Source organism: Alligator mississippiensis, chromosome 2, assembly GCF_030867095.1.
Source record: "Alligator mississippiensis isolate rAllMis1 chromosome 2, rAllMis1, whole genome shotgun sequence".
Taxonomy (NCBI): Eukaryota; Metazoa; Chordata; order Crocodylia; family Alligatoridae; genus Alligator; species Alligator mississippiensis.
Window position 1 is genome coordinate 151,106,157 of NC_081825.1, and position 119,215 is coordinate 151,225,371.

Genomic DNA, 119,215 nt, shown 5'->3' on the forward strand with positions numbered 1-119,215 from the left:
TCCGGACTAAATAAGCCCAGTTCCCTCAGCCTATAAATCATGTGCCCCAGCCCCCTCACCATTTTCATTGCCCTCTACTGGGCTGTCTCCAAGTGTCCTCATCCTTTCTGTAGTGGGGGCCCAAAACTGGACACAGTACTTAAGATGTGGCCTCCTCAGTGCTGAATAGAGGGGCATAATCACTTCCCTCAATCTGCTGGCAACGTTCCTACTAATTCAGCCCAGTATGCCATTAGCCTTCTTTGCAACAAGGGCACACTGTTGGCTCTTTCCTTTTCAGCTTACTGTCCACTGTAACCTCCAGGTCCTTTTCTGCAGAGCTGCTGCTTAGCCACTTGGTCCCGAGCCTGTACCTGTGCTCAGTATTGTTCTGTTCTAAGTGCAGAACTTCTAAAGGCACTTCTCCTTATTGAATCTCATGGCCATGTCCAGATGAGCTGGGCCATGAACTTGAAGTGGCACAAATAGTAGCAGCACAAATTTGCTGCTGCTACTTGGTGTCACAGGGCACGCCCCTGCACGTGCACTTTGTTGTGGGACACAAACTGCCCTTGTCCAGGTCCCCCTGGCTCCTGGTGTGCTGGAAGAGCCGGGGCACAAATGGAGCATGTCTCCCTGGAGGGTTCTGATTCGATTCGGGGAGATTAAAGCGTCCTCTGATTCGATTCGGATTTGGAGATTCGGCCCCTGAATTGGGCCGAATCAAATTGGGGACCGAAGCTTCGCACAGCCCTACCACGCACTGCTCCCTGCTGAGCCAGGGAAGGGGTCTGGGTAGGAATGAGTTCGGTGTATTGCAGTAGCTATAATTGTTTTGATTGCTTGTATTGTTATTTTTCTTTTTATATAATGAATTATTTAGCCATTAAGATAATCTTGTTATGATTTACTTTTTATAATATTTTAATCAGTCATTATTAGTGTTCTGGAATTACCCATCTATTTTAAATTTCCTATTGCTTAGGATAAATATATTCGACCTACTGGTTTCATGATTTTAGAACTTAAATTTGGTATAAGGAAAATGCTTGTGTGTCTGTGGCATGTCTGGCATGTTTAAAAAGAGGTAATGAAAGAATGAATGATGTATGTATGTGACAATGTGAAGGAAGACGGTCTTCTTGCAACAGGTGAAAATAGCCTTCTGTGGGTTAACAGTTAAAGGTTGCAGCGACGTCGAGTCAGCAGTTAAGGATTATGAAATACTAGATCATGCTTCATCCTGGTGGCTGAAGACTGCAAGCAATGATCCCTCTGAAGATTGCAAACCATTAAAAAGGGAGGGTGTGTCATTAATTCCTGTGGAACAGAGAATTGGGAAGGAATGCTGTAGATTATGGGTGCTCAACCCCACAGCCTGCAGGCCACATCAGGCTCCCTATGGGTCTGAAAATTGGCAGTGGGGGACCAGTGGCAATGTTCATTGCTTCTCCCCTGCTGCCACATTTCCAGACCCCTGGGGAGTCTGGTGGCCCAGCAAATTAGATTGAGTGTGTGAGGCAGGGTAAGGTGGGAACAGGACACTGTAAGGTGACATCAGGGTGGCACTAAGGCTGGATCTGGGTGTGCAGGGACCTGGCCCATGGACTGGCTCCATGGCTTATAATGAGCTAGGAAGTCAACTGACTCACTCAGTGTTGCCTGAATAGAAATGCTGCTGCCACTGTCAAGCTGCTGGCTTTGAATTTTTGGGTGTAGCAGGAATCAGGGGGGCTGGGGGGGGGAGGGGCTGTGAGTGCACATCCCTCTGGATCTGCCGCTGAGTATTGAAGGGATAAGATGATGCAGGTGTACATAGAGGGTCTCAGGCACATGGGGATGGCCACAGTTGTGGGGGAAGGATGCTGGTGTATGATGCTTGTTTTAGGGCAGTGGTGCTCAGCCTGTTGCCCCCAAGGTCCAGATGAAAGGGCACAGTGTCAGTCTGAGGGCTGGATTGGACCCGGGCCACTGAGATGGGGTTCTGGGGGCTCTGTATTGCCTCTGCTTGCCAGGATTGGGCTCCAGCCCCACCTCGCCTGGCATTTCCTCCTACTGGGATTGGGCTTCAGGTGCCCCACGCTGCCTCCACCTGGTCCCACAAGCCAGCATTGAGCTTCAGGGCCCCACACCAACCCCTGGCCCCATGTGTGGGACAAGGCCCAATGACGGCCTTTGTGCCTGATTTAAGTGCAAGGATCACAGTCCCAAGGGGCTCCCCACAACCCCACCTGGATGGTATCTGGCCATAGGCTGGGGGTTGAGCACCCTGGTTTAAAGCAGTGGTTCTCCACCTCGTGAGACTCAACCTTGGGAAATGCCAGTGTACATACCTGGGTGAGTGTACCAACCGGGGGGGGGGGGGGCGTGTATGTATACAGAAGTGTGTGTATACATGGGGGTATGCGCGTGTGTGGCCACACGGGGGGGTGCTTACAGGGGTGCATGAGTGCGTACACAGGTGTGTCTGTGTGCATGTGGGGTGCGTGCGAGTATGCAGAGGCGCGCGCGTGCGTGGGCACGCGGGCTGTGCGTGTGCCTGTAGGCGGAGTGTGCGCACGGAGCAGCTCGCCCCTCCCCGGCGCGTCGGGCGCTCGCGGCGGGGGCGCATGGCGGCTGCGGCGGGAGGCGGCCGAGCCGGGGCTGGGCGCGAGCAGCTGGAGCTGGAGCTGGTGCGGGACCGGGACCCCGCGGGCGGCCCCGGGCCGCTGCCGCCCTCCCCGCCGCTGCCCGCCTGCTCCCGCCAGGCCTGGAGCCGCGACAACCCGGGCTTCGAGCCGGAGGACGAGGGGGCGGCCGGGGCCGGGGCCGGGGCGGGCGCTGTGCTGCAGATGGAGCTGGAGGCGGAGTGGGGCCGCCGCGCCCCCGCCCTGGCCCCGAGCAGCGGCGACCCCGCGGGCGGCCGGCGGCGGCTGCAGCGCGGCCCCGACCCTCCCGGGCTGTCCCTGACCCCCGGGCCCGGCCCCGCCCGCCGCGCCTGGGCCAAGCGCCTGCTGCGGCGCCTGCGAGGTAAGAGCCACCCGCGGAGGCACCCTCGCCTCTGGGGTGTACTCGTGCGTGTGGCCAGGGTGTGTGTGGACACGGGGTGTGTTTGTACACAGGGGTGCGCATGTGTGCACGCATGTGTGCTCCTGTGTGCACATGTCTGTGGGTGTGCCCGGGGGGGGAGGGGGAGAGTGGGGTGCAAGGAGATGAGGCAGAGCTTGGGCTGCTTCCCTCTGCAAGCCCAGGGCAGTGTTGGGCATCCAACTGCTTTGCAAGCTGGGCACCCTCTGATGCGAGCCTGGGCAGGGGGCAGCTGGATGCCCTCAGGCCTGAGGCAGGCGGCTTTGCACTGGACGGGATTGGAGGCACTGTTTGCCTTGGGGACTTGCTGATTCCTAAAGGCATGAGCTGGCATCAGCTCTTGCCCACCTGGATTAACATTGTGGCAGAGGGCTGGTAACAGTTTGGGGCTCCTGAAGCTCCTTGCCCCTGGGTTGTCTGCGTGTTCACCTCTGGAGCTAGTTTTATGTGCTCACTAGGCTAGGAGTGCTCAAGCTCCAGTTCACATCTGCCTTGTGAGGCTCCCCAGGGATCAGGCCACCCTCCCTCAATGCCAGGTTCCCAAGCCCTGTGTGAGCCACCTCTGCCCAACAGGCCAGGCTGGGGCTGAACCATGCCCCCTTTCTCTCCTGGCTGGATCAGGGCTGGGTCATGCCCCTTCCCATTTTCCCCTACACCCATGCAGGGCTGGGCTGGGCTGGGGTAAGCTGATGGAGAATAGGTTTAGGTTAGAGATCAGAAGGCAATATTTTACAATTAGGGTGGCCAAACTCTGGAACCAACTTCCCAGGGAAGTGGTCCTTGCCCCTACCTTGGGCAAATTCAAGAGGAGGTTGGATGATCACCTGTCTGGGGTGGTGTGAACCCAGCATTCAGTCCTGCCTGTGGCAGGGGGTCAGGCTAGATGTTCTGTTCAAGTTCCTCCTGACCTTAGCTACTATGAAACTATGAAGCTGCCTTCCCCTGTGTAGCTGGATCGGGACCAGGCTGCTCTCTGCTCTCATCCCTTCTGTGTAGCCAGATGGGGCCCTGCCATGCCTGCCCTCACCACTCACTGTGCCGCCCCCTCCCTTCCCCCCAACTTGTGGCTGCCTGTGCTGTCTGTCCCTGGGGGAGCAAGCAGGGAAGGGTTAACCTGTCTCCCTAGTAGCAGCAATACTTCCTGTGCCTTTTCATTTATGCAGTTTCCATCCGGAGTCCCATCAAGTCCTGGGACCCTCCTGGTCAAACTCTTCCTGGCTCTAGCCAAGCTGGCAATATACTTGACCAGGAAGGAGGCTCTGGCTAGAGGGATTTCCAGGGACTGTGGGGCTGTTTTTCTGTTCCTGGTCCATTTACACCTCTGAGCAGAGTTTCACTGAGCTGTGTCCATTGGCTTCTTGGACTCATCGGTGGGCTAGTGGGCGCTGTTCAGTGTGCTTTATTTGATGTCCTCCCTCGGTGCACTCATTTTGCACCTTTGACCGTCTCTCCCATCCCTATTTTGTCCTTTAGTTGTCCCAAGCGATCTGTGATGTAACCTTAGCGGCCCTCCTCATCAAAGGGGGCTTAGATTTACTTGGTGGGCTTTGGCCCACGCTCTGGAATGGCCTATCAAAAGGCTGGCCTGTCTGCCTGCCTGTCCGTTGCCACTGCTGCTCTCTGAGTCATATTCAGCTTGGAGAAGAGCAGCAACTGGGGATGGGGGGCAGGTTAACCCTTTCTTGCCAGCTCCCCATGTACAGATAGCATAGGCAGTTGCAAGTAAGCATTTGGGGGGCGGGGGGGGAGGAGGACTGGAATGCATGGGTGGGATTCTTACCTTTCTGTCCTCCAGGTCCCTGCTGGCTTGAGACTAGCTGGTTGGCAGGCTTGAAAGCATGATTCTCAAGATAAACTCAAAGATTTCAAATTGGTTTTACCACCGTGAATTCCACTCTGACCTGCTATGGTCTTTCTGAGTTCTTTGTGACAGAAGACTTGCTTTATTGTTTTTCTGTACCCAAAAAATGAGTGAAAACAAAGCTGGCATATTCTGAGAGGTGCCTTGATTTAAAAAAAGATTGAGAACCACTGCACTGTGCAATAAGTGTGTGTGTGTATAGGGAGACTGAAAAATAGGCAGTAATGTCTAATTATATATTGTATAACAAGTATAAATGTGTATACTAAAATCACTCTGTTATCTGAGTGTGTAAATCTAATGCTTGGAAAAGGAGTTGACTCAATAGTTGTAGAAAATGAAATCTTCTTTTGCTTAGAAACAGGTCTGGTCTCCAGGCAGTTATAACAGAACTGTGAATTCCCCTGCATATCTACTTCACCATGGATCTGGAAGGATTGTTTTAAAGTTTTTGACTATCTTGTTAGAAAATTGTATTGTTGGAGTATACCTGCAAGCACTAAGTTAGATGGTATGATGGTGATCGTGACTTAGTGGGCTCATCTACACATGCAGTTAATGCTCACGTATAAACTCTGGAGCACATTGCTCTGGAACTTATTTGTACACAGCACATGGGGTCACAGAAGCCTGAGTTGGCAGGGGGGACCTGGGGGGGTCAGCCTACCAGCCCAGGGCTGCTCTGACTGGGCTCCATGTGCTGCATAATGGCTGGCTGGGGCACAAGTGTGCTTCTGTGCAGGAGCTGCCTGCCAGCTAACCCTGTACTGAATCACCCTGTGCCCCAGCCACCCAGGGCAGCATCTACATGTGCACTGCTGCATGTGAAAAATCATTACCCTGTTGTGGGGTTTATTAGTTTTGTGTGCCCTAATAGGGGCACACGTGTAGACTCCGAGATGTTTACTGTGCAGTGAATCAGTCAACTGTGCAGTAAATGTCTCGTGTAGATGTGCCCACTAGGTGTTAGTGTTGCATTGTTTAACTTGCTACTGCCACAGCTCAGTCATATTTTGTGCCGCAACAGTGTCAACAAGCGACTATACTAATTTGATCTATACTGTTGTTAAATGGCTTTTGGTTGTTGGTTTGTGGATTTTCACTTGCCTAGTGTAGAGTTTATTTATATTTCCAAAAAGGCTCCCCTCCCCCTCTTCCTTTTTAATGCCCTGAGCTGTCTAGTCAAGTAAGATCTTAAAATTGGTTAACTGCTTCACACTGGGAGTCTGGGACTGGGAGACATGGCATACTAAAGAGTTCAAACCTTGTGTTGAAACTTAAGCTCTTGAAAGGCATTACAGTTAAGGCATGATAAACTAGTTAGTCACATCTTAAGTAATGACCTAGCCACACATTCATTCAGTTAAAGGGGTGATAAAATGAGGAATAAGCCACAAAGTTATTACACAAAATATGCATAATCACTTTTGTGGTTGATTCCTATCATTTTAAATTAAACTCAGTTATTTGTACACTAGTTCGGGTGAGTGGACATTGGCTCAAGTAGAAATATATTTTTCTGGCTGAGTCTTTCAGTTTGCCACTTTATACCTGAGTTATAGGTATCAGCACTGGAGAGGAAAAATTTGTCAGGGGAAAGAAGCTGTTTGGAAACAGGATTGTTAGACATCTGGGCTGAGGGCGGGGGTTTTAGCCTAGTGAAAATGTCTCAGACCAGCTATGCCGTTTGGAATGTAATACCTAATGGTAACTTAAATTTGTTTTTCTTTTTCTGTTGCAGGCCGGAGGTGTAGGCTCACCTTGGTTCACCATATTCTGTCTGGTGTGATACTCCCACATGCAGCCTTTTGGTGAATGTTTTAGTTCTCTTCAAATGACTATGCATGATCGCACCAGTGAAGCATGTGCTTTAAGGAACCTGGTGGGCCTACACTTCAGGGTTTTGCAATGCAAAAAAATACAGGGTCAAGTTTTGAATGACATGAACAATGACCCTTTCATTTGCCTAGGACTTTCAGCCTATACTGGTAATATTTTACTGAAATGCATAAGGCACTTATCAGCTGTAAAACAGTGTTGTTTTGTCTTGTATTAATGTATATGGGCCCAGTATTAATTTTAGGTGCTTAATGCCTCAACATCCATTGACTTGAGTATAATTTTGAGTAAATATTGACTTCAGTATAATATTTAAAATGTAAGTTACAGCAGCATAGAGCCTGACTTACTAGTGTGCCATTTCTCAATTGGGTCTTTTACATCCTTTACTACATAGATCTCTATTTTCAAGATTTACAGGTGGCATTAATTTTTTAAATATTTATAGGGACTACTTACACTTGCTTAACACATAAGTAGTTATAGTTGTCACTAAGGAAGCTGGAGGTTATTGGGTACTCTGTGAAAGGAAGGTTCCAAATTTGACATACAAAAAGAATCCTTCAGCCTGTTTTAAATGTGCTGAACACCTCTGTGTTGAAGGCTACTGAAATTGACTGCAGAGTAGTTAAAAGAAGTGTTCAGCCTAACATTGGAAATGCATCAAATTATTGTTGCGATTTTTATGGAGAATGAGGTACAGGAGACCCTCGCCATTTGTGGATTTGCGGTTTTGAATATTCGTGGTGCGTCGCACCAACCCACGCTCTCTCCCCGCGCAGCATGATGACACTTTGTTACTACGCTTTGGTGATACTTTTACATTCAGTACGTTGCAATATTTCAGCATTAATCCATACCCTTAATCGTGGAACCTAAAAGAAAAGTGAATGATAGTTCAGCGAGGATCCAGCCTGTTTATCCTAGCCTATTATCGGTACAGTATAGTATTCACAGGTTTCTCCATTCGCGGGGATCTCTAGAACTTATCCCCTGTGAATGGCAAGAGTCTCCTGTACTTGAATATGGGAACAAAGAAAGGATAGTATAGTGAACATCTGTTAGTAGAAACCCGTTAATGTCCCAGTGCTATGTTGCTCTGAAGTGGCTGTTGCTATTACAGGGAGTGTTGTGTGACTACATGGCAAGGAACATGTTTTCAGGCAAATGTTGCTGATAAGCAATTATGGTTCTCAGTGATGCAGATAGATGTCTTAATTCATTTTAGCAAGAGGCAAGGATTTTTCTAGGCTGATGATGCAGGTACTCTAGTGAAGTTTTAATTCAACATGTTCTGCAGTGAGCTGTTAGAGTAATTAAGTAGTGTATGTATAGGCAACTAGAAGCAAGCCAGGTGTTAAATAGTACTCAGAGTTATCAAATTTGTTTTGATGGGTTATCCAAACAAATCCTGTTCTAACCAACCACTCAGAGAGATAGATACAAAGCCTATTTTAGGATGCTGAAAAAAAAGACAGGAGCATTCGGGCAGTAGCGTGAGCAAGTGTGTTGGCTTTTTATTTTTGTTGACTTTTATACACAATTCTAACAAGTCACATCAAAGTACTTTAAATTTATTTTTATTTTTCACTTGTCTGTATCACAAAACAACAGGATTTTTGCATGACTGCCAGTCTCAGTTAATGAGAGCGCCAGTATTGAATAAGTAGAAGCTTTTCTCATTTAGGATTGAGGTATTTGTTATTGGTGAGTAATGTACTGACAGCTAGAGCTTGGCAGTCTTGTCAGTTTGATTCACTGGCTGTTCCAAATTTCTCCCTGTTTGAGGTTATTTTCCTGCCTTTCCAGTGAAGCTTCCTAATGCATTCTGTTCTCCTAAATGCTCTGTCTGTTGAATGTTGTTCTTGGTGACTCTTCCAAATGTCCTTCTTTTGCTTTCCTGTTCCCCTTTCCAGAGCGTCCAGAGAACTTGGCATTCTTGGAATTCTGCATGGTAATAACTGTAGCACTTATCAGTAAATTCTTCAGCCTTGGTTTGTAGCACAACTATAAAATTGTTTTCTTGTAATGGTACCAACTCCTGCTCTTTGTATATTAATGAAAGGTTATTAAAAATGAAAACAGAGAGGAAAATAGTGTTCATGTCATTACTCACTGTGCTGAAATGTTGAATTATTTTCCCCTCTGGCTTTGTGGCTGGGTTACATCTTGAATTGCTGTGATTTAATGACTTCTAAAAATATTTGTCATGCTTTTCACTCCATCCAGGAAGAGCACACACCAACTGCTGAAGCTTCCTTAGCCTGACGAAGGGTTTTTGAACCCGAAAGCTTGCTTAATAACTATTCTCCAACCATTTGAGTTGGTCTAATAAAAGATATCAAATTCACCCAAGGAACCTTGTCTGCCTATGTCCTTGGATCAACACAGCTACAACCCAAACCCTTTGTCATGCTAATGCTTTTGGAATGAACCTTTAACATTACATAAAAATGAAAGACCGAAACCTTATTATCCATGTCTCTTCCTTTCTGGACAGCTTTTATTTGGTATCTGGATTATTCACATTTCTTGTATATATTTGTAGGTACTGTATTTTTGCTTCACACTCACGTTAGTTTGCTTTAACCTGTCATTGTTGACTTCAAATTAGTGTGGTATTTTGAAGTGGTTCATTATTTTTCCTGGAGATTTTTAGATCACTTTATTTACATGTGCTAATGATGTAAAGGGGATTGTTTAACTCCTTGCTACCTAAAATATCTGAAAATGGAGAAGGATAAAACATTGGTAATCCTCCAAGGGAGGGGTGTCAAATATACAGCCCATAGAGCTGCTGTATTTGGCCTACCAGGTTAGTAACAGGCCACTGGTGGCTGTGGGGTGACTGGGGGGGAGTGGCTTGCTGTGAATTTGGGGCCTTGGACCCTAGTGGACTTGATCAGCAGCAGGAGGGTGAATGAGGCCCTGGTCAACCTCCAGTCACTTTGCGTATCGCCACTGCTGTAATCCCAGGTTCTTGGCTGTTGCCCCTCCCTGCTGCCACTGCCCTGTGCCTCATGCTAGACCTGGAGCCATCATCATTGCGGGCTCACATGCTGCAGCTGAAGTGGCTGCCTTGGCACAGAACATATCATTGGCAGCAGCTTCAGCTCTGGCATGGCGCACATGGAGGAAACTGGTGCAACCACTGCTTCTATGTGCACCATGCAGGAACTGCAGCTGCTGCTGCCACCACCACCACCACCAGAGCTCCTGGTACCCTGGGCTGGATCCAGCCTACAAGGAGCCCTGTGGTCTGGATCCACCCCAGGGCAGGAAATGGGTTTGACACTGCTGTAAGGACAAACTAGGGGCTTTAATTAATTGAGGGTGACTTCTTTTGTTCCACTGAAAATTAGAACGTGTGGGAAGCTTTACTAAAGCCTCTGCTATCTTCCTGCCTTGGCTGTTGAGGGAGAGGAGGTAGTCTGCTGGTTATAGCAACATTTTTTGCAAATGTTTAATTTTCTGCATTCCCTTCTATATTGAAATAAAAAATAGGACCTCTACTGCAGATTCAGTATTAAAGTGCCTTTACTTCAGCTGCTTTGCTAGAACTAACATTCACCTAATTGTGCTTTCATGGTCATCTTTTTAAAACTGTAAATTGGGGTTTTTTTGGAAGATAAATGCCACTGAATGTCTTTGGGGAATTGTATGTGCTTGACTGCATAATGCTACCTAGCTAGCTCAAACCTGATTTTTCCCCCTTGTTTTTTACATTATGAATAGCATTTGTTATCTGCTTGTCATGTTGCTTTTTTGGTTTGTTTTTTTTTAAGTGCAAAGAAACTCCTTGGCCTCACTGTCTCCTTTCTGATTTTTAACTGCATAGTTGGTAAAACTGACAAGGAGCCATCAGTTTCCAGGCTAAGGCAGCCCAGAATTGACTCAGTTCTGTGGGTTTTAAAGCTGGTATTAGAGGAGTAAAGCACTGAGAAACAAGTTAACCAGACTTAATGGGGTGTGAAAAGTGTAGTCCACCTGTTCCATATTAACCAATATTGTTTATGTTGAGTTTCAGTAACTGCATAGACTGTTATTAGTGCTGACCTTAGGTAGTTAAATTGGAGTATGCGATAACACTGTTGGCAAATATTCTACAGATTGGTAAGAGATCCAGTGAGCTGCTTTCAGTTGGATAGGGGGGAACACTGTCTAATCGGTCAATATGTTCAAGTGCCTAGCCTCCTTTTGACGCACAAGAGTGATAAATTTAAGCAGTGTATGTATTAAATGAGATGGATTCCAATTTTTATTAAAAATGGAGCAGACATGGCTTAAGTATCAAAACATGTGGACTCTGCCTCCAGTCTGTTACTATGGTAGCTACTACGAGAGACCTTGTTCAATAATATTTCTCTCTTTAAAGGTTTGTGGGGTACAAGACTGATGGAAGAAAACAATACTAGCAGAGAGAGATACCTGAAAAGTGTGTTACGAGAACTGATCACATACCTGATTTTCCTTGTGGTCTTGTGTATCCGTAAGTACTGTAGTCAAAGCTTGTACTAATCATGTGTGACTCCTAGTTTTTTTTAAGGTAATATGAGAACTTTTAAACTAGGTTAACTGCATTTCCCCCCTTCTTAGCTACCCCTAGCCCTTCCCACCCAAATAAATAGTTCTTTGGCAGTTGCAGATTAAAGCTATTTACATAGCGGTTCCTATAACAGTCAGTGTTGCTGTCAGACACAATTATGACACATTTTTAAAACACTAAATATAACTGGTAATAGTGAAAGTTATCACTAAATGATTGGAGACAAACATTAAAGTTTAGAAAGTTACAGAGAAGCTATAATTTTATCACTGGACATAAAACCGATATTGCTGTGCACCAAAGTTCTTTGTAGTGGTGCAAGCGCAGGAGGCAGTAATACTTTTACCACTGTTAGGTTTTTGTCATTGCATGATAATGTGACACTGACTGTTCTAGACAAGTCTTCAGTCCTGTGCATGCAAATGCATTGCTGTGTCTTACAACCTTATGTGGAGAGTGTGATGCTAGATGCCAGAAGATGGAGAGCAAATGCTTAAAGCATGGGACTACCATTAACTTTCTATTACGTATTATTTGGTGTGGCATCCAGAAAGCCCAGTGGTGGAGGTCCCGTTATGTTGTACATATATGTATGACATCATGGTCCCTGGCTTAGTTTTCAGTTTTGTTTACTGGCTACCAACTAGAGAGGGGTAGGTTGATTCAGTGTTTTAGAAGGAACTGATTTTAATCCCTAATTAAGGGACCAGTGACTGAGTTGTAATGGTATTAAGAAAATAATGGAAGATACAACTGTGTAACTGTTTTAAGTTCATACTTGCAAAGCATGATGGGCACACTCATGTTACCTGGGACACAGCTGTGCAGTAACTAAGGTGGCCAGAAACATGCAGACACAATTATAAAAAAATTAATTTACAGAGTGCCACCTGAGCTTAGCTCTTGTTGCTTTTAGGTATTGCATAATGACATTGAAGGACCCATTGGTGATTAGCACGTTAGTGTTGCTTATATAGGAGCCTTGTCAATAATCCACACAACGTCATATGGAGTTTTGGTCAGACTCTTTTCAAACTAGTCCATCTCGGTCCTATGTTCTGTTCTTGGGAGGCTTTGGGCATTTTTATTTCACTTTTAAATGAGTTGAATAACTTTAAAGCACAATGTTTTATATTGTGAAACAAGTACTTTTCAGTGCATCATGGCAAAAGTGAACTGAATCATGTACTGACTATATTCCTGTATCTTGCGGCTTTCCTTTACCAATTTTGTGTGAAAAGTTGAACAGAATCATGTATAAGATTTCCTAATACAACAGGCACACAACTGGTGTCTTACCCTTTTTTAGTAGCTATTCATCAAGAAAAACTTAATGTTTTGTGCATGTGTTGTATAGGGTTGTTTAAAACTCTGAAACTATACATAGGATCCACAATAAGAGCTTTCTGCATGGTCTATGTTAGTGTATTGTGCATTTATGGTGGACATAACATTTCTTCTGCCAAAACTGTTAAAACAAGATGTATTTAACTTCTAACTAGGGGTGCACCGATAGAGATTTGGGGGGCTGAAACCAATAACAGATTTTTAAGGAGGCGAATCGGCCAATACCGATCCAATATCTGATACAGCTGTGTGCAGCTGGTAAATCTATTGTGGTGGAAGGGAAGGGGCGGAGGGGGGGCCAGATTGAGGCCCCTGCAGGAGGGAGGGAGTGCAAGAAAGCCAGTCAGCGAAAATGTAAATTGAGGCAGCTGGGAGGGAGGGGGGATGTAGCAAGTAAAAGTGGAGAGGTACCTGGGGAGTCAGATGTCAGGCAGGTTACAGTGCGTCATAAATCCAATGTCTGTATTGAGTCCGTGAATTTTTGTATCAAGGAGGTTGATTAAGTGAAGTTCATAGGCTCCTCTGTGAAAAGTGCTTTGTAAATTCCCTTTGAGGATCAGGACTGAGACACTAGAGAGAGAGAGTGTTTTTCTTGTGAGAAATGTGCCCCCACTGGTAGTTGGGTATTCTTGTCTTTAATAGATGTCCAGTGTACATTCATTCTAGTGCGCAGTTGTTGTTTGGTCTCTCCTATGTACTTTCTATCAGGGCATTTTGTGCACTGGATGAGATATGTAACGTTTCTGGAGGTGCAGATGTAAGATCCTGGAATAGTGATGGTTCTGTTGTGGGGTATAGGAATTGTGGGGGCACTGGAGATCTGTTGGTGGGTTTTCCATTCTTGTCAGGGCATGATTCGGATCCATTTGGTGTGTTTTGGGCTGTAGCAAGTTTGCTTCTGATGATGAGGTTAGCGAGGTTCGGTGCTTGTTTGAATTTACAAAACACTTTTCACAGACAAGCTTATGAACTTTACCAACTGACTGCTCAGTTGGTCTAATAAAAGATATCGCATCTACTCAAAGAACCTTGCCTGCCTGTTCCTTAGACCAACACGGCTACAACCAGAAACCCAGTTAACACACAAGTGACATGAGTTTTGCTTTCAACAGTTTGAGGGGCACTTTCATAGAAGCTGCTGCACCCATCTCCTTGAAACCTGGCAGGCTTCATGCCCTCAGAAGGGGCTACCATCCCTGCTATTTTCATCTAAATCTGCAAAAAAAAATTGACAAAGTTATAGGTATTTTAGTGATTTCCCATTATAGTCTATGGTCGAATCGGCGGCCCAATCTCCAGATCCGATTTGGCCAAATCGAATCTGAACAGTGACTCAACACTGAATCAAATCACTGTCCTTCTGAATCAGCCAAATCCAAATTGAATACTTGCCACTTTGCACAGACCCTACTTGCTAGTTTTTATTAATATGCCACAATTCAGGTTGTAAAATAGATTTTCTAGCACAATTGAGACAAAAATAACATTCTGACATTTTTTCACAGCTTCCTACCACACGTAGGCAACTAATCATGGTCAGTAATAATTATGCTATTGCATAGTACTAGAAATTAGTAAAGGTCTGAATATAACTTTTTAAGTAAAACCCCTGCAAATATCTTTAAAAGAGAGAGAGAAACAGACACTTTTCTGGTTATGATATTTGAACAAGCTAATTGTTAATAGTATAGCATACAAAATGGCTGAAATATATGGATTTTCTTATAGTCCATTTGTTCAAAAGTAATGCCAGAAAATTGGGATGACCAGTTCTGCTACAGACTTTTCCCTGGCAAAGCAGTTGTGAAGATATATCAGCACAGCCACAAAATCTACTCGCTCATCACCACAGTGATGACAAAACAAATATTTTACTTGGCTATACAAAAATATTACTGACTCCTAGCTAATATAATTTTGAATGGCTGGTTTTATTTTTTTAATGCTCCCTAGCTTAGCCACTGACATTTCATGTTTTCAGTCAGATGCGAGTGACTTGCAAACTGTTTACGGACAAAAGTAGAAATGCTTGATATATTTAAATAGAAAAAAACCACGTACTAACAGAAATATAAAATTGCACCACTGCTTTGGGTATAAGAATGATTTTGGTGTCCATTGAGGTTTTTCTTTAAGTATTCTTTATGCTACTGGTGTAGATATATTGGCATTCTGTTGTGTGCCCTAGTTTGTTAAAGGTATTAGCTACTACATTATTGTATCATCTAACAGTGCTCAGAACATCCCTAGGAGATGTGATAGTAAAAATGCAAGTAATTGATCCATATTGGCACTAGGGGAAATGCAGCACACAAGGCGTGTCTACATGAGATACTAAATATGTAGTAAACTAATTCTACTGCACATTAATGTGTCACAGCAAAAGCCATGGTACTGTACTAATACGTAGTAGAATTATTCTGCTGTGCATTAGCATCACTTAATGTCCCGGTTACTGTGCATTTAGTTAGCACCTATTATAACAGGTACTAAACTGAATGTGCCGTAACCACAGTGCATGAATGCATGTGTAGATGTGCCACAGAGAGGGGGAGACTTGGAGAGAGATATAAGGGGAAAAAAAACCCTCAGGATTTACAGCTTACTCCATTAGAGTTTTAGTGCTGCTGGAAACCCTAAGAGATCAGTCGGCTGAATAACTTGATGTGAACTTCCATTGAGTGCTCTGCACAGATATTGTGAATAATTTATCCTTTAAAATGTGTTTTGGGTGCGGGGGAGAACTGCTGGAAATTTTTACAGCATTTTATTTCAAATGGAAAGGAATGTGTTTTGTTTTCAAAATATTGCTCCCAAGTTCTTGTTTGCTTGTTTAACATGTCCTGAAGTTGTTTGTCTTTTAGGCTGGGCATAACTTGAATGGCAATTTTCCAGTAAAGTTAAATGCCAAAATAATTTAAATATTAATACTTTTAAAAAAGTAAATTGTCTGGAAAGTCTGTGCACCCCTATGGGTCTCCTTTGCCTGCTCTTGCTCATCACTGCTGTGCACTGGACTCTGCATCCAGGGTAAGCAAGGCTGCAGCAGGGGTCCTAAAAGCAGAGCAGAGCAGCCCTGGGCACAGGCCAGGGAGACCTGGGGAGGCAGCTGGGTGTTGAAAGGTGGGTGCAGAGAAATGCCTGGGGAATCAGGGGCAGATGATAGTCTAAGCCTGACAGCAGGCCACCAAGACTGCCCCCTGATTGGTTCCCTGTTTATTTAATTGTATTGGGTGAGTTTTGTCCCCAGGTGAATATTAGAGTTTGTAACTGTTTTGTTGCAAGTATGGCTGAGTGGGCCTGAGGAGAGTGAGTGAGGGTCTGAGAGAGCTGGACAGGGAGAAAAGGCCCCAGGGTGGACTTGGAGAAAAGAAATGGTCAAAGGGAGGACAGGGTAAAGTCCACGTTAGGACAGATGAAATTGGAATGGCACAATAAAGACTGGTTGTTTTGAAGCAGTGTGCTGTGCTGTTTGGGATTTTGGCACTCGGACCCCTCTTCCTTTTAAAAGAAGAAAACACTCTGAGCAGGGACATGGACATATCCCCTCCCCCTCACCCCCGGGGAATCTGGACAGACCCAGGGGAGGCGCAGCCCGGCCCAGGGGCAGTGAGGACCTAGTCAGGGAACTTCTGGAGGAACTAGACGTGTTCAAATCAGCAGGTCCTGACGATCTCCACCCCAGGGTGCTGAGGGAATTGGCAGAGGTCAATGCGGGACCCCTGGCACAGCTCTACCAGCACTCATGGTGCTCTGGAGAGGGGCCAGAGGACTGGAAAAGGACCGATGTGGTTCCCATTTTCAAAAAAGGGAGGAAAGAGGACCCAGGAAACTATAGGCCCATTAGTCTTACCTTGGTCCTGGGGAAGCTCTTTGAAAAAATTATCCAGGAGCACATCTGCAAGGGATCAGAAGGGGAGGTTATGCTTAGGGGCAATCAACATGGGTTCATTAGAGGCAGGTCCTGTCAGACCAACCTGGTGGCCTTCTATGACCAGGTCACAAAAGCCTTGGATGCAGGTGTCGCAGTGGACATAGTCTTTCTGGACTTTAGGAAGGCCTTCAATGCTGCCTCTCACCCCAGTCTCACTAAAAAATTAGGCGACTGTGGTGTCGACGTCTACACAGTCACATGGGTCACTAATTGGCTGGACCCACCACTCTCTGGGTGCGGCTAATTGGCTGGCTGCACCCAGAGAGTGGTGGCGGATGGGTTGTTTTTGACCTGGAGGGATGTGGGCAGTGGGGTTCCCCAGGGCTTGGTCCTCGGGCCCGCGCTGTTCAACATCTTCATCAGCGACTTGGATGAGGGGGTGAAAAGCACCTTGTTCAAATTCGCAGATGACACTAAGATGTGGGGAGAAGTGGGCATGATAGAAGGGAGGAATAGGCTGCAATCAGACCTAGACAGGTTACAGGGGTGGGCACATGAGAACAGGATGGATTTCAACACTGACAAGTGCAAGGTATTGCACCTGGGGAGGAAGAACCAGCAGCGCACCTACAGGCTGGGGAACTCCCTTCTTGTCAGCATAGAGGCAGAAAAGGATCTTGGAGTCATTATTGATTCCAAGATGAACACGGGCTGCCAATGTGAGGACGCGGTCAGGAAGGCTAACCACACCTTGTCATGCATCCACAGATGCAACACAAGCAGGTCCAAGGAGGTGATCCTCCCCTTCTATGCGACATTGGTCAGGCTGCAGTTGGAGTACTATGTCCAGTTCCGGGCACCACGCTTCAGGAGGGGTGTGGATAGCATTGAGAGGGTCCAGAGGAGGGCCACTTGCATGATCAGGGGGAAACAGGGTAGGTCCTATGAGGAGAGGCTAAGGGACCTGAACCTGTCCAGCCTCCACAAAAGAAGACAGAGGGGATCTACAAACTTTCCAAGGGGGACCAGCAGGCAATGGGAGAGTCCCTGTTCCTCCAGGCACTACTAGGACTAATGGCCATAAGCTGACTGAGAGTAGATTCAGGCTAGACATCAGGAGGTGCTACTTCACTGTCAGGGTGGCTAGGAGCTAGAACCAACTTCCAAGGGAAGTGGTGCTCACCCCTAACCTGGGGAGTCTTCAAAAGGAGGCTAGACAGTCACCTAGCTGGTGTCGTTTGACCCCAGCATCCTTTCCTACCCATAGCAGGGGGTTGGACTTGATGATCTGCTTAGGTCCCTTCCGACCCTACCAACTATAAAACTCCCTATTTCTTGGGAGCTGACTGAAAAGAAGGAGCTCCTAGAGGTAGTGATGCTACAGGTCACAAGGGACTGAGAAGAGCCAGGATCTCAAAGCCAGAGGCTTGTCTCCTGTGAAGCCATGCTAGAATTGGCTGCAGGGTTCCTTTCAGGAGAGGGAGACTGAATAAGGATACTTCTTGGGGGAGTTCCAAGGAAGAACTTTCCCTTTCCCCTTCAAAAAGGGGAAGTTTGATTCTTTTTTTGTGACAGATGGTGACTTTGCTGTTAACTGTCTGTGATATACAGGAGCCCTACTTATAATAAAATGAAATGTCCCAATCCTGTCCTTCTACATGAGTTGTATTACTGGACCTTTCAGAGGTTTATGCTGCCCCTAGCCACATTAAATGCCCTCTGCACAGTGATTCTGCTGTCACTGGGTTCTCTCAGCCTGGTTATGGTTGCATTTCTAGGGTAGATGAGTTGTTGGTTGTTTTTTTTTTTTTAAGTAGGTCCTCAACTTCTGTATTGGTTATGCCCTTTTTATACCTCCTGTAACAGTATGGGTACTGTAAAAAAAGAGGCCATGTCTTAGTGGTGGTATGCTCTGGCATTAAGTACACTATCACACTCTTTTTTTTTAATCGGTCCTGGTTTCAGTAAGCCTTAGTTTAACATCAAGTATGTAAATAATCCTGCCCCCATTCAGCAAAGTCTTTAATTGTGTGAGTAATCAAGTACTTCGATGTTAAGGATGGAGATTGCTCAAATACGTGGTTGATTCGGGGACGCTAGTTGGTTGTAGTGTCTGTTCTGGTTATGCAAGGGGAAAGCAGTATGTACATGAGCCAACACTATCCTATGTATAGTCTTTCTAATAGCGGATGCTGTCTCCTTTGTAGAGCAGGGATGTCAGGCTCATTTGGCCTTATGGGCCAAATCAAGACAGTGGTGCTCCTATAGGCCGGATCAAGAACCACCTCCAGCAGCGGGACAAGCAGTGGTGGCATAAACTTTTGACGATGCTTGAGCTCCTTTGTCATCTGACGCAGTCACAGGTTCTAACACTGCCATTGTTTGCTCTGCCATCGCCACTGTAATGAGTCCTGCTGCTTAATCCTAGGTGCAGATTCCCATTGGGACAAGTGACAGCAGTGTCAATTTCTGTGGCTCCCTGAGCCTCTGTGTTAGCTCAGGGAGCAACAGGATTAACACTGAAATCCTGGCCTGCTCCAGAAGCCCCACAGGCCATGTGTTTGACACAGAGCATTGCCCATATAGTCTATAAGAAGGATAATGTAAGACTGACGAGGATCACCATAGTATCACTGCTACAGCAGAGGCATTGTATGCAGGAGCCACATAAAAGTTGTTTTCTGACTGCAGGGGGTTTTCAAATATTTACAGGTGGAGGGAAACATAATTCCTGTGTTTACATGATAAGCTTAAAGACTGTCTAGCTTCCAGATGCTTGGTGCTGCACTGCTCACAGAATTTTGCTGTACAGCTGTCATATCCAGTGCTGGGAGGAGTAGTATGTCCAAGGGGAATCCTTGAGTGGTGCGAAGGTGCCATCTATGTCTCTGCAGAGAGCTGTAGTAATTTATGAATGGGAACTGGCCCTGCACACTGTGACCTGAGGATCAGAGACCTGCTGAAGGTACCTTTTTATGCTTTCTTTGGGTACCTCCACAATTGTGCTCTACAGTCCTTAGTCATGAGCAAAATATTAACTGGTATTCAGCATTTTCTGATTTAACATCCTCTTGAAGTCACTGCTCACTTTGTTTCATAAAACTTAATGTTTTGGTAGCTTGATAATATAATGAAACTGACTGAAAACTTAAGTTTTAACTTTCAGTATTAAGACTTCTGTTCTTGGTGTTCTTTCAGATTGGGAAACAGTAGAAGGGGGGCAAGTTTTTGTTTTAACACACAGCTGTTGAGCTTTAAGCCCCCAGGGGCCACATGTTCCATGAGCCATACCAGCGGAGGTCACACACTGTGGGTCACACCAGGCACACCATGGGGATGCACCTGATGCCATCCCCAGTGTGGCACTGTGCTTGAGTGCAATTTTCACCCTCTGCCCCCTGTACTGCTGCACTGCCCTGTCCCACTGTGGCAAAGACAGGAAGCAGCAGTTGGAGGGGATAATCCTGAGACTCCAGCTGCTATTGCAGCCAGAGCGATGGAGAGAAACGGTGGCTGGGTAAGACCCTGGGGGGCTGCACATGAAGTCCTCATGGGCTGCATGCTGCCTGTGGACCAACATTTGGATAGTCCTGTTCTAACATTTGTTCCTATTTAGAAATATCTCCATAATCTATGGAAAGTACAGCCTGGCATTTTCAAAATGAGCCTTTTAACTGAATTCCTCATTTCTCTTCTCCCTCTCCCTCCCCCTCCTTCCATCTCTTGCAGTGACTTATGGGATGGTGAGTTCCAATATGTATTATTATACAAGAGTCATGTCTCAGCTCTTCCTGGAAATGCCTATATCAAAGATGGAGAAAACTAATTATAAAACCCTGTCCACCATGGAGGACTTCTGGAAGGTATCCTAACAAATAAATCATTGTCACTGTAAAAACTAATTTTTATTCTGTATTCGTGACCCTAATCAGTACATGTTTCCTCTGTTCTTACTCTAGATGGTATTTGGCAAGTACTTTTAGACCCGTTCTGTCCAAAACGCTTTTGCCAATGTAGCAATGCCATTTAGTGGTATAGATTCTTTTTCATTTGTACCATTACTATACCAGCAAGAATTTTTAGTGTAGATGTAGCTATACTGACAAACTGCTTTCCTGGTACAGTTTATTTTCTTGTCGGAACTGGTATAAATCGTACTGACAAAAGCACTCTTGCTATAAGCTGTATAGGTTTACCAGTGTAGCAATGTCAGCAAGTTGCTCTTACTGCAGAAAAAGCAGCAGTTATGCAGTACGATTCATTAAAAAAGGTTTAATTTAAATATCCAAGTGTCACAATATTTCTGTTTCACTTCTGGATCAACAGATTTAAATCCTGGTTCAGGTTATCAGTGCTTGTAAACTGGGGGTGTCATACATAAAGTCCATGAGTTTGATCCAGGCCATGAAACCATTTCACCTGGCCCAGGTGAATTCTGAGGGTGTAATGAAATTGCCATTGAACCCAGCTATGGAGCCCCAGTGGGCAGCATGTCGGTAGTGGGGGCAAGTAACAATTGCATTAATCTGTGTTGCTGCCTGTCTCCCTGCTGTCACTTCTGGCTCCAGGTCTGGCCTGTTATTCTCCTTGTGCTTTGGATCTAGCCTGTGGGTGCTGGTGAGTTTGATATCCCTGTTGCATACTAATACAAGTACTTTGCAGGCCAGTAATGCAGATGCTGGTGTCTTAATAGATGATATACCTGAACAGCAGGTGCGTTGTGTTCATAGGCAGCTCCCACACCCAGTGGATTCTCATGCTTTGCAAAGCCAGCATGCCATTCGTTCAGTAGCCTTCAGCCTAGTGCTTCAATTCCTCCCAATTCTTCTGGAAGGCTGAAGTGCTAGCTGCATGTTGTGCCCATGGCCAGCATGCTGGCTGCTGCCTTATCAGTGATTTCTAGTCCTTCCAAGATAACATAATGGTTCAGGGAGCAGACCATGCAGTGCCTGCTGCTTCCTATTCAGTAGTCCATGCTCTAAGTCAAGATGCCACTCTCAGGGTGGCAACGGTAGTTCCGTTCCTGTGGCAGGTAAGATCACATACAACTGGATGGAAGGCAAGGCACCCAGTGGAAGGTGGGTTAATTGAGATAATAATAATTCAGATTCCAGTTACCTCCTCCTGTGTAGAGCAGTGTGTTATTAATACAGCCTAGAAACAAAAAGACAATCTGTCAGAGGGGCTACCAACACCCCAATTCACAGTTCATGAGAACACAGTTAAGCAAAACTATGATGTACCAGGCTGTCCAAGCTACCTCCAAGAACAGGGTTGTGCATAATACAGCCCATGAACCTGATCTGGTCCACTGAGGGATTTTATCTGGACCACAGCATGTCCCTTGGCCCTGCCTGGCCCAGGCATGGGGGGTGCAGCACAAGCTGTGGCACATGTGGCCATTCCCGCTGTCCTCGGGTGCACAGGTGGGCTGGGGAGGCGCAGGGGTTGGACTCTGCTTCCTGACAGCCGTGGCAGTAGTGGCTCCTGGCTGTCACTGCCAGTGTTCCTGCTGTTTGACCCGGCTCCATTGCTTGGGCACCGCAGTGCGCGTGCGCGCCCCCCCGGCCGCTCACTGCCAGGGGTGGTGGATGAATCGGGTGGGTTGTCACTGCCAGTGTTCCTGCTGTTTGACCCGGCTCCATTGCTTGGGCACCGCAGTGCGCATGCGTGCGCGCGCCCCCCCCCCCCCTCCCGCCGCTCACTGCCAGGGGTGGTGGATGAATCGGGTGGGTTGGAAGGGTTTCTTTGGAGACTGGCCAAGACACCCCTGTGAGCAGGGCCTGCTTGGCCAGGTGCATGGGATAGGGTGGTGGGCGGGTGGGGAGTGGGATAGATGAGTTGGCAGAGCTGGGGCTAAGGCCAGGATCGCGAGGCGGTGACAGCTCAGGGCCACGTACAGAGTCAATTGTGGCTCTGCCTGGTGTCCTGGCCCCATGCTGTTACCACCCTGCAATCCTAGCCCTTCTTGCCCTGCTCCCAGATGCTACTCCCTGCCTGCCTCTGGCTCAATCCCATCTGCGCAGCCAACCACATCCTGCCCATGGGGGGGTCCCAGGCTGGTCTCCATGGAGACTCCACTGGCCTGCTCTGTCCAGTGCCACAGACCACTTAAAGAGTTTTGGTGGGTTGGGGGGGGGGCGTTGCTGATTCAGCCTGTAACAGCTCACCAAACCTTCCTAAGTGTCTCTTCAAGCCAAATAATTGCCAACCCCTGTCCAAGAACATTCACAGCTCTTAGCTGCGCAGAAGATGCAGCAGTAGGAGGCTTGCTCACTATTGGACCCAGGGCGAGGCTCAGGAGATCACCTAAAAGTTTGCCCAAGTTTGGGGCAACAGCTGGCTGCTCTGAATGCGGTACTTCCTAGTAGGGTTGCATCTCGGCTCTCTGCACTTTTGCTCGACATTTAAAGCAGTTCTAGATCACGCTTTTGCAAAGATTGAGTGAGCTTAACTTTAAGCACATGAATGGTCCTGTTGGTTTCAGGGATACTATTTGCATGCTTAGAGCTTAACATTTCCATAACTTTTTGTAGAATTTGAGCTTTTGTTTGGAGGTCATTGACCTTCAGATTCTCTCTGAGCCACCACAGTGCCCTTGTATCACAATCTCCCCTTGCCCTTCTTGGTGTAAGAACAGGGTCATTGAGTGGTTTGGGCCACTCTGGGGTGGTTGGTGCTATATGGAAAATGTTATAATGATTTTTAGTGCAAAATTATTTTGAATTCCTCTAGTTCTCTTTTTCCCTCATCCCTAAAACACTATTTCACAATGAAGCCTTAGTAAAAGTCTTAAAACTATCTTTCCGTGAGTGTGTCTACACAAGACACTGTAATGCACAATAACTATTCTACTGTGCATTAATGTGTCATGGCAAAAACCGTGCTAATGCATAGTAGAATTTGTCAACTGCGCATTAAGTGTAGTAGACAGTTTGCCTTTGCTACTGTGCATTAGCGCAGTCCAGTGCATCTTTATATAGTACCTCATATTAGAGGTAATAAACTTACTGTGCAGTAGCAAAGGCACATTAATGAACCTGTAGATGCACCCAATGGGACTTAGGCTCCTAAATCGCTTGAACTGTTGAAAATTCTAGCTCTTCTGGTCAACAGCAATTTTTCATAATTATTTAAACAATGCTGATACATTTCCATTTATTTGTACTTTAAACTACTATATTGTCTTGTGTGTGATCTGTGTTTTTATTTGACTCTGAGATATCAAGTGTAACGATTAAGAAATGCTATATGCTGTTGAATGGGTGATAGCATGGAGTAGGGTTTGTGTGTGTGTGTGTACTTTAATTCCAAAAGATAATGGCCACAAAGAAGCTGTTCATTTTATGGGGGCCCAGGATTATTTAGTCTTCTCCCTTTCCTTCCTTTGCTACAGTCAAGGTAGCATAGCTAGCATACTTCTGATCATGATGGATAGAAGAAAATTCCCCTTTTGCCTAGCAACACTTAATTTTCCAGAAAAGTTGTTTCTAATTAAATCTGTATAGCAAAATCATTTTCTGTTAAAAGCAAAAAATTGGCATTTGTAATAAAAATGCCTCCATGGCAAGAATGAATGTGGTTAAAATATTAAGTGTTAGCTGCAAGTAAACTGATCAGCTCTAAAATTATTCTGTCTTTTTCCTCAGTTCACAGAAGGTCCTTTGTTGGATGGTCTGTACTGGAAGGTGTGGTACAATAATAAAACCATGGCAGAAAATAAAAGCTTCATTTACTATGAGAATCTGCTTTTAGGGGTGCCTCGTATTCGGCAGCTGAAAGTGAGAAATGGATCATGCTCAATACCTGATGATTTAAAGGATGAAATTAAAGAATGTTATGATGTCTATTCTGTTACTAGTGAAGACAAGGCTCCATTTGGGCTCCGAAATGGAACTGCGTATGTATTTCTTTCACACAATCAGAGGGCAAGGGAACAGGCCTTATGAAAAGAGGCTGAGAGCCATGGGACACTTCAGCCTGGAGAAGCGCAGGTTCAGGGGTGACTTGGTGGCAGTCTTATAACTGTTCACCAGAGCACCCCAGGGTATGACAAGGTCCAACAGTCACAAATTCCTGCAAGACTGTTTTAGGCTGGACATAAGGAAAAACTTCACTGTCTAAGCCTCCAAGGCCTGGAACAGACTCCCCTCCAGATGTGGTGCAAGCACCTACTCTGGACTCCTTTAAGAAACAGTTGGTTGCTTATCTTGCTGGGATCCTTTGACCCTAGCTGACTTCCTGCCCAGATGATCTTATGAGGTCCCTTCCGGCCCTTAATGTCTATGAAAATGTGCATAACCAAAATGACAGTATTTTATTTTCTGAAGATGTTCTTAACCAGTTCCCCAGTAGCTGCCAAATGCAATATTTTAATTCTTGTGTGCTCTGTATGTAAACTCTTGATTTCCAGATAAATTCAATTCCAGGTGATTTATTTATTTTTTTGCACCCCTATAAAGTCATCTTGCACAGTTTTGCAGAAGAACGTGTGCTTGGCCCAGTTGGTTTAGATGTGTCCAAGTTGCCCCCAATGGTTATTTCCCTTGTTAGGAAATACACTGTGCTCTAAGCATAGACTGGATTCTGAGGACCTCTGGATTCTAATGCTGGGTTTTTTGCTTTACCCACTATGAGGTTTTGGATTAATGATCTCCCTCAACCAGAAAACAGGGACTATTTGGCTGTGCAGATTACTTTGTAAAGTACTGTATAACCCAGGGGTGGGCAAAACGGCAGAGCCAGCTGGCAGCCTAACTCCATTTCCCAACAGGCCCTACCTGGGTGGCTCCAAGCTGGTCTCCTTGGAAACCCTGGGAGTGATAGGGCCATGACAGTATGGGGTCGCAAAACTGGGGCTCTGTCCTGGCCCTGCACTGCCATGACTGCATTGCTCCTGGGGTCCCCATGGAGACTGGCCAGGAGCCACATGGGAAGCTGCTTCAGGGCTGGGATCTTGGGGCAGTGACAGCATGGGGCTGCAGCAGAGCCATGTACTGCTCCCTGCATGCCTCTGCCCATGGAACCCATACTCGTACCAGGGGCATGCAGGCCGTGGATCACGGCTCTGCCCTGGCCCTGCCCTGTCATTGCCCTAAGATCCAGGGGTCTCCACAGCCCCACCTGCCCATCTCGCTCCTGCCACGCACCCTGCATGTGTGGGTCCCACCTCTGGCAGTGAGTACGAGGCAGACGGACCAGGGTGCCCAGGCAGTGAGGTTAGCTCAGGCAGTGGCAGCCAGAAGGAGCTGCTGCCACAGGGGCTACTGGGAAATGGAGTCTGGTGCAGGCCAGATCCTGCCAGTGGGCTGGACTTTGCCCACCCCTGGTATAACTGATGCTTTTTATTTCACCACAACAATTGGACTGCCTGTGAGAATGTATGTATTCTGTCGTCATTGTGATGTCTTATGGCATGAGTTCTATCTGCATTTTCTCTGGTTGATCAAATGAACCTTTCGTGCCTTTTTCAGGGAATATATATCACAAATTCCTGTGCATATCTTTAAAACAAACAAAAAAAGGTAGCAGCTACTTTCATTTAAGAAATCACTTTTTTCTACAGTTGCTGTTTTAAATGCAAGAAGAGAGAGTAATGTGTTCTTTCTTTTGCTCTTAAATTAGTTGGACTTACACCAGTGAAAGGGATTTGAATGGGAGCAGCCACTGGGGTTTGATTGCCACCTACGGTGGGGCTGGTTATTACCAGGATTTGTCAAGAACCAGGGAGGAGACAGCTGCACAGATTGCTACCCTTAAGAAGAACCTCTGGCTGGATAGAGGGACAAGAGCGACCTTTATTGATTTCTCTGTATACAATGCAAACATTAATCTATTCTGTATTGTCAGGTATGTATAGAACTTTTCATAATGGTTATGTTCCCTCTAAGTTCAGAGCAGGACCTCTAGTTCTAGGATTTGTGTTCTTTTTCACTGTGGGAGTTATTCACTATGCACATGGCATTACTGAAGTGAGTCTGTCCAGTCCCTGTAAAGTTTTTCATGCTGCATGCTCAGCAGGCTGCTGTTCAGGGTTTTGCACACTCAAGCCATGTATCTGCATCTGCTCCAGGCATGTCTCTCTTGGAACTCTCTGATCAAAGAAGCTTCCTGAGTATTGCCTCTCTGTTTTCCGTATGTGGAAGTGGGACCTCATGTTCCAGCTGCTCTGGCCTCCAGCATCTTTGCTAACCTCCTGGAGTCACCATGGCAGCTGAAGCACACTTTTTCTTAGACCTCTGATCTTGTGGGCATTTGAGTTTTATGGTTTACTGTGTCTACAGCATGGACAATTGAAGCACATAAAACAGGTTTTGCAAGAGATTCTTATTAGTATTCTTCACTTTGAATAGCATGAGAGGTGCAGATTTAGACAAAAACAGTAACGTAACTATACACTTTTTGTCATTCACTGTCTGTTTTCTGGTCACTTTCAAGTGTTCTTTGGAACTGAGTTGGCATCCTTTAGGGATCCTCCTTTGTACTGATAGAATCTCTGAATTGCTGTGAATATCTTCCATAGAGTCATTTCCCTTCCTCAATGGCTAATGACTCAGTAAAAAGGACCCCTCTTGCTGTGAAACCATATGCCTGTTTCTCTGTTGCCCCATACTTGCTTTTTCACTTAAAACCATGCTGTGACAACTACCCTTTGTTCTTTTATGGCATTCTCCACTCCACCTTTGGTACGAAGAAGCCTGATTAAATTGAGTTTGACCACTTTCTTTAGTATTTCCATGTTGTTGCCCTTCTAGACTTATTGAAATGTTGGTGAGTCTTGATGATCCAGTTGTCCAAGCCAGATATGCAAGCTCCATTCTCCTGTCTTCTTTGTAAGAACACAGTACAGATAATCAAAATATGTAAATATGCAGGGATGTCAAACCCAAGTGATAATTCATCAGATCCCTGAGGAAAATGCCTGTCAGAAGTCTCATAATTCTAATGGCTTTCATCAGTGTTCTTACATTTGGGGGTAGCTTCTGGGAGGGAAAATAAATAAAGCGACCGGAAACTACACTGAAGTGTCCTGCCTAGTAGGTCTATGGGGCATGGCTAAGCCTCTGTTTTGTATTACCTCCTCCTTCAGATATTTCTGAAATGAAACAAGTGTTTTAGGATTCCTTCTTTTTCTTTTATGTAAATTGGGGTTTTGTATATATGCAACTATATATTAAACAGTGCTGGGTGTGCATCTCACCTGAGCACAGAATAGCATTGGGAAATCTATAGAATTTGAGTCTAAAGGAAATTGAGCAACTCTCTCCGTTTCTTCTGAAATATTATTTTGGGTGGCTAAAACTACCTGCTAACATACTGTAAACCATTTGGCAGGAACGCTTTCAAAGACTGTTTCATAGTTTCTTGTTTCTTTTTTTAAACAGGTTATTAGTGGAGTTTCCAGCAACTGGAGGCCTTCTTACATCTTGGCAGTTTCAGCCAATGAAGCTAATTCATTATATTTCTACTTTTGATTTCTTCATGGCAGCCTGTGAAATAGCATTTTGCCTCTTCATTCTGTATTATATGGTGGAAGAGATCTTGGAAATTCACATTCATAAACTGCATTACTTCAGGAGTCTCTGGAACTGTCTTGATATCATCATCATTGTGGTGCGTAAGGGGTAATATTATTACCACTATTTTCTTTTGACTCCTCTCCCGGGTGTGTTGGCATACTCAGTGCTAGCACCTTGGTTAGAAGACGTGGGAACACTGCTGTCATAACTTTTTACAGTGTAAAGTGCCATTAATGTGAGCAGAGGTGTCACAATCTGGGCAGTAGTGTGTGTGTGTGTCTTACGGTTGCCAACTGGACTTTTTTTACTAACATATTTTTACATAATATAAAGGTAACCCTCCTCTAAGCCCTACTTTAGGAGTTTAATACCAACTTACTAAATCGGTCTCCAGTTCCCACCCAGAAACAAACTTTCCCACTTGCAAGCAACATTCAGCTAAACAGGGTTTGGTATGGGGTGGGGGAAGGGATAATAAACACACAACCTTCAAGAAACCTTAGCCATTAAACATTAAGTGAAACGAGTTACTCTCAGTCACTAGGAAACCCTGGCCTCCACCTTTATCCCTTCTGGCCTCACTCCCCCCATCCTAGCATAGGCCCCCACCTGCTGTTTCTTCCCCTTCCCAGCCTTACAGTTCCATCCTGGCCACACCACCACCACCACCCCCTTCTCTGTCAAACCCATGTGCTACCACTGTCTGAGGCATGGGGTGGGGGGATGGGGCTTCAGAGGTTTCTGTGGGCTACAAAGCCCTGAAGGAGGGTTCCCAGCTGGGCACCAAGCTGTGCTCCCACTCATTCAAGGCAGGGCTGCTTTGTTGTGTTTATCCACTAATACTCACATCCAGCTTTATTCTGATGATGGCTATTCAGTCAAGCTCATGGTTTCTTAGTTATTTATGGGGAGCTCAATTTTAAAAAACAAACAAACAAAAAAACAGACTGTCCATAAATTTACAGGCAGTTAGCACCATACAGAGATTTCTAGAATTATTCATACCCTCCCTCAAAACTGTTCTGCAATTACATACTTTCAATGACTCTTGAAGTTCTAGAGACACCCATGAGGGTAAGAAACTAAAAAGGCTCTTAAGTATCCCTCCTCTAGCCCTCCACACCTTGGTAGTGTACAGTAGGGCTGTGCAAAATTTTCGCAGCTGTTTTGTTTTGGAGGTGTTTCGGGCCATTTTGGCACCCAGAACACCGAATCTAAATTGAAACGGAAGGCTCTGAAATGAATCAGAAGGCTCTGAAACGTTTAGGAAATGTTTTGGAGAACTTTGGAGTTTCAGAGCCAGGCTTGCAGGGAAACAAAAACTAAGAGGAAGGAGGGAACAACTGCTCTGATATTGACATCTAGGTCTCGGTTTGTTTCCCCAGCTATCTAATCAATTCCCTGTCTCTTCCCGGTGGGCCTGGGCCCCCAGATCTGCATGCGGGGTTTCAGCAGGCTGCTGCTGCAGGCTGGGGCCAGTGGCAGCTGCTTGGCGCAGCCACGCCAGGAAGACTGCAGTGCTGCCGCTGGCCCCAGCCTGTAGCAGCAGCCTGCTGAAACCTGGTGCGCAGATCTGGGGGCCCGCACCCCCTGGGAAGACCTGGAGGAATGATCAGAGAGCTGGGGAATCGAATCAGGGCCTGGGGAATCAAACTAGGGGCTGGGTTACCTGCAGTGTGACCTGGCTCAGCAGGGAGCAGAGATCCACGCCAGGATCTCCTCCCTGCTGCTGCCCTGTGCAGTCCCAGATCTCTGTTCCCTGCAGAGCCAGGTCACATGGCAGGGACCAGCACTGCCTTGCTGCACGACCTGGCTCTGCAGGGAGCAGAGATCTTCACTGGGGTCTTCTTGCTGCTGCTGCCCGCCCCATGCAGCCTCATGTTGTCGGGGCAGCATGGGGTGGGTGGCGGCAGTGAGGAGACCTCCGGCATGGATCTCTGCTCCCTGTGGATTGTTCGCCGCTCTGTACTGCTAACCTGCCCCACGACCCAGCGTGACAGGGATCGGAGATCCGCACTCCTTGCCTGCACAGAGAGCAGCAGCCCTCCTCTGGAGCCACCCACAGCCCTGTCCTTCTCCCCACTGGGGCCCTGCAGTCCCTGGCCTTGCATCCCTGCCCACCTGGGTGGGGCTGTGTAAAGCTTCCCTTGCAGCCTGTTCGAAACAGATTTGACCAAAACGAAACAGGAGAGTGATTCAAAACACCGAAACGAACCACTGTCCTCTGAAACAGCCGAGTCCCAAACCAGAATCGAAACACACCCGTTTCACACAGCCCTAATGTATAGGTATTCCACAATGAGAAAACTCACTTTAAAGCCAGTACTTGTTCTTTGTCTGAGAAAAGGGTTGGGTGTCGCAATGTATTTGCAAAATTACCACTAATGCATGTTAATGTGGTGTTCCAACACTTGGTTAAGTGAGGTTTGAATAACACTATGCACTGCTTGCCAAGCAGACTCAAGTGCCAGGAACTGTAGATGTTTGCATAGCGTTGCCTAAAAAGGTATGTTTCCCTCAGGGTGGTTGCTGAGACAAATTCCGATAAGGAGAAATATTATAGCAGAAATGTACAGAAATTGGCTGTAAGAGCGGGGAAAAAAGTCCGTTTTGATCTTCAGATCCCTGTTTAATCCATGCTGTAAAGTAGCTTGTTCCTTATATATATATATATACACTAGCCAATTGCCCATCAAGAATGATGGGGGGCTGGGGACGGAGCCCCATGCCCCTCCCCTCCCCTTCCCAGTCGGGGCCCGCTCTTTCCTTCCCTCCTGCTGCTTGGGGTCCAGGCCTGCTTCCCCCTCCCTGCTGCAGCAGCAGGGGGAAGGGAGGAGTGGGCCCATGCCTGATGCAGAGGAGGACCAGGCCCGAGGGTGGGGAGAAGCCAGGCTGCCACGGGGAGGTGGGGGGAGGGAAGCAGTGGGCCCGGGCTGACCTGGAGGTGGCGGAGGGACAGGAGGAGCGGACTCGGGGCCAACGTGAGGGAGAGGGGTGGGGGAGGAGTGGGCCCAGGCCCAAGTGGGAGAGGAGGCCCACCTCCCCTCCCTCCGCTGCTGCTGTGTGGAGCTGGGCCCGCTACTCCCCCCCACTGCTGTGACAGGCCAGCTTCTCCCCCAGCTCAGGCTCACTCCTCCTCCACACCCCCCACATCGGGCTCGGGCCCACCTTTCCTTCGCCTACCACTGCTGCGGTGCGCCTGCTCCTCCTCTCCTTCCCCCCCCCCCCCTTGCTTCAGGCCCACTTATCCCACCACTGCCACCTCATTGGTCCTGCAAGCAGTGATGACAGGAGGGGGGAGGGGTGGGCCAAGGCCAATGCTGGTGGCTTCACCCCCCCTGCGGTGTCCTGACCCCACTCCCCGCCCCCGTGCCACCGCTGTCACATCCAAGGAGTAAGTGGGGGGGGGGGGGGGGCGAGGCCAGCTCCTGCGGCCTTGCCCCCCCACCCATGCTCCATCCTCACCACCTACAGGGAGCAGGGCAGGGCGGGGCAGCACTGCTGGCTTCGCCTCCCCACCCCTTTTCCATCCGCTCCATTGCCGCCGCCTCCAGGGAGCAGGACGGGGGGCGATGCACAAGGCCAGTAGTGTTGGCATCAATCCCTGCCCCGCTCCATCCCCTGTGTCCCCGCCATCATGGCAGCACTCGGCCACCTCGTGTCCGAATGCTTCTTCACACACTGGCTGTTTTTCAGCCAGTCAGAGTGCAAATAAAGCGTTGTGGACAGACAGACAGACAGATTAAGGCTTTTATAATATTCGGATGCTGTTGCTGACAAGGTAATGATGAAATAGTACAAAGTAGCATAGTGTATGTATCATAATAAGCATGGAACTGGAAACTAGGAGCTTCTTCATTTTGAATCTACACTTCAGTCCAGGTTCCCTCTGGCCTTGGACAGAGAGGTTAATACTAGCATGCAGGGTGACAAGAGGAAGGGAAGCACAGGTAAGTATCAACGTCCGAGGAGCAAAGGGTCACAACTGTCCTGAGAGTGGGAGGAAGGAACGAGCACCCTCAGGAGGCCTCAGATGCCTTTACACTAATTCTCGTAGTATGGGGTGTAAGCAGGAGGAACTATGCCTCCTGATTGCAAGTAAGAACCCAGACTTAGTAGGGCTCACAGAAACCTGGTGGGACCCTACCTATGCCTGGGCGGTGGGCATTCGGGGGTACACCTATAGAGAAGAGACAGGACAGAGAGGAAAGGTGTGGGGGTTGTGCTCTATGTCAAAGAGTACCTCACGTCATCAAGGATTAGCTTTGGGTTAAAGAAGGGTGGGGCAGAGACGCTATGGATCAAACTACAAGCGGGGCATGGCGAAAGGGACCTTATGGTGGGTGTCTACTACAGACCACCCAACCAGGTGGAAAGAGCTAGACCAGGACTTCTCCATTCAGCTTATGGAGGCGGTTAGGTCAAGGGATGTTATTGTCATGGGTGACCTAAACTACCCAGACATTTGCTGGGATGAGCAGACAGCCAGGTCTGACCGCTCGCGTAGGTTCCTGGTTGTATTACAGGACCTTCACCTTATCCAGGAAGTGCACAGCCCCACTAGAGGTAACACCTTGCTGGACCTGGTCCTGGCCACGGGGGATGACCTGGTGAGGGGACTGCAGGTCCTTGACCACCTGGGCAATAGTGATCATCACCTGCTGGATTTCATTATCCAACTCAGGGCATCTAGGGCTCACACCGAGGCTAAAGCCCTTGACTTCAGAAGGGCCAACTTCAATGAGTTTAGGAGACTAGTGGGGGAGGCACTAAGGGCCCAGAAGGTAGAGGAGATGGGAGCCCATGAGGGATGGTCGTACCTTAAGGGGGCGATCCTCCAGGCCCAAAGGATAACAGTCCCTGAGGGAAGCAAGGGGGGTAAGAGTGCTCAGAGACCCCCTTGGCTCATCAAGGGCATTCAGCAATGCCTGATGACCAAAAGGGAGGTGTACAACCAATGGAAGGGAGGAACTATCGCCAAGGAGGAGTACTCCTCCTCGGCCCAGGAGTGTAGGAGGGCTATTAGGAAGGCCAAGGCAGAGATGGAACTCAGGCTAGCGTCCAGGATTAAGGACAACAAAAAGTACTTTTTCAAGTACATTGGGAGCAAGATGAGGGCACCAGGCAATGTAGGGCCGCTGCAAGACACAAACGGTAATCTGGTGGCCATGCCAGACAAGAAAGCTGATATTTTTAACAGTTTCCTTGCCTCTTTTCCGGAACAGGGACCGGGATATCCCACCTACCAGAGGTAGGGACAATCTTGGGGATAGCTCTATCAAGCCTTCAGTCAGTGCAGATGTAGTTAGAGACCTTCTGGAAGGGCTAGACATTTTTAAATCTGCAGGTCCAGATGCCCTCCACCCAAGGGTGTTGAGGGAGCTGGCAGGGATCATCGCGGAGCCCTTGGCCCGGCTATATGAGCATTTGTGGTCATCTGGCCCGGTGCCGGGGGATTGGAAACTGGCTAATGTGGTTCCTATTTTTAAGAAGGGAGGAAGGAGGACCCAAGTAATTATAGGCCTGTAAGCCTCACCTCGGTGCTCGGGAAGCTCTTGGAGAGGATCATCAAGGAGCATATCTGTGGGGAGCCTGCAGGGGGGGATCATGCTTAGGGGCAATCAGCATGGCTTCACCAAAGGCAAGGCCTGCCAGACCAACCTGATTGCCTTTTACGACCAAGTAACTAAATCCTTGGATGATGGTGTCGCTGTGGACGTAGTCTTTCTAGACTTTAAGAAGGCCCTTGACACTCTCTCACCCCATCCTCATCAATAAATTAAAGTGACTGTGGCATTGATGCCTGCACAGTTAGATGGGTAAAAAATTGGCTGATGGGGCACACCCAGAGAGTAGTGGTGGATGGGTTGTACTCAACCTGGCGAGATGTGAGCAGTGGGGTACCCCAGGGCTCAGTCTTCGGGCCCGCACTATTGTAACATTTTCATCAGTGACTTGGGCGAGGGCGTGGAAAGCACGCTGTCCAAGTTTGCTGATGACACGAAGATGTGGGGTGAGGTGGACACACTTGAAGGGAGAGAGAGGCTGTAACTAGATTTAGACAGACTACAAAAGTGGGCAGACGAGAATAGGATGGGGTTCAACGTAGACAAATGCAGGGTGCTGCACCTTGGGAGAAGGAATCCACAGCACACATACAGGCTGGGGAGTTCCCTTCTTGAAAGCACAGAGGCGGAAAGGGATCTTGGAGTCATTGACTCCAAGATGAACATGAGCCGCCAATGCCAGACCGCAGCCAGCAAGGCCAGCCATACCTTGTCATGGATCCAAAGGTGCATCTCAAGCCGGTCCAGAGAGGTGATACTCCCCCTCTGTGTGACTTTGGTCAGGCCACAGTTGGAGTACTGCGTCCAGTACTGGGCGCCACACTTCAAAAGGGGTGGTCAGTCTGGAGAGGGTTCAGAGGAGGGCCACCCACTTGGTGAGAGGGCAGCAGGACAGGCCCTATGAGGAGAGACTGAGGGACCTGAACCTGTTCAGCCTCAGCAAGAGGAGGCTGAAGGGGGACCTGGTGGCTGCCTACAAGTTCATCAGGGGGGATCAACAGCAAATAGGTAGAGCCCTTTTCTCCCTAGCACCACCTGGGGTGACAAGGAACAATGGTCATAAGCTGATGGAGAATAGGTTTAGGTTAGAGATCAGAAGGCAATATTTTCCAGTTAGGGTGGCCAAAATCTGGAACCAACTTCCCAGGGAGGTGGTCCTCATCCCTACCTTGGGCAAATTCAAGAGGAGGTTGGATGATCACCTGTCTGGGGTCTTGTGAACCCAACATTCATTCCTGCCTGTGGCAGGGGGTCAGGCTAGATGATCTGTTCAGGTCCCTCCTGACCCTAGCTACTATGAAACTATATACCCGATTGGAATACAGGAATTAGTATCTGCTTCATAGGGAATTTATGAGGGGCAAACTGTGTCAGTTTTCCACAATCACCTGAACAACATGCTGTTATGTCAAGGGTAGGGGGGAGATGAGATGCTTTAGCTGCCACAGTCAGAAGACACACATATAACCTAGATTTGGAGCAGATTCAAAAGGGGACTCCTGATCCAAACAGTGTGGCAGCTCTGTGTTCTAGAAGTTACATGTGGACAAGGGGAAGAAATAGATGCGGGGCTCCTGAGGCAACTCTCGGAGACCATAAAAGCTAAAGAGGCGGTAGTCATGGGGGACCTAAACTACCCGGACATCTGCTGGGAGATGCAGACAGCAAGGTCCCATCGCTCACGCAGGTTTCTAACCTGTATACAGGACCTCCACCTGACACAGGAGGTACATGGTCCCACTAGGGGGAATGGCATACTGGGTCTGGTATTGGCAACAGGGGATGACATGGTAGGGGATCTCCAGATCGGTAGCCATTTGGGAGACAGTGATCACCTAATAATAGAATTCAACATAAGATGTCGAGTGGGTAAGGTAACTAGTAGGGTGAAAGTGCTAGACTTTAGGAAAGCTGATCTCAATGAACTCAGGCGATTAGTCAAGGACGCACTGCAGAGTAGGAGTTTTGAAGGGATGGGAGCCCAAGAAGGGTGGCTGTGCCTAAAGGAAACGATCCTTTGGGCACAAAGCAAGACGATCCCCGAGCGAGGCAAAAGAGGGAAAGGGGCCAGGAGGCTTCCATGGCTGACCAGAGAAATCCAGGGCAGCATAAGGGCCAAAAGGGGAGCACATAAAAAGTGGAAACAAGGTGAGATCACTAAAGATGAATATACCTCCTCTGCTCACGCTTGTAGGGAGGCAGTTAGATGGGCCAAAGCTACCATGGAGCTGAGGATGGCAACCCAAGTAAAAGACAACAAGAAATTGTTTTTTAGATATATTGGGAGTAAAAGGAAGGCCCAGGGAGGAATAGGACCCCTGCTAAATGGGCAGAAACAATTGGTGACAGACAGGGGGGACAAGGCTGAACTCCTCAACGAGTTCTTTGCCTCAGTGTTCCTAAGTGAGGGACACGACAAGTCTCTCACTGGGGTTGTAGAGAGGCAGCAGCAAGGTGCCAGACTTCCATACGTAGATCCTGAGATGGTGCAGAGTCACTTGGAAGAACTGGATGCCTTTAGGTCGGCAGGCCCGGATGGGCTCCATCCGAGGGTGCTGAAGGCACTGGCCGACATCATTGCAGAGCCACTGGCGGGAATATTCGAACGCTCATGGCGCACGGGCCAAGTCCTGGAGGACTGGAAAAGGGCTAACGTGGTCCCCATTTTCAAAAAGGGGAGGAAGGAGGACCCGGGCAACTATAGGCCAGTCAGTTTCACCTCCATCCTTGGCAAAGTCTTTGAAAAAATTATCAAGGCTCACATTTGTGAGAGCCCAGCAGGGCAAATTATGCTGAGGGGAAACCAGCACGGGTTTGTGGCGGGCAGATCGTGCCTGACCAATCTAGTCTCTTTCTATGACCAGGTTACGAAACGCCTGGACACAGGAGGAGGGGTGGATGTCGTGTACTTAGACTTCAGGAAGGCCTTCGATACGGTATCCCACCCCATACTGGTGAACAAGTTAGATTGGACATTAGGAAGAACTTCTTCACAGTGCGAGTGGCCTGGGGGTCTTCAAGAGGAGGTTAGATGAGTATCTAGCTGGGGTCATCTAGACCCAGCACTCCTTCCTGCTTATGCAGGGGGTCGGAATCGATGATCTATTGAGGTCCCTTCCGACCCTAACATCTATGAGTCTATGACAAGCAAAATAAAAATGTAGCAAAATAAGTTCTAAAGTTGGAGTGGTTTTGTTAAACTTGTAGTATTGTTCCTAGTATTGTTCCACACAGCTGCTGCATGCTCCTGAGCAGTAGATCTCCTTCTGAAATGGCTCCAGCTGTTGTGTGTGTTCATACCCAGTGTTTATAATCTAGTTAAATTAGGTGTCAACCTAATTCAGAGAAAAGGGCCACATTGTAAATTAAACTGGATCCTGTGCTAAATTATAAATTCAGAGCTGTGTATATTGCCTTATTTCTCTCCCCAGTAAAATGTAAAGTACTCATCAACACAAGTAGATGGGTGTAAATTCCATGACAGATCAAAGGAAGAATCTGAAGTTTATTATTTTTTTCTGGATAGTAGTGACCCCTTAATCACTCAACAAGAATATCTGCTGCTCTTGGTTAGGCCTTCGCTCTGTTACTTAGGCCTGCATTTATCTTCCTGCTGTTCCCAGCCTTTCTGCTCTCTCCCCTTGCCTGTCAGTCTTCTCTGTCCTTTTTTTTCTTCCACCCCTGCTTTTCTGTAGCAGGTATAAATTCTGGGACTGTTTGATCTCAGATTTGTTCTTCAGACCCATACATTAACATGATAAATGATTAAATAATGAAAGCTGACACTGAAGCATTGGAAACGGGGCCATTCATAGCTGAGTTGCTCTTTGCAGCCTTAGGCAGATTGGTTCATGCCATATTTTCTTGCATACGACATGGTCCCTAAATAAAATACAACCCTTGTTTTTGGAAGGCAGAATGAAGAAACAGATCTGTTCTTGGAAAAACTGGTAAGGAGCAATAAGGAACTAAGTAGCAGCTTTTACAGTGGAAGCTTCTGCCAGGAGCAAAGAGAAAGTGTCTGCAGCCAGCAGCTAGAGAGCCTTACATACAACATATGCAGTGTTACTTTTGCTCTTCCTTACCCCCCCACCCAACCCCTGACAAAGGCAGAAATGGCTGTTGACACCTGACTTCAAACAGTTTGCTTTTGGGATTCAGTACTGAAATAGGTTGTGTCTTTAAGTCAAATGTTTCTTATTGTTTTATATATTTCTTTCCTACTCAGCTATCAGTGGTAGCTATAGCAATTAACATCTATAGAACCTCAACTGTGGATATGCAACTGAAGAAACTGCTGGAAGATCAGAACAGTTTCCCCAATTTTGAGCCTTTGGCCTATTGGCAAATACAATTCAGCAACATTGCAGCTGTTACTATGTTTTTTGTCTGGATTAAGGTAATTAAAGAATCTTCTGTTGTGCTTCAAATAGAAATGAAGGTTTTAGCGCACACATTGTAACTGAAGAAAATCCTTGTGATTTATTTCTGTCTTGGAAACAAGCAGTTACATTCCAGGCATAGTCAAATTTTTCTGAGACCAGTCATGGAAGATTGGATGGTTTTATGTCTATGCCTATGCTTATAATCCTTCCTTCCAATTTTAGTATAGTACTTCTTAAATCTAGGGAAAAAATCATTGAGGAGCACCAGTATTGTTTGTTTATTTGTTTTTTACAGTAACCTGGTCTTAGTCCTTATTCCAGTAACCACTGTATTTACTTGAATATAAGACAACCGAGATATCTATCTATCTATCTATCTATCTATCTATCTATCTATCTATCTATCTATCTATCTATCTATCTATCTATCTATCTATCAGAGGTCAGGTAGCCCCTTTGCTTTTCTCCCAACTTTTTTCCCCTGCAGCCTGTTCCCCCTCTCCTTACTGCCAAACCCTGCTGTCTCTTAGCACATGGAAGTGAGAAGCAAATTTAAAAACAATGACCTTGAAATTAAACATGGCTGTGGTAATTTACATAGAGTACAAATAAGTTCATCCAGATTTGATGCATGTTACCATTTTTGAAACTTACAAATTGTAGCACAGATGCTCCATAGAAAAGATTCTAAGCAGTAGTGTCATACCTACTTACATATAACACAAACTATGTATGATATTCATCCAAAGCCAAAAGGCTCATGGTTTACCATATAATTCATTGGGCTGGGCCCCACAAGAGTCAACAGGATTTCAAGCCATGGTAACCCCATAGCTCAGCATTGCTCAGTATATGTGTGTACTCTAGATACCCCCACAAAGGAGCCATGTGCTAATTAGCCCCTACTCATGACTGGCACTGGGTGTTTTCATCATGAGTCCTGGAATGCTCCAAAAATGTATATGCAGATGAAGTGTAGGGCAGCCTGGTTTGGCTTTCCCTCATGGAGGGTGAGGTCACAATAATTATATGCAACAGGTGGAGGAGACATTGATGCCTGCTCTTATAGCCTGGTTCAGCTGTTTCATCTGCCCACTCATATGCAAGCTTGCTATAACAATTATGTGAAATTTGTGACAAGAAAAAATAATTATCAAGATTTGTTAATTCTTCTTTAATGATAAAAAATTAAAGAATCTGTTGTTTCTAGCTTTTATTTTACTTTTTCTACTTAAAAAAAAAAAAATCCATCTAAAGGTTTCTTCAGAACCTCTAACTTCGTCAGAACCCTCCAGCCCTCCTGCCCTTTGAAATAATACTTCTGATATTGGTAACCCAACACTTAAATGATACAGTGGTAGATCCAGGTTATGCATCTGGGGGGAGCCTGAGGAGAAATTTGGTTTTGTCACTGCATTTTCCTTCCATTTTAATTATCCATATGAATGGGGGAGAAATATTATTCCTAAAAAATCAGTTGACAAACAGTCTCTTAATATTAGTTTTCCCAAAGCTAAATGCAGTGAGAGAGTGAGAAAGGTTGGAAAGATGTTTTGATGTGGTAAGTTGTAGTTTTCCTTGTTTTTACATCTTTTTTTTTTCCCTTTAACAGCTCTTTAAATTTGTCAGCATCAACAGAACAATGAGTCAGTTATCCAGCACCATGTCTCGTTGTGCTAAAGATGTCATTGGCTTTGCTATTATGTTTTTCATTATTTTCTTAGCATATGCTCAGTTGGCTTATCTTGTGTTTGGCACCCAAGTTGATGACTTCAGCACTTTTCAGGACTGTGTGTAAGTATAATAATAAAACATGCAAAAAACATTCCTCAGTACATCAGCAAACTGCCTGAATTACAAAATCAACAATACACAATTTTACTGTACTAGAAGCTCTAGAATTTTTTTTTGTATATGCAATTTCTGAAAACTAGTTTTACCTCTTCACAGTTTTTATCCTGTATACTTTATTTCAACCCAGTATCTTCAGTTAAATATTTCAGGTGCATACAATACAGTTAAAATTTTGCAATTGTTTAATGACAGAACATATATTATTAAACATAATATTATATGCTTTTCTTATAACTTAAGCCTTTTCTTTTGATATTAAGAAAAAATAAAAGATCAGCTTTGAAATGGTTAAACTCAATGACTTTCACAACTTTATTGACTGTTAGTATAGCTGGTTATGTTACTTTACTCCACAGTAATGACATACGTTTAGTTATTGAATGATTGCATAACACCCTAAACATCTCCATATCGCTTCTCCATTCTACTTTTATTCCTTTTGCCAGTTTAAAAAAAAATCCATGTTTAACAGCATAATGGTAACTTCGTGATATCTTGTGCCTGGAAAGATCTGAGACAGGAAGAATTTAAGAAGCAGTTTTCACTCTATTGTGACTGGTTATGTTAGTGATGGGCATGAAGGTGTAACTATCACAGCAACTGTTTATATTTGGGACAAAATAGTGTACCCTTACTACCCCCAAATAGTCAAAATGCTTAGGTCAGAATGAAATGATATATTAAAAATTGCTGCAAGACTCTAAAAACAGTTTCTGAACTGCTGGATGTGTTTTGTTTTTAAGCTTTACTCAGTTCCGCATCATTTTGGGAGATTTTAACTTCACAGAGGTTGAAGAAGCTAACCAAGTTTTGGGACCAATTTATTTCACTACATTTGTGTTCTTCATGTTCTTCATTCTTTTGGTATGTAAACTTTTGTTTATGGTGGGGGGTTAGTGGCACACTTTGGTTTAATCGCCATCTTTACCATCACCACTAGCCCCCTTTTTGGCAGCTTTGGTTTCACTCTGGTAACAGTAAACTTACAGTACCACTAAAACCTTGTGTTTATCTGCCTCTTCTCACAACCATCCATGCATCTTGCTTTTTCAAGGATGTTTTATTTCTATTGAAACTTAACTAGTAACTTTTTGTATATGCTATTAAGAAATAAACCAATAGCATTATGATGAGTTCTGTATTTTCCCATAGAGACATCTTTATTTGTAAACAGTGCTCATTTTCACAGGTAACATATACTAATGTAGAAGGATGAATTGAAACATTAGACTTACCACTTAATTGGTGTTAACAGGTTATGCATAGGCTAAGGATAATATTGATACAACATATTGATGAACTAAGGAGTGTGAAATGGAAGAGATGCTCCTGCTACCAGCTCTGAAGCCAGTTTTCATTGAGCTGCGGTACCCTTCAAATGAGAATATTAACCTTCTGAACATTGCTTTGCCTTTGTCCAAAGGGAGTTGATGGGGAAAACTCAAGACAGAAGTCAGCAACCTACAGCGCCCTAGCCAGATCTGGTCCATACAGAGGCTGGATCCTACCTAGAAAGTCCACCCCAGCCCAGGGCAGCCAGGAGGATCCTGCAGCTGTGCTGAGCTGCGCACTACCTCCATAGCATCCTCCTTCACAGCCCTCTGTTCAATCTGGTGCCTGCACTTAACATCACTGCAGAGGGACTGGGTATCTGCAACGAGCATAAAGTATGGGCAGTTTGAGTTCTCAGGGAGAGAAGGGAGTGGTGGGAGGAGGATGGGGGATGTAGCCTGCAGCAGGGGTCTAAGTCACAAGCTCCAACCCAAGGTAGCAAAATGTTGCCAACCCAATCTAAGAGATTAATAGTTTATAACCGAAGCAACTGGCAGAGTTGCTGGAAGTTTCTGTGCCATTGCTAGCTCATGTAGGCTTGTCCTAAAGCTCAGTGCATCTGATTTTCCCACTGCATCCCTACTTGTAAATCAGCTTACAGCATTTACACAACACTATTGTACTAGTATTCTTTCTTGAGCAATGTTCTAGGAAAAAATGTAGGCCCCCATTAATTAGGTACAATTAATTACTGCTGCTTTTGACTGCAGTCGTTCAGATATTGTGGATAAATATGGAGTAAAAATCTTAAAATTCTTTTCAGAACTGGGTTTCCTTACCACTGACTACCTGTTAAGCAGAATTTTTCTTGCCTTGATTCTATGCTAAATTCCAGAAACAGCTTCCAACATTATTTCATGATAAGATAGGCCTTATAACATGATTTGTTTGTTAGAGGGGCAGAGACTATATCCATTTGTCTGTTGTTACAATGTTGAGAATTGAATGTAAAAATTTGGCCAGCCCCAGAAAGAGTGAGTTGAGTTGTCGAATTGGGTGCAGGCCACTTAGACTCAGGAATGGAATTAAGCAGATATGAAACCTGCCAGATAGCATGGTAGGAAGTTAAATGGAAGATGATATTTCATAGGGAAGAAAGTCATTTTATTTTGTTTAAAGGTTCTTTTTCCTTACGAGCATGTCCTTGTTAGAGGATGTGCCTTCTGCTTCGATTTTGCTAATAACTGAGATAGCGGCCTCAGAGTAGGAAATCCCATTATGATTTTTAAAGCTCAGCATGGATTTTGTGGTACTAGATAGTATTTTGCATGCTCGGTAAGATATGAAATGGGTGCTAAGGTGATTGTAGACTGCTGTAGTGTTGGGATTTTGGAAAGCTCTATGTGACATTGGAGAAAAACTGAAATGCACCAAAGGCAGCTTGCTTAGCTTCTTGTTCTATATGGAGTTGAAGGCAAAATGGGCATGAGTCAACTTCCCTTAATTTTTTCTGGCTTTTGGCTCTGATGGTGGCAGTTACTGTTTTCTGTTCTTAATTGATTTTTCCAAAAGGAAATATTGACTAATGTATGGGTTTTTTGCGTGAAAATGGAATGTTTTACTTCAGAGTATAATCCCTAATATGCTGCTGACTCCTATAATTCCATCTGGGTACGTTTATGGAAAGATAGCTATTGCCATGAATCAAGTAAAAACAAGGCTGGAAGGGACATTATCCAGTCTGTTTCCTTCTTCCACAGAAGGATTAACTATACCTAAACCTTTAGTAACAGAGGTTTAGTCTAACCCAAAGGGGTCAAACTCATCTGATGCTTCAGCCCAGATCCAGACTGTGGGGCTCGTCATGGGCCAGCTCTGGATTGCAGGGCATGGGGGTGGCCACTATGGCCACAGGGGCTCAGGGTCTGCTGGCAGTGGGTCCGGAGGCTGCAAGGAGTCCATGTTGGAGGTTTGGGGGAGGGGTCCAGGGATGGTGGTAGCAGTGAGCCTCATGTCCAGCAGGGCCAAGTCAGGTCAGTTTTGAGGCCTCTGTGACTGCTGGGGCACCTTAGATGCTGTAACAACCCTCTTAGGTTAGTTGAGTTGCTTTGCATCCTTGTTGATTCTTTGGGTGATGCCCATCTCCTCTCTTGGCAGGTTGGATAAATTGGTTTTATGTGCCAGGTCCAGGCTTCAGGCTGCATGTTTAACACCCCTAGTCTAACCTGTTGTCAGATGTCTAGTTGGATACACGTACACCTTCTGGAATGGCTGTTTCTCAGTAGTTAGTGCATGTCTGGGAAATTAAGTATTTGGCACATACAGCAGTAGTCTATTTCCTGGTATCATTTCAGCAATTGGGCTCTTGTTAAACTTCGCATTCAGGTGGAACATTGTTAATTGCTAAAACTTTGTGTAGACATGATACCCTGTAATCATAGAATAGTAGGGTTGAAATAGACCTCAGGAGGTCATCTAGTCCCATCTCCTGCTCAAGCTTGAGAGAGTCCAGAGAAGAGTCGCACGCATGATCAGAGGTCAGGAAAACAGACCTTACGACAACTGGCTGAGAGCTATGGGGCTCTTTAGCCTGGAAAAGCGCAGGCTCAGGGGTGATCTGATGGCCACCTATAAGTTTATCAGGGGTGACAGTCAGCATCTGGGGGAAAGTTTGTTCACCAGAGCGCCCCAAGGGATGATGAGATTGAACGGTTATAAACTACTGCAAGACTGTTTCAGGCTGGACATGGGGAAGAATTTCTTTACTGTCCGAGCCCCCAAGGTCTAGAATAGCCTGCCATCAGAGGTGGTTCAAGCACCTACATTGAACACCTTCAAGAGTAAATTGGATGCTTATCTTGCTGGGATCCTATGACCCCAGCTGACTTCCTGCCCTTTGGGCAGGGGGCTGGACTCGATGATCTTCCTAGGTCCCTTCCAGCCCTAATGTCTATGAAATCCTTGACTAAAGCATTCCAGCTAAGTGTCCGTCAAACCTACTGTCAAAAACATCTAAGGCTGAAGATTCCACACGTTCTCTTGGTAGCTTGTCCCAGTGCTTAATTTGCCTCAGAGTAAGAAAGTTGTTCCTAAATTGAGTTTAATAAACTTTGCTGCAATTTAAGACCATTGTTCCTTCTATTCCTTGCAGCCACAGAGAACAGTCCAGTACTTCACAACCTTTTCAGGGGCCGTGGCACACTCCGCCTCTACTCTTTTGAATGTGGTAGCATGTCCACCCAGCTGAGAACCCCTGCTGGTGCTGCTTTAGCTTACCTCAGTGCTTCTCAGCTGGGTGTTGCTGCCTCCAAATGAAACTTCCCTGTGCCTGCTGCACAATCAGCCCAGGAAGAGCTGTGCCACATGCATGTCCTCCCCCTCCATTGGGGCTTTCTATTCAACCTAAAGCAGGCAGGAACTGCCTTGTGCTATGTAACCCAACCTGGTCTGGCACCCCCTACACTCCCCCTGGAAACAGAAGTGGACAGATAGTTTCACTTGTGACTGTTTACTGGAGGAGCATAGGGGTGGTCAGACCAAAATGCTCTGCACAGTACGAGGCACCATTGCCACTTACTTTAGGTTGATTAGAGAGCCCTAATGCAGGGGGAGCACATGGGCCAGATTTAGCTGGCTGCTGCTGCAAGAGCACCCCTGAGAGGGCCTTTTGACATCCCATGGTGCCATGGCATCCCAGTTTAGACCCATCAGAATAGCCTGTCTCCATCTTCTTTATAATCATCCTTCACATATTCAAAGGCCATTATCAAATCCTTCCCTTAGTTTTCTGTTCTGCAAAATAAATAATCCTAGTTCTTAAAAACTTTTCCCCATAAATCATATTTTCTAGACTTCTTTTTTTGTTGTTGTTGCTTTCCACTGGACTCTTTCCATCTTACCCACATCTTTCTTGCAGTGCAGTACCCAGAACTGGATGCATTACTGCAGCTGAGACCTTGCTAGTGTTGAACAGAGTAGGAAAACCACTTGATTTGCAAGTTATGTTCCTGTGAATACAGCCCAGCATGATATTGGACTATTTTGCATACTGCTAGCTCATTATACCCTTAAGTCTTTTCCTGCAGTACTCCCGCCTGCCCAGTTCTTCCCCAGTCTGTATTTGTGCATGTGATTTTTCCATCCCAGGTGCAGGACTTCACACTTGTCTGTATTGAATTTTATCCAGTTGATTTTTGGACCATTTCTCCAGTTTATCAAGGGCACTATGAATCCTAGCTGTACCCTCCAGTATGTTTGCAGTTTCACCCAATTTGGCATTGTCTGCAAATTTGCTAAGTTCACACTCAGTCCCATCCTCCAAATTGGGTGTTGAACTTGTCTGGCTCTGCAGGTCAAACGAGTGGTGCAAGATCAGCCCCATTCCCCTCTCCCAACAATGCTGGATCCAGCACAGGCAGTGCCTGCTCAGCCTGTCTGGTACCCAGCAGGAAGAGGCCCAGCATCCTGCTGGATGCTGCTGCTGCAGGAACAGTCGTTGGTGCTGGGCTTCTTTCCACAGTGCTGTTAGGGCTCTAGTGCTGCTTCTCTTGCTCAGGTGTTTGGCAGCCAAGCCTGTGAGACCTATGATGCTGGAGACCCTGCAGTACTGCCAAAGCAGCCTGGCTCCATGGCTTGTTTCTGCAGCAGCAGAATAGCCCCTGGGTGAGAGCTATAGTGTTGGAGCCCCAGCAGCACCATGGGGAAAAAGCCTCGTGCTACACAGTGTTTGGCTGTTGCCATGGGAATAAGCCACAATGCCTGGCTTCTTCCGGCAGGGCTGCTGGGGCTCCAGTGCTATAGGTCTCACCAAGGTGCTTGGCTGCAGCCATGGAAAGCTCTCCCCTCCCTTGCATCAAGGTTGCAGGACAGATCTTTGACATCCCTGCTCCAAATCATTAGTGAAGATATTAAACAATCCTGTACCCAGACATACCCCTGGGATACCTCACTTGATACTTTGCCCAAATAAACACAGCCATTGCTGACTACTTGTTGAGCACTGTGATTCAACCAATCCACCTTGCAGTAGTTTCATTTAATCTTTTTCCTTAGCTACTAAGCTAAGGAGAAATGTCATGGGAGATGGTGTCAAAAGCCTTGCTAGAGTCAAGGTATAATCTACCAACCCGTTATTTACGGTCTTATTTAAAAGCTTTGTGATGGATGCAGGACCTTGCCCATCCAGTATTGCCATCATTGGCCATTTTCATGCTCCTGTGACCTGAGAAGAAGTTTTGACTTCCTATGAGAATGCAACAGTCATAGAAGTGATGCTTAAGTACACTAGTGAAGATCTCTTGAGAGTTTTTTAACCTCCCATTTCTATTTTTATTTTAAACAGAACATGTTTTTGGCCATTATCAATGATACATACTCAGAGGTCAAATCAGATATGGCGCAGCAGAAGTCTGAGATGGAACTGTCTGATCTTATCAAAAGGGTAAAAAGTGTTTTGTCATAAATGCTGGCTTTTTTGGCCAAATTCCAGGATCAGTAATGCTTTGTTTCTCACATCTGGTTTACAAAACTGTTGTTATGTGCAACACTAAGGTACAATGAGCTAGTACCTAAATAAAGCAAATAATCATTTGGAGACAAATCAGTCACAGCCAAGCAGAAATCAGTAAGAAGATATTCTATCTGAATCTGCATTGATAAAAACATGGAATTGATTAGCCAAAACATTGAAATCTGCCAAGCCTTTTAGTTTGGTTACTTCATTTTGAGGTCGTTTGAATTGTTCTTGTACTTCCCAGTGCTCAGTCACACATGCAGGGACTCAAGTATTAATATGTACACTGGGATCTGCAGAGTGCAGACACTATTTAAACAGTTTTACATAAAGGGTGGGAGCTTAATTATAGGCCTATTAAAAAAAAAACAACAAAAAACAAACAACAACAACAAAATAAACCTTGGCCAGTATACATTACTGTGCAGTGTGTAAGTAACAGTTAAGTATTTGGGCAGCAGACTACAGTTTGGTTGTATGGCTTTGATTAAAAATTTTTAAATAGAGGAGAACAGTGTATGGATGTTCCATTGCAAAGAAACTCAAATCCCAGCAGCTTAAAAATCAGATAAGCCACAGAGTGGCTAAAATAAATAGTCTGTCACTTGTCTTGCACCACGAGTTGCAACAGTGGAATTAATGAAACTGGGTATTCGACTTTTGGTGGTAGTTGGGAGTTGACATCCTTGCAGTAAACATGGTTGCATTCCTCATAGAAATGTTAAAATAAAAAACAGATAAGACTTATTGAGGTATTTATTCACCCAGTGCTTATTTGGAATCATTAAAATTAATCGGGTTCATTTAGAAATGTTGGAATTTTGTGCATGAAACAAATATCAAACAAACTTAAGTATGCTATTAGAAACAAAGCTTAAGCATTCTTAGAGAGAAAACCGGTGTTTTATTTGCTCTTTTAGGGATACAATAGAGCTATGATCAGGCTTAAATTGAAAAAAACAACTGTTGATGACATTTCAGAGAGCCTGCGACAAGGTGGGGGCAAGTTAAACTTTGATGAACTACGCCAGGATCTGAAAGGGTAAGGAGGCTCCTATTTTACAAGATAAGTCTTGATTAAGGTTCATTAGTGCATATATAGATAATGCGTATGATTGCTTTTATGAATGATGGGCTCGTAATAAAGCAGACATTTCCCTTAAATCTAATGGATGGTTTCTTACATAAACAGATATACTGCACACGTACAAAGTCAATGGGCATTGTAAAAACAAAACCCCAAATTAAAATGGAGACGGGGGATTGAGAGGATATTAGTGTGGGATAGAAGGGAAGTAACAACTTTTTCTTGGCCTGTCTCATCATACTGTCTGGGAGTTGGACCCTCACAGCAGGGAAGTTCTAGAACCATTAGGAGGGAGGACTGGTAACAGTGCCCATTGGGTGAAAGATGCCTTAAGTGGGATGCTGAACATAAGACTGGGAGATTTAGAATGTGGCATTTGAGCAACATGATCATGTTTTGATTCAACATTTTTATTTTTGTCCTGACCAATAAGTTTTGGGTCAGGGGGAGGGCGCTATGAAGGTGGCACTGCTCTCCATAAAGGACAGTGGTTATAGACAAACTGATTTTCTTTTTCAGCATTTCTGCAGCAGACCTCTTGCTTAGCTTGCAGGATTTTATGGGTGAGTGGGAGGGAAAGGGAGGCAAAAAGAGTAGGGATATTTGTCTTATAACAGGTGTTCCTTTCTAGTTGGTTCTTCAATCCTGAAGAAGCCCAGGCTTGAAGAAGGGCACTCATGCCTGAAACATTGTCTAACATCTCTTCCAACTAAATAGTAGGTCCTACCAAAGAGATTGCCATAAAAAAGGTTTGTTCTTGAATGCAAAGTCATTTACAGTGTCATTCTGTTCCCAGCCCTTTGGAGCAGGAGCTAGGAAAGCTCATGGTAAATTTTGTGCTTCAGTGTTAATAGCATGTAGGTGGTCAGGCTACAACTCCAAATGGCAGATCCATTGCATTCTTTTCCCTCAGTGCCAGATACCATTGAGGATTTGGAAAGAAGAAAGCTTTCTTAAATTAAGTCCACAGCAGAGAGTATGATAGCATTCGAAATCAGGAAAAACTTTGGAAGCTCTGGGCTTGGGGGCAAGACTGCCATGTTATCAGTTGGTGGCCGGTAACCAATCTTTGTCATCATGGTTTACCAGACTTCGAATCCCAATGAGAAAAATTATGGGCAGCATTGGACATGTCTCTAGATTCTAGAGAAAATACTTCACTTAATACTGGGTTTTCTTCAATATTTTGACCTGTTCCATATTTAAAGAAGAAATAAGCAGGGGTATGTTTATATTTTCATTTCAGGAAGGGTCATACTGATGCAGAAATTGAAGCAATATTTACTAAGTATGACCAGGATGGGGATCAGGAATTGACAGAACATGAACATCAGCAAATGAGAGATGACCTAGAGAAAGAAAGGGTAAGTCATGTTTCAGGGCAACAGTAGGAGCCTAATCACCATCAGGTGGATCATTTGTGTTTTTAAGCGCTAATTTTCCTTTGCATGAGTTTTGCATTGCTATTGTCTAACTTTCAATCCCAGCAAAACTGTGAACAGGGGTGGGTTTGTCAGTGAATGAAGTAGTCATGCAGTCTGGACTCGCACTAACATGAGGTCTTAACAATCTGTTTGTTTTTTCCATCAAGGAGGATCTGGACCTGGACAGGAGTTCTCTTCCTCGTCCATTGAGCAGTCGCAGCTTCCCTCGTAGTCTGGATGACTCTGAAGAGGATGATGATGAGGACAGTGGACACAGTTCCAGAAGAAGGGGTAGCAGCTCTAGTGGGGTTTCATATGAAGAATTCCAAGTGTAAGTGCATATGCTAGTCTCAGATTGTGTTGGTCTCTTGAATAACCTTGGATGTTGACCAAATTAAATCTTTCAGAAATATTCATAATGCATTTTGAAGGGATTATGCTAAATTTGATAATAGCTCTCATGTGAAGTCTCCTGCTTTTAAAGCTGTTTTGAAATGAAATGGCTTAGATGAAAATAAAAATAGTAGTGAGCGCTTTAAGGAACAAGAGTTGGTGCAAATATGGATTTTTCCACATTTAGTCTTTAGTCAGAATAAGCCATATCAGACCTGAGCCTAAGTTAGCATCTCCCACTCCGCTATGGAAGAATTGCATCCATTCTAATACAGTGGCTGACAGGCTTGGGGAGGGGATTAGGGTTAGAACGGACTGTTTTGATGGTCACCTCACATATCTCAAAAGGGCTTTCAGCCAACAAGGACACTCCTCCAGAGAGAGAGATCACACTTTTGAAAGAGCCACCCAGATATCACATGAAGATCTGCTGCAGTACAAAAAAAATCCCCACAAATCGCACACCATTACTTATGACATGTCACCCTTCCCTGGAACCTTCACGGAAAATCTTTAAGCAATTGCAACCCATACTAGAAGAAGACAATTCTTGAAGAGATGTTTCCAGAACCACCCATCCTAGCCTTCAAACAAGTACCGAACCTTGCTAACATCACCAGAAGCAAACTCCCTATGACCCAAACCAGAACATGCCAGGACAAGAAATGTAAAACCTGCCAACACATGTCCATCACTCCCACAATAACCACACCCCACAACAGACCCATCACCATTCCTGGATCTTACACCTGCACCTCCAGAAATGTAATGCATCTCATCTAATGCACCAAATGCCCTGATGGAAAATATGTAGGAGAAACCAAAAAACAACTGTGCACCAGAATGAACGCACACCGGAAATCTATTAAAGACCAGAATACCCAACTACCTGTGGGTGTACACTTCTCACAAGACAGTCACTCCCTCTCTGATCTCTCAGTTTTAATCCTCAAAGGGAACTTACAAAACACCTTTTGTAGATGAGCCTACGAACTTCACTTCATAAATCTACTGGATAAAAAAATCATGGACTCAATATAGACATTGGATTTATGACACATTACAACCTGCCTGATGCTTGATTTACCACATACCTGCCAGACCTGACCCTGTACCCCTTTCTTTCCCCTCAACTCCATTTCTGTCCTTCGTTTTCCTAATTTCCAGTTATTTACTTTCACAGTCGGCCTCTTTTCTACTTTGAATTACTACTATAGTAGAGTCTCCCTTTACTCACCTTTTGGGGGTTTTTTCCCCTGCTTCCCCCCCTTCCCTACTCTACCTTTTGTTTTCCTAATTTCCACCTATTTACATTCTCACTGACGTCCTGACACACTTTTAGCTTTTTTCATTCCTTGGAGTCTCAGAACAGCAGAGACTCGCTATGCTTGAAGAAGGATGTGTGTACCCAAAAGCTTGCAAAGAACTTTTTTCCAACTACTCAGTTGATTTAATAAAAGATATCACATCTACCCAAAGAACTTTGTCTACATCAGGGGTGTCCAACCTTTTTGAATGTGAGGCCGGATCATGAACTTTTTATCATCCAGTGGGCCGGCGAGCCATATTCAAAGACCTCACCGGAAGCAGTATCACATCAGGAAGTGATGTCACATGACCTTTGACACCAATGAAGTTGCAGGAAGTGACAATGAAATGGGCCTGGAAATGTGGTTTAAAATCCAAAATAAAAACATTATAAAAGCAACAATGAAATAATACCAAACACTTGACTAAAATAAACAGTCGCATAATGAAAGAAGCATAATGCAAGTCAACAGATCAAAATTGGAAAAGATATCAGCCAGAGTGGAAACTAATCAAAGGTGGAGGGCTGTGTCTCAGCAGGAGGCACCCGCGCAGCGCTTTGCAGCCTCCGCCACTCACTGCCTTGCAAGGGGCAGGTGGGAGGGGAGGAGTCCTCAGTGCATCCGAGAGGCATGGCCGCAGCTCCAGCCAGGCACAGAGCGGAGCAGGGTGGGGCGAGCTGCTGCCACGTGCGGGAGCCCCACTCTGGGCTCCTCCTTGTCCTCCTGGCCACAGCCTCCCTGGGATGTGCGGGAAAGGCGCCCTCCACTCCACCGCTACCCACCTTGCTGCCCCGGTGGCTGCATGTGCCTGCGCCGCCTCCCGTCCCCAGCAGCATGTGAGAAGCGGCCGACTCGGGGCCTCGCGCACAGACAGCCAGGCCCAGAGAGCCGCAGCGCCTGGGGGGAGACTGGCCGGGGGAGCAGGCACCGCCTTGCTGTGGGGCAGAGCAGGGCAGCGGGGCTGGCGAGGAGGCAGGCGCGGGCCAGCAGTGCCAGCAGCCGCTGCTTGGCTTCCCGCGTGGGGCCGCTCTGGCAGTGCAGGGCTCGTGTTGGGGCAGGGAGGCAGGCACTCCTGGACGCGCATCCTCCCCACCAGCGACCAGCATGTCCCAGGCCCACGAGCGGAGCCGCTCCTCCGCCACGTGGCGGCAAAGTTCTCAGGTGAAGGCTCCGTCCTGCACCTACCCTGAGCCCGCGGTACCGGCTGCAGCCGCCCGGGCAGGCACCAGCTCCTCAGGGTGGGTGGGGCCGCTCAGCAGCCGCAGCCAGCGCCACCCCCGGCCGGGGAGAGGTCCAGCCCCGCGAGGGACCTAGCCAGGCCGTACCACGCTGACGCAGCGCGTGTGGGAACCTTGTTCCTTCCCCAGCCCTTCAGCAGCCACTAGGAAGCTGCTGAGGGGCTGCGGGAGGGACAAGGCGTTTCCCGTCACTGCACCACAGGCCACAGAAAATGCCTTGGCGGGCCGCATGGTGGACAAGCCTGGTCTACATGTTTCAATTGGGAACTTTTGTACTGCTACAGGGAGTCTCTTAGTCTCTGTAGCATCCCAGAGTACTCCACTTTCCCTCCCTTCAGTAAGAGGGAAGGAGAGGGAGCAGCTGATTCCTTGACAAATTGCAGGGAGCAAAGCTGCAGCAGTGCTTGGTTTCTTCTTGTCAAGTGGATGGCCAATCTGCTGATTGACAGAATAGCTCTACAACAGCCACCACAGCAGTGTTGCTGCCCTGCTCTCTCTTTCTGCTGTGGGAGTAGGAAGCAAAAGAGCACCTCCTGTTGTCCCTGATTGGAGAGGGAACTGTCATGCTCCAGCCAGAGGGCAGTGTCCCCATGCACACATCTGTAGCAATCAATTTATTTATTTGTATAATAGAAATATGTAAGCAAGTCCAAAGACTATTATGATTTATAATTGCATAATTGGTCTGAATACCCGGTCATTAATTAGGGCATCTAGAACTGGTAGACTTGATCATATCCATTGTTCAGCTGGGACTGCTTGGTATCCCAGCAGTGTGCAGATTGGCATATTGACTTTGAAATGTATGTTGGCTGTCTTTTCTTTGTTCTTGTGCATGATGTTGATTAGTTTTGGATAGGACTAGTGCCAGTTGAAACATTTACATCAAATTCAGTTTTAATTTCTGTTTCTTGCTTCCTGTATCAGTAAGTTGCAGGAGAGGGGAATAGTAATTTGGGGAATAATATAAACTAAGCTACTCTTTCTGTAGCTTACATGGGTTTCTGATCAAGAAGTCACAAACTAGTGTCAGATTTTTCTTGGATGAATTTAATAAAGTTGGATATTGTGCAGTGTGCAAACCTCTAACACCTAACACAATTACGGCCAGCGTTCAGATTAACATTAGCCATGGGAATGTTGTCACCTCTTTCTAATGACAGTTTGTTGCCATGCAAGTTCAGGGTCCCAGATCTTCATACCAGGAGTACTGTGGAAGTAGACTTAAGGGTTGTTTCACCTTCCCCAGTATAATCGCATGTCACTAAAAACAAAAGTGGTAGTGACCAATGTTTGAGTGATCCCTGTACAGTAGTCTCATACGGGTCTTCCAAAAAAAAAAAGAGAAAAAGGATATGGGATTTACTTATCACCTTCTCTTTTTTTCTATATGCCTTTTCCCTCTGGGAAAATAAAGATTATTGTAGTCATTTTAATTAAACCTATGACTAAAAACTCACTGAAGTTTCTCTACATAGATTAGCTAAAACCAAATTGACTTTAATATTAATGAGCTTTTTAAAAAATATTTATTGCCTTCAGGCTCGTGAGACGAGTGGATCGCATGGAGCATTCCATAGGCAGTATTGTTTCCAAGATTGATGCGGTTATTGTAAAGCTCGAAGCAATGGAGAGGTCCAAACTGAAAAGGAGAGATGTTCTGGGGAGGCTTCTGGATGGAGTTACTGAGGTGAGAAACTCATTCTAATCTGATTGAACACTAACTAGACAGTAGTCTGGGACAAGTTAGAAGATGAACTTTTCCCACAAGAACTTCTCTTCTCTACCACTTCTGCAGTGGGACTACAGTGATTTGCAATAACAGAGTGGTAAACACTTCAGTGGAGCCAGGACAATGACTATCATGCTCTTTTTGTATTATTCAGAAGCTCTTGATCATAGTTTGAGTGGAGACTAACTGCATAATGAATCGGCATGTAGTCTTGTGAAGGTTCTCCTCTACCATGCTGATAGCCCTGGTATGAAAACCTGAATGGAACTATGTTGCTTAGTAAGACAGTAAGTAAGATATTTAGTACTTGGGTATTTAGGAAGACAGTGCGTTTACCGTTTCTTCAGATGATACAGTGCTTGCTTTAGTGCAGGGATGTCCAAATTTAGAGCAGCCAGGGGCTGCATGCCACGGGTCATGAGCCCCAGGCTATGCAGTGGGCAGGCTATATGCTGCAAGGGCACAGGTGGGCAATTATTTGGGCTAGAGAGCTACAGGGGGTTTTGGTGAGGTGTTGCAGGCCAAGTCAGCAACCTGCCCCCCACTTAACTCCTCCCACCTCCCCCGCCCACAACAGCTCAGAAAAACTCCCTCAGTGGTAGATTACTAGACCTGAGAACAGATTTCATCCTGGCCCCAGCCCTGCACTATCAATACCCAGGAGCCCCAGCCCCAGGGTCTCTATGGAGACTGGCCTGGGACCCCCGTGGGCAGGGCATGCTCAGGTATGCGGGTGGGATCGGGCTGCAGGCAAGTGGGAAACAGCATCTGGGAGCAGGATTGGTGGGCAGGGCTGGAATCGGGGCAGTGCTGCAGGGCTGGGCCCCACCAAGGCAGAGCCGCAGTGTGATCCCCATACCCCCGCCTGCAGAACCAGTGCCTATTTCAGGGACGTGTGGCCAGCAGATCATGCCCTGCCCCCACCTGCCTGTCCCATTCCCAAATGCCACTCCTTGCCTGCCCATGGCCCCAGCCCCTCCACCTGGCCAAGTACACCCTGTGTGTGCAGGTCTCAACTGGTCTCCATGGAGACCCCACCTGCCCACTGTCTGGCACTCCTGGTGGTGGGTGTGGGGTGGATGGGCTGGGAAGCCTGGGCAGCGGAGTTTGGCATCAGTGGCAATACTAGTGGCAGCAGCTGGAAGGAGCTGCCACTGCACCACCCCAACCCTACTGCACACCCAGGGGTGGTGAGAGCAGCCATACGCACCACAGCCCAGGCTGCCCCCCGTGCCTGGGCCGGGTGGGCCCAAGGGACCCGATGGGCTGTATTTGGTGTGGGCCAGATAAAATTGCTTGGTGGGCTGGATCTGTCCCGTGGGCTGTATTTTGTCCATCCCTGTGCTGGGGCCACTGACTCCTCCAGACTGCATGAAACTGTCCTGAGACATGAGTCTGTCCCCCCACCACTGTCACCACCATGTCAGTAGCACTCCCTCTGCCCCATTCCCTAGGTAGGTAGCAAGATCATCAGGCCTCCCACCATGCTGCCTGATTCCAGAGATCCCAGCTGCTGCAGCAGCCAGAGCAATGAAAGGGAAGTGGTGGCTGAGTATGAGCCCCATGGGCCACACATTAACTCGTCTTGAGCCCAATGTGGCCTGTGGGCCACTGGTTGGACAGGTCTAGTTTAGTACAAAGCCACCTCAGAGACCATGATTATTAATTCATCATGGCATCTTCTCCTTCCCACATACTCTTAGTATTTTTGCAACTAAGATCTCTCCTTTTTCGTATGGGTTGCATGGTAACTTCGTCCATCTATTTTTTACTTTTTTTCTTGGTGAATGATGACAAAGTTGTAAGTTTTATAATGGTACAGTATTTTTTTTCACAAATCAAGGCAGTAAGAGCATTAGAGACATGCTGTTGGGGAGAAAAAATCATTTACTGGAATAATTTTATTTCTTTCTTGGACTGTTCATAAGGTTGTTTTTTATTATTTATTTATTTATTTATCAAACACTTATCAAGCTACTTGGATGTATTTGGTAGCTGTGTTGGTCTGAGACAAAGCTACTTCACACCTTCTATCTGATTGTGCTCACAATGGGGCTCTGAAGATTCCCTGAGTTTGTATCTTCTACATGTTTAGGATGAAAGATTAGGACGTGACAATGAAATCCACAGGGAACAGCTGGAGCGGCTAGTGCGAGAGGAACTGGAGCGTTGGGAGTCAGATGACACAGCATCCCAGATGAGCCACCGTTTGGGAACACCACTTGGACTGACCAGCCAGCCTCGCTCAAAGAATTCCCGTCCATCTTCCTCACAGTCAGATGGTGTTGACGGGGGAGGGGGAGGAGGAAATGGTGGAGGTAACATCCATGTGTAGTATTTCTTGTCTATAGATTCTTAACATTTCAGTCTGGTGTTACAACAGCAAATATGCTATTGGCATGTGTTTCTCCAAAACGGTGATAATCACTGTAAACAAACATTAAAGGAAAGCTCCAGTGATTTGCGGTGTGTATATGTACATGAACGAAAGAATTGTACAATGGCAAGGAGAGAGAGATTATATAATCTGTTAGGTTATTTCTATTGTATGGCCTAAAATCCTTGGATTGCGCAGTATGATTTTAGGAGACTGGGCAAAGGTGAACTTGTGCTTCCCTGACTCTAAACCTATTCTATCTCAAGATGGTCTCTGTGTTTAATTCAGAGGATTCTATTATAGGCTCTGAATTTACACTAGGTACCAGTGGTTTCAAAGTAATGGTGCATCAGCTGGAGGTTAGAAAGTCATAAGGATCTCTCTCACAATCACTAAGTCAGCAGTAACAAGAAAAGTGTGGGGAGCTGGAACCACACCATCAGTGCTACAAAGATAACTAAGCCTATGGCCAGCTATGTTAGCTTTAAGGCCACCAGCAGTTTTAAGCAGAAGTGGCTGTGCTCTAGGGCTTGTGCCATATGATTCTTGAAATTAGCTACTGGTGTTTTCCTATCTTCATTTAATTTATTGAGGTAACGTCTCTTATGACTGCTATCTTAAGGCTGTGGTTTAGCAGGGACTAACTTTGCATATGTAAAGTAGAACCAAAAAAATCTCTTTTTCCCATCAGGAAATATTGGAAATTAAAGAGTCGCTGTGCCACAGCCTTTTTTCAAAGTTTGGTTGATTTTTTTTTTTTTTGATTTTTTTTTTTTAATATATCTGATACAATAATTATGAAGTATAGACCAGGCATTTGTAGTTAGACAAATTCCATATTTTTCCCCACATTCTGAAGTTTTCCTCGATGTTCTAGTATTTAAATTGATTTTAAATGAAAGTTTCCCATATATATGAGACAGGAGGAGGCATATTTCGTTCATAAATGGACTTACTTTTTTATGAAGCAGAGGGTTATGCAGTAGACCTTCCTGTAGTATTTTAAAAGGTGGCTGTCTGAGGGAATGGCCTTTTTACCCAGCTGATTTGCTGATTATTTTTTTTGTGTCTTCATACTTGGCTTTTTAGGGCCAAATTTTCTAATGTAGACCTGAACTCCCCTTCCACGACTGAGCCTGCAATTGTCCATGTACTTTCTACAACTAATTATATGCAGGCACTAGGTAAACATACAGCAGGTTGAAAAACAAAGAGTTCACAAGTGGTATTTCAAACAATTTCAGCCATTCTATGGACTACATGGAAAATAACAACAGTTGTTAAGGAAAATGTTGACGTCTTGAAAGTTGTAGCCAGTTTAGTAAGTATTTGTGCCAGTTGTTATTCAAGTGCATGTTTAGCTACTTCATTTTACATTTACCAAACTTGCATGTTCTGCCATTGGACATTTCTTCAGTAATATTTTTTTCATGATGAGTTTCACTGCTTCTCTATATATCTGCAGACTTTTGTATAACAAGCACTTGCTAGCACACAACATGCTGGGCTTACTGAGATGGCAGTAGGCTTCTAAAGCAGTAACAGTACTGGAAAAAAAAAGATTTTGGTTCCCTATAAAAAAATAAATAAATTCAGAAGCAAAATACATAGAACTTTAAATAGTAATCCTGGATACAGTGGATCATGGAGTCTTACTGCAGGTCCCTGTTGCCTTCTACCTGGAGACTAAACTAGGTTAAGAGAAGATAGAAAACTACATATTTAAATGAAGAATATATGTTTGCAAGTGTAGTGATTTGTAATGAATATAAAAATGTCTATCAGAAGATAAATAGCACTTATTTAAGCTAGTGATTTTCATATTGTGTAATACAGCACTTGCTTCTTGTAATTAAGTGTCTTTAATTTTTATGGGGATATTGTTTTGACATAGGAGTAAATGTAGATATGCATACATGCATACTTCATAGATTCCTAAATGTAGGAATGCCTGCACTTGCATTGTTCTTAAGATAGTACCTAAAACTCATTCCCTGTGATCAAAGGACCTGACAAAACACAGTTAATTCCAGAGTTGTCTTTTTATACATTAAAGTTCACTGGACATTGAATGTACCAAAATGTACTTGGATGAAGTGGGGAGCAGAAGGAGCCATTTTAATCCTGGGACTTGGAATTTCTCAAATCTATGAGTTAAGACAAGAACTAGTAGAAAGGTTTCATGTCCCATGTAACTCTCTCTGTAAAACTTCATAAAAACTTTCCTATTCAACATGGAAACAAAATCAAGACCTTTGAAAAAGAGAGCGAGAGAGCTTTCCTGCACTCTGGAGTGGCCAACAGCCCAGTAGGTAGGGTCCTCAGCTGAAATGTCAAAGACTTGAACCTGGATTTCCCTCATCCTGACAAGAAATATCTGACTCTTAAGAGAAGCCTTTAGTGACAAAAGCTTCATCGAAACAGATACTCTGATGAAGAAGTTTCTGTCTGGATTAATTAGTATTTTTCTGCAAAAGCTAATTTTTGCTAAATTGCTCTAGTCAAGACCAGCCAGTGCCAAACGAACAATAAATCAGTGCATACGAGCATCTGGTGTACTGGTACACAGAGCCTTTTTCCTGTATTAGAAGTTAGGTTATGTTACGGGTGTAATTCGTGGTTCAGTTGGCTGATTTGAAGTTTAATGTAGTGATATTTTTTTTTTACAAGTTTTATTAAAATATGAGTTGGTTTATTGTCCAGTATGCCAGAAATGCCAGGTCCAGTATTATACATAGCATGTATTTAATGCTCAAAATCAGTCGTCTAGCAACATGATCTACATTCGCAGGAAAGAGGTATCTTGTGTTCAGTTTAAATTTCTTCTGCACATCTAATACAAAGGTAAGAGAGAATCATGGTACTATATTGCAGATGTAAGAGGAAACTGCATTATGGGTGTTTGTATTTGTTACTGAGGTCTGTCTTTTTTAAAAAAAAATCACTATATCAGTATGGCTTTAAATAAATGTATATCAAAGTTATACCTTTTTAAACTGTAATATCAATTGCAAAGCTTTTCTTGTTTTGTAGTGTATGTTAATTATGAAAATCAAAATGTTTGCATTCATAGCTATACTTGTTCATATATACTTGTGTAATGTGTCGTTACTTTAATAACAAACTTCATTTTGAAGTGCAATAAGTTTTCATGGGGTACCCGTGTATGTTGACAATGTGCCATGCAGTAAATGCATGGTAACTTGACAAACGTTTTATACATTTTTATGATTTTTTTTCTTTTGATTTTAATTTTAGATTCTTGTGTATCTCTCTTTCCTCCTAGAAGAAAGGTTTTTATCTATGGTAAAGAATGTAAAGTCTTTGTTTTTATATTTGATCTTTTTAGGAAGATGTTAATTATGCAGGTCTTCCCCAGAGATCAAAGATTTGTTGGTCTGTAATACTGAGCACTTTACTTCCTAATAAAGATTTTATAAAATGTAAAACTAATAACGTATATCGAGTCGTGTTATGGACCAAAAAAAAGAGCTGCAGTTTCAATTGGCTGTGGCATTGTGCATATCTGGTTGCCTGGGGCGCAAGGGCAGCAACTTCCAGTTGCCACCTGCTGGCAGCTGCGCCATCGCGATGCATCTGCAAAGCTGTTTTTTCATCTTCCAAGTCAGCCCTCAGGGTGGTTACCCCATTTGCACCATCTTAGTTAGTTAGTCAGTAGCCTATATACTTCATATTTACATCTGTATATATACATGTGTAGGTCTGTTTTCAGATAACTGCTTGAACAGATTGCTGCTAATGCAGGTAACGTAGAGTAGGTCTTTATCCGGTCATCGTAGTGCCTCAGAGTTGCTTCTTAGTTTACACTTTTCCTCTATGCTGCTTTGTCATTGTAATGGATTGGGTTGTGGGCAGTCTAGCCTAGTGGTTAAGCCACCAGAGGCCAGAGACAAATATAGCATCTGAAACGGACCTAATCCTGGGTCAGGAAAGAGATACCAAATGACCAGAGTCAGGGGAAATCCAGGAGCAAGGTGTGAATCACAAGCTCTGTGAATTCAGGACTTGGAGGCTGAACCCCCACATAAAAGGAAAATCCAGAGTCCAGAGCAAGTTGGGTCAGGAAACCAGGACTATTAGATGTCAGAGGCTTGTCAGGATAGACGGTCAGTGGGAATTGTTGGCTGGCCTGGAGTCTGTTGCCACAGCTGGCACTAAATGGGGAAGCTGCTCACCCAGCAGCCAATCAGGAGGCCAAAATAGGAGCCAGCTGGAGTCATTACCTATTAGGGTGGCCAATTAAAGCCCCAGGCCCCTGTTTCCCCTACCACAGATGTATGCCTTTCATAGCAAGATTTAGAGCATTAGGAAACTCTAGGCCTAAAGTGCAAGCTCTGCTATCTCTATGCATATAAGACTTGGAATTGCTGTAGCTCAGCATTAGGCCCCACTAAAGAAAACTGAACACATTACCTTTAATAATCAAAATGTTTACTGAATTATGTTCTTTGTAGCTTTTACAATAAACACATGCCACTCTGAAAATATTTAGTGTTACTAAAGGTTTTTTAACACAGTGGAGTTAAGATAATTTCTTCAGGAAGCGGAGTTTCACATATGCAATTGTCAGGAAAATTAATGTCATGCATATAAGAGCCACGTAATTCTTCCACATGCCCCAAGCTGTCACTTCGATGCCTTGTATTTTCAGATACTCTTCTCCGGTGCATCTAGTAAATAAAAACTGAGGTTTAGAAAGTTAACCCTTTGCTAAACATCTGTAACTGAAGAGTTAATTTGCCAGTTTTCACAGCTCTGCTGAAAAAGGCTATTGCTGAACACACAAGAAAAGAACTGTGACAATATAAATTAATCTATTTAAGAAAAAATAGATAATTTAAACCTCATGTTTAACACTGAAATTGAATTTCAATATTCAGTTCTGATTAGCTTGAATAAATACCAGCTTTTGTGATACTTCTGCCCATTGATCATGTTAGTATTTCAGCATACCCACTGTGGGGGAAAGTAAACCTTTAACTCCAGAAAGTGTGTGGAAAAATAAGAATACATTAGCTAACTACAGTTCAGTAGAATACCTGACCTAAAGGAAACTCCTCTTTCCAATCTTCTTTGCTAACAGGTTGTATGAAAAAACTTTCACAAAATAGAATTTTAGCTATGTAATGAGAAATTTGCTATGGATACAAGAGCCACAGAACTGATTCTCACAGTCCCTTTTGCCAAATAAGAGGTCAGTTGAATTCCTAATACAGAAGAAGTTGTCATGTCTAAAGTGAGATTTTTTTCATCTGATCCTGCTTTCTTTTAGAAGCTTCTTTGCTCATTAATCAATAACATATTAGTGCTTCCTGGCCAAGCACATGAACTTTACAGGTCATCCAAAGATGTTGCTGTAGACTCCAAATCTTATCCTTCTGCTCAAGTCACCAAAGGAGTTCTCTCAAAACTGTAGAAATACTCCAGGAACTGATTTGTAACACTAAGAGAACAAATCAATATCCTGTATTAACATTAAGACAACTGTGTGTCTAAGTCATCCTCTGCAAGAAAGAAAAACTCCTGCTTTGTGTTTTGGCCATTACTACCAGAGTGGACTGAGGGTAAAGAGAGACTGATAACAGAGTGTAAAGTATTAGGAAAGACCTTTTTAATGCTGTTGCACAGCAGCTCTTTCTGTTTGTTACTATTGGGATAAAGTGAGCAGTGAAATGCAGAAGTGGAGTGGAAAGGGTAAACACTCAGTTTTAAATATTATTTGTACTGGAATAATTGGCAAAAATAGAAATTTCCTCCCCTGCATAGTAAGAGCTGTGTGGAAACCAATCTAATAATACCTTCGTACCAAAAAAGGATACTGGTAGTGGAGATGGCACTGAGTCTCCCCATCCCGCTCTGTCCTCTCACACCAGGTCCTGCCCACTAAGGTGCAGAGGCCCCTGGAAGGAAGGCAGCAGGGTAGGGAACTCTGAGCCCCACAGTGGGCAGCCTGCATCCTCCCCTGCCCTCCATGGGCTCTACCTGGCTCTTGCTTCAGCTGTGCTGCCCATGAGGGAGTGGGGGCATTAGGCTCCGCGCTTTGCTCTGGCTGCAGCAGCCACCACCACCTTCCGCACATGGCAGCCAAGGCTTAGGTGCTGCTGACCAGCTGTGACTGATTACTGTGGAGCAGGAAGGCAGAATGCAGGTGCTGGGTCCCATAACCCTGGCAGCTGGGGGCCCCCTCTGGCAGGGCAGGGGGCTACAGGTTGGGAGTCAGGGGCACTAACGGTTAGTGGGGTGGGGGGCTGTGGGTTGGAAGTGAGGGTCACTAGTAGGGCCAGGGGGCTCTGGGTCAGGAGTGAAGGGCACCAGCAGGGTCCCTGGTGGGGACGAGGGGATGGGAGGAAGCAGGGGTTGTGGGTTGGGAGTGAGGGGCACCAGCAGGGCTTGGGGGATGGGGGCTGTGGCTTGGGAGTGAAGGGCAATGGCATGGGCAGGGCACAGGCATATCAAGGCTGCTCAGCGCCACAAAGCAGTGAGGTAGATGGATGCAGCTGGGTCCGTGTCCTGGTGAATGAGGGGCCCAGGGGGAGCTCTGATTTTCCATGATAAAAAATAAAATAATGAAATCAAATGCCAAAATATATAGGTATTTAGAATTTACTTTATTATAATGATTGAGGTGCTGGTAGGCTTCCAAATGGCTTTAAATTTGTAAATGTATCAATAAAACATTGTGGCCACCTGGTACCTATATACATAGTGGTATTTCATTTTAATCGCAGAAAAAAATGGATTCAGCGTTTTTAATCAGACAATTTTAGATTTTTTTTTTTATCAGGGAAAACCCAGAACCCTGCTGATTGCCCTATATATACTCTAGCATCCCTTTGTTCTGGGTGCTTTACAAACAAAGGCAGTTCTTGCTCCAGAGAGTTGTCTGTTTTCCTTTGCATCTGAAATGTGAGTTCAGCTAGATTAATGAATGAATTTTCCTAATTTGAGTTTTTTCAGTGTATCAAAATGAATGGAGAATCTCTGCAGAACAATTCTCTTCCAATGCCCAGGCTGATAAATAGGTGTTTCTGGTCTGCATGGAACCTAATTCATCATTACTGCAAGAGCAAGGTAGGTTTCTTGTCTGCCTAGCAAGATTTGAAGTGATTTCTGGGACCACAAAGAGCTAGTAGGGGGACTTTCTCTCTTCTGAATCCTTTATGTGAACTGTTTAGAAAATTACTAGAAAATGGAGCAATTTCTTCTCTGCCCAGGATGTGTTTCCTATTGCTGTGAAGAAGCTCTGGTTTTCAAGAACAGCTATTAAACTATTTTCCAATGACTATGGGTCTTGCTACACGTTACACTATGAGCCACACAAATGTTGATTGGTGTTAGTGCTAGTTCAAATCTGGAGCAGTCAATTCAGGCCAGCAGGGGCCTGGAGGACTGAAAGATAAGAATCACACCCCCGCCTATTCCGGGCTTCCCTCCTGCCCCACAGGGCTTTCCCCAGGTGGCTTACTTGTGGTTGCCCACACACTGTCTGTCCTGAGGAAGCAGGCATGAAAGGGTTAAAAGGCCTGCCTGGACACTGCCTGGCTGCTGCTCTTCTCTGGGCTGAGCTGGCTCAGAGAACAGCAGCAACAGCTAGCTGGTGCCCTATCTGTTCTCTCAAATAATGGTTAACCTGCTGTTCTCTCTCTCTCTTTTCCCCAGCATAGTGTGGAATCAGAAAAAATATATGCTTTAAACTTTGATTATTTTAGTTATAAGATGACATAACCGCTTTGTGGAGAATTGCTGGCTCTGTATAGTAGAACAGATAAGAGAAAGTGTTTGTTCTTTGTAACTCCTCTGCAACTGCTTCGCTCACCGCGGCCTTGAAGACAGCAAAAAAGTATGTACAAATCTAATTTCCAGGTGCAAGGAGGTTTGTGAACTAACCTCACCTCCCCCATTAGTTCCCATCCTGATTACAGCAAAGAAATAATGAAATAATATTATAGCCACTTTTCATGCTAATTTCACTATATGATCACGTGAGTTGTAAGCAACTGTTAAAAAGTATATAAGCCTCCTGATTTTGCTCTTGGGGGGGGGACCCCTTCCAAGTGCTTGGGAAATCCATGTCACTTTGGAATCACCCCTACAGCTGTAGTTTCTTTTGAATAAAAGCTTCTGCTGACCTGACCCAAAAGTATGCTGCGTGTGTTTCCACGACAATTCCTGGTGCCGTGACTCAGATCCAGAACACAGGCTGAGGAAGGAGGACCGCAGACTGCCCCCCCCCCCCCGAATCCCGAGATGCCAAACTTGAGAGGTAAGAGACCTAATTCAAAATCTCTATTGGGGTTTCGGAGGAGGACTGCCTGTAGGCTTCCAAACTGGCCGTGGTAACTGGATCTGAACCTTGTTAAAACAGGTCAGTCTGAACCTTACTGCCGGCTAAAATTTTCTGTCTGGTAAAGGATCCCATTTTGTGTCTGGTAACGTACGTTTTATTTAGGGAGAAACTGTTTGAGGCACCTTCATCCAACAGCACATCGGGCTTGTAGTTAATTAACTAAGGCGGTGTGTGGGAAGAGGTCTGGCTGACTGAATGAATGTGCGTGTGTGTGTATTTAAAAATATGAGCCACTGACCAGGTCTGAGACTACAGTTGGGTTCGGCCGCCCCAATTCTGCCTGACAGGGCAGTTTTGAAAGCAAGGGGGCCCAACTGGAACCTCGTGACGTAGTGGACAGGACTTCCGAGTGATTTTGTCTTTTTCTATCTGGCTATTGAATAAATGTGTGTGTGTGCATTTAGAAAAATGAGCCACTGACCAGGTCTGGGACTAAGGCTGGGTCTAGCCGCCCCGATTCTGCCTAAAAAGGTAGCGTCGAAAGCAAGGGGGCCTAGCTGAAACCTCGTGACCCAGTGGACAGGGTGTCTGAGTGATTTTGTCTTTTCCAAACCCCTTTTCCCAGTAGCTTCTACCGAAAGCAGGAGTGAAAGGATCCTTCTTGTGTTTCCCTCCCAATTTCCATTTTATGAGCCGGTGTCGGGTCAGAAGCCTTTTGTCTGGGCAGTGAAAAACTGCGGGGCAAGGCACTAAGCGGCCCGGACATCCTAAATAAGCCTCTCCTACGTCTCCCTGTGTGACTGAAAATGGGAACAAGTCAGTCTAAACAAGTTCCTGTCCCCTCTAAGGGGACTCCGGCGTACTTTATATACACACACTATTCTCCCGAGGCTTGCAAGTACCTGGATAAGTGGAACTGGTATACTAAGGATGATCCTGTGAAGCATTTTCCACAGGAAGGAACATTTGATCAGGATAAAATAGTGTACTTAAGAGGGGCTTTAGAGTCCCGTGGATCCAAAACACCACAAAACCAGTGGGACGCGTTCTTTTTTGATACGATAAAATGTCCAAAAGGCGGACAGAATCTCAAACTAGGAGCCTAAAAGACTCTCACGAAAAATAAAAGCAGCAGTTAAAAGCTGTTCGGGAGAAACTGGCTGCTCCCCCAAATTACATGCTGGCCACCGCTCCGATGTGTCCAGCATTGCCCGGGGCGCCCCCACCACCGGAGCCAGCAGAGGATATCCTTGACCTTTGTTCGAACCCTGCTCTCCTGGGACTCCCACATCAGCAACAACCGGTTCAACATCAGGCTGCAGCCCAGGCTAGTGACCCATTAGCTGAAGCTCCTTCAGTAAATCCATCCACGGAGCTTAATAGTCTGGACTCATCCACCATATCTGCCACTCAATCATCACCAGTGTGGCAATTTACTCCTGGGTCACAACCCACCACAGGTGTATTTAGAAGAATGGGAATAGGCATGGAAAGATCTCCCATCAATCTGAGATCCCGAACTGCACAAGTTTACCCCCTAAGACAAATGCCAGGCATTGGCACCGATGGACAAAATATAGTAACTGTGCATGCACCCTGGACTCCAGGTGATCTCTACAATTTAACTCAAAAGTTCCCAAAAATCAGGGAAGACCCAGAAAAATTTCAGGAAGAATTGCAGACTGTTATAAATTGTTATAATCCAACATGGGCTGACATTAATCAGCTCATGAGATCCATTTTGCCCAAGGAAACTATGCTGTGTCTGTACACTGCCTGTACTTGGCCAGATCAAAACCCAGGGATTGGCCAAGACTTTATTAACAAGAGAAATGCTTTGGTTCAGGCAGTTCTCACAATTTGCCCAAAAAAGGCAGACTGGACCAAAATAAATACCTGTAAACAAAACAAAAATGAACACCCCAGTGACTATTTAGAACGCCTCAAACAGGCATTTAAACGATACTCAGGAATGGATAACCCAGTCGGAAATGCTAAACAAGCAATAGTGGCAGCATTTATCCCTAAAATTGCTGAGAAAATTCAAACAGTAATTATTGGCTGGGAAACTAAAGATTTGACTGAAGTCCTTGCTGCGGCTAACCATTTTCATAACAAATTGGAACGGTCTAAAGACAATGCCGAGTTTAAGTTAATGGCCTTACAGATTTCTCAGTTGCAGGGTCCAGGTAGAGGAAGGGGACGAGGACGGGGAAGGGGAGGCCCGGGTAGATTCAGGGGAAGAGATAGATCCTTGAGCCCACAAAACCTAGGCTATGGGAACCAATGTCATTATTGCAAGCAAGAAGGACATTGGAAATCAGAATGCCCCAACCGCCCTGGCCAAGGACCCAGACCCCAGCCCCCACCTCCACTTCCTGTCAATTTTCCCAGTGTTGAATAGGACAGCCTGAGGGACAGTGACATCATCGCTCCTTTGCTTGCTACTGACCAATCTGGTCCGTTTGTTAAATGCCTTATTTCTGATAAACCTGTCTCCTGTCTTGTTGACACCGGAGCGTCCCGCTCCATACTAAAGGCTGCTGAGTTTCCTTTTCTACCTTATTCTCCTAAAACTATAAATGCTGTCGGTATAGGCGGACAACCTATCCCACATCCCGTCTCTGAACCTGTCTCCATCTCTATTGGCCCTTTGTCTGAAAATCATGCCTTTCTTCTTAGCCCCTGTGCACCTGTCAACCTTCTTGATAAGGATTTGCTATATAAACTGGGATGCATGATTTATTGTAGCCCAGATGGTATTTACCTTGAGATACCGGAACATAGGGAAACCGAGCTTGTGGCTTTGCTAACCCAGGAGTACTCTGATCCTGACACTTCCTACTTGCAACAGGAACTGTTGGCACGAGTACCTCCACGGCTGTGGTCCACCCATGCGAATGAAGTGGGGCACATGCTGAGTGCTGAACCAGTGCGTATCATCTTGAACCCTGCCAAGCCACTTCCTCGTGTCCCACAGTACCCCATCTCAAAGGAAGCTGAGGAAGGGATCAAGCCTGTCGTTTCCTCGCTCCTTGAGCAAGGGATTATTTTCCCAATACGCTCCCCTTGCAACACACCTATCCTACCTGTCAAAAAACCTGATAAAGATACGTATCGCTTTGTGCAAGATCTTCAAGCTGTAAATGCCGCTGTTTTACCCGCTTTCCCCGTGGTCCCTAACCCTGCCATTATTCTTTCCTATATCCCTTCAGATGCTACATATTTCACAATAGTGGACCTTTGTTCTGCTTTTTTCTCTATCCCCGTTCATAAGGATAGTCAGTATCTGTTTACATTTACTTATCAGGGATTTCAATATACCTGGACAAGACTCCCTCAGGGATATACAGAGTCCCCAACTCTGTTTTCCCAGATCCTAAAAAAGGATTTAGATCCTATCATGTTCAAAGGGGGGTCCACCCTTGTTCAATATGTTGATGATCTATTGTTAGCCTCACCCACTTTGGAGGCCTGTAAACAAGATACTTTGACACTCCTCACAGCTTTAGCTCAGAAAGGCCACAAGGCCTCAAAATCTAAATTGCAGCTCTACAAGTCTAAGGTACATTATTTAGGGCATGGTATCTCAGCAGGAAAACGACACCTTTCCCCTAATAGAGTTAAAGCTATCCTCAACATTCCCAAACCTATGACTAAAAAACAGATGAGGGGATTCTTAGGTGCAATGGGTTATTGTAGACAGTGGATCCTGGGTTATGCTGCTTTTACAAAACCCTTACAAGCATTCACTCATGATACCACCCTGGAACCCCTCCCTTGGACTCCTAAAGCCGAACAAGCATTTGTGGCCCTTAAGCCAGCCCTCACTCTTGCTCCCGCTCTTGGACTTCCTAATTATAAGAAACCCTTTACCTTGTTTTGTCATAAACGGAAAAAAATCGCTTTAGGAGTACTCACTCAGCTGCATGGTAAAAAGCATCGCCCAATTGCATATTACAGCTCTGCCCTTGATCCCGTAGCTGCGGGACTTCCTTCTTCCCTCCGTTCAGTTACAGCTGCTGCCTTGTTGGTTAAAAAGGCAGATTCTCTAGTTTTGGGACACTCTTTAACCGTTGCAGTTCCACGTGCTGTGATGGCCCTTCTCCTCAAGGGCAAAACTCAGCACATTTCCAATTCCCGTCTTACTAAATATAAAAAACTTCTACTGTCAGCTACAAATATAACCTTAAATCGCTGTTCAATTCTAAATCCTGCGTCACTTCTGCCTATTGCCTCTGATGGTGAGCCTCATGATTGTCTGTCTATCACAACCCAATTGTTAACCCCTTGAACTGACCTCAAGGACATTCCTATCCCGAACTCTGACCTTGTTTTGTTTGTTGATGGTTCCTGTCTTAAAAATGATGCAGACAAATTAGTTGCGGAATATACAGTATGCACTCAATATGCTGTTTTAAAAGCCTATTCTTTACCCCAAGCTCCTTCTGCTCAAGTTGCTGAACTCACTGCTTTAACACGTGCTTACATTCTTACAAAAAATCAAACCACAACCATTTATACTGACTCTATGTATGCTTTTGGTGTTGTTCATGATTTTGGACAAATCTAAAAACAAAGAGGGTTCCTCACTTCATCAGGGACCCAAATTAGTCATAGTTGTTATATAAAAGCGATCTTAAAAGCTGTTCAATGGCCTCTTGCTATTGCTATTGTTAAATATAAAGCTCATGAGAAACCCTTTGATGATGTCTCACGAAAAAATGATCTGGCAGACCGTTCTGCCAAAAATGTGGCCCTTTCTGGCCCACAGGCTCCTAACTCTGTTTTTGTTTGTATTTCAGCAGACCAGTCTCCTTTGGCTAGCCTTTCAAGTTTGGCCCTTCTTCAAAATCAGGCCCCCCCGCCCCCTAAAAAATAAATGACTGGCTGCATACAAGATGTTCACTACACCTCGACTCTCTCTGGCGCTCCCCGGATGGCCGCCTGGTGGCGCCTAGAGAGCTTTTGCCACATCTTGCTCGTTTAACCCACTCTGTGGCCCATACGAGCAAAGGAGGAATGATTGCTAAAGTACAAAGAAATTGGTTTGCCCCAAATTTTCCTTCCATGGCACAACAGTACTGTAGCTCCTGTCCAATTTGCTTAGCTCACAACATTGGGCAACGGATAAAAACGACACCCGCAGCCCATCCCCCTCCATGGGGACCGTTTGTAAATCTGCAAATTGATTTTGTGCAGCTACCTAAGTGCTGTTCTTATGAGTACATTCTTGTTATTACTGATGTGTTCTCTGGATGGGTGGAAGCCTACCCATGCGTACATGCTGATTCCATCACTGTAGCAAAGAAATTGCTCAAAGAATTCATCCCTAGATTTGGATTGCCCCTCACAATAGATAGTGACCGCGGCACCCATTTCACAGGACAGATAGTAAAAAACATCTGCCAAGCACTCAACATACAGCAACACCTACACTGTAGTTATCATCCACAATCAAGTGGTGCTGTAGAACGTAAAAACTCTGATTTAAAAACGCGCATTTTGAAGATTTGTGCTGAAACAGGCCTCAAATGGCCTGATGCGCTGCCCATTGCTCTTATGCACATTAAAAACACTGTTAACAGAAAACATGGCCTAACCCCTTATGAAATACTCATGGCACGACCCATGAGGATGCCAGCTACACCACCTGTTGCCCCTCACCAAACAGACCTACAATTAACTGATGAAACTGTACTAAATTATTGCAAGGCATTAATGAAGTATGCCAGGTCTGTTCATTCACAGGTCCAAGAAGCCTTACCTCAACCACCGGATGTTCCCTGTCACAACCTCGAACCAGGGGATTGGATCTACGTAAAGGTCTATCAACGGAAAAACGCACTTCAACCCAGATGGAAAGGACCTTTCCAGGTACTTCTGACCACTAATTCTGCTGTTCGTTGCCAAGGTCACCAAACGTGAACTCACGCCTCGCACTGCAAGAAGGTATCACCTCCATTGGACCCCAAAGCAGCTGTATTCCAACCAAGGTTGGGATCTTTCCCTGAGGCCAAGGACAAAGACCCTCAGGACCTCACTCAGGCAAGTGAGGAGCATCAGGGTGCGAGTGCTAGTAACCTCTCCCCTGAACCCAACACCTCAGCCCAGCCGGATTCATCAGTTAAAAAACAAAGATATAATCTTCGGCCTCGAAGAAAGTGAATGCTCCCATTCGGAAGATCACCACCTCGATCAAGACCAAGAGCCGACATTATCAGTCCTTTAGGTAACCTGAGCCCAGAGGACGAAGAAAGACTTTGGCTTCCATCCTGGGTTTGGCTGGTAGTGTTCTTTTTCTTACTGGTGCTGGTTATGTTTGTTGTTAAGATTCTTTGTCCCTCCTGTATCTAAAAATGGCACTGATATCCTTATATATCACACTTGGGTATCTCAGTATCACCCAAGGGGGGTGGGAGAAAAATTTGTACTTACAGATCTCCCGTATGGTGGCTCAAGCTGGAAATAAAAGTGACTGCTGGATATGCTCTCACAGCCCAGCGCACCTACACCAAGGAATCCCAATGATCGGAGTACCAATATCCCTCCAGCAATGGGGAACAATAAACGGCGGCTTCGTTAGACACTACTCGTTAGCTGCCCATCGGTCCGCTCCTAAAGAATGGAGGGCCACCCCTGCTAACTGGATAATCGCCCCAAGAGTAGAGGCGCCTTTCTGTTACAGATCCAACAACACCGGAGCTTATAATAAAGCCACACCTGTAGGACACTACCCTCATTGCCTAACTACTCTAGATTATAGCCCTAGTAGCACCAGTGGAATCCTGTTGGGTAACGTACCCTCTCTCAATTGTACAGAATTCATGGTCTACAACTTTTCTAAGAAACCTCCTGTTGCTCTCATTGCAAACAGATCGGAATTTTACATTGACTCCAATTTTACTTCTTATAATATATCTCGGTCCAGCAGGATAGCAGCTGAACGTGGTCCGTCCTATACGATGCATATCAATCGAAAGTGCCGGATATGGCACAACACCTGTCGAGATTTGAGTACCCTTTCTGCCCCAGGCCTTTACTGGCTCTGCGGAAACAGGGCTCATAAAATCTTGCCCTGGAATTGGGTGGGGGCATGCACTCTTGGACGTGTTATCCCTGGTTTCAAAATGCATAGTGCGATATATCTCAAACAAATAAAAAATTTCAACCATTACATGGAAAGGGCGGTTAACCCCTTAGCTACCAGAAACACAGGGTTCCATCAATTTATGAAAACCTTCATACCGTGGCTTGGAATAAGAGAATTGGAACTAGCCATAATTAACATTTCAGCCACAATGGAAGCTATGGGAAATGCCACTGCGGATGCAATTCAGGCTCTGCAAGAAGAGATCTCCCAGATCTCACAAGTAACTATACAACACCGCATAGCCCTAGATTACCTATTGGTATCCCAGGGAGGAGTATGTGCCTTAGTAAACTCCACCTGTTGTGTCTATGTCAATCAGGACATGCGAATCGAAACTGACATTCGCAAAATCCGAAATCAGTTAAGGGTCCTACATCAAGTGGCCTCAGAAAATACTGACTGGGGTCTAGAAGAAATGTGGTCTTGGCTAACCTCCTGGCTCCCAGATTTTGGGGCCCTTGGCAAGAAAATCCTGTATGGAATATTGTTTGTCTTGATAGTTCTGATAATGTTTTATGTCTTAGTGCAACTGATCCTCTGCTGCGTGAAAGCCAGCAAGAGAAGCTTTAGCAAGGCAAGAAAACCCACAGCAGAGTCTAGAATAACGGTGTTACAAAAGTGTGAGCAGATTGAAATAAAACATAAAAGGCTGCATGATGAAATAGAGGGGCTCATGAGAATGGAAGTTTAAGGCTAAAGTGAGACTAAATAGTCTCACAGGGGGGGACTGTGGAATCAGAAAAAATATATGCCTTAAACTTTGATTATTTTAGTTATAAGATGACATAACCGCTTTGTGGAGAATTGCTGGCTCTGTATAGGAGAACAGATAAGGGCAAGTGTTTGTTCTTTGTAACTCCTCTGCAACTGCTTCGCTCACCGCAGCCTTGAAAATAGCAAAAAAGTATGTACAAATCTAATTTCCAGGTGCAAGAAGGAGGTTTGTGAACTAACCTCACCTCCCCCATTAGTTCCCATCCTGATTACAGCAGAGAAATAATGAAATAATATTATAGCCGCTTTTCATGCTAATTTCACTATATGATCACGTGAGTTGTAAGCAACTGTTAAAAAGTATATAAGCTTCCTGATTTTGCTCTTGGGGGGGGGACCCCTTCCAAGTGCTTGGGAAATCCATGTCACTTTGGAATCCCCCCTACAGCTGTAGTTTCTTTTGAATAAAAGCTTCTGCTGACCTGACCCAAAAGTATGCTGTGTGTGTTTCCACGACAATAGCTTGAAATAGGTGAAGAAAAGTGTGTACGTTTTAAACTATCTAAAATGAATCCTTAAATAGTTTTGCAGACTGGAAAATGAAGACTGATGTGCACTGATTCATTAAATTAATTCAAAGTTGCAACAGTATCTATTGTTCTGCTAATTTATTTTAGTTAAACATGATCTGCAAAAGAAAAGTTGTCATCTTTTCTTATTTTTGTTGTTCTATCAAAGACCTGTAAAGTTAATTTTTAAGCGTGATTCTAATAGAAGTTAAAAATTCATATCTTATCCTGTTTTAAAATTGCATGATTTGTTGGCTTTTGTTGAAGTTATGCATGACAAAGACATATTGCTTGCTTGTTTAAGAAGCTAATCCATCTTTCTTGTCTTCTAGAGGAGACTTCCAGCAAAACAGAAAAGACAAACTATGATAATCCTAAAGTTAAACTAAATTATTCAGAAAAGAAACCCATAGAAAAATTATCTATATCAGAAAGAAGCAAAAGGAGAGGAAAATGTTTTTCTTTTGAGAAACTTCAAGATAAAATACATAGCAATATGTGCTTTTCTAAAGATGCTTTTTTTGTTAGGTTTCTAGCTTCTCTGGAATAGTGTGAGGTATACACTGGAACATTTCTGAATGTAAAGCTCTTAGTTTTAAAAAAAAGTTTTAAATTGTTCCCTGTACTCAAGTGGTCTGGTAACTGAACTGTGTATTGTCAGTGTTAATAGTGAAAAGCAAAGAAAGAGCAAAGGAAGTGAGCAGATCAATGAGTAGGCTGTTAGCCTGCAGCTCAGGAGATACAGTTTAATTACCTGTTCTGCCACAGATCTCTTATGATCTTGGGCAATTATCTGCAACTAGGAATAATGCTTTTCTTCAAACAAATGCTGTGGTGATGAATATGTTAAAGACTGTGAAGCAGGACTGTGAAGTGTGAAACAGGTCATTCTCCTCTCTGCTTGTTTCTATAATAAGGGGCATTGAGGGAGAGTCAAACAACATCAGATGGATGCTTAAATTAACATCTAATGCAAGCAAGTGAATCAAGCTCAGTGTATCTGCATCTGTTTTATTCCAGACTGCTCTTGAGTCCAGTAGTTCAGATATAACATCACAGACCCATTCGTAGCAGAGGCACCATGGGTAGAGCAAGAAAAATCTCAAATTCAGTTTTCTAGTTTACTTGCCTGTGATGCTTGCAAGCATCTTATTTCTAATAAATGCATACTCACACTGTAAAAGGACTACGACTGAGGCAGCTTAGATTGACTCCAGCCACAGTTGTGTTGTTGTGGCAAAAGTTTAGACCAGTAAATTCGTTAATTTGCAAAGCCTTAAAATAAAAAATAACAAACAAATGAAATCAATAGCTGTTCAAGGGAGAAACCAAACAGATTTATTTAGTTAACAGGTGCTAAATAAATCAAAGAGAACATTAAAAAAAGACCCTATTTGCACAAATCAAAGACAAGGGTGTTTTTTTCATCCCAGTCAATATGGCGAAGAAAGCCTTGTCTTAGAGTACCAGCCCAGGGTAGGCGGCTGCTGTGGCTCCGGCTCCAAAGCTGGAGCTGAATCGCCACCTGCCCTGGTCTGGGGTGACTCATGCGGTAGGGAAGGGGGCACATAGCAGAAGGAGTACAGGGGAGCAGTGAAGATAGTGGGGAAAAGGGAAGCAGGAAAAAACTCTGCCCCTGACCTGGCTGGGCCTGGAGCTGCCACCTCTTCTCCTGCCTGGCCAGGCTGGGCTAGGGCCAGGGCCACCACTACAGCCTGTGGGGGGACAAGCAGCAGAGGGGAGCATATAGTGGGTGGCAGGCAGCAGGGGGGGTTGGGAACAAGTTGGGGGGGGCAGGCATAGGCACAGGGGCAGGTGGCAGGCTTGGGGTAAGGGGGGGATCTGGCTGCCTGCCCCACTACCCCTGCTTTCCTCACCACAGTGGTGAGGGGATAAATTTAAGAATACCCTCCAAAAGTTAGATTTTGTACATGGAAAATTATATTTTAAATATGGTGCTTATTACAATTACTAAATCTGAAAAAAACCAGTCTCCAGAACTGAATATTTTATCTATAATGTTGGCGAAATCTGCACTGAAAACTGTTTAGACCAGCGGTTCCCAATGTAGTGCCCATGGGAGCCATGGCGCCCCCAAGGTTTATTCAGATGTCCACACAGGATTGATCAGATTTATCTAAATACTTTAATCTTTATCGATCTAAATACTTTAATATTCATGTTGGCATCTGCTTTTTGTTTTAAATTTGAATGTGCCCTTGGGCACACAAACGTTGGGAACCCCTGGTTTAGACTAATGTTCAGTTGTAAAATACTATGGCAGTACTTCCACTCTGAAATAGGTTCATGCTGTTTTGGCTGTAGTATGCTAGGCACAGTTTGTTCAATTTGCTGCTGAGAGAGTTTTATGATGAAAACCTATTTTTGGAACATTAAGAATAAAAATAACTTTTCAGGGCTAAACTTGAAACTACAGGTTCATTCCCCTCACGTATTTTAACTGAGCTATTTATTCTATTATTTTTTTCTACCTTTTGGCCCAGTTTTTGGAGCCCAGAAATCCTGTTTGTGCTAATTATTACACATAAGGTGCATCTACACGTGTTGCTATGGAGAAGTTCTTACTGTGCCATGATTTTGTACTTTATTTTGGAAGTACTAAAACACGGCACAATAACAGCCTATACTGCACCACACGTGTGGCGCAGTTATTTTTAGCAGCTACTTCGCCATAGTGACACACTACACCAGGGAGCACGTCAACTACAGCAATGGAGATGCTGGTCACATGTAGACCCCCGGGGATGCTACAGTCTCTGTAACATGGTGCTACAGCAACCATAGGCGGCGGAAGGCTGAGGCTAACTAGGCTTAGTCCCCCCAAACTTTTTATGGCAGCTGGCGACAGCAGCAGCACCATGGCGCTGCTGTCCCGCAGCACTTGGTACTGCTTGGTGTGCAGCTGCTCCTCCGTTGCATACAGCACCAGCATGCACCGGCCCCACAACAGCCCTGTGGGAGGGAGGGGCGGGGGTCAGGTGGGGCTCAGCCCCCACCAATAATATTTTCCTCCACTGCTTTTGACAGCGACGTAGTGTCACATGTAGACACATCCACTGTATACCAAGTATATTGTCTCTGAAATGGCACATAACTTTGTGAGGCATGAATTTCTACTAGTGGACACAAAACCAATGAAATTAAAGTATGAATTTTGGTATTGAGACATAACTAAATACTGCAGTGTTCAGCCACTAGAGGCCACTGTTACAGCAGCAACTGAGAGATGACTTTCAAATTAGCATTGCAGGTACACTGTTGATTTCTTATACTCATTAAAAAGATTCCGTCTGTTTGTTATTTCTATCCATTTCACTTATGCCTTGATTCCCCTATTGAGATTTGAATTGTCTTGGGCTGTACCATCACAGAGTCAGGAGTTCCTGGTCTAAAGAGTTTTTATTCTAAATAACAGACAGGGAAAGGCTTGAGAAGAAAATGGCTTCATCCTCTGTCTAGACATTTCTATTTCCTTTTAGATAGCTTGCGCTAAAAAGCTGTTTAAATATCCTCATGCTACCTTTAACTTACATGCACCCAAAACTGCTACCAGTGATCGTTATAAAGAAAAGGAATTATCCTGAGTACCATGATAGGTGGAAATAAGTCACGTCAAAAGGTAAGATGAGAGAAGTGCACAGCAGACACTTAGCTTATATTAGACAACATACTTTGAGAATAGTTCAGTAACAAGCAAAGGATCAAATGGGGTAAATCAAGTACTCTTTCCCAGCTCTACTGTTCTTTATGTAATCAAAGACTGCTTTTTCTCATGTTGTGGTACACTGGTTTGTATGTCCTATCTGGCACACTGGGAATCACATCACACTGTTCTGGGGATGTGAAGAACCAAAAAGCTCTTACTACAGAAGTTGCATTTATTGATTAAAACTACAGTAACATACATTGTTTGACAGTATTTCTTCTAAATTAATGGTGAGTGCTCAAAAGGTTACTAATGTAGTGCACAGAAAATGCAACACTTACTGTCAGGCCATATCGAGGGATACTGAAATACTGCAGCCAGAAAAGCCAAGGTCCAACACTTGTGAGATTTACCAGTAATCCAGAGAAAATCTAAAACCAGAAAAGGCATAACCTAAAGTCTGCCACAGGGAATCTTACAGATCTTTGAGTCACTTTAGACTAAATAGCACCAATTCAGTATACAGAAAAGGTTCCCATTAATGTTAAATAAATCACCTGTCATGCACAGTGACTAGAATCCCAAGTCTGGACCTGATCCTAAAATCAATGTGAATAAAATTGCGCTTTGCTAGTACGGATATTTACTTGTTCCATCTCACACACTGAGAGAAGGGCAATATGGCTGTATTTTGGCAGAAGTTTACTTTGAATGTTTGCAGGACAGCTTCTCTCCAACAAGAGCAATAACACTCAGATACTGTGACTTGGGACCTCATTTGTTTGCTGGCAGTAACGGAAATTCTACAAAGGATCTAGCCTCTCCCTAATATATGTTAATCCTGGGTAGCATGATCCTTTAACTTTTCTCCAGCAACTTTATTGTCCAGGCCTATGCAAAGTACTTTTGTCTAAGTCGCCTACTTCTGCAAAAATTCCAAATCCTAAGGAGTCAGAGACCAATCCTGGCAATGAAACATTAGTCTCTTGCAAGACAAATAGCATTTAAACTGTGACTCGCTGATCCCGGCCCCTTTACTTTGTTCAAATCTGCAATCTGAACTGTTCTGCTTTACAGGTACTTACTATAGGACATGACTATCTACTATATACTGCCTTAAAATGCAGATCTAGGTGCAGACAATATTCTTAATGTTCAAAATGCAGATCTTAATGTTCTAAATGGTCCTTGATGTATTTCAAAGAACATATAAACAGGTGTAAAATCACAAGCAGTGCATTCTACAATCAAAATAGAGGAAATAAATAATTTTTTAAAATCTGATGGCACTCACAATCATGAACACGAAGCAAATATTTATGAGGAGATTAGCAACAGTCACAACATTTTGTCCTGTTGCTATAGCCAGAGCCATAGAACTGGCCGTGTAGGCGACTAGTATGAGGGTAATCATCAGAGTAAAGAAGGCCTGAGCTGTTGGCTTGAAACCTGAAAAATGGGAGGAGGAAAAATAAATCAGTCTACCTTTTCCTGGACAAGGGCTTTTTGGTGTGTACTATATACAGACTTTAGCTACTATGCTAGATAGTTTGCTTTTAGTTATATTCTGGAAATTATTATGCTCAAACCTCATGCTGTAGTACTCCACCCAGTAACCTGCAAGGGTCAGGAAGAAATTTTCCTCCACTGTTCACTTAGCTAAATGTATTCAGGATACATTTTGTTTTGACTTTTGCTGAAGCATCAGGGGAGGCCACAATTGGAGCTGAGACACTGAAAAGTGACAGACAAGCATTCTGAGTTGGAACCATGGGCAGACCAGGGATTTTGAGAAGTGGGGTATAGATGGTGTGATACATCATCAAATATAACACAATACAATATTCTATAGTTACCAAACTAGAGGCTTTACTAATACGCTAGGAGCCTAGGGCTATATTATTCAGTGTAGGATCAAAGCAAAACAAATATAACTTAATTGAAATGTTCATTAATTTGCTATTTCATATATAGAAAAAGACCACAACAAACTAGGCAAATAATAAAAAGATGTTTTATGGGTTCTGTAGTCATTAGAATAGAATACATCTTTTTGAGATTCATAAAACAAAATCTAATCTTCCTGAGCATCCTGAGAGTAACTTCACTAAATAACTTCACTAAAAGTTATTTCCACACCTAAGTAAATGTTCACCTGAGTTAACATTTCCACACCTGACTTACTGTTTTTAACTAGAGTTAAAAACAATCTGTAGAGCTGTGAAATAGAAGCTAGATTATGAGGAGCAGCTAACAGACAGGAGAATTGCAGAAGGATAACTTGATTAGTAAATATCAAGACAATTAAATAGAAGAAAGGGCCATTAACATCTGTAGAATAAAGAGTTTAGATGGAATCAGGTAGATTATAATGAGCTGTGAAGTCAATGTACTCCCTCACTGCTACCTGAATAGAAGTGCTGCTGCCCCTCAGTGGCAGTAGGTTTTAAATTTTGCATGGACCAGAATTGTAAAGCAGGTGCAACTGCATCCACCTACTGGATCTGGTCCTGGTTGGAAGAAATGAGTGATGTCTCTTGCTTACATGATTAGTATTCTGCTGATTGCTACATTTAGCGTGTGTCTACATGAGACATGTGGTGAGTATGCATTTATTTAGTACTTGTATAATCAAGCACTAAATAAACGCTTAGTAACTGGAGTTTCTGTGCAGCAGCACTGACGAATGCCTTTTAAGTGACACTACTGTGCAGTAGCCTAATAATACTGCACCATAGCGTATTAGAACTGTTGGTCGACATGGCCTTGGCGTCTGAAAGAGAATGTTCTCTGTATCAGACAAATATAAGCCTTGGGGGGGGTTTTCTTTTCTTTTTACAGCAGGGGTATCAAACTCATCAGGACCCACAGGCTGGGTGAATGTCACATGGCCGGTTTGAAGACCAGATCAGGTCTACTGACCAGCATTGTGCCAGATCCACTGGGCAGGGGCTGGTTTGGTGCAAGTGCCACTTGCAGTGTACAGGCTCGGGGGCTGGGGCATGCCACATGCAAAATGCAGGTCCAATCCAAAACCCATGAACAGCACTGCAGATTGACACAACCTGTTTCATAGCATGGGGCACTGTCACCTGCTAAGATCACCTGAGTATATCTCCCCTGATCAATTAATTCCTGCTGCTGAAGAGCCTTCGGACATGTGTAGCACTTTGGTTCCTCCTTTTGTCTGCCTTTGGTAATTAGTTTTACTCTCCAGAGTACTGAAATGCTTTAGTCTATCTGAGATCTTTGGGCTTAATACAGAGGTATCTGATTAAAATTTACTGGCCTGTGCTTTACAGAAGAGTCACTTTCATGAACTAATATTTCTTTCAAATTTTACGAAATTATGAAAGGAGTATAATCAATCATGAAACTTTCTCATCTGTTGAGTAAACAAAACCTAAAGAAAAATATGCCTTGAACTATACTTAGAGCTCAATAGGCAAATGAATATACATTCTATATATACAAGTCAATAAAAAGGCTAACTAAAGAAGCATTCCAACTAGAGGGGAAGGAGTAGCAAGGTCATCTCTCTATGTGCGCTAACTTTCCTCTTTCAAATACTTCCTCAAAACCCTGATTTCTACACTTGCACACTTTCCTCATCAACTTGGTCTATACTTTGAAATATAAGAATCTGTAAAAATTTACTCACTCTATGGTATTCCCATGTGTATGCAATTTAATTCTTTTCCCTCATTTCTCTCCCCACTTCCTTATTACCTTTTGGGTGTATGTCTCCCTAATTTCTTTCCTCTTTTCAGTCATGGTGATTAATTCCATACTTTATATGTAGTCCCATTTATTTGATCTGATTGGTTTAAAGACACTTTATTAGAGAGATGATGTCTTCTTTAGTATCTTGAAGGCTCCACACACTCATGGTACAATATAGTTTATTATTAATTTATTTTTATGCTTCAGCTGGTATGAACTGACATGGCTTCCAGGAGAAAATCTAGCCTAATTTAACCAGAGTAATAATTAATACCTATAGAAAGCTATGTTCATAAATACGCTTAAACCTATTGCTCGCAAGTCAGTAGGGATTGGATAAATCAGAAAAGATCCATTTAGAGTTTGAAAGATTTGCATAAAATAATGTAAACATGTCCCCTTGCCAAGTTAGCTAAAGATCTGTATTAACAGTATTAAGAAAACATTCTGTTTATTTCACTTAGTATATAGATTCTCATATGTTTATGCTTAAGGGAGAGACAAGACAGAAATAGAAGGGGATTGTTGCTTTATCAGGAAGAAGTGAAAATGAGACCACTTGTAGAGGCCTGAAATACTTGCTAATCAATGAACGTTCATGGTTCCTTTTGATGCAGTTTTATTTTATAGGATACTTGCCTATCATGAAATAATTTATGCAGGTGAAAATGATGCTTGGTAAAGTCCTCATTGGTATTAGATCAGCCAGTATCTTTGAGAAGAAATATGCAGACACTCTGTAGTACCCACTGACATATTCATGTCTAGAACAGATATTAAAGATTATAAATCAATACTAAAGCAATTATGTTATTTATCAAGCATTCTCAGAGAAAACTGACACACTTAGACAATCCTCATCCATTGCATGTCAGTGGGATTTAGACTTCTAATTCTTATAGACTATTTTTTGACAATCCCAGACTGTCCTGTTCATTATTTTGGAACTAACCAGTCTCAGTCTTTTCAAGCTATTTACAATACCAAAATCTTTCTACCCCTTGCATAATTTTTATCATCTGTCTTGAACTATGTTGAAAATGACAATGTATTTTAACTCTTTTGAACTGTTACCCATGAACTATGCTACTGATATGCATATTTACATTGGTACATATGAAACTGAATACGTATTTACACTGGTAGTGCAGACATTTTATTATTATGCTGGATTCATACCATCTGGTTCAGATGATTTGCTGTTTTTCTGTTAATCCATTCATGTCAGAACTTCCCTCTTTAGAAAGCTCAGTCACTTTAGATCTCATAGTCTTTAGATAACTATCCTTTATCTTTAAGACACATGCAAAAAAATGCTTAACTTCCCTCCAATGGGAAAGTAATCTTATCTTCCTTATTTGTTCCCTTTACTCCCTACCAGTCTAGTGGATTTACTGATTCTCTCACACCTTCTGGATTCTGATATGTATTGCCATAATTTCTCCTTGCTTTTATGTTTTTACCTATTTTCTCTCTATTCTTTTTAGGATTACTAATTTTAATATAATCTGTCATAGTTTATGATCCTTTCTGCTAATTTCAATGTCATTTTTGATTCTTTGTTTAGCTCAAATAACCTCCTGAACTTTGACCATACTGCTTTTTTTTTTGCCTTGGTTGTTTTGATTTCTTTTTTGGTTATAGAAATGTATATCTTTGTTGAGTTATGAGTGTTAAAGTAGTCTGCATGCTGATTCTATAGATTTTCATCCCTTAGTTTTGATTTTGGGGTTTTAAAAAAATCGTTTGATTGTTAGCAATATATAACATATGTGATGTTTTATTACTGTATACTACCTGGCAAAAGAATTTTGGTCATTTATACTACAGACACATTACCTAGAACCAAACTATGATTTTTGGAGCTATAATTTTATTGCAATTTAATTAACCAGGCACTAGTAAAGGGGTAGGGGGTCAGTAGCAATAATCTATTTAATCTCTTCCTCCAACTCCAGACTAGATGTGATTTCTGCTTTAAAAAAATATTAGCAGTGATATTAACAATGTCAGTATTTTAATTATAACTGAAACAGTTCACATCTTTATCTTAGGGCTAAATCTTGATCTTCAATAGTACTTTCATTGGTATGCCCTGAAGATAATTGGCAGATTAAGACAAAAGACTGACTGGTAAATTGATACAACAAAACAATAGGCAATGTTTTCCATAACACAATATTTTACCTACATAAATATCTTTTTTTCTGTGACAAAAAGCTCAATAGTAGTAATGCTGTTCATACACTGATTGGTGGTTAAAAAGAACAAAGCGCCAACTCTGTGGAGAGAACAAGCAAAAGTTAAAAAAGAAGCTGTGCACATTTTTAAGCTAAAAAGGCAGGGAAAAGAATTGTCAGGGGAATATGTATCGTGGTATTACTACATGAGAATGGAATAAAGAAGTAATAAGTTAACTGTACAGGAAATAGCAAAAAGGGTCTTGATTTTGTCTTTGTGCTTGATTATGTTCTGGCTAAGGAGGGATGCAGGTTGTTTCCCTTGGAAGGCAACGGCTCCATTTGTTTGGCGCTGCTGCACTGTAATGGATGTTCTTTAAGCTCCTTAGTGCAGGGCATGCCTTTCTATTATGTGTTTGTAAAGAGCCTAAACCAATGGGGCCCTAGTCAAAGTTAAAAAACCCTTGATGCCCTCTATGAATGCAGATAGACAAAAGAAATAGCATGTGTTCCCCTCTCAGGCATTGACTGTGTTACTTGACTACAACACCAATAGTATGCCTACTCTGGCTCTCCCTTGACACTGCTGCCAAAAAATATGGGCTACCTACCACCTTCTGCTCCATATATTCCAAACCAGGAACTGAGGCAGTGAAGAGGCTCTGGGGCAGAGATCTTGAGAGTAGCAGCAAGAGATGTACCTGGTGAATCTTCACTGCTCCATTTCTAGATTTGGAGTATGGGGGGCAAAATGAGTGTGGGGGCTTATTTTTCAGCAGCAGCCTAAAGAACAGCACAAAACCTGTTTTGCCATGCTCTTAATCCCTGCCAAAATCTAAAGGACAAGATCAGAATCTGTGAAGCAGATGCAGGAAGATTGCCACTGGCAGGAAGTGATCTCTCACCCCTCAGCACAGCATTTGTAGCTAAGCACCCAGGATGAGATTTTCAAGAGTTCAGTGACTTACTGAGGAAAAGACTCAATGAAAGTGAAATCATTCACATATTTTTTCAGTTTTCTCATCCTGAGCCCATACAATTTAGAACAGCGGTTCTCAACCTTTTTAGACTCAAGGCACCATTGGAAAATGCCAGCTCTTAGCTTTCACTCATTTCTTGACTAAAGACAAATAAAAGGGCAGTTATTCTGTTGCAAAGAACTCTGGAAAAACCACAAGTTAAAGTGCTGTTCGACACTACTGATTCCTATTTGAAATCTCTGGGTTTATTTTGTGAATCCTATGCAGGTGATGTGAACCTAACAGTTGCATGGTACTCTTAAAAGGGCCCCAGTTGAGAATTGCTGGTTTAGAATGATTTTACAGAGTAAAAAAAATACTGGGTTCTGCAACATAGCCCTTAAAAATTTGAATATCCCCAAAATACCATATTTACTCGAATCCAAAATGAGTTCTTTCCCCCTCATTCAATATGGGGGAAAGAAGCCCCTGTCCTGAATTTGAGTACAAGCTGGGAAGCAGGCAGCTGCTGCAGCTCTGACTCTGGCTGGATGCACTGCTCTACTTGAGAACACCCTGGGACTTGAAAATAATTGGTATTGTATTCTGTAATCATCTTGCTTGCTTTGCTTACATTATTCTTATTTCCTATCACACTGTATCAATAACATTTGCTTATTATCAAATGGAAGAAGTCATGGTCAGTCTGATGGTTTGGGTCCGCCTGGAACAATGTGTCAGGACTGGGTCATAAATCCAGTGCCAACAATTGGTGACTCCACTGGGACCAGGTCCAGCGTCAACAACTGGGGACTCTGGGACTAGATCCAGTGCCAACAGGTGAGGGGACCTCCACCCTGCCTCTGCTCCCATTATCCCCAACGGAGGTCTTGGCACCTTTCCTTCAGCCTTACTGACTGCCCATGAAGGCATAGGAATGTCTCGAGTTCTCAAAGGTGTGGGAAATGCTCTGCTATGAAAATCAGCTAAAGACAGGCCTGCAGGACAGTTGCAGAGAAGCTGCCAAAGCTGTGCTCAGAGCTCACAACGAAGGATTACCCTGGCCTTGCCAGAGCTCCAGAGCAGGTCTGTGTGTTCCAGCTATGACATGGGTGTCAGGACCTAAGGAGGGCAAAGGGGACAAGGTCAGTTTTCCCTCCCTGATTTTTAATAGCACAGTGCCTCTTGCTTCTGGGAGACAACTACAAGCTCTTGCATTGGCTTTGATGACTGACTTGGAGGATGCATTTAGTGCCAACAACATCAACAGCTCCTCTGGCTTTGAATTATACCTGTATTAATGAGCCAGGGGAAGGGGATGCATCAGTTTGGGAGGGGAGAACAAGGGAGCTGGCTTGCTGCATCAGGAACTTACACTGAAGCTATGGGTGTGGTGCCTGAGCATCTAACCCCCAGCTGGCTACTTCTTTCTCTCTGTATTTTTTTATTTTTATTTCATGTTCCAGGTCATCTTAGCCAAATCAGTTCCAAATCCTGTCAATTCAGCCTATCAATGCCCCATGTGCTCCATGCCCCAGGCTGGATACTTGCTGGTGATAGCACCAAATAGATTTGAACAATTGAGCAGAACTCAATTATTCAAATCCATTTGGCACTACAACCAGCCAAGTATCTTCTTCCCCCAACTTTTCAGCCAGGGGCTTCAGATACTTCCAAAATCATGGCAGGCATCCTACGTGCAGGCCCAAGCCTGGAGGTCTTGGGTTTTGGATGCTCCTGAGAGTTACTTGCCCTTAACCAATAAGCTAAAGGAGCAAGTGAATCAGTCACCTCCTTCATTGGTGCTGAAGTCTCAGACACTGTCTACCACATCTTCTCCTGGCTTTCTCCCTGTTCTTGCCATTTATTACTAGTACCATCTGGAGATAGAACTAAAAGATGGAGTCTATATGTGCTCCTGTATTTAGAGGTGGGAAGAAGCACTATAAGAACCCTGAAGGGTCACTTATGGTGCTGGAGAACAGGTGTAAACAGCTACTAGGTTATATGATCTCTGATTTTTTTTTTTTTTTACTGGCCCTGAAGAGCAGCAAAATAGAAAGAGAAGAGCAAACAGTAACAAGCCTACATACCCACCCTGGCCCAGGAGTTGGAGTCAGAGCTTCAGTTGCAACCCAGACCATTACCCACCCCCCACAGCCTCTACTCCTCTGTCTGTCACCCTCCCCTGCTTCTGCTACTTATCCTCTGTCCTGGCTCCAGCCCAGGGTATACAGCACATGATCATTCTGGTCCCCACACATTTATACAGTGGTGGCAGCAGCTCCAACCCCAGCTGTGGGGCTGGGACCAGGAATGCCACCACTACAACCACGGCTGCTTGGCCAAGCAGAGGCCAGAGAGATCATATGCTCTGTGCCTCAGGCTGGAGCAGGGCCAGAGCCAGAGCCATGACACGGCAAGTGGTGGCTGGGGGATGAGCAAGTAGCAGGATAAGCCAAGTGGGAGGGGCAGGTGGAGGGGACAGGTATTGAGGGGACACAATCATAGAGGGACCTGTGGTGAGGGAAGGTATTGTGCAGGTGGGGTAGGCACTGAGCCATGCAGGCATCAGGGGGCAGGGAACAGAAGGGGTAAGGGGCAAGAGTCAGGCCACTTGACTACCCCGTCATTTCCCCCCCCCACTCCTGCCTGCCCCAAAACAGCAGTGGGGGGGGATGAAATTAAGATGCCCTTCCAATATTTAGATTCTATACATGGAAATTGTAACAGTTATAATGTTTTCATGTATAGAATCTAATGGGAAGGTCATCTTCAATTTTAAATCATCTTGAATTCAGGTAAATACTGGAAGCAATCCCATTTACATGGACAAAGACAACAGAATTGGGACTTTCTTAATTATCATTTTAAATCCCACTAGCATTGTGATGTTCAGACAAAAGCTTTGAAATCCAACTGAGCTGTGTATAGTGTGAGTGTGTATTTACTATTTACTCAAATACAAGATGAGAATGTTTCCCCCACACACTTGTCATGGGGGGGAGCCTCATCTTGGATTTGAGTATTGGCTTGGGGCAGATGATAGCTCAGCTCCACCTTTAGCCCCAAGCTTGGAGCTTTGGCCCCTTTGCCACTTGCCCTGGGAATGGCTCATTTGGTGGGAGTAGGGGCAAAGGACCAGCGGGAGAACAGGGGAGATCGCATGGTGGAGGAGACCCTGAGTAAGCATGGGATCCAGGGAGTGGGGAGGCAGGCTGCAGGGAGGACGAGGCTGTTGGGGAAACAGGCACAGGGGCAAGGGGCAGGAGGTAAGCACAGACTTGGAGGAGCAGGCAGCAGGGGGGCATGTGGCAGGGGGCAAGTGGCATAGGGGAGGTACAGGGGCAGAGGGTTGGCCCCTTATCCCCTGCCACAGTAGTTTGCAGGTGAGGGGTGAATTTAAGATGGTCTTCCACTAATTACATTCTACACATGGGAAATTATAGCAAATTTATAATTTTCTATGTATAATATCTAATTATTGGGGGGATTGTCTTAAATTTCAAAGTCATCTTGGATTCAGGTAAATACAGGGGGTGTTTATAAAAGTAATTTTTAGTTCTTATGTAACTGAAGTTTGGAAGGGCTAGACATTTTTAAATTTGCAGGTCCAGATGCCCTCCACCCAAGGGTGTTGAGGGAGATGGCACGGGTCATCGTGGAGCCCTTGGCCCGGCTGTATGAGCATTTGTGGTCATTTGGCCAGGTGCCAGGGGATTGGAATCTGGCTAATGTGGTCCCAATTTTCACGAAGGGGAGGAAGGAGGACCCAAGTAACTCTAGGCCTGTAAGCCTCACCTTGGTGCTCGGGAAGATCTTGGAGAGAATCATCAAGGAGCACATCTGTGGGGGGCCTGCAGGGGAGATCATGCTCAAGGGCAATCATCATGGGTTCATCAAAGGCAGGTCCTGCCAGACCAAACTGATTGATTTTTATGACCAAGTAACTAAATCCTTGGATGATGGTGTCGCTGTGGACGTAGTCTTTCTAGACTTTAAGAAGGCCTTTGACACTGTCTCTCACCCCATCCTCATCAATAAATTAAGTGACTGCGGCATTGATGCCTACACAGTTGGATGGGTAAAAAATTGGCTGATGGGGCGCACCCAGAGAGTAGTGGTGGATGGGTTGTACTCAACCTGGCGAGATGTGAGCAGTGGGGTACCCCAGGGCTCGGTCCTCGGGCCTGCACTGTTTAACATCTTCATCAGCCACTTGAACAAGGGGGTGGAAAGCACGCTGTCCAAGTCTGCTGATGGCAGTAAGATGTGGGGCGAGGTGGACACACTTGAAGGGAGAGAGAGGCTGCAACTAGATTTAGACAGACTACAAAAGTGGACAGATGAGAATAGGATGGGGTTCAACGTAGACAAGTGCAGGGTGCTGCACCTTGGGAGAAGGAATCCACAGCACACATACAGGCTGGGGAGTTCCCTTCTTGAAAGCACGGAGGCAGAAAGGGATCTCGGAGTCATTACTTACTCCAAGATGAACATGAGCTGCCAATGCCAGACCGCAGCCAGCAAGGCCAGCCATACCTTGTCATGCATCCAAAGGTGCATCTCAAGCCAGTCCAGAGAGGTGATACTCCCCCTCTATGCGACTTTGGTCAGGCCGTAGTTGGAGTACTGCATCCAGTACTGGGCACCACACTTCAAAAGGGATGTGGCCAGCCTGGAGAGGGTTCAGAGGAGGGCCACCCACTTGGTGAGAGGGCAGCAGGACAGGCCCTACAAGGAGAGACTAAAGGACCTGAACCTGTTCAGCTTCAGCAAGAGGAGACTGAGGGGGGACCTGGTGGCTGCCTACAAGCTCATCGGGGGGATCAACAGCAAATAGGTAGAGCCCTTTTCTCCCCAGCACCACCTGGGGTGACAAGGAACAATGGTCATAAGCTGATGGAGAATAGGTTTAGGTTAGAGATCAGAAGGCAATATTTTAGGGTGGCCAAAATCTGGAACCAACTTCCCAGGGAGGTGGTGCTCGCCCCTACCTTGGGCATATTCAAGAGGAGGTTGGATGATCACCTGTCTGGGGTCTTGTGAACCCAGCATTCATTCCTGCCTGTGGCAGGGGGTCAGGCTAGATGATCTGTTCAGGTCCCTCCTGACCCTAGCTACTATGAAACGTAAGTATAAAAGAGTTTGTTTCTCTCTTTTAAAACAAAACTGTAGTTTTAAAAAAGTATTGGTTTTCTTTAATCTAGAGTTCTCTGCTTACTTAATCACAAATAAAAGTATTTTGAAAACTAGCCCAAATAAGAGCAATTTGCATGCCCTTAAAAATGTTCTTTCCTAAAGTTTACTAACCTGTTTTGAATACCACTGGCATCATTTTTTACTCCAGCGAAAATGGCTCCAATAATTATTCCCAGAAGAGTTACTATACCTAGCTAAAAAATTCAAGCAAGAGTTCATGTTTTATTAGCAAGACAAGTATATTTAAAAGCTGTAATTTTCTTTTTAAGATCTGTTACAGGTGAATAAAACTGTTGTGTAATATATCACGTTACCTATTAATATAGCATTTTGTCTAAGTTTACAAGGAAATCAAAATAAGCTGTGAAGCCTCACTTGTGCATTTTCTATAAAGGTTAATAGTAGCTATATAGCTAACTACTATATAGTTCAACTGCAGCTTGAAACAAACATTCAAACTGGCAAAACAAGACAAATGAACAGATAATTTCCCTCCCAGTAAAATTATATTAATCATTAACCGCTGCCTCAACAATCAACCTTTATACACTTTGTGCATATACTTTCATATCTGATGAAGTAAGCTTCAGCCCATAAAAGTTTGTGCTATATATTTGTTTATTCATAAGTCTACTTTGGTTACTCTACAAGGTACAAATCTACCCTGTCTACTTCTCAATAATCAACTATAAGATTAGAATAGAAAGCAGGTGTGCAATGAAAACTTTGATAGCTCTAAAATAACTCAGTGTAATTCTAGAGACTAAGGAGTATACCAGAAAGGCAAGGAAGTGTGATAGTTGGAGCAGCAGATGATGCAGGCATGTAAACTAATAAATCTGAAAATGCCATATTTCCCTACATACCACATGCCTCAAAAATAAAACACACACCTTGGGAAGACTAATGAAAAGAAGGTTCTTCTAGATTTATGGCTGCATACAGCAGGATCAGAACCTAATCTGTAATACACTTATCCTCCCTTACCAAAAGTTGAAACTGCATCTGCTGCTGAAGACTGGGCCTGCTGGGTGGATCTGGATTTTAAAAAGAACTAAAAACAGTCTGCAGGGCTGTGAAAGGCCAGAAGAGAGACCAGAAGTAATTAAACTTAAACTGCAATTTTTTCAGCACAATTGCCCAACAAAGGACAGCTTAATTGGTGGACCATCAAGACCATTAAAAAGACAGTAGGTCATTAACATCTGTTAAATGAAGAGTAATTAGCAGAAATTAAGTAGATTAAAATGAGCCATAGAGCCAATTGACTCTCTCAGTGCTGTCTGAATAGAAACACAACTGATGCTATTTGGGTAGAAAATCAGCCTCCCCACCTAAGACACACACGCTAATTTTTAGAAGGCAAATATGCATGTGGTATGTGAGTAAATATGGTATATGTTACTGAATAGCTCTCTTTGCTGCTGTTGGAAACTTTCCACCAAGTATTCTAACAAGCTAGTTAAAAATATAACCAAGAACATTTTTTTTCTATCTTTAACATTTTTAAGAAAATAATTAAATACTTTTGTCTCAAAACCCACTCCTAAGTCTTTTAGGTGTATTTCCTCATAGAAATATAGGATTTTACATAGTTTGTGAAGTTTATTTATATCTATTTGTGAATCTGTAGTTACAGCAAGTGTCAGAAGCTATGTTTCAAAAAAAAAAAAAAAAAAACCAGAACAAAGTACAGGAAAAAGGTAACGCAGTGCAACAGGGAACCCTAACCCTGTTACCAGAAAGCAAGCCAGTGCCTTTAAGACTAGAACTTTCTGGGCACAGCCTGCTGGCAGGGTAGGAGTTAAAAGCAAGCCTTGCCAGCTAGTTAGGGGACCAGAAGGGAGGAGGCCAGAACTATAAAAACCCTGGGCTGAGCTGTCTTGGGCTTGGCGGCAGAAGGGGTGAACTCCTGATGACTCCCAGAGAACCTGCAGCAGTCTCACAAGAAGTAGCATAGCTGATGGTGGGAAGCAGAAGCCCAGAGCCTTGGAAAAATGTGAGCTGGCATACTGCCTTCCTTAATTTTATTTTTTAGGTATAGCCCATGGACTTACTGTTTGTGTTTGACTGGTAAACCAGTGGTTTGTGGTCGAGGTTGTAGGGAAGGAGGAGACCTCATTTGTGCCTTGGAGCACAGTCATGAAAAGCCAAAGGGCCCAGTGCACTAATGGGTGCAGCCGTATAGGGTCCCAGTGAAGCCAGGTCCCAGTGGGTGGATCTTAGCTAATAGCCCGAGCCGTAAGAAAGGGCCCAAACCTGAGGAGGCAGAAGGCCCAACATCTTGGTGCCCAGGGGTGCAGGGTGAAAGAGGGCCAGAAGGTCTGGTGCCACAGAGTGCAAAAAGGAGGGCCACGGGCCCAGAGAGTATTAAGGAGCTAGAGCCTCAGAGTCAAACCCTACCAGGTATGTTTAGGCTGGTAGGCCTAGCTAGAAGAAGACAGGGGAAGAACCCGTTGTGGTTGAGAACCCCAACACAGAAGTACAATAGGCAGTCTCCCACTTGTAAGAATATCTAAACAATATTTACATCAAGATGCAGCAGACGAGTAAAGGCAGGATACAAGACAAAATACAGAAGTGAAGTATTAAGGGACTTCAAGGGTGCCCCACATAGGCCACTAGAATGCTGCTGGGGATGGCAACCTGTTACAAGTAGGGTGGCACATTAGAGCCTACCCTGTTTTGACACATATGACGTTTTGTAGGCAATAACCTACATCTTCAGATGCTGGGAATGGAATATCGGAAAGTCACTTTCTGAATTTCTGAAATTTCTGAACCAGTTGGTGTATAAGGGCATTTATACACATGCTCAAGGAGTGGAGTGGGGGGCACTTTAATTAGAGTGGCTCCTGGAGCATCTCATGTATCAGTGCCCCCACATTTTAAAATGGCAGCAGAGGCACTTTATCTAATTCTTAGATAAAGCATCCCCACCACCATTTTTAGGTGCGGGGACACTGATAAACTAGATGCTGGAGGCTGTAATTACCATGCTCCAGCAGACTCAATTAATCAAGTCTGCTAGCTGCTCATGTATAGGCGCTACCTTGACCTATCTCCTACCTGTCTTCCAGATTAACATAGGAACCACCTCAGAACAGAGTACAAAAGTCATAAAGTCATAGAGAAAAAGGACTGGAAGGGACCTCCAGGGGTCATCTAGTCCAACCCCTGCTTGAGGCAGGATCATCTCATCCAAATATTCCCAGAGGACTTGCTTTCTGTTAGGTCCATGGTTAATGCCTTCGTAGCTTTCTTAAATTTAATACTAAAATTGTTGCCATTTAGTCTGACCTACATAGTGTACATCACAGAATATCTCACAGCAACTCCTGCATCAAGCCCAATAATTTGCAGTTAAACTCCAGCATATTTTATAGAAAGACAACCAATCTTGAGGTAAAAATTCCACTATGTCTTTGGTTATCCATCCCCCTGGTTAATTATCTTCATTGTAAAGAAAACACAGCCAGAATTTTATTTCCAGGCTGTCAGATTCAAGCTTTCGTCCACTTTGCCTTTGTCTACCATAGGTCTGTCCAACTTCTAAGCACTTAGGGGCCATACATGCCATGGGCTGCACCAGTGCAAGCCACTTTTCTCCCTGGTTGCAAGCTGAGTAGTTACCCTCTTTCTGTATTCCATGTGTGGGCACCCTGGACTCACCCTCAGCTCCACAACCATAGGCTTTCCTGCTGTATTGCACCATGAAAGTCCAGGGCCACAGGCTCCCCCGATACCAGGGCCAGCCCATCCTATTGTGTAAAACTTGTGGCTCCAGGGGGCCCCGCAGCTAAGGAGCCCCCTACATCTGGCTACTTGCCACCCCTCCCCCCCACTAGCTTCTTTGGGGCAGGGGGCCCCAAAACTATTTCTTGCAGGAGGCCCCAAAAAATTGTGGGCCAGCCCTGCCCAGTACTATGGACTGTGCTGCCCCGCATCATCCACAGGGGCAGAGGCAGGAAGCAGAAGCTGAAGGAGGGAGGGAGAGCCCAGAACTCCACACTGCTGTTGCAACAGGAATGATTGGAGGGGTGACCGCCAGGAGGGAGCCTGGGGACTACAAATTAATGCCTCAGAGGCCACGTGTAGCCCACAAGCTGCCAATTGGACAGATCTAGGTCTACTAAATTAAAAGGCTTCCAGGATAAGGTGTCTTCTCTCTGGATAGGAGCCCATGGGCTAAATTGAATATATTGATCTAAGGTTCTCAGCTGGAAGGACTGTTTACCCCTTGAATCATTCTTGGGTCTCTTTTCTGAATCCTGACAAATATTATCACCCTTTTTAAAGTGTAGGAACCAAAATGAGCTATAATTTTTTCACCAGGAACAATGTGTTTTCCCTATTTTACTCTGTATTCCCTTTTTTGCCACAGAAATGAAATGAAAGATCATGTTTAGCTAGTTATCTATCAAGATCCCTGAATACAATTCAGAGGCTTTACCAGTTCGCCATCTTGTAAGTATGATTAACATTCTTTTGCTCCTAGATCATGCATTAGTTGGCATTAAAATGCATGTTGTTAAATGATACCTGATACAATTACCCATCCTCTTCACCATTCACTACTCCACCAATCTTTTTGTCCTATGCAAATACTATCAAGCATGTTTAAGGTCATTAATAAAAAATTGGAATAATGTTGGGTCAAGAACTGATCCCTACTTAATTCAATTAAAAAAGGATGGCACACTGTTAATGTTGCTGTTATAATATAGTAGTTGGTTTTAATTGATTTAGTACATGCTATAATGATTTTATAGTGCTTATTTTTAACTGTAATATGTGGATCCAATGCCAACATCCTATGGAAGACTAAGTACCTTGTATCAGTCTAGTAGTTTTTATCACGTAAAACCTGTAACTTTATCAAAGACTGATATGCAGTGGACTCAATGAAAAGTATTTTTCATATAAGCATGTTAACTAGAATTTTATCCTTTAGTTCTTCATTGCTTTGACAAGAGGACTTTTCAGCCATTTCAGCGCTTGTTAAACCTTTCTTCCCAGAAGTCAATAGGTTTCAAAGCTGTGTTGGGACAGCTCCTCTAGAAATATCTATAAAAACAAGCTGTGTTTTTTTCATATTCTTATTGTTCATATTATTTTGAAAGATCCTTGGTGTTTGTTTAAATGTGTAGCTGATGCTCTGAAAATGTTAGCAAGATGATTGAAAGGCCATAATTCAGCAAATTAACCACAAAACATGCCTATATGAGGAAACTATAATTAGAACTTCAGATTGCAAAGGCTTGGTTATACAACAGCAAAACTAGCATCTTTTCCCTTCAACTGGCTGCTCTGCTGCAGAGAAACTCTAGTGGTAAAAAAAAAATTAATTTAATACAAACTGATGTGAGATCATGTCCCACATTTTATACAAAAATAAATCTTCACAGCTTATTTACTAATGAGGTCTCTGAATCATCCCAGTTCAAATAAATATATTGATAAATAATAATGCATATTTAATAACTACACCAATAACCTTTAATTAATTAGACAAAGTCTAATAAAGAAAACAGACTTTTTGCTGAAATATCGAAACTGATTTTCTCTCTAGCTGTGTACACACATTCACATACTCTGGGAAAATCCTTTCAGGTTTGTTCTCTTGGTAGAGAAACTCACCCAGAGCCACATGTACAGTCATGCAAATGCTGAGGCCCTGAAGAGCAGACAGGTTGCAGTGCTGACACTGTATAGCCAGATGGGGGCCCTCTGCACACATCTCAGCATGCTCTGCAGGCTCCCTTAGTCCACCTGGCAACAGATGGCAGCAGTGCATAGAGCAGTACTGACTGACTGAACCAAACTGCATGTTCAGCCTGTGTTTCCCTGTAGCACAACATGGATATTCTCAAGGGAACATGTTCTGCTTCTTGCTGGAGCAACAGAGTCCAGCAAGAGAGACAGTCTCTCTGGGTGGGGAGAGAGAATGCTGGAGGACTATGTTCTTTTTTGAGAAGCACAGCATGTAGATATTCACTGTCCCAGGATAAATTCTCCTAGAAGTGATTTAACCAGTTGTTACCCAGGTTATTTTTCTCCTGGAGCAGCCATTTTTACTCTGGGAGAAAAAGCTTGAACATCTGTAAATTTGTCATTTCTCCTAGAAGAGTAGTGACTCTTCCAAGACAAACTGAATGTTTCTACAAGGCTTCTGCTGAAACAGAAAAGAAATTTGTTTATAAAACTATGATGTTATGAGTACATAATTCCCATAGCAGATACAAGATTGCTGTTAAAATTAATCTGAAATTCGATTTTTCAATTTTTTTTCCAAGTCTAAAGATAGATTCAATGTCGGATTTAAGAGAAAAACTTCAACCATATTAATAATTTAATATAATAACTGAAAGTCTTTTAAAGCTTCCTAGATTCCAGATCAATTGTAAATATTAAGCAAACGAAAACACACGTTTTTCCTACAGATAAAAACATTGTCAATGGGTTTAGTGATATAATCAAAATGCTTAAAATCTGTAGATCAACAGTTTTTAAGAATAAGAACAAGTGATGAAAAACTCAGCAAGAACTATGGTATCAGGCAGTTCAGTCATATTTAAGCATGTGTTGCAAAAGTCTTTACACTATAAAGCACTTGATCCATGGTACAGTATTGCTAAGAACCTGCTGAAAGGATCAAATGTCAGGGATAATTCAGCCACTAAGCCAATTGTAGTGGGAAAAAAGGATCAAATCAAGACCAATTGGAGCAGATTAGTAAAAAAGACTTAGTTAATTCTGTACCACTTACAGAATGAAAATCCATTCTTAATGATGTTTGGGAGAAAAGCTTGTGAGAAAAAAGTCAGGACCATTAACCCTGGAGCATTATAAAGCTCTTGAGAGTATAATTCTTGTCACAAGGTCAAGCTTTTACAAAGCAATTATTAAGGATAGCCATAATATCAGCATACACACACACACACACACAGAGCTTCAGAATAGATTTCTCCTATGGTAATCATTTTGTCTACTTGAAAAGTCTTGCATATTTTTTTTAAATTGTCTGCAAATACTTTGATAGTGCCATTTAAGCACAGGTCAGAGTAGGGAATGATGAGATGTTCCAGTTCTTTGGGTGCAGACAGACATAACACTTAAACCATTCCAAGAATGCCACTGATTGAGAACTAGTTAACAACTGTACCTAAATAGAAGTGTCTGCACATGCTCTGCTAAGGGTTCGAAGTAGAACCCACATCTTTTAGGGACAGCACTGCTGCTGAAAGCCAACAGGGGGTGGTAAGGAACCCAGACCATCATGACTTCCAGGAAAGAGTGGAAGGGTTGCCAAGTCCTGGGGGGCCCTATGGCCCCCTGCTTGTGGTTCCCAGGGGGTTATATGCTACTGGGAACCTCCATGATCTCCATGGCTGTTCAACCCCTGCCTTGAAAACCAAGCTGTCAATTTCACTTCCCTACTAGAAACCCTGAACTTCAGGCTCATTTGGGGTAAGAGGAGTAGAGGAGTTGCCAGCTGCTGCGGAGCAGGAGGTGGGGGGTGTGCTGTGTGGCTTGCCTCAGAATCTGGTAACTCTTCTACTCGTGGTGCTCACCCCAGATGAACCTGGCACCTGAGTGCAGGGTCTCTAACAGGGAAGTGAAACTGAGAGCATGTCTTTCAAGGTAGGGTTTGAAAAGCTACAGAGATTTTAAGGGGGGTCCAGAGCGCAAAGCCCCTCATCACCTAGCCAGGGCAGATCCAGAGGGGGTGCAGTGACATACTACTGAGCATAAAGGGGAAGGGAGAGGTGGCAAGAGTGGCAAGGGTAAATGAGGGGGCAGGACTCTTGCTTGATCTAGGGACTTTAAAAAGTTCCTGCTTCTGTTCCTGCAGTCTGCCCACTCTGGGCGCAGGGGAAGCTGGGAATGGAGGTTTGGACAATCGTGTTCTGACTGCATTCCAGAGCAGCTCCTTGCCCTGCATGTGTTTTGGGGGGAAGGGGTTAGGAGTGGTGCCATTTGGGATGCATGAAGGACTGACCAGATGCCAGGCATGGAATGCTGTGTCCCCACATAACACTGAGCCCGTTCCCAGAAGATTGGCTCAAAATAGTACTTGCTTTTCCTGGTGTGCTTTTGAAAAGTTCCAGGAAGATTAAGCTAGTCTTAAATGGCCTGCACCTCCTGACTCTGGGGGCTTTAAATGCATTTAGAATATCTGAGCATTATATCTGTCCACACTCAAAGAAGCATTCTGATAGAACATGGCTTTCTGCTCTAGGGCAGGGGTGGGCAAAATAGGGCCCGCGGGCCACATCCAGTCTGCAAGGCCATTCTATCTGGCCCACAGGGCCCCTAAAAAATTTAGAAAATCAATATTTACCTGCCCTTGGTTCCTGTCAAAAATGACAGGAGCCAAGGGCAGCAGGACCCAGGGGAAGCCCAGTGGGCTCCCACAATAGCAGGGCCCGCCCAGCCCCCGCCCAGCCAGAAGGCCCAGCAGGGGCTTATGGCCTGGGAGCACATGGCTGCCCCATGCCGGAACCTCAGGTAAGGGGCAGGGGGGAGGGCAGGGGAGGACCCCGGGCAGGGAAGGAACCTGGGGAAAAGTGGCCCAGGGAAAAGCTGAGCATGGGAAAAAGTGGCCCCTCGCCCACCCTGTGCCTGGTGCCCTGTGCTGCAGCCTGCCTGTGCCTGCTCAGGGCAGCCCTGCATGGGCTGCAAGTGGCTGCAGCAGGGAGCACCGGCCATGGGGTGGGGGAGGGGCCACTTTTCCCCAGGCTCAGCTTTTCCCTGGGCTCCTTCCCTGCTCCTTCCCGGTGTGGAGGAAAGTGGTCCTTCCCCCCACCTCGGCTGGTGCTCTCTGCTGCAGCCACTTGTAGCCCATGCGGGGTTGTCCTAAGCAGGCACAGGCAGCCCCAGGCGGGGTGCGAGTGGCTGCAGTGCAGGGCGCTGGGCATGGGGCCGCTTTTCCCACCCTGTGCTCAGCACCAGCTTGTAACTTGGCCCCGCTGCCAGCCTGGGCCCCACACCAGCTCCGGACTTGCTCGTTGGGGCTGTGCGCAACGACAGCAGCTGCGGCCTCCCTGCTTGCTGCACCAGGCAGTGTTTGCCCCCGCCGCCTCTGGGCTGCCCAGTGTGCGAGCTCTGGACAGGCAGCAGCAGCAAACACTGCCCGGCGCGGGAAGCAGAGGGGCCGCAGCTGCTGCCGCCACGTGCAGCCCTAACGGGCAAGCCCAGAGCTGCGCAGAGCCCAGGCTGGCAGTGGGGTGGGTTACAAGCTGGTGCTGAGTGCAGGGAAAAGCAGCCCCTCACCTGCCCCGTGCTGTAGCTGCTTGCAGCCTGCATGGGGCTGCCTGTGCCTGCTTAGAACAGCCCCGTGTGGGCTGCGAGCGGCTGCAGCAGGGAGTACTGGCCATGGGGCAGGTGAGGGGCCACTTTTCCCCATGCTCAGCACCAGCTTCTTCCCTGCTAGTGAGCAGGGGGTCAGGGCTGTGTGCTACCCCCCGCCAGTACCGCGGAGTTGGGGGGCACTGGGAGTGAGTAGGCGCGGGAGCCAGTGGGAGCACAGGGCCCGCACCGGTGTCCCAGGGCCAGTGCCAGCAGAGCCCAGAGCAGGGTGGCAGGAGCGCAGGGTCCCAGCTGGCAGGGGCTCTGTGGAGCCGGGCCAGGTCCCCACTTTCCTTGCTGGTGCAGCCCAGCCCAGCCCAGCTCCACAGGCCCCTGCCAGCCTGTGCCCTGCTTTAGGCTCCGCCAGTGCTGGCCCTGGGACATTGGTCCCAAGATGGTGACCAGGGGGCGGGGCACCTGTCATGGGGCAGGGCTACCCATGTGGCCCTCGACAGCCTGCCAAAACCGGGTAAGCAGCCTGAAATAATTGCCCGCCCCTGCTCTAGGGCATGCAGAACTGGCCTACCTGTTACTGGGCTCCTTTATAAGGTAAAACCTATTCCCCACTCTGTTGGTCAGTTCATAAAAGGGGCAGAACCAGCATCCCACTTCCTGTCTGCCTCTCCTCTCTCCCCTTTATAACATGGTGCATGAAATTGCAATCAGAACAAAAAGGGAAGAGTCCCTGTAGTCTCCTTGTTATGGAGCCTATGATTTTGGTTGATCATAAAAGGGGAGGAAGAAGGGGGGGACGACACACAAGTGAAGAAAGACTTCAAGTACCCTTCTCTTCTCACAGCACACCTTTTTATGGGTGTAGCTGGATCTGGCTGAAGTAACAGTAAAACATATCACTGGATGCCATTTATGTTATTTGTTGTCCTAAATCTATCAATTTAATGTAATGTATACTTTGTACCATTTGCTGCTCCAGAACTATATGTGCTATGTAAAGATTAGATAAAAAGAAAAATGTATAATTTTCATTCAAAACCTATAATATGATGGATAAATGTAACTAACACTGATGTTTTATTATTGCTATCTTTAATTACTTGTCATATCTATACTATGATAAATCTAGAGAGGTATCACAAATGCAGAGTAATAATTTAAGGTCCAGACTGTGACACCCTCACTACTTTAACATGAGCATTCCCATTTATACCAATGGGACTAATTGCAAAGAATAAGATAAAAAACACATTTATAAATGTAGCATATGCTGATCTAAAGAATCAATCTTATTTTCACTAAGGCTATTGGGAATTTTGTCTGTGTACACACTATAGGTTTTCATCTAATTTGTTTCTGAGATCACAGGTTATGAAATTGAATCTATTATCATACATATAGCATTCTGACCTTATTGCATAGTGAAATTATGTAGTTATGTTGGATTCTGTAGGAGAAAATATTTTTCTATCCCAGGTATTAGTAATTAGCATGAGTGACAAGAGCAGTTTTAAAAAGCATAAATGAGTTATGGGGTTCTTTGTAAATATGACCTATGTAAGGACTTTAAAAGTATCTATTCAAAGGCTAAGCAGATGGATTTTATTTTACTGCCTAATTTTTAGAAACCAGCATTACATACTTCAACTCAAATAAAGTAAATGTAACTCAAGTAAAGCTCAACTCAAGTAAATACTTAAGTAAAATGACAATATACATTTATAAATGTTCTCATTCTAATGATTCATGACAGTTACCTGGGCTGTGGAGTTTTGTGGATTTCCTATCAAGTTTTTAAATGTACGTCTGGATACCCACTTGAGCTGGTGAAAGAAGGATGTGCTGTATGTGATTTTTTTAAAATCTGAGCTGATCATTTTATGCTCCAAAGGCAGTTTCTCTAATTCATCTTTTGTTTCTTTGTAGTAAGAGGAATTGGAATACAGATCTGCTAATGCCCTTGCAATAGTATCATCATCACTGACCTCTTCATAGGTCTCTTCAGCTTAAAAAGAAAAATGTAGTTGCAGCAGTTAGCTAAGGATATAAAAAGTTTGTGGCAGTTTGTGTACTTGGAAGGGTCTCCTCCCCTATTGTCTCAATAATGCTACACATCATCTCCTAAATGTTACTTAACAAACAAAAAAATAGAAATGACACTAAATTAGTGTCCTGAATCCAAACATGGTGAACTTCAAGACAATACAGATCAGAATTCAAACCTCAAAGCTTGTATCTATGTCTACATTGGGCTCAAGGGACACCTCAAGTTTGGAAAAGTTCCAGCATAGATTCAAAATCAGATCAAATCAGATCTACATCTACAAATATCAAACATGGCTGAAAAAGTAAAATGAAGTAAGCAAGATGAAATGAGTTTCTCGATAGTGTAACGAGACAATGTATGGTAGAACATGCACAGGTCATGAACCAGAATCTATATCATTATATCTGTTGAAACTAGGTTTTTGGGAATGTTGAGAATTGTGCTCAGGGATCTATCATTTTTCTCTTTCACTTGTCTAGGACTCGGTCCAGAAAGGAAACATCAACATCATAATTCAGTCCAGGTGCAGTTCCATCAGTTAGTGCAATGGTGGAAGTGCAGGCAGGATTCAGCATTCTTAACACCATGATATAAAGATCTTCTCAAAGTAATGTTAGGTGACTGTGGTAAAACACCTAAGCCTTGTTAACACCTAAACCTTGTTAGCTTCTTTGATTGCTGTCACCAATGGAGTTGCAATGATAAGGAATCAAAAGTTCAATTTTTACTAATATAGATGTGGCCTCTCTGTTAAATGTCTAATGCAGTGATTCTCAACCAGGGTGCCACACAATGTTAGAATGTTAGCACTGTTAGGTGTGCAAATATAAGTCACAAAATAAGCTCAGAGATTTCCAACAGAAATTCATAGTACAGTATTAAAAACATTCTGATCTATTGTGATCTTTTGAGTTGTTTGAAGTGCTTAATTCTTGTTTGTAGTAAAAAAGTAGAGTGAAAACTAAGAGCTATCATTTTTTCTTTATGCTTCTATAAGGAGTTTGCATTTTTTAATGCAACTCCCCAAGAAGTTCCCTGACAATATGAAGTTGGGGATGCTAAGTTATAATTGTGACAGCTGAACCCTGCTCTTAACTGTGTATCCACAAGTAACTTTGAATGCAAGATGGGAAACAGTGCTTAAGAAATCTGAAGTATAACTTTTTTAACAATGATTGTCTCAGTTCTTAATGTGTTGTAACATCTCATTTATTTGCACATTCTGGAACCATTTCAAAATTGCTAAAATCCATATTTTCAATTATCTAGGTGGGAAAAAACATATTTTTCAACATGTTGCTGCGTTTTTGGTTGTCGCTGTGTTAGTCTAAGGACATATAGGCAGGCAAGGTTCTTTGCGTAGATGTGATATCACAACTCAGTCTAATAAAAGATATCACATCTATGCAAAGAACCTTTGCCTGCCTATTTTTCACAAATGCAAAGAACCTTGCCTGCCTATTTTTCACAAATGCAAAATTCCCCTTTTCCCTATAGTAAAATAATCATACCTGACCAACTGGGCATATTGGTAAAGTCTGATCTGCTCATTGTTACAGCAGTTGAGTCTCCATTAATAATATCCAGGATAAAATCAGCAGGATTGTTGTATGGCTCACACTCATAACCTAGAAAGAAATAATATCAAGTCCACAGAAAGTCATTCAGTAGATCATAAAAATGTGTTGTATAGACAAAGAGCAAAATTAGGAAAATGGCCTTGAAAGGAAAAGTTAGATATCTCCTCAATATCTAAAGCTGTTATCTAATAAGGCGAGCACAAATGAAGCCAAAAGCTAACAGTGGGCCAGAACTTTACACTTCAGAATCAGATCTAAATTTCATGAAGTTCAATACCTGAGAATATTGCTGAATCCCTGACCCTCCAAATCCCCAGGAAGAATTGGTAACCTGAAGTGCCTTTGGTCATTTGTATTTTGTTCAATGTTTGGAATCATTTCTATTTTGTGAACCTTAAAACAATTCTCTATGCCTTTTTGACTTCCATATTGGATTATTATAGGGGGGTTCCCATGAGGCTACCTGTAAAGTCTGTTTAAGGTATAGACAGATGTAAGAATTATACTGATTATTGAATTATATTGGTATGTATCATTACAATGCAACTTTTACAGATGAATCTTCCTGTAGCAAAACAAATGTACTGTCAGTTTAAATATTTTATCAAGATTAAAATTATAGCCATTCAGCTCATTTGTATTGCTGCTGGAGAAGGCAGATGTGACAGTTACCTCACAACAGCCGAGGCATGCTTCTGGGCAGCACCTCCCCACCCCTTCTTTTAAACTGACAAAAAGTTAGGCCTGCCTACAGTGTAGAAACTACAACGGGTTCTGAATGCAGCCTCCCACTACCTATTAGCGTAGGTGCTCAGGGGCAGATCCAGAAGGGGTGCAGTAGCACAGCTGTACCCTCTCCTTTTGGACTGGACCATACCACAGGAGCCTCTGAGGACTTTTTCAAGTACCTTAAGCAGTTGAAAATCCTCTCTCCCTTCCCCTTCCTGCTCAAAGGCATGTCCCCTCCCTGCCCCTTCCCCTAACCTCATTGTTCGGAGGCAGGAAAACACCAGAGCCATTCTTGCCCACCGCACAGAGGCTTGGCTCAGCTGGGGATGGGGACAGCGGCAGCACACCTGCTCTGGGACTGGGCAGGGTGGAGGGAACTACTCTCCAGCCACCCTGTTGTCACTGTCCCTTCCCCAGCTGAGCCCAGCCCACGCTAAACCTGGGTGGCTCTGGAGCTTCCCCACCCTGCAAATGGTGGAGAAAGCCACAGCGGCAGGCAGGGGGCAGGAGGAAGAAAAAGGGGAGAAAGCGTGCCTCTGAGCAGGAAGTGGAAGGGGGATGTTCACCCACGTTAGGAACTGAGTGGAGGAGACTGGGAGCAGGGGGTGCAACCACCACTGCAGTATGGGTTACTGCTCCTGCACCCCCCTTTGGGACATCCTAGATCTACCTCTGTAGGTGGTAAGGAAGGTCTGAACAGAATTGCCATTTCTTGGTGCAGTTCAAGGTATGAATATTAATCTGTCAAGATTCATATCTACAAAATTTGGTGCTTAATGCCTAGTGCATTTTTGTCTATTTCATTTTTAACAGCTAATGTGCTCTTGCTGAAAAGTCCTTATTATATGCAAAAATATGGGATATGGAAGCATGTTTTTCCTTGTGCAGAGAACCAATGACTATGCAACATGCCTACCCAACTGATCTGACAGAACCTACAGGGAAAAATGTATGTATAATTTTAAGCATGTTCACACCATGGCTACAATATCTGAATCATAAAATATGGGTAGGAAATATTTATTTAAATATTTAAAAGTGTAATTCCTTAATAGTATTCCATATGATAGACCCTTTTAGTGCAAACTCTATGGGAAAATAATTAGCTCTTATGGCACATGACCACTCTGTTCTTGGAATATACATTTTATACCATAGTCTACAATTTCAAGGATCATTGCCTAAGTAAACTATGTATCCTTTTCATTTCTTTAATAACCAAATGAATTTAAAAATAAGTTTTGTTTCCTTATTTATGTGGAACATAACGTGCTGGAAGTCTTCAGCATGATTCTTCTCAGTGCCCAACACTGTGACTAAAGCTACCTATGAAAGCTTACCAATGGATTTGAAATATTGCATAGCTGTCTGAGCAGGGCCATGATATAACAGCCTTCCTGCAGCTAGTAATGTCAAGGTGTCAAACAATTTGAATATGGAATACCGGGGCTGATGAATGGAAAAGACTATTGTTTTCCCTTGTCTTGCCATCCTGAATGCAACAGAAGAAATAGAAGAGACATATTAAACACTTCTAGTTTTTCTTTTCATCTTTACATTTATTTCTGCTATCAATGGCCAATAGTAATCATACCCATGACTATGAATAGGTACAAATACATTGGGGTAAACCACTGAGGTGAAGTCCCAATTTTTACTTAATTCCTATGTGAGGAAATTGACTTCAGCAGGAGATTGCTTGAGTAAAAATAGAACAAAACGCGGAGTAAACATCTTAGAATCTGGCTCAATGCCCATGCTATTTTCTTATAATGAATTATTCGCAGGATGCATAATTAAAGTTGCATTATCCTGCTATTGCTTTGATAGCTGAAAGGAGGTAAAAATTTAGACAATTTCCAAGAAGAAATAAGGCAGCACTTGGCCTCAATTTATATTAATACAAAATAGATCTAACATCACAGGGTAAAAAAAATTATTTTTTAAAAACTTTGATGGAGCAAAAATGTAATTAAAAGGGCCAAATTCTAAGCCCTTACTAGGCATGACAAAAAGAAATATGGGCATGATCACATTTTGTTCAGACTGTAATTTCCCAAGCCCACAGGACAAAGTAATCCTTGTTATTACTGAAGTGTAAGCCTGAGATAACTTGCAGTGATTTTCCTTCATGAGGTATAGCATGTCCTCCAAATCAAAAACATATGCAGGGCAGATAACAGAGGGTGAAGAATGAGAATAGGCAGGGCAAATAACAGAGGGTGTAATGTTCATATTACATTTTTTCCCCTTAGGCAGAACCTTCAAAAGGATTTTCTTGTTTGCCCAAAAAACCCTGTCACTTGTGCATTGAAAGCTGTGGGACAGAAGATAGAGCCTGATCCCCTGAAAGCAGATTTAGAAGGAAATTCCAAGTGCACAAACCTGCAGTTGCCATTGTTTTAAATAGGGATAAACCAAGGAGACTATTAAAGGCTGTGTACATGTAATCTAATGTTATAATTGCAAGTGAGGAGTATATCTCTATCCAAAAGGATTCTTCATTCCCCTTGATTCTATTGCAGTCACCTTTTCAAGAGCAACAAGACAGCATTGGCAGTGCTGGCATCCAGTCCTGTTGTTGGTTCATCTAAGAACAAGACTGCAGGGTCAGTAATGAGTTCCATTCCAATATTGGTCCTTTTTCTTTCTCCCCCTGAGACGCCACGAATTATACTGGTGCCAACCTAGTGCAAATAGAGTATCGTGTCCTAAGAATAAAGTTTCTTTGTAAATAATTTTGTTAAATATGTAAAAATGCAAAAAAAATTAGTGCTTCAGGTGTTAGATCAGATATTAAAATGTAAATGAAACGTAAAACGTTTACATGGTTTATCTATAAAACCCATCAAAATAAAAAATATGAAAAATGAGTGATTTTCAACAAATATGTTCTTAAAAAAGAATTAAATGTGTAAATATATTTTAAAAAATCCATATAACATAGTATGTTATAAAAGTAAAATGAGAAAATAATTTTATACAGCTATAAAATCATTAGTCTATACAGCTAATCACAATGACTTCTAAAAACCTCAGTGTAAAAAGTGACTATACAAACAGCTACCTAATGGGAGGAGGGAGCTAGAGGAGGGGACGGTCTTATCATATTTTAGCATTTTTCTCCTAGAAGGAATCATAGAGATCCTACGTGGGTAGAGAAGTGGAAGAAAGAGAAGGTGAAGGTTTGAACAGTGATTCAAACATGACAAACCTGCTGCTGAGACTGAGGATCTTGGAGTAAATTACACTGGAGAAATAGAGCTGTATTGTTAAGAAGATGGCAGAACTGAAGGGGAGGAAGACAAATGTGAAGTGGAGAAGATCAGCATGGTCACAGGATTTTTGCCTCAGTTGTGGGGGGAGGGGAGAGGGCATGAAAAAAGCAGCTGCTGCCAGCCACCATGTGATCATGTTCACAATGGCACCCAGAAGCCACTGGCTAGAGACAGAAGTTACACATAAACCAGTTTAATTTTTCAGAAACTGGTTTAAACCTGTAACAGGAGAGAAGCTCAGTGCACATAAACTAGTTTCATAATGGCTGAAACTAGTTTAAGATAAACCTGGTTGAATGTAGTATCAGACTTAACTTATTTAGGTCAAATCAGTTTATGAAACTTCTGTCCCAGACTCATTGTCCCTGTGCCCATGTGTTGGTTGTGTCCCTATGCTGCTGGTTCCACAATACAAAAGAAAGAGGTAGTTGTCTGTGTGAATCTGAAGTTAGGCAGAAGGCAGGGCAAGGTGGCACTTAGGGCATCTTTAAACATGCACCAGGGATGGGGGAGGGGCACTTTAATTACAACAGCTCTTGGGAGCCACTGTAATTAAAGTGCCTGCAGTGTCTCATGTATTCAGCGTCCCATGCTTCAGAATGCTGACAGGAGGCACTTTAACTAAAGCTTGTTTGATGAGTTTTAGTTAAAGTGCCCTGCCTCCCTTTTGAAGTGTGGAGACACTGAATACATGAGACAGCAAAGCTGCTGGAGAGTGCTATTTAGCACACTCCAGCAGACTCAATTAATCGAATCTACTTGAACATGCTGTAATTACAGGGCATCGGAGCAGACATCCTTCACATCTACAGGCATCCTAAGAGACTGACTGGTTGAAAAAGGAATAAGCTTTCCTAGGCAACAGCATACTTCATCAGATGCTAAAGAAGGAATGAAGGAAACAGATGCTGTGGGTATGCCATGGCTGGCGATTGGTAAAGTGAATCTTTTATGGAAAAGTCAAGGGCAAAAGAATCAAGTTTGAAAAGCAACACAAATCATATGAATAGAAGGAAGAGAGTCCAGAGCATAAAAAGCTGTGGACACACAAGAAGTGCAAAAATGACAGGCATGACTAGGATCATATGAAAGTAGGACTTAGAGGTACCTCATGAGATCATCTAGTCCAGGCCCCTGCTCAAGGCACAATTATCCTTCATTAAACCATCCAGGCCAACCTGCTCTTGAAAATTTCCATGGATGATAATTCCACATCTTCTCAAGGTAGCCTGTTCCAAAGCTTTAACACCCTCATAATCAGACATTTGCTCCAACTTTCCAGCCTAACTTTTCTCTACTGTAGTTTGGGTCTATTGCTTCTAGCCCTGTCCCCTACAAACCACAGTCTATCTCCATCATCTTTATAATCATCCTTCAGGTATTTGAAGACTGTTATCAACTGGACACAGTACTCCTGATGAGGCCTTACCAGTGCTGAACAGAGTGGAAGAATCACTTCCCTTGATTTTTAAGTGATGCTCTTGTTAATACAAGCCAGTATGCTGCTGGCTTTTTTTACAAGAGCACACTATTGACTCATATTTAGCTTATGGTCCACTGTAAATCCCAGGTCCTTCTCTGTAGTACTAAGTTTAGCCAGATGATCCCCAATCTGTATTTGTGCATGCAATTATTCCATCTCAAGTGCAGGATTTGCACTTGCCCTTGTTTCACTTGATTGACTGCAGACACTTTTTCCAGTCAATCCAAGTCATTCTGGATCTTCCTCCAAAGTACCCTCAACCCAACTTTGTGTCACCTGTAAATTTGCTAAATCTGCATTCATTCCCATCATCCAAATCATTAATGAAGATATTAAATAATACCTGACCCAGGACAAACCATACCTGACCCTGGGGAACCCCACTTTGATACCTCTTCCCAACTAGACAGTGAACTATTGATGACTACTCTTTGAGCATGATGATCCAACTAGTTATGTATCCAATTTACCATACTTCTGTCTAGTCTGTATTTCCTCAGCTTGTTAATGAGAATATTGTGGGAGACGGTATCAAAACCCTTTCTAAAGTCAAGGTATATCATAACCACTGCTCTCCCCCCATCCACAGAGCCTGTCACCTTATAGACGGAAGTAAGGTTGGTCAGGGGCTAATAAGTGATGCAGGAAAGGATCAGGTGATGGTCAAAGAGGGGAAACTCAGGAGAGAGTTCAGAAAGTAGTGCTAGTAAAGACCAAGTTAAATGAAGGACCCTTTTAGTGAGTGGGAAAACCAAACCACACTACAAGGTAAATTAAGGTGAAGGTGAGCAAATATCCGGATTTACAAGTGTATGGATGGTACAATAATTGGTAGGATCTGGGGGAGCAGAGTCAGAGAGTAGTTCAGTCCTGATAAGTGATTATGAAAATACGCACCTTCTTACAGGACAGATCTGCTCCTTGTACATGCAGAGGCATTTATACTTATGTTCAAGAGAAACATGTTTTTATTAAATTTTACTTCTTTATGAAATTATTAAATCATTTTTTTCACAGAATTTTTTACTAAATTCCAATTGTTGAGCCAATCAGTAAAGTTTCTGAATCTCCCATTCACGCAATGAGATTACAAAAATATTGCTAAGGCATAATTCACAGCCAGAACCTTTATAATTGGTGATGATGTGCAAAAAAAAAGGAAAGAACCCAGCTTCCTTTATGGAATCCATAATTTGTCTATATGATTTGTAAACTGTAATTTACATATATTGTAAATTAACACATGTAACGTGAAAATAATTGCAAGATATTAAACCCACAATTAACTTTTTTCAGAAGTCAAACTTTGTAGTAGAAACACACTTTAAAGTTGCCTCAACTGTCAGATATTTCTGATTTGAAATTACATTTTAAGTTCTTTGTTTGGTAATAGTAAATGCCATGACATGTTATGCCATTACCTTGGAATCTGCCACTTTGGACAAACCCAGTTCCAGGATGATCTGGTTAACTCGTTCTTTTTTTTCCTGTTCAGGCACAGAAGTCGGTAAACGAAGTGCTGCTGAGAACTCAAAATTTTCTCTCACTGTCAGGGTCCCCATTACCACATCATTCTTGGGAGATACAAAAATGTTAGCTAGTTTTGGTTTCAAGCTTCATTTTTCCCTTCTTGACATCAAGATCTTGCACTACAAAGAGTTATAGTATTATAGTGGATGGCATTGGCATTATGGTCTATGGGGATTTCCCAGGACAGGGAAGCTCAAACCTACGTAATCCAAGGCCATATTTAGTGGGAAAAACTCCAAGACCAGGAAACTGCATCCCATGGATGCACAGAGTTTCATCATAGCAAGGAATCCAAGGCCATATTTGTCAGGGATCTCCCTCAGAATTGAAAATTTTGACCCCCACAGCGGATGGGAATCCATTGCATCAAGGAATCCAAACTAATAGGATTCCCCAGGACTTCACTGAGAACCACTGCCCATTGGATATGGGGCTTCTCTGTGCCCTTTGTAGCTTGCTATCCTTAGGTGATGATGGGAAAAGTGCTACTAGAATGTCCATCATTCCTCCTCATGTGGAGAGGAGAATAAGGAAGACAGGGCATTAAGCACTGTTTTTCTGTTTGCCCTCTATCAATGCTGTATATGAAAAAAATAATATCATGGCAAGAGATAAAAATCTGTTAAGATCAGTTTCTGATCTCTAGACCAAGTAAATGCATGGACTTTAATGGGATTACTTTGATTTGCATCCTTATTTCTAGGATCGGAATTTGGGCTTTACTGGCCAGAAAACATTTTCTGCTAACTAGGACAATATTTGGTTTTAAAACAGATTACAACAGGATCCTAAACTATCACTGTATGATGTCTGTGAAGCATGAAGGAGTTTCTGTATTTTAAGTCTTTGAGGTTCAATAGTTTATATTTTTTTAAATAAGAGAATGCAGATCACTTTACAAACTTCCAGAGCTAGTATGGCTAACTAAAAATCTGCTACTCTTTTTCCACCACAGTCCACCACAACATTTAATGAGCACAATGCCAACTATAATTCCAATACTGGCCTCATTCTGAACGGGCTCTATTTAGATCACCTTCCCTCTAACCATAGTTGGGCTTTTAAATTCTTTCCATAATATCGCACTTAGAGCCAAAATGAAGCAATTGAAGAGTGTAACTTGAAGACGAAATAGCAAAGCAGGAAACTGAATAAAAAGGGAGTAAAAGACAAAATGAAAAACACTTCTCTATAACCTAGGTTAATTTGTGAGCACCTAGAGGGCACAACTGACCCTTAGTCCTGATTGAGACTGTAAGGCAAACTGAAAAGGTATTTCAATAATACCTATATAAAGAGAAAAATATGAAAAAATCAATAACTGTATATCATTTTCTTGCAAGATTTTACCAATCATCATATATATCCAAAAATAATTAGAAACAAAACAACTGAGACAGAAAAGAGGAGATAGTTTTAACATTGTTTTATGATCTCAGATATGCATAAATATAAGTTCAAATTCAGGTCAAATCCAGATGGGAAATGTAAGAAAATGTCCAAAGCAATACATAAGATCAGTGGTTTTTAACCTTTTTTCATTTGTGGACCCCTAAAAAATTTTGAATGGAGGAGCAGACCCCTTTGAATTGTAAGTGTGGGTATTCACATAGTTTTGATTCGTCATTATCATCTTGCATGGACCCATCATAGTCTGCAGATCCCCAAGGGTCCACAGACCACAGGCTGAAAACCACTGTATTAGATAATGTGCAAGACCATGCTGCATCTGTGGGATGAGGTGCTTGTTTACAATAGGAGACAAAAAAAAAGGAGCAATTCCACAAAATGTTGAAACCAGATGATGAGGGCCTTATGTCACTACCACAATATTGTAAATCTCATCACTGGCTGTTTAATCCAGAATTTGTCTCCAAAGTAGAAGACTGAAACATCAGGCTTATTTACCTGTATCACATATCCAGAAATACATTTAAAGTTGAGAGGCCGGGAAGCTCCATTTATCAAAATGTCTCCAGACAGCCCATGAGAATCTTTCCTTGCAGCTAATATATCTAATAGCCTAGAAAGAAGAAAAATCAGTCTCCCAAAAAGGGTTCTGAGGAGTAAGTCTTTCAAAGGCAGGGTAGGTAAAAGGTAAATTTGCCATACCAAACTAATTAGCATCATCTGGTGCATATTTTTATGTAGTTTCTGCGCTGAAAATATCACCCCAGATTCTCTCTTGTACTAACATCTGCCCAAACATCAAGCAGAAGACAACTTATAAATCCCTGACTTTTTATCCCAGGTTTATAAATCTCAGATTTTTCATGAACCATTTGCAATCACTCTAATATATTTGAACAGCTGAAGTCCTACCCTATGTATATTATCTGGAAAAGGTCCCAAAGCTTAGATATGCATTATAAACATGAAACATGTCACATTTTAAATGTGATACATGCACTCCTAGCTATGTAGCTGAACATCAAGGAATTAGTTATAAGCATGGAAATTTGAATAGCTTTTGAGGTGAACAATAATAGAATTTTGAACATGCGAAGGCTATTGGATAGAAGCTATTTTTAACATGTGGCCTCTATTGATCTGTTTATCAATCGTAATAGTGTGCAGACATGTTTTCTGATTGTCATGATTTCTCTATATGAGGAATATGCATAAGGTAAAAGAAATCCTTTTGTTGCCACAACACTTACGAAGACTTGCCACTGCCAGTAGGTCCCAATATTGCATTAAGGCCAGGTCTCATAATCCCACTGTAAAACAAAATCAGCATTTCCCAAATTAATTTTATTTTCATTTTGTGTGTAAATGAATTGCTTTAAAGGCCATTCAATTTTATTGTAGTATTAAAACAAAATCATTGAGAAACTATTAAATATCCCTTACTGAAGTATGAAACAAACAAATACATGCCGATTTCAGAAGTGGATTTGTTTTGTTTTGTTTTTTACATTAGTAAAAGGTTAGGTTTTTTTTACTCTTTTGCTACAATTAATGCCTTTATCTTATAAATAGAGTAAAATAAAAATAAAAGTTATACCTAGTTGTACACTAAGCACACAGCAACAGAGTTGGTTAACCCTTTTTTAGAATGGACCCTGGACCACCCAGCCCTATTCTAAAGCAGAGTCTTCTTAGAATAATTGTTTGGGCCTGGTAGATAGGATTATGAACACCTGATTTCTATAAGGGCTGAAGAAGCTCAGTCTGAGGAGTTATATGTGGCTGGAGAAGAGCTACCAGAAGAGGGCAAACTGTGGAAAGGAAGCTCCTAGCTCAAAAGGGAGGTACCTCTTAAATTTATATTAAATTCTTTTATTTGGGGATTTTCTACCATTCAATAAATGGTTTCCCTAAGATCAGGCCTCAATAGATTATGGGAATGAGACTGACAAGATGGGGGAATAGATGCCCAGCCACTCTTTTAATGCTAGTGGCATTCAAAGAAACTGCTGCTCAGCTCCTGCCTAAAGCTTGATCTTTACTAGTGATTCCCAAACTTTGATCTATGGGTTGCACACACTTAATCCTCCTTTCAGTTAGAAGTTTGATAAAAGTGTGTGTGCTGGTCTGTGAGAAGCGTCAATGGTAAACAATGATCCACTGGTCAAAATAATTTGGGAAGTGTTGGACTTAACTACAAAATTTTGTAGGCATAGCTTTGTCAACCAGGTGTGTGGGGTGGAGGAATCCTGTCTGAAATGGCTATGCTTGCGAAACTGATGGTGTAGAGATAACTACACTGATGGTCCATTTCTTTTCCTAGTAGCATAGCTAAACCATCTTCATGAATGACTCCAGCTATGTAGCCACTGGAAGATTCTACTGTGCTATACTGGCAGAAGGTTGATTGTGCAAATAAACCTTAAAGTCTCTTAGGTGCTTCTGCTATTAGGAAAATGTAGACCCCTGTAAATCTTAAAAGCTCCAAGCTGTTTAATACTTAGCTCTGGAGGGATTCACAAATTAAGTGGTGGGCTGCCTGTGGAGCCTGATCTAACAGATGTGGTGTCAGGGTATGTCTAACTTACAAAATACATGTACTCTTCTGAGAGGTGGAATACCCACATTCAAGTTTGTCCTCTATATAATTTGGAATGGGAACTGTGAATGAATGGAGGTCTCACCTCCCAGGACAGCTGGGCAATTGCATAAAAGGAAGTAAGCTCTTTCATGCTCAGTGTTTTGTGAGCAAAGCGTGACCTGACTTAAGCACCTATTCCAGAGGACGATTCATAGCTGTGTATTTGGAATGAAATACCTCACTCTCTTGGTCCCATCTTTTTCTTCAGCATTTCCTACTGGCTAACTAGGCTCCTGTTTCTTTATGTGCCTAACTTCTTATGCATGTAAAAGGAAGCCTGAACACCATAACTTGGGGCTGGAAATGTCACTGGGTGACAGAATGTCTGTCCACTGTTGCAATACCTAAGTCTTCACTATGGACGTTCAGACCTTCCTGAGCTGGGGGAGACATCAGCAGCCTGTACACACTCCTTAATTAAAACTGGAAGACAAATTTAATTGACAGATACCCTTCTTGTTGTCATAACCATGCAGTATTAAAAGACTTTTTAAAACTAAATCTGAAAGTATGAATTTCAAAATTGTATTGCTGTGCAGTTATTTCATGTGTCATTCATCTGTTTGCTGAATGAGGTTATTGTTAACCTCCTTGGAAAGAAAAGTTAAGTTAATATGCTTGACACTAAAATACATACTTGATGTCTTTCAAGATTTCTCTTTCAACGGTTTTCTGCCAACATAAAAGCCCAGTTTTCACTTTTACTTTGTAGGAGATGTTGTGAAAGGTCACCGTGGCTTGAGCAGGAAACTTCAGTGCCTCTATATAGGAGTGATCGTGTCCCCTTGAACAGCCTCTGACATTTGCATCTAGCATCTGCTTGTGGCTATGGGGCTTGCTCTCTGTCATTGTACAGGGACGTTATTGCTGCATATAACAAAGACACACTGCTATAAAATTTACCAAAAGCCTATCCATAACAAAACATCAATAGAAAAAGGGCTAAAATATCTTACATTTTAATATTTTATTATGGGATGAAACTATACTTAAAGTAAAAATCATGGCACTCTGAAAAATCCCAGCTACACAATATCAGGAAGATTTCAGTTAATCATATGACGTTTGACTGTCACCATTTTACAACTGCCATTGAAATACTTCCTGACGCAACCGCAAGTTTCCTTTTTTATAAAACTCACCCCCAGCATGCTGCATAGCACCTTTTTTCTCAAAGAATGACTCGGGTTCTGAACTTACCCTAAAACAAGGGTGGCCAACCTGTGGCATGGGCAACCTTTGTGTGTGGGATGTGACAGATCAGGGAGGAGCCAGGTGGCACAGCAGCAGATATGACCGGGACCAGAAGACAGAACAGGAGATCGAGCAGGGAGTGCAGGGCAGGAAGCAGAACGCAGAGCAGGAGATTGGGCAAGGCAGCAGCATAAGGAGACGGACAGGTGCCTGGGGTGGCTGCTGCACACAGGAGCAGCCGTGACTTCTGGTTGCCACTTCTGCTGTGATTGCAATCCAACTAGACCAGAAGCCAGTTTTTCACACAGTGTCCAGGGCAGTTGCCCCTGTCACCCCATCCTGCTTGCACTACAGGGGTAAGGAGCACAGAGTAGGGAGGAGAAACCTAAGCAGGACAGGCAGAGGAAGGGGATTGGAGTGGCACTCCAGGAGGGCGTGGGGCTAATTTGTGGCATGTTTGCCAAAAAGGTTGGCCCCTGTTGAGCCAAAGAATTGAGACAAACGTCAAACAAAATTGTGTTTCAGGAAAAAGACAATATCAGATTTTCAAACATCTTCAAATCAAAGATGCCATATACTTTCTATGTTATATATTTTTTTTTCTCTCTCTCTCCTTGGACTCTTCAAACTCTTATCTGTATTATATTCAAGTAGCAGAGAGTGACAAAGAGTAAAACTGATGACTCGGAGGGTAATACTAATCAGGAAATATTAGGCTTATATTAGTGATTCTCAATCAGGATACCATGGCAACCTGGGATGCCTTCACATCCTTTTACAGCTGCTGCGAGGTGCCACACAATGGTAGCATCATTTGGTGTGAAACATGATTCACAAGATAAACTCAGAGATTTGAAACAGAAATCCATAGTGTCTAAAACATTCTGACCTGCTGAGCACATCTACACGTTTATTAATGCACCTTAGATACTGCACATTTAGTTTAGTACTTCCTTAAGAAAGTACTAACTAAATACATGGTACCTAGAGTTACTGCGCAGTAGCGCCAGTACACAGCTAGTGATATTTATTAGCCTAATAACACTGTGCAGTAGGCTATTAGTACAGTTTTCAACACAGTAGCGTCATGGCATTATTAGGCTAATGCACAGTAAGCAACTTGTGTAGATGCACCCACTGCAGTGTTTCTGAATTCTTTTGAGCAGAAGAATTGCTCTATCTTTTGTCTGTAGTCCAAAAAGGGATGAAAACTAAGAGCTAGCACTTTCTAAGGAGTGCCTTGAGACTATCAAGAGGTGCTCTGAGTCTGAAAAAGTTAAGAGCCACTGGCTTATAAATGAATTCAGAGACCTCAAAGAAAGAAAACATCAAATAAGGCTTTGGGAGGGTGTTTTTTATTTCATTTAAGTAACTGTAACTTTGCAGTTGATTACATGCTTTACTTGCCATCTTTTTTTTTGCAAATTATCTAACTTTACTTGAAATGGGAACTAAAAATATTTCTAAAAGGGGTTGAATAGTCTTGCTATAAGGTCTGTGAATCAAAACATCAAAACTATTCCACTCATAGTTTTTCAAAACATAGAAAAACTATGTTTTTCTAACATCAAAACTATTATTTTTGTAACTTCTTAATGAATCAGGGCACAAAGATAACTTGTCCTTTTGACCATCAACTATACTGTCAATTTAAGATGAGAATTATATCTTTTTGGGAACATAACAGGTGATAGAAAGAACTTACATCTTTTCTATTGGTAACTGCTATTCTCCTATTGTTGGCCCAATTTTATAATGGGTTTTCTCAAGCAGTTGGCATTTCTCTCTGTAATAGCTTAGCATGCATCAGATAAAGCCTTGAAATGAAACAAAAGTTTCCACTTTTTCAAACCAGTCACATAATTCTGCTTTATCATTGAGTACCCCCTTACTGAAGTACAGCAGGTCACTTCCTGAAGTTTTCACCCAACATGAAACCACTCCTCCATGTTACATGAATCTGTGGTATCAAGTGACTGATATCATCATCACAAAATGCCCAAAATGGTATAGTTTTGGTTCAGCTGAAGACAGTCACTGATCCTTTTCATGTATCTCCTCCCTTACAGAAACTGGGGGATGGGGAAAGGGTCTCTCCCATAGCTACAAAGATAAATTCAAATATCTTGGTCCAGGGATGTTCAAACTGTGCCTCCTGTGCCCATTAGCCCCATGTAGTGCATTCTACCTGGCGTACGCTGATTGATTTCTCCCCTCCTCCCCCCTTGGCACACTCATTTTGAACCTGCAACCTCTCCCTTCTTCTATTTGTCCCACAAATGCAGTGGGCAGACATCCCATGGCCCCCTTTCTTAACAGCAGGGGCTCATTGCTGCTCTTGGCAGAAGGTCCACACTACTGATAGGTATCCAGGTTGTAGCCATATCGGTCTAGAGGCAAAAGGAATCAAAACTCATGGCAGAGGTGGCATCTTTGATTATGGTCTAATAAAAGATATTGCCTCCACCACAGGTTTTGATTCCATATTACTGATACACGTTAACTAGGCCTTCACATTTCATGGAGGCAGTGCCTACACCTAACCTTTGCCGGGCTCTAGTCCCTGAAGCTTTGTAGCATTAAAGCCCTTCCTTTACAGGGCACCATCCTGACACTTTCACCACAGGATTTGCTGCCCCTGAAGCCTTTTATGAGGTGTAATGAGAAGCCGGATCTCACATGGGGCACGTTGAACCCCCCGGCACTGCTCGCCTGCGACAGCGCTTTGGTTGCTGTTGCACTGGCAGCCAGCGTGGGCACCGGGTGCTCCCCTGGGCCCGCAGGCACGGGGTCCATGTGTGCGGTCGGGGGCCCCCACTTCGAGCCACGCGCCCGCCACTCCTGGACACGCGTCACCCACCTGCCTCAGGCGCACACAAGGGGCAGGGAAGCGGGACCGGAGTGCAGGAGGGGGCGGGGCCGCTGTGGAGAGGGGCTCCCCGAGACCCCGCCCCCTGCGCTCACCTCGCGCCTTCGGGGCTGGAAGAGGAGGCGGCGGCGGCCAAAGAAAGAGAACGCGAGATTGCGGCTGCGCGGGGGTCGGGAGCTGGTTGGAGGGAGGGGAAAACGCCGCGCGCTGGAGGCTGGAGCGGGAACAGGTGCCGAGTGGAACTTTTGCTCTCCCGTTGTTTGCCCCTCCCACGAGATCTGCAGTGATTGGTTCGCAGTCCAGCTGGACAGTTTTCCCAGCCAATCCGCGCGCCCGTGTGGCAAGGGCGGGGCGGCGAAGCGAGAGTAACGGGGCTGGGGGAGGGGGCGTGAGTTGTCGCTCGTGACAGCGCGCGGGTGTTCAGCTGTTCAAGGTGGGGGGCTTAGGGCTGTGTGCGTTTGTTCCGCTATGCTGGCGGTGGGTACAATGGAAACTTCACCGAGGAGAGATTTATCTCCGCGTTTTATGAGCAGAGGCGGCTCAGCGAAGAGCCTGCCTGGCCCCAGGCACCTCTCCCGGCAGTGAGCCCGGGGAATCCAAAAAGGTGGGCGTATCCTTTTGATTCCTGCCTGCTTCCACCTCGCTTGGTCACAAAGCTTCACTTTCACAGCGCTGTGGATTGCTTTTCACCCATGCCAATGCAGTTTAATTTGCTTCTGCTTGCATCCTAAACTGCCTAACACAGACCTGGATCCTTATTCTATTAGGCCCCTGCAAGAGGCTGCATATCATAATGTCATTAGCATGCTATTAACTGGTTAATCACGATCAGTTTAGAGCAGCCACACGCACAAAGTATTTACCCCACCGTAAGAAATGACCAGCTACCGAAAGAAAAGCAACAACAAAAATCTGAAAGTAATTTTTCCAACTATTTGACTGTTTCTGCCTATTTGAGTTGGTCTCAGATTTACCTAAATAACCTTGTCTGTAATCTGCAAGTAAAGCACTTCATCAACTACAAAGTTGCAGTTAGTTAAAATGAATTAAAAAGCCACTCCCAAAGCCTTATTTGATGTTTTCTTTCTTAGAGGTCTTTAAATTCACTTATATAAGCCAGTGGTTCTCAACCTTTTCAGACTCTAAGCACTCCTCTGATAGTCTCAGCTACTAAAAGAACTGACCAGCTGCGAAGTTAGTGCTTGGAAATGTGTAACAACTCTATAACTGGTTTTTATCCAGCTTTAACTTGAACATGTGGCAGGGCCCTTAGTGAAGCTAGTTTCTTTTTAACTGGAGAAGACTACATATTGTTTCATATGTGACAATGCACCTCACTGTCTGCATCCCCTTTTCAAAATTCTAGGTAGGCCCATGCTGAGGTTACTCCTCTGGTGCCTAAGCCAATAACAGTGGAGGCCAGGGAGGGTATTGAATAAGGGACAGATTACTGTAGAGCAGTGGTTCACAACCTGTGGGCCATGGCCCATGTGTCATCCTGCATTTCTGCCAGGTAACAGATACAAAACATTTGTTAAATGTTTACACAGGAAGTAAGTGTGTAGGTGCAGCCCATATAACACATTGAGAGCTGCAAGTGTGGCCCACTGTGGCGAATAGGTTGAGAACTAGTCACTGCTCTAGAAGTACCCACTTCAATGCTGTCCCACTAAAGCGTCTGTTTTCAACCAGGGTGCTGGGAGCTCCTTTCAAGGGTGCTGCGAGGTGCCACACAATGGGACCTTATCACTGTTAGGAGTCCAAGCACAATTCACAAGATAAAGCCAGAGATTTCAAACAGGAATCCAAGGTGTCAAAAACATTCTGGCCTGCTGTGGTCTTTCTAAGTTGTTTGCAATGGAAGAATTGCTCTAGTATTTTTCTGTAGTAAAAAATGAGAAAAAACTAAGATGGCATTTTCCAAGGGGTGCCCTGAGTCTAAGTCAAGAACAACTGCTCTAAAGCATCCATTCCTGCCACTCTTGGGAGACAGGCTCCTAGGCTAGATGGACTTTTGCTTTGACCCAATATGAAAGTTATGTTCTTCAGGAGTCTAAATTGCTTTGGCAAATAAGAATTAGGCAACCATGGAGTTTTGGAAAAGTTTACCTCTGAAAGTCAGCTTTCTTGAATTGCTCAAATGTAGAGCCACTGGTGTTGCTACCCAATGTTTTATAAGTTCTAACAAAGTGCTGTTAAAGTCTTGAACTTCCTGGTTATACAGGGAATAACTATGCAGTAACAACCTGATAAAATACACTGGACACATCTACACGAGATATTTATTGTGGAGTTGCCTTATTAGGTCTTCAGTGAAGTCTCAATGTCTGCACCTGTGGCCCTACTAGACCACAGGAAACTAACTCCGCCATAGGTTAGTAGTTGTAAATACACATACTATCCTGCAGTGGAGTTCTTTAGTGTGCAGCAACGCTTGTGTAGACACTGACAGGGCTGGCTGGGGCATGAGGGTGCTTCCATGTGGCGACTG

At 43.9% G+C, this 119,215-nt stretch overlaps 2 protein-coding genes across 8 annotated transcripts; one reads left to right on the forward strand and one right to left on the reverse strand.

The window, feature by feature from the left end:
• Positions 1 to 2,561: 2,561 nt before the first annotated feature.
• On the forward strand, positions 2,562 to 59,638 carry PKD2 (polycystin 2, transient receptor potential cation channel). 2 transcript variants are annotated; one of them, XM_019488129.2, is made up of 15 exons: positions 2,562 to 2,988; positions 11,121 to 11,234; positions 20,242 to 20,375; positions 24,162 to 24,412; positions 26,137 to 26,361; positions 27,897 to 28,125; positions 37,827 to 37,997; positions 39,596 to 39,777; positions 40,581 to 40,701; positions 46,451 to 46,549; positions 47,542 to 47,663; positions 48,955 to 49,072; positions 49,300 to 49,463; positions 53,616 to 53,763; positions 55,901 to 59,638. In XM_019488129.2, exons 1-15 carry the CDS (start codon positions 2,589 to 2,591, stop codon positions 56,138 to 56,140), a joined length of 2,718 nt encoding a protein of 905 aa, XP_019343674.2. In that variant the 5' UTR covers positions 2,562 to 2,588; the 3' UTR covers positions 56,141 to 59,638. The 2 variants fall into 2 exon arrangements, with proteins under 2 accessions (XP_019343674.2, XP_019343675.1); XM_019488130.2 differs by lacking the exons at positions 2,562 to 2,988; positions 11,121 to 11,234 and adding an exon at positions 18,401 to 19,477.
• Positions 59,639 to 60,617: 979 nt separating this feature from the next.
• ABCG2 (ATP binding cassette subfamily G member 2 (Junior blood group)) lies at positions 60,618 to 116,921 on the reverse strand. 6 transcript variants are annotated; one of them, XM_019488125.2, is made up of 16 exons: positions 116,820 to 116,921; positions 113,299 to 113,528; positions 111,271 to 111,330; positions 110,519 to 110,633; positions 108,502 to 108,654; positions 104,849 to 105,006; positions 103,660 to 103,811; positions 101,522 to 101,638; positions 99,721 to 99,968; positions 88,769 to 88,851; positions 82,508 to 82,597; positions 80,956 to 81,080; positions 77,888 to 78,042; positions 76,935 to 77,024; positions 74,101 to 74,201; positions 60,618 to 60,873 (listed from the first exon to the last, which is right to left on the reverse strand). In XM_019488125.2, exons 2-16 carry the CDS (start codon positions 113,508 to 113,510, stop codon positions 60,726 to 60,728), a joined length of 2,007 nt encoding a protein of 668 aa, XP_019343670.1. In that variant the 5' UTR covers positions 113,511 to 113,528; positions 116,820 to 116,921; the 3' UTR covers positions 60,618 to 60,725. The 6 variants fall into 6 exon arrangements, with proteins under 6 accessions (XP_019343670.1, XP_019343672.1, XP_014455953.1 ...); XM_019488127.1 differs by lacking the exon at positions 116,820 to 116,921 and adding an exon at positions 116,716 to 116,813 and having other exon boundaries at positions 108,502 to 108,567; XM_014600467.2 differs by lacking the exon at positions 116,820 to 116,921 and adding an exon at positions 116,716 to 116,813.
• Positions 116,922 to 119,215: the final 2,294 nt, after the last annotated feature.

Excerpts from the sequence above, each read along its gene's own strand:
- PKD2 (XM_019488129.2), top strand. The coding sequence starts at position 2,589 with ATGGCGGCTGCGGCGGGAGGCGGCCGAGCCGGGGCTGGGCGCGAGCAG. Across the intron at positions 2,989-11,120 it reads CCTGCTGCGGCGCCTGCGAG|GTTTGTGGGGTACAAGACTG; the intron begins GTAAGAGCCACC and ends CTCTCTTTAAAG. Across the intron at positions 47,664-48,954 it reads CTACGCCAGGATCTGAAAGG|GAAGGGTCATACTGATGCAG; the intron begins GTAAGGAGGCTC and ends TTTTCATTTCAG.
- ABCG2 (XM_019488125.2), bottom strand. The coding sequence starts at position 113,510 with ATGACAGAGAGCAAGCCCCATAGCCACAAGCAGATGCTAGATGCAAAT. Across the intron at positions 105,007-108,501 it reads CCAAAGTGGCAGATTCCAAG|GTTGGCACCAGTATAATTCG; the intron begins GTAATGGCATAA and ends TATTTGCACTAG. Across the intron at positions 81,081-82,507 it reads ACAGAAAAAAAGATATTTAT|ACATGAATATGTCAGTGGGT; the intron begins GTAGGTAAAATA and ends TATCTGTTCTAG.